Source organism: Chionomys nivalis, chromosome 9 (assembly GCF_950005125.1).
Source record: "Chionomys nivalis chromosome 9, mChiNiv1.1, whole genome shotgun sequence".
Lineage (NCBI taxonomy): Eukaryota > Metazoa > Chordata > Mammalia > Rodentia > Cricetidae > Chionomys > Chionomys nivalis.
Genome location: NC_080094.1, coordinates 23,172,968 through 23,317,146, shown reverse-complemented (window position 1 = coordinate 23,317,146; position 144,179 = coordinate 23,172,968). Strand labels below are relative to the sequence as shown.

Here is a 144,179-nt window from a genome sequence, read left to right as displayed (position 1 = left end):
TTTCCACATCAACTCTGCTCCCCGCCAATATCTGAACTGCTGTTGAGATGGTACCCTGTTGATACATACATCTTTTATGGCTGTACATGCTAGGCAAAGAGAAGTTTAAAAGTGTAAACGTACAAAATAAAAGAACAGATCAAAGTAAGAAAAAATTGGAATAGTAGGGTTTACAGAAAGTGTTTGGATGCAGTGATGGAGAAAGGAGTTACTGCTTGCTACATGAACTGCTTTATGTCGACTCTGGTATGTTGTGTGACATGCATGCATGTGCCATGTGGGAGGGTGTGCGGTGTGTGCATGTGCAGAGGCCTGAGGTCGACATCGGGCGCCTTCCTCAATGGCTGCCCAACACATGTAGTGTCACGGGGCCATCAGCAAACTGGAGCTCACTGATCGGGCTAGTCTGACTAGCTGGCCTGTTCCAGAGGTTCCGTGGAGAGCCAGGTTCATGGGCAAGCCACGATGACGCTCGCCTGCCTTTTCTCATGGGCTCTGGGGGTTCTACACTGCAGCCTCCGCACTTGTGAAGCAAGCGGTCTACATGCTGACCCCTCTCCCCAGCCTAGCTTTGATTTAGTTTTTTGAAGGACGGGTCTTAAGTAGCCCAGGCTGGCCTCCCACTCACTCTTTAGCTGAGGATACTCTGGAACTTCTGGTCCTCCTGCCCCCTACCGTTTGAGTGCTAGAATTGCAAGTGTCATCCTGCTGGATTTTTTTTAAATATAGTGCAAGAGATGGGGTGCAGGGCCTCCTGTAGGCTAGGCAGGCAGTCCACCCCACCAGCTGATCTCCATCTCGAACCTATACCAAGAGTTATTCATGTCATCGTTTGAACTTACTGTCCTCAAACCTCAGTCTCCTGAGTGAACCGCCACCAGTGCTCAGGCGCATGTAGACCTTGTTGTAGCTGCAAACTTAGGGCAATTCTGGGTATCTTTAAGGCATTTGTATTCATTTACTATGCAGCCAAGTTTAGAAGGAGAAAATAAAAGTCTCCAAAATGTCTGAATATAGGAGTGATCTTGAAACAAGAACAGTAAACCCGGAGAGGATGTTGCCAGCGCCCAGAGAGGAAGGGTCCATGGCTTCAGGATGACTAGTCAGCTTTTTGTTCCTGCAGCAAACAGCTGAGATCATCAGCTTAGAAGGAAAGTTTATCTGGCCCACAGCTTTGGAGGCTTTGGCTGATGGTTGATGGACTGCTGGCTTGGGGCCTGTGGTGAGGTAGATGATTTGCAGGAAGCATGTGTCATAGCAAGACCATTCCTTGCATGATTGACAGCAAAGCAAAGGTCCTGCCAGTCCCATGCAGGGCATGGGACAATTATCTAAGACACCCCCATGCCCCACTATGCCCCTCTGTGAAATTTTCTACTTCCTCCCAATGGATGCAGGCTAGGAACTAAACCTTGAACACATATGTCCTTGGAGCATAGTTAGACAGAACCCAAAGTACGACAGAAGCGGGCTAGAGATGGTCAGGAGAGGCTGCCTGGGCCTGTAAGAAAATGACCTAGAGCTAATACCAGTTTAAACAGGATGGAGCCTGGGAAGACAACCTTTCCCCTGAAGGGGGTCTAGAATTTCTCAAGGCTGGGCCCACAGCCGAAGGCTTAACGCTGCGGGGGATACTAGAACAGGCGTCCAGATACGTGGGTCAACACGAGCCGTCCCTCAGAGCTTGAGCAGATGGAGGCAGGAAGTGATAATGAGGACGACAGGGGCCACTCATCGTGAGCCTACTGGGTGCCACACACTATGCCTAGCACTTCACAGTTAACTCTCACAACCTAAGAAGGCAGATGCCGCCGTTGTCACCTAGGGGCTGTGTTTACAGATCTGGGCAATTAACGGATGAAAAAATAGTTCCCTACTGACTCAGAAAGCTGGCGAGAAAAGAATTCTAGAGCTTTCTATTTTGGGCGAAGGTGGAATGGGGGTGGGGTCGGAGTGTGCATGTCACAGCGCAAGTGTAAAGGTCAGAGAGCAACTTCTGCCATGTTGGTCCCAGGATTTGAATTCAGGTCTTGTCTGGTTTGACAACAAACCCTTTTACTCACTGAGCCATCTTACCAGCTCTATTTGTTTAGTTTTGAAACAGGCTTTTGTGTATTCCAGGTTGGCCTCCAGCCCACTATACAGCTGAAGAGGAGGATTACCTTGAATCCGATCCTCATGCCTCCATTTTCCAAATGCTGGGTGTGGCGCTCTGGATCTGTATCCCCAGCCCTGGAGAGGGGTGGAGACGGGTTGGGTTTTAGAAGCTCGCTGGCCAGCCAGTGTAGCTGAATCAGCAAGCTCCTGGTCCAGAGAGGGACTCCATGTCAAAAAACAAGGTGGAGAGCCATTGAGGAAGATACTTGATGCTGACCTCTGGCCTACGCAAACATATACACACATGCATATGAGGATTTACACACACACACACACACACTCACATACAAAAATATAATCCAGAGGATGCCATCAGAAGACATTGAAGACTTCCCCACTTTGCTGTAAATCTGCCTGTGTGATATTTTTAGCAATATGTCTTGATTTATAATTTTTTCTCTGTATTGTTCACCTACAAACTTCATGAGCTATCACCATGCTGGAACATGGTATTTGAGCTGATTTAAAGCTGTGTCCCTGGGTCATGGTCACTCACATTTGGCATCAGAATAAATGACCTCTTACTCCCTTTGGGGGGAGAGCTGTGCCTTTACATTGACAAACGTTTCTATTTGAGCCTTTGACCTCTCTCCTTCAACCAGAGCAGGCCCGTTCTTGTCTGGTTAAATATTTTTTTGTTTGTTCTTGAGATTTATTTTCATTTTTGCTGCTTGGTGGTGGTGTACACCTTTAATTCCAGCACTCGGGAGACAGAGACAAGAGGATCTCTGTGAGTTTGAGTTCAAGGCCATCCTGGTCTACAGAGCTAGTTCTGGGACAGCCAGGGCTACACACACACACACACACATACACACACACACAAAGATTTATTTTCATTTTTAATTATGTGATGTCTGTATGGCTGTGTGTGGATGTGTACATGTGAATGCAGTTGCCTGTGGAGGCCAGTAGGTGGCACTGGATCTCCTGGAGTTGGAGCTCCAGACAGCTGAGTCATCCAACACGGATGCTGGGAACTGAAAGCAGACTCTGTACAAGTACAGTCCTTGCTCTTCTGATCCATCCCTCTAGCCCCTCACACGCTTTTTGTTTGTTTGTTTTGTTTTTTGAGACAGAGACTCATTTTTGTAGCCTTGGCTGGTCTGGGACTTACTATACAGACCCAGTTGGTCTTAAACTCACAGAGATCCGCCTGCCTCTGCCTCCGGAGTGCTGGGATTAAAGGTGTGCGCCACCATGCTTTGTGTCTGCCTAGTTCCCTATAGGCAGGGTCTGTAGCCGAACGTGGATCTTGTCGTTTTGGCCACATTGGGGTCTTCCTGCCTCTGCTCTCCTGTTTCATACTCTGCTTCTCTTCAGGACCCACTTCACTGTTAAACAAGGAATAATCAAACTACAGTCTAGTAAAACAAACAAACAAACAAAAAACAAGAATCCACAGACACTGTAGTCAGAGAGGTGTCCCTTGCCCTATCAGCACCCACGACACAAACTGTGCCTTTAGCCCTGTTTCCAACTTCCGGATGAGCACTGAGCTGAGCCTCTGTTTAGGACCGCACACCAGCGTCTGGCTCTGAGGAGATCTCTGACCCAGAAGAAGGAACTGTGCTGGACTTCCGCAGTTTCCTGGCTCACCTAAGAGGTCATCAGATGGAGGGACTTGGGGGCTGGGCACTTTCTTTTCCAGGGTGTGGATTGCTTCCTGGAGCTGGGACTTCTCTCCCATAGCAAACATAAGAATCCATTTCCTGTTCATTATATTTACCTGAAAGGTAAAACAGGCCCTGCTTTTGGAAAGCCTCTTAATTGCAGCTTTATAGAGAGGCTCCACATGCAGACTAGGGGGGAAATTAATTGGTCTTCCAGGGAGCAGCTGAACCAAGTCTGGTAATTGAATTTCACAACGAATGCCTCCCTCTGGGTGGCCCGAGTGCGATCTGGAATGGATAATCCAAGCTCTCTCTGTGTAAATGGTTTGGGGTCCTCAACGGTTCTTTCTTTTCTTTTTTTTTTCTTTCTTTTTCTTTATTTTTTTTTCTTTTGGTTGGGCATCGTTCATTCACACTTTCATCAAGAAAAAAGAAATTTACATTTCCTTACAAACTCTAAAATGATAGAAAGGGAAAAAAAACGGGAGTTGGGGGAGGGGCTAGCCTCATCTGGAGATGCAATTTGGCAGCCCCTTTGCAGAGACTGGGGAAGAGCCAACTCAGAAAATAAATTATTGCCTGAAACAGGCTGTGTCAGAGTGGCGCTGCAAACCCAGCTGCTAGGTATCAGAGCCTCGGGGCTCCGTTCCAAAATGACTTATGCTTGGTGAGGTCGGGAGGGGGAAGGAACACGCGAGGTCGTGATGCCAATCCATACCTTGAACTGGTGGCTATAGACTGAACTGGCTTCCTCGAGATTTAACTCACCCGACAACCAAGCAAAGATTTAACCTGTGTGTTTCTGTCTCAACAGAGTAGTTACTAGTAAATCACCCTGGCCTTAGTCATGTAAGTCTGGCAACCAACCCTGGACAGTACCAGGGCGGGTACCAGACCTTTTCAACTCCTGAAGTCCAGGTTAGAACAGCAACGTAAAATACAGTCAGCTGTCTAGCTAGCATAGGGTTCAGCAGCTATGGATTCAACCAAATCGGAGTAGAAAATATTAGAACAACACAACAGCCCCACCATGTTTATATTCAGCACATATAGACTATTTTTCTCGTCGTGATTCCCTAAACAACAGTCTCACAAATATTTACATAGCGTTTACACTGTATAAGGTAGGGGAAGCCTCCTAATGTTCTGGAGCCCTTTAAGTTTATGAGAGGATATGAGCGGGTATCAGGCAAACACTGCAGCCTTAAGCCCAGGGCCTTGCACACACTAGGCGAGGTGGGAACCCCCGAGCTATATCCCTAGCCCTGCTGTTTTATGTAGAGGATGAACATCTTTTGATTTTGGTGTCTGACAGGTGTATACGTGTCTGTGTGTCCTGGAACCAAGCCTCTGTATATACTAATGGATGGTTATATATTACCAGAAGGAAAGTGATATGAACTACAAATGCAGATCACATATGTAATTTAGAAATTCTTAGGGGCTGAGGAGATGGCGCAGTGGTTAAGAGCAGTTACTGCTCTCTCAGTGAACCTGAGATGCCAGGATAGCACGCTCACCGGGGTTTGATGGCCAACAATCTAGTGGTGACAGACTTGTCTCAAAGGTGCACTGTTAGGTCCAAAGCCTTCCCCCCAACCCAGCCCAAATAGCAGTGCTGGTGACATTGTCCTAAACGGAAGGACCTGGGCCAGTAAACAGAAGGACTGTTACAGGGCAAACAAGCCTGTAGGTTTCTGTTTACCAGAGAAGTAGGTCTGGAATAGCGGCCTCCTAATCAGCAGGAGCTGTGTTAACCCGGGCAAGGGTCAATCCCAACAGTCTGTATCAACCCAGGTCCCCACCATGCTGGATGTCACATAAATCTGCTTGCTTTCCGTCATCTTGTCCTTCTCTCTGCTCTTCACCCCCAGTCCTGAGAGGGTCTTGGCGGTTTGATCCCCAACAAACTTTCCTTTCTACCCATGGACGGTCCAGTTTGGTAGTTTCTCTGCACCATCACAACTGAGCAAGATGCCCTGTGTCCTGGCCTCTGCACATCTGCATGAGTGTGCACAGCCATACACACACACATGTACAACAAAGGTGTCTACTTGAGTCATTGTAACGGAGGGAAATTGGCAGAGAGAGGTGGGGCTTGTTTGTAGTCCCAGCACTCAGGATGCTGTGCAGGAGGCTCATAAGTCTGAGGCCTGCTGGACATAGTAGTGTTTAATACCAACACTCTAGAGGCAGAGGCAGAGGCAGGTGGGTCTCTGTGAGTTCCAGACCAGCCTGGTCTACCAGGGAGTTCCAGGCCAGCCAAAGTCACACAGTGAGACACTATCTAACCCCCCCCCAAAAAAAACCAAACAACAACAACAACAAAAAACCTAATGATAATAAAAATGAGGTCTGCCTGGGTTACATGATGAGACTCTGTCCCCAAAAGAAAAGAAGGAAATCACTACTGAGGTAAATCCAGGAAAGAAAGGAAGTGAAAAATACTGTTGTGTCTCACTGACAGAACTAGAATTTCCAGAAAAACAAACTTGAAATAATTCAAAGACCAAAACTGTCCAACCCACAGAAATAAAACACATTCCTGACTGGGGGAGGAAACCTTGGACCAGAACATTTAGCAGAAGCTGAGGAGAGAGCACAGGCTGGGCTCACTAAGGAAGCCAGGAGTCAGACACAGAGCTCTGCCCCTGCCCACCACAATGTCCTTGAATTGATAAAGGGCAGAAAAGACACCCAAGGCCCCTCTTCAGCTCGATTTCAAAGGGGAAAACAAACTGATTTTAGTTACAGAGGGATAAGGATTAAGGGTGAGGCAGAGAAAATAGAACACATGAAAATGGGAGGCAGGTACAAAGATGAATTAGCATACTCCCTTGCTCTTTCAGTGTGTGTGTGTGTGTGCAAATGTGGGTGTGTGCAAATGTGTGTGCGCGCAAATGTGTGTGCATGCAAATGTGTGTGCAAATGTGTGCGCGCAAATGTGTGTGCAAATGTGTGTGCAAATGTGTGTGTGTGCAAATGTGGGTGTCGTTCTAGTTTCATTCTGTTTGTGTGACAAGTATGAAGAGCAGCTCAGGGAAGGGAAGGTTTATTTCGGTTAAACTTACAGGTTTCCATCCATCATTGATGAAAGTAGGGGTGGGGGATGGACTTGAAGAAAAAACCATGGAGGAATGCTGCTTCGTGGCTCACTCCCAGGTTCATGCTCAGCTGGCTTTCTTGTGTAGCCTGGGACCATCTGCTCAGGGAATGGTGCTGCCCACAGGGGCCTGAGCCCTTCAAGAGAATCCCCACACAGACATGTCTACAGGCCCGTGTGATCTAGGTGGTTCCTCGGTTGAGACTCCCTTCTCAGGGGGCTGCAGGCTGTGTTAAGGTGACAGCTGAAGCTGACTAGAACACGTGTGTGTATGCCACCACCCCCTCAATCACACGTGTGTGTATACCACCACCCCTCAATCAAAAGTAGCACAACTCAGACCTTCTGTGGGAAGAAAGCATAATTTAAAAGACAGATGAAAATTGCTTTACATTTCAAAGATAAAAGTATACATGATAAAAAATATAATGAGGTTTAATTACATAAAACTTTTGGCAGGTCTAGGGATTGAACCAAGGACCTCACACATTCAAGCCACTACCACTGTGTTATATCCCCAGTCCTTTAATTTCAGTTGTCAGAAGAACACAAGGTAAGATGATAAAACTAGATGGATAGGACCCAAGGGGGTCATTTGAAAGCATAAATTGCACCATTATGATTAATAAATTTAGAACACACTTCTGAAAAACACAAATCCTAACCCAAAGGAAAGAGTCTAGATGACCATCATGAGCTTAGAGGAAAGGAAAACGGGCTTAAAACTAGAGAGGTTGTCAGGATGGCTCAGTGACAGCGCCTGCTGCCACGCCTGCTTCTGCCCAAGTGTATTGCAAAACAAAACAAGTTTAACAAGTATGGGAAGCAAAGATTCAATGTAAAGAAAATTGACATCAGCAAATCAGAGACTATACGGGAAGATATCATCAAAATAGTAAAACAAGATTTCTCTGAATAAAACAAAGCAAAAACCCAAATATAAAGAAACACAGTGTTTTTTGGAAAGTATAATTAAAAACATCTCGTACAGAGACATCATCTATCATGAGAACTCCAGAACATTCCATGAAGAAAGATGAGCAATTTCAGCAGTGTCCTGGGAGCACACAAAGGAACGGTATTGAACTCATCTGCCCATTAAAATCAATTTACCATGAAGCAAACTCGTAGAGGTAAGACTTAACACTATTACATTCTTAGAAGAAAAAATTAGGTGAAAAATCTTTGTGTTAGGCAAATCTTGTAAGTGTAACATCTCAAACAGACTAGATAAACAGGACCTCACCAGAGTTAAAATGTGCACACTGCAGTAGGAAGAGCCCACAAAACCAAAGAAGCTCTCTGTAAATCACACACCCAGAACAATCACTTTCAAGATAGCAGAAAGGACATTTAACACTCAACAGTGAAGAAACAAACGCCTTCAACTAGCACTCTGAAAGCTGAGGCAGGAGGATTGTGAATTTGAGCCTACCTTGTGCTATATCACGAGATCCTGTCTCAAACAACCAAATAAATAGCGTACAAACAAACGTAAATGGGCCAAGCAGCTGGGGTGACATATGCCTGTAATTTTCCCTACTGGAAAGGCTAAAGCAGGAGAATCTTGAGTCTGAGGACAGCCTGGGCAATACAACAGGACGCTGCCTCAAAATCAATCAGAAGATGGGGAGTGGATACTAAATACATTGTATTCATTCATATGCGACTACTAAAGAGTAAATAGACAATAAATGACTTTTTTGTTGTTTTGATATTTTGAAACAGGGTTTCTTGTACAGTCCTGGCTGTTCTGGGACTCACTCTGTAGACCAGGATGGCCTTGAGCTTACAGAGATCCACCCGCCTTTGCTCCTGAGTGCTGAGATTAAGGGTGTGCACCACCACCACTCAGCAATAAATAACTCTAAATATTAATGGTCTCAACTTCCCAATAAAGAAGATTATTAATTAATTTAAAAAATCAAATGAAAATCAGTGAAGGATTTCAACGGACATTTCTGTAAAGAGAGGCGAATTGCCAAGGAGCACAGACAGATGCTCATCACCATGAGTCACTAGGGAAATGCAAATCAAAAACAACAAGCAGTCAGCGGTGCCGGGGAGAAATTGGACCCTCAGAAAACTGCTCTCGGGAATCTAAAACGCTGCGGCCGCCCAGAAAATAGCTTGGCAGTTCCTTGAAAGATAAAACAGAGACTCGGGGACCCCTCCTGCACATGCATCCCAAAGAACTGAAAACAGGTTTCCAGTGAAACTCACGCCGATGTTTGGACAATGTTATTCATTTTAGCCTCCAACTGAAAATAACCCAGTTGCTACTCATCAGTTGTGTATTGATATTTGCACTGTGGCGGTTAATCTTGTTAATCACCCTGACTCACAGGCTAGGGCTCTGGACTGAATAAGGGGAAATGGAGTGGGGCTCCAGCGTTCATCTGTTTATACTTCCTGAGGGTGCGTGTGACCAGCACCTCACATCCTTGCTGCCAGGCTTTCCACGCCGTGATGGACTGAACCCTCTGGGTAGGAGCCAAAGCAAACCCTCCTCGTTCAGGTTGCTTTTGCCAGGTTTTTCGTTACAGCAATGAGTAAAATAACAAATACATATACCACTGAGTGTTATTTACCATGACAGAGAGATGGAAGTCTGAAACATGCTATGACATGAATGAACTTCTAATTTTTATTTATTTGTTTGCTTGTTGTTTGTTTTCATTTATTTTTGCTAAGTAAAAGAGGTCAGACCTCACCCCCTCCAAGCAACATGCTGATCTGATTCCATTTATGTGCAATGTATTTTAACTTCTTCGGTTCCCTTTTCTTCTAGTAAATGATATCAAAATGTGCAAAAGCAAATCTAGGGGGTGAAAGTGGACTAAGAATCAATACTGGGTATCTGGGCAGAGCGGAGGGGGCGGGAATGGAAAGTGGCCAAGAGAGGGCCTGGTTTTTCTTTCTAGGGTAGTGAAAACATTCTGGAGTTACACAGCAGTGGTGGTTGCAATGCTTTGTGAACGTATTAAATCTACTGAATTTTATACTTTAAAATGGTAATTCTAGGGGCTGGGAAGATGACTCAGCAGTTAAGATCACTGACTGTTCTTCCAGAGGACCCAGGTTCAATTCCCATCACCCACATGCCACTTACTGTCTGTAACTCCACTTCCAGGGGATCCAACACCCTCCCTCACGCAGACATATATGCAGTCACAACACTAATACACATAAAATAAAAACAAACTATTTAAAAATTAACCACAAAGCTCTTTAACATAGTGAATTTCAGTCATGGTTTAAATCCCAATAAAATACATACAAAAAAAATCCATCAAACCTATTATTGGAAAGCAAGAAAACCATTCCACAAAATGAGGCAAAAATAATATGGATAACAAAAAATTAACAAGTAAAAGGAGAGGAGGAAAGTCTGTTATGGTTTCAGAATGAGCAGACAGACAAAACCCAAGTGTAATGTAAAAACTAACCACAAGGTCAAGGGCTTTGCAGCCTTGAGTCATAAATCTAAGATGGCTATTATAAATACAATCTAATCTCTTGAAGTACACAACTATTTATTTTGAATTTTAATATATTTTAACTTCTTTGGTTCCCTTTTCTTCTAGTAAATGATATCAAAATGTGCAAAAACAATAATTCTCATTAAAATTTAAATCTATAATACAATTCCACCTTAATCAAGTATTTGGCTAGTTCCACGCTGGCGTAGAGTAATGTTTGCAATGCTGTTTCTTCGGTGTGAGGTCTAGATTCTAGTATCTGGTGTGGTTTCTTCCCCTTTCCTCTTCTTCCTCGCTTCATTGAATTCTTCATAAAAGGGTTCTACCTCTTTCCCCAAACAATGAAGAAAACATGCTGAGATTTGACACAATATGGTTTGTTAAATTCTGTAGATCAGGCTGGCCTTGAACTCATGGACATCCGCCTGCCTCTGACTTCTAAGTGCTGGGATTAAAGGCATGCGCCACCACTACCTGGCTTTTAATTTTCTTTATTTTAAAGATTTCTGCTCCTATCCCTTGCCATGACCTGCACGGCTGGGTCCTGGCAACCTGACTGATGAGAGAGTGAAGAAAGGACAGATACACAGACAGAAAAGCTGGGATCAGGCGGGCCGTGCACTTTGATGGAGATGCATCGCAGCTGGGAAATAGAACTTATATACCTCTGAGAGGAGGCGGGTCTGTTGTATACAGCTGAACACGGAGGCAGATATAGCTCATCTGGGTAGGCCGTCTCTACAGCGGAGCGGTCTCAGTCTGTAATGAGCCTGAGGAGGAAGCTGCCAGGTAGGTGTTTTCTCTGCTTTAGGAGAGAAAAGGTATCTCAATAGCCTTGGCTTACGTCCTTCCTCTGAGGAATCTACACTATATATGAGGAAGGCAAGATGCAAGGGCCATGACTGGGGTGTCTGGGTGAAAACATGGCGCCAAACCTGTGAAAGAGACTCCTTTCAAAGACCATAACAAGCCGAGACTGGGGACTAGAAAGATGCCACAGCTTAGACCAGCAGCGCTTATAGACCTGTAGGTCACGTTGCGATAGCGCCAACTCCTGGACGGAAAGAGCAATGACAGAAGCAGCCGTTCTGGATCTCTGTTCCTAAAGAAATAAAAGAGCCCGGTATGGAGGTACACGCCTTTGATCTCAGCACTCAGAGGCAGAGGCAGGCAGATCTCTAAAATTGAGGCCAGCCTGTCTACAGAGTTCCAGGACAGGCAGGGGTACGCAGAGAAACTGTCTCAAAAACAAACAAACAAACAAACAAACAAACAAACAAACCAACCAAAGGAAAAAAATAAAGAAAGAAAGGAACAACGAAAATAATGTCTAACAGTTACTCCTGAGAGCTACAGAATGGTTCACCACGGTTCCAGTTTTTGGTGTTATCTTGTCTGTGTGTTTGTGTCTGTGTGTCTGTCTCTGCCCGGCAGCACCGGGGATGGCAATTACACGTGCACTCCACCGTGCCTGGCTTTTACGTGGGTGCTGGGGATCAAGTCAGGTCCTCATGCTTACATAGCAGGTACTTTCCTACGATGGTTACTCTCAGCTGTCACCTGGAGAGTGTGTCTCTGTGAGGGATTGGCTACATTCCTCACTGTGGGTTCCTCACTGTTGGGGGGTTGTCTTGATTACTGTGATAGCTTGAATGTCTTTGGCTCCCATAAGCTCATAGGGAGTGACACTATTAGGAGGTGTGGCTTTGTTGAAGTAGGTGTGGCCTTGTTGGAGGAAGTGTGTCACTGTGGAGGCGGGCTTTGAAGTCTCATATGCTCCAGCCACGGTTAGTGTCTTAGACCACTTCCTGTTGCCTTCAGATCAAGATGTAGGACTCTCAGCTCTTTCTCCAGCACCATGTCTGCCTGTACATTGCCATGTCCCACCATGTTGATAATGGACTGAACCTATGAACTGTAAACCACCCCAATTAAATGCTCTCCTTCATAGGAGTTGCTGTGGTCATGGTGTATCTTCACAGCAATAGAAAGTCACTAAGACAGTTACCTTAAATTAACTAATGTAGCAAGACCCAACCTAGTGTGGGCAGCACTATTCCCTAGGAAGGAGGCTTTTGGAGAAAAATTCAGCCAGAGAGACCCTTAGGGAATGTGAATCAGGAACCCAAAGTAAGACCTGTTGAGAATCATGAGCTTGCTTGGTGTGAATTTTCTCTTCGTTCCTAACTCACCCAAAACTTCTTTGTTAGTGATGATGATGATGATGATAATTATATTATTATTATCTTTAAAAACAGGGTCTTTCTATATAGCACAGGCGAGCCTGGAACTCACATCTGACCCAGTGCTGATTTTAAAATTCTCTTTTTCTCTTGCTCTTTCACTCTTTCTGTATGAATGTATTTTGAGACAGTGTCTAACAGTGATTAAGCTGGCCTTAAACCGGCTGGGTAGCCAACGATGCCCTTGAACTTTTGATCCTCCTGCCTTCACCTCTCGAAGGCTGAGATTATAGGCCTATACCACTATGCCAGGTTTTATGTGGTGCCTGAGACGGAACTCAGGGCGTTGTGCATGCCAGGCAAGCACTCTGCCCACAGAAGCACATCCTCAGCCCACCACATCTGTCTTTTTTTTTTTTTTTTTTTATCAACAAACATTTATCTCTCAGCCATTTCTAGAAAGGTAGGGTCTTTGAAATACGTGGGATTATGGTCCATTCAGAGGAAATAGCCTACGTCAGGCCTGATCATGGACCCTGGGAAAACAGCAAAGAGAACAGCGGGCTTTGTTTTGTTTTGTTTTGTTTTGTTTCCACTCACTTTATGAGGCCTGCTCACCGCAGTGTCAATACCGGATGCAATTACACGTGTGACCCAGATGTCCCCCAGAGCCTCTTGCTCTGAGTGCTCTCAGCGAGGTGGGCTTAGGCAAAGTTCCACGGCCTGTAGGTCCACAGGTTCCCTCCTCAGGTGCCGGGAGCCCCCGGGGGACTCCTGTTCAGTAAAATCTGCCTTCCAGGGTCCTGATTCTGGTATGAATCTCAGTGACCCAGAAGTGAAACATACACAGACAAATAACAATTCAAATCACAAAAAGCATTCATGGGTATAATTAGATTTTTTTTCTCAGCTGGTAAAAAATTTTAAATACAGACAAGAACAGAGACTAATCTAATAAATGCCTGTGCGCTCCAAATCAGAATTTAGTGTTACCACTTTACAATGTTTCCTTCTGATTTTAAAAAACTATCTAATAGGATATAAAGCGAAATCTCTCATGCATACCCACCTCCCTAGAGAATCCACAGGAGCTTGGTATCTGCCCTTTGGAAACTTATTTTCATATGTCTACTGTATCATAAATGCCTATCCTGCATGGCTTTAAGATGCCCATAATTGTATCATATTTTATTTTCTGCAACAGGCTTTTAATGCAATAATGTGTTCTAGAGAGCTATCTTTGATGATCTATATAGACACAGATACATGCAGTTCATTCATATTAACTGTTATGTAGCAGTTTATCACATGAATATTTATAAATTTGTCTATGCAAAACTCTACTTGTAGATAGTTAAGGTTTTTATAAATTTTCCTCTGTGACAGACAGTACAGCAAAAAGAAGATATTCTTGTATGTATTTTCTGAACACATGTGTAAGAGTTTCCTGTTAACCAGGTAGTGGTGGGGCACACCTTTAATCCCAGCACTCTGGAGGCAGAGGCAGGCAGATCTCTGTGAGTTCGAGGCCAACCTGGTCTACAAAAGCTAGTTCCAGGATAGGCTCCAAAGCTACAGGGAAATCCTGTCTTGAAAAACAAAATAATAATAATAATAATAATAATAATAATAATAATTTCTTTTAAATTTTCTAGAAGGAGAATTACTAGGTCTTTTGTCTTCTGTGGGCTAGCCTGGGCTTATTCTCTTGTGCTCTAAAAACAGAAACCTGCAGAGCTTCTGGTGCCTCAGGCTCAGACTAACACAGTGGCTTCTGCCTTGTTCTGGTGGCCGACTCTAGTCTAGTTCAGACTTAAAGAATAGGATAGTGGTTGGAGATACAGCTCAACAGTTAGGAGCACCATTGCTCTTCCAGAGAACTGGGAGTCGGTCCCTAGCATCCACATGGTGGCTCACAACATCCATAACTCCAATCTCGGGAGGTCTTTTGATCTCTGTGAGCACTGGACGCACACATCACACACACACATACACACACACACATGCACACACATGTACACACACATATATGCCCATAAAATCCATAACACATAAACTAGCAAATACACATAAGATAAAATAATAATCTTAAAAAAAGTGCTTGTTGGTTTTTCAGAAGACCCAAGTTCTGTTCCCAGCATCCCCCATTGTTTCATCACCCCAGGATTTAAAATTTAAAATAACAGAGCTGGACAATACAGTAGCATGCGCCTTTTACCCCAGCACTTAGAAGGCAGAGGCAGGTGGAGCTCTGTGAGTTTGAGGCCGGCCTGGTTACACAGAAAGTTAAGGACAGCCAGGGATATATGGAGAGATCCTGCCTCAAAACAAACAAACAAAGAAAGAAACAAACAAAAATAAGTCAGAGAGAAAGAGAGAGAGAGAGAGAGAGAGAGAGAGAGAGAGCGAGAGAGAGCGAGAGAGAGCGAGAGAGAGAGAGGAGAGAGAGAGAGAGAGCGAGAGAGAGCGAGAGCGAGAGAGTGCGAGAGAGAGAGCGAGAGCGAGAGCGAGAGAGAGAGAGAGAGAGAGAGGAGAGAGAGAGAGGAGAGAGAGAGAGAGAGAGAGCGAGAGCGAGAGAGAGAGAGAGAGAGAGAGAGGAGAGAGAGAGAGAGAGAGAGAGCGCGAGAGCGAGCGCGCGCTCTGGAAGTGACAGCTGTAGACAAGAATGTTTCAGGACAGGGTCTGAACTAAGGTGTCAAGGAGCACTTTGGAGTCCTGATTTGGTGCAAGGGATGAAGCCCCAGCTTGCTTCTGAGCTGATTAGCTACAGTAATAGGTATCTCTAAAGAGGGAGTAGAAAAGTAAATTCCCCAAGAGAGTCTGATACTCTTGGCCAACCCCAGCACTAAGGTCCCCATTCTGCAGACCTCTCTTCACTGCCAGTTCTTAAGAGCTGTAGTATTATTCTGGGACAGGTAGAGCAGGCTATTGCTGTGTGACCCAGGCTGGCCTGGAGTGTGACCCTGCTGCCTCAGTCTTCCTAGTGCTGGTAGTACTTACCTAACCTACACCTGCCTCTTGCTGCTAGTATTGTTTGTTTTTGTGTGGTATGTGTCTTTGTGTGTTGATTTGAGATTTTTTTTTTTTGAGACAGGGTTTCTCTGTGTAGCCCTGGCTGTCCTGGAACTCTCTCTGTAGATCAGGTTGGCCTCGATCCCACAGAGGACCTCCTGTCTCTGCCTCCTGAGTGCTGGGATTAAAGGTGTGCACCACCACCTTCCAGCTAAAATGGATTTTTCTCCCAGTATGAGTCTTGGTGGGAAGCAGAGCTTGCTCCCCATGTAGAATGTGGAAGTGCTAGCCTCCCTTGCAGCTTGGGTTTGGATATGTGACCCAAGCTCTGTCAATCGGAGGCACAAACAAGACTTTGGATAAGGATCCAGAGATACGGGGACATTGAGGAGGTAGTCCTTGTCTCTAGGGGCAACCTAAGCAGTAGAGCCAGTGGCTGTTACTGGCATCCAGTTCTAAGGAACTCTTACAGGGACCAGCTGAGATTCTAGCATCCTGCATCATGGGACACAGGACTGTCCTGTAATGAGGAGTGGCGGGGCTGCCTCCCGCCACCTGGTAGCTTTACCCAAAATAATTACACAGAAACTGTATTCTTTTAAACACTGCTTGGCCCATTAGTTTCAGCCTCTTATTGGCTAGCTCTTACATATTGATCTAACCCATTTCTAATATTCTGTGTAGCACCACGAGCTGGCTTACCAGGAAAGATCTTAACCTGCGAATGTCTGGAGTGGGAGAATCATGGCGACTGTCTTCACTGCCTTCTTCCCAGCATTCTGTTCTGTCTACTCCACCTACCTACTTTTCTGTCCTATCAGAGGGCCAAGCAGTTTCTTTATTAATTAACCAATGAAAGCAACAGATAGACAGATGACCTTAACCAATAGACAATGACCCTTCTCCATCACTGTCCTGAGATTGACCTTGTGTTTCTGCTATCACAGTGTCCAGGTCCACGTTCCTCTGCCTCCTAGAGGGATCAAAACCCTCTAGTCTCTTGTCACCTGATTCCTACTCTGCTTAGATTAGAGTCAGCTTATAACTCGCATTGATGAATCCCAGCTAAGGGAGGTTTCCTACCCTGAATGCAGACTGTGGCCAGGCCTTCCCTCTGCCCCTCTTTTTGGTGCCTTCCTGAATCTTCCCTGTGCCTCCGCGTATCTGTCGTGTTATTTTCCAGTTGTGCATTGGGGAAGGGATGGCATTTTGACACAGGGTCTCAAGTAGTCCCAGCCGAATGACCTTGAACCTCTGAACCTCCATCTGTACTTCTTTACTCCCAGGAAGACTGTACAGACTGTGAGTTAGGAGGCATCCACTTTAATGGATCAAATCCCACACAGAAAAGCTTTCTCACTGTGAGGCTGACGTCAAGTTATGGCACCTCTGTGAACTCTCTTGTCTCCTTATCTGTCCAGCGGGAGAGATCTTGTTTGGAGGACTGGGTAAGAGAACTTGTGTGTGAAGTCTCGTTAAGCTGCCTGGCTCCTACTCACCATCAATAACAGCTGCTATTATCTTTATACACACCATTATCATCACCGTCAACGTGATTCAGAGGCCTGATGGAGCCTACTTAGAGCAGGCACCATCAACTCAAATACCTGCAGGAGGCGGGCAGACAGCAGGGACAAGTGTTGGGGAGTCATTTATACAAACACATTGGCACAAGGTGGGAGCTGGGGAGACTGTGCGAGCCATGTCTGTCTCCAGGGGAAGCCGCTGCTCAACAATAGTCATTTACTGCCAAGTGGACTGTGAGCCCAGTGATTCCGGGCTTCACACTATTTCAAGCAAAGCCAGAGAGTCAGAGCTTTACCGAAAGTTTGGTGCTTTATGAAAAGCCACACAAACACTGCCTGGAGGCACGGCAGACAGAGTAGGCTAGTGCGTGCTTCTTCATGCGGGTCTCCAGGTCCGCTTTCGATTGCCAGGTGACAACCCGGTTGGGTTGGGTTTATTCCGTCAGCGCGTCAACAATGGCCACGCCCACCGCCTAGTCAGCAGAGAATGTGATGGACATTCCCTGACATGGCTGTGTCGTCTCAGGCACACTGCAGAGGAGAGAATTGCAGGCGTACCCCAACAGCTGCTTCCGCGTGGATGTCAGATGCACTCTGAGAGCAAATGTTTCAGGACGTCAGTGAGTCCCCAGGAACTGCCAGCTTAAGACAAGCTCAGATTCATCTTATTATTCCGTGTCTGGAGGTATGAAGAACGGGGTCAAGGCGCAGATTAAATGTATCTACAGGATTTCAGGCCTTTTCCATCTTAGCACAGAGAAGTTTGCCTCATTGGTTGAATGATAGCTACAACTACAACCATCATGATTATGTTCCAGGCAGAGAGAAAAACACGTGATACACTAAAATTTTCCAGAAACCCCAGCATATTTCTTTTTCTATTTCGCTGGCCAGAACTGTTTTCCACATCAATACTTGGTCACAAAGGAAAAGAGAATGGGATATTTTTAGATGGTTACATGGAAGACCCAAACAGCATCAGGTTTCTCTTAATTGGAACCAGAGAGAACAGAGGGAGAGTAGGCAACCTTTAGCCCCTGCGGCCTCCTCTGAATGCAGACTACGTGTCAGACCCCAGCCAAGCACTAAAGACCTCAGCCTGCACTGGATCTCAGCCGCTCGTACGTGTCAGACCCCAGCCAAGCACTAAAGACCTCAGCCTGCACTGGATCTCAGCCGCTCGGACAAGAGGTGTTGTATCTCGGTTTTGAAATCCGCAGCCTATGCAGCAGAAAGATACGGGAGAGGTTTTGAAGCTCAACTAAGCCAGCCTAGTCCAGTGCTGGGATATCAGCTTTGGGTCCCTCCCTGTTCCTGGTCTCCTCTATCCGCCCCCCCACTCCCCCCCCCCCCGCTGCTGTTTCTGGGGCTCCACCCAGACCCAAGGATGGTGGGGCAGTTGTGTGATTAACACCACTAGCGGTTCCAGGAGGCACCCGAGAGAGACATTCGGAGAGAAATATGTCAGCGGCACAGCTGGTTTATAATGTGTATTAATCCCTGACATGTAATTTGAGTAATATATGTAAAGCAGAAAGTTCAGGTGTTGATTTAGGGGCCTTATTACTACCCTGTCAGCGGAATTCATGTTCTCTTTGCACAGTGTGCTGGATCCAACGTCTCATCCACGGGGACAGGAGGAGGAGGCTTTCTGATGGATGCCAGCTGATAGCAGGGTAGAGGTGGATCCTGATGGAGTCAAGGTGTCTGTCAGTCAAGTGCTTAGAGCCCCAGCAGGGTTGCCAGGTGCCCACCTGGCCCAGGGAGCTCTGGAACAAAACCAGGTTTCTTTTTCTTGGTCTGCGGAGCAGATCCATGTTCGTTCCTCAAGAGGGCAGTAGCTGGAAGCCTAGAAAGTCATGGACTTTGGAATTCAAAGTCAACTTGGCCACTTTATTATCATGTGACTTTGGACAAGATTCTCCAACTCTCTGACGCCAATTTCATATCTGCAAGTGGGAATCATAAGAACACCCATCTAACTGAGGCTTACAAACAATGGGTTCTGAGCACTTAAGAAGGACCAAGGGAATTCTAGGTGTTTGACATACGTTCTCACTGAAGCCCAATAGCAACCTGATAAGACGGATGTATGATCCTTCAACCTAGAGTTGAATAAGGCACAGAGAGGTGATGTATCTTGTTTAAGCTCACACAGCAAATGACTGATAGAGCTTAAAGTTGCCCTCTGAGATCCAATGGAACTTTCTGTCATAATGGAAATGTTTTATAATTCTGTGCTGTCCGGTACAATCCACTTGCCACAAGGGGCTACTGAATGTTTTGAATATGGCTAGTTGGACAGAAGATTCTAAATTTTTATTTAACTGTAGTTACTTTAAATATAGCCGGCGGACATGCAGCTCCAGACTCCCGATGCTCTCTGCTTGCACCGGAGGGATTTAGCTCTGACAACCTCAGGAAGCTCATGTATATTAGCAAGGCTTCAGCACAAAGGACCACACAGCCAGGCATGGTCGGTGACTCACACCTGTAATCTCAGCACTCAGGAGGTAGAGGCAGGAGGATTGCTACAAGTTTGATGCTAGTTTGATTTATATGATGATGTTGTATAACAAAACTTCACCTAAAAAAATTGAGCTGGGCGGTAGTGGTGCACGCCTTTAATCCCAATACTTGGGAGGCAGAGGCAGGCGGATCTGTGAGTTGGTGGCCAGCCTGGTCTACAGAGTGAGTTCCAGGAAGGCTCCAAAGCTACAGAAAAACCCTGGCTTGAAAAAAAATCAAAACCAAACCAAAACAAAACACCAAGAACAGGGCCAGGGCTGAGGGATGGCACAATTGATAAAGCTCTTGTCTTTCAAGCATAAGGACATGGGTTGGATCCTCAGAGTCCATATTAACACAAACAAACAAACAACAACAACAACAACAAAAAACCTAGTGCAGGGAAGTAGAGACAATTAGATTGTTGGAGCTCACTGATTATCCAGCTAGCCTATACCTCTTAGTGAATTCCAGTGAGAGACCGTGTCTCAACAAAGGCAGAAGACTCTTGAAAAACAACACTTGAGATTATCCCCTGACCTCCACAGTCATGCACATATGTGTGCACACATACACACAAAACACATGATGTACACATATAACAAGAACAATAAAATAGGATCATATAAGGGAGATGACTTGATGTGGGATTCCCCTCTGTATGCTTTGAATATGTTTTATTACCATTGGTTAATAAAGAAGCTGCTTTGGCCTATGGCAGGGCAGAATAGAGGTAAGTGGGAAAACTAAACTGAGGTAGGTGAAAATTTTAAACTGAATGCAGGGAGAAAAAAGTGGAGTCAGGCAAACGCCATGTGGCTGCTTAAGAAGCAAGAGGTAACAAACCACAAGCCTTGTGGTAAAATACAAAATAATAGAAATGGGTTAATTTAGGATGTAAGAGTTAGTTAATAAGAAGCCTGAGCTAATAGGCCAAACAGTGTTTCTGTGTGATTATTTGGGTCTGTGTGGCCAGTAAAGAAAGAACAGTTTCTGTTTACAATGACTAGCCGCGCGGTTGTAGCACACAACTTTATTCCCAGCACTCGGGAGGCAGAGACAGGCAGATCTCTGTGAGTTCGAGGCCAGTCTGGTCTAAGAAGCGAGTTCCAGGACAGCCAGAGCTGTTACACAGAGAAACCCTACCTTGAAAAAATAAAACAGAAAGCAACAACAGCAAAAAAAAAAAAAAAAAAAAAAAGAAAGGAGATGACTGATATCAGTCATTCTATATTTCCCCGTGCGGATTAGAACACACAGCATGGTGGCATGGAGAATAAAATGCTGCTCCTGTAAGATGAGTGGGTGTTATGGTGTGAACATTGAGGTTCTTCAAAATTCACATTGAACCTTAGTGCCCAGGCAGCAGGGAAGCCTAAAAAGTGGGACCTTCAAGAGGTAATTGGCACTTTATACAGGAACCCAAGTGAGCACGTTCATCCCCTCTATCCTTTCTGCTGTGTAAGGGCTCATGGTGCTGTCCTGGAAGTAGGGAACAGCCCTTCCCAGGCACCCAATCTGCCAGCACTTTTGTTCCACACTTGCCAGCATCCAGGGCTGTGGGCCAATTAGTTTCCATCCATCATGAACATGCTGAGCTAGTGGGTGCTCAGGGTGTCAGGCTGGGACTGCAGAGAAAGCCTAGTCTGGCAAAGGACTTGCCATATATACACGAGGACCAGCTCCCACCTAACAAGCTGGGCACAGTGCCACGCTTGTAATTCCAGCACCGAGAAAGTGGAAACAGGAAGATTCCTGGGACGCACTGGGCAGCATAATAGTGAGTCCCAGGTACCAGGAGAGATCATCTCAAAAACCAGATGAATAGCCCCTGAGGAAGGACCCCCACGGTTAACCTCTGGCCTCCACATGCTTGTGCATGTGACCTGTACACACACGAATACACACGCACAGGCACACACACACATGTCCCAGGCCCTTTGGAGAGCTCCGGGATCCTAGACACTGTCTGCCAATGAGCTAATATGATAGACACAGGTTCTAACCTTGCACTTTTGGACCTGGCAGTCTAGTAGAGAAGATGATGTTAAACAAATGGCCACTCGGCTAATTACAGCTGACTTGTGATTTTTTTGACTTTACGATGGCTTTGTTGGGTCATAACCCCATCATAAATGAAGTAACATCTATATTTATAACAGTTAATTAAAGGGCCATCTGAGTGGATGCCAATATTGCAAAGTGATCAAATGGCAGTTAGAGAAAGTGGCTGGAGAAGCCTAACCCAGCAGTTTGCCTGGGGCTCCAGGAGATGATTCATCTCAGACATATTCAGAAAAGAGGAGGGACTCAAATTTCGTCTTAAAGAGTTAGAAGTTGTAGCCAGCTATAGTGGCCCGTGCCTGTGAGCCCACATACTCAGGAGGCCAAAGCTCTCCCAAGCTTGGGTAACACGATAAACTACTAGCTTAGAAAAGCGGGGTCTGGCACTGGTGAGATGAGCCGTTGGGTAAAAGTGCTCGCTGTGGGAGAGAACTAGTTCACCCAAATTGTCTTCTGGTCTCCACATATGCACATGCCTTCCCTCATGCACATGTACATCATCATCATCATCAATCAAGGTCAGATGCTGGAGATATGCTCAGTGGTAAAGTACTTGTCCAACATGTGTGAGGTCTTGAGTCCAAGCCCAGCACCACATATCCACATGCACGCAGGCCCACATGCATGCATGCACACACAAAAAATTAGGTTTCTATATGTAGAGGATGAGGGGCTGGAGAAATGACTGCCTGCTCTTCCAGAGGACCCAGGTTTGATTTCCAGAAGCCACTTTGTTTCCCACAACCACCTTTTACTTCAGTTCCACGGGATCTGATGCCCTCAACACACCTAGACGCATAAAATGATAAAATAATATTAGAAATATTTTAAAGTACGAAGGACAAGCATCCCAGTAGCAGGAGCAGTGTGGGTGAAAACATCAAGGGACGGAGTCCTTCAGGTGACTGGGAGCGTCGGTGAAGAGCCCTAGGAAGATGATGTCCCCACTCCCTTGCCCTCCTACACTGTGAAATGATTCCAACTCACGCTGAGCTGCTGGCCATTATCCTGAGGTGATGCAGGTTTCTGTTCAGGGACAGCTGTGGATTCCGTCTTCAAAGAGCAGTTCAGCTGTATTGGAGAATATATAATTGGGCTGTTTCCTAGTCAGGTGACTGTGACATGTGACACCCCTTTCAGGTCTAACATCACTCCTGGGCCATCCAACCCGCTCTCCACACAGAAACTACAGGGATCTTTGCAGGTCTTGCATACAATTAAAAAAGCCAAAACGTTCTAGAGAGTTCATCTCTCCCTTCCTCTCCATTTTTTTATTGCTGTGTTTTTGGGTTTTTAGAGATAGGGTCTCATGTAGCCTAGACTAGCCTAGAACTCACAGTGTGGCTGAGATGACCATCAACTTACGTTCTTCCTGGTTCCTCAAGGTGGTGGGGGTTCCAGCTCAGGGTCTTGTACAAGCTAGGTAAGCACTCTACCAATGAGTAACATCTCAGTCTCCTGGCCCCTCTTCAAGGAATCACTTTGTCTGTCTGTCTGTTTGTCTGTCTGTTTGCCTGCCTGTCTATTGTTTGTTTGTTTGTTTGTTTTTCAAGACAGGGTTCACTATGTAGCTCTGGCTATCCTGGAACTCACTATGCAGACTAGGCTGATCTTGAACTCACAAGAGATCTATCTGTCTACCTCCACCTCCTGACTGCTGGATTAAAAACATGCAACATAGAAAGGAATCACTTTAATTAGGATTTGTGTGTTTGTGTGTGTGCTGGAAATTGTATCCAGGGGCTTACACATGCTATGCAAGTGCTCTACCATTAAAGTATGTCTCCAGCCTCCACGACCTTGTCAGTTGTCCTCTGACCTCCACATACATACCACAGTATATTCTTGCCCATGATGAACATACTCAATGCATAAAAAAGAAACAAGCATATATACATGTAATGAAGTTTTGAACTGTTACTAACAAAACTGTATGAACACTCTATCCATATTCTCATGAGGATATAAACACGCATTTCTCTAGGATAAATGTCCAACTATACAACTGCTGGGTTATACAGAGTTGTGTATGTAGTAACAATAAAATACACATAACATGTCACACACCTTTAACCCCAGCACTCAGGAGGCAGTGGCAGGTGTATCTCTGAGTTTGAGGCCAGCCTACTTGAGAGAATGAGTTCCAGGACAGCCAGGGCTGCTCAGAGAAACCCTGTCCTGAAAAAAAAAATGCACATTACAAAATTTACCCTTTTAATCATTTTAAATGTAGAGTCAATGACATTAAGCACACTGACATTGCTATACAATCGCTACCATCATTTGTTGCTAGAATATTTTTATTTTGCAAAACTGAAACTCTGTACCCATTCATCCCACAGCAACGTGCCCTTCCTCCCTCTCCTAGACCCTTACAACCACCTGGATACGTGCACATCTGTATATCTATATATCACACACATGCACACACATATATACACACACATATGAAAATACCAAACCTTTACAACTCGGTATCACTATTTTGCATTCTCACCATTGATAGAGGAATGACCCAGTTTCTGTGGCTCCCCATCAGCATTTAATGCCCTGTTTTTTTGTTTTAGCTATTCCGATGTGTGCAGCGACAAGAGGCTTTGTTTACACATCCAGAGTCTGGTTCTACAGATATGCGAGTTGAAAACCTTTTTTAACAGGGTCTTCCACAGAAATATGCTTATTATTGTTATTATACGTGTGTGTGTGTGTGTGTATGATGTATGTGTGATGTGAGTGTGGGCATGTATTTGCCACATGTTCTCTCCTTCCCCCATTATGTGGGCTCCAGGAAGCAAACTCAGGCCATCAGGGCTTACACAGCAAGTACCTTTGCCACACAGCCATCTCAAAGGCCCAGAGAAATTGTTATGTTGTTTTGTTTTTAGACAGGGTTTCTCTGTTTAGTCCCGTACCAGAACTCACTCTCTCTGTAGACAGGCTGGCCTTGAACTCATATAGGTCTGCTTGCCTCTGCATTCCAAGTGCTGGGACTAAAGGCATGTGCTATCATACCCAGTTGAAAATGTTATTAATTTTAATAAAGTCTAATTTATCAATTTTATCCTTACTGACCATACTTCTGGGTGTCAAGTCTTGGAACTATTTGGCAATCTGTTTTGAGTTAATATTATTATAATGTGTCTGGTTTATGTTGGTTATTTTCTTCCCCTTAATCTCTTTCTCTTTTCCTTTTCCCCCACTCCTTTCTTCTTTATTTTCCCTTTGCATAATCAGTCATTGCTGCTCCAGCACCATTTGTTTAAAAGACTTCAAAAGCAGGCATGGTGGCACATGTGTGCCATCCTAGCCCTTGGGACGGGCAGGCAAGAGGACCAGAAGTTAAAGGCCATCCTCAATTTTTGTCTTTAAAAAGGGGAGGTTGGGGCAGGGTGGTGGTGGTGCATGTCTTTAATCCCAGCACTCAGGAAGCAGACGCAGACAGATCTCAGTGAGTTTGAGACCAGCTTGGTCTACAGAGCTAGATCCAAGACAGCCAGCACTACATAGAGAAACCCTGTCTCAAAAAAAAGGGGGGAGTGGGGAGGGTTTGGGGGTCAATCTTCTTTCACTGAATTATTTTGCACCTTTGCCAAGAAAAACAAAAAGTGTGGCGTACTTGTGCTGGTTTATTTCTGGATTCTTCATTCAGTGTCTCTGATCTCTGTGACCACCTCTATCTTATGGTTGCCATGCCTTCATAGGAGGCTTTATATCATGCTAACATTTTTGCTATATCAAATTTTCCAGTCAAGAGTATAATATGATTGCTAGGGGATGTAGCTCAGTGGTAGACCAACTGACCAGCATGTATGAGGTCCAGTCCCTGGTAGTAAAAAAAGATCTTTAAGTCATCAAGTTGAGGGTGCATAGATAATACTGTATGGGCCAGCAAAATGGCTCAGTGGATAGATACTTTCTTCTAGGCCTGACGATCTAAATTCCATCCCCTGGATCTACATGATGAAGGGAGAGAATCAACTCCTATGAGCTCTCTTCTGATCTCCACTCATACAGAAGGTACACACACGCGCGCGCGCGCACACACACACACACGAAATAAATGAATAAATAAATAAATAAACATATAATATGTAATAAAAAACATTTAAAAATATAATATGACATCTGGACAGCCTGGAATGACAGAACTTGTGAGACTGAGGTTGGATATTGCCATGAATTCAAGGCTAACATTTTCTATATAGTGAGTTATGGTCAACCAGTCTTACATAGCAAGATCCCTTCTCAACAAATAAAGAAAACCAAACAAAAGTACACAAGAGGCCAGGCACAGTGCCCACCTCAGATTCCAACTGTGGCTACAGACAGGTATGTGCTGGCTCTCATTAGAACTTTTGTGTTTTATTTTTCTAAGTGCTGGTCACTGGGCCCCAGGCCTTATGCATTCTAGGCAAGTGTTTTAACACTGTGATATCCCTAGCCCCAAAATTAGCTTTGAAAGTCACAGAAGTATAAAACACCTCTGCTGTGTGCCGAGATGTTTAAAGAACAATCTAATTGGTATATATATATATGGGAGAAACTGGAAGGATCAAGAAATAAGAATAAAATTTTTTTAAAAGTTTAGTCAGTATTAGACAGCATCTCAAGTGTAGAAATCTCATAGTCATGTGTGTTTGTGTGTGTGTTCACATACGTGCATGTGTGCATGTGTGCGCGCATGTGTGCGTGTGTGTGTTATTTAAAATTACCAGCCTTAGGTCTAGTTTATACAGTTGAGAATTTCTGAAGTTCTCCTGTCTCTGGTTGCCTTTTATGTTTCCCCAGAAACCTCATTTCTCTGAAGAAGTTTGCAGACTTCATCCGTGTATGACGGGTGGGACAATTAACATGGAGGTGATCCACTGAGATTCTGCACTATGTGTGAGATCATCAGATAGACTGTTGTAGACCCTGACAAAATAGATGGCCAGCTCATTAAAAAACAAAACAAACAAACAAACAAAAAGCACACTCCCCCCGGTATGAGATAGCTTAACTGTGGGGTTATCAGTCTCCTGGTCAGCTGGATGGCTTGGCTTATTGAGTCTCCCATCCTCCCCCTGAGATCACAGGTTAACCTGAGCTTATTTAATGGTTGGAGACGATGGCATTACAGAACGTACCCAGCAGTGCCAGCGTATTTCAGAACCTTTCGTTCATGTTTGGTGAATTCTACCAGCCAAAGCAAGTTTCATGGACGAGCTTAAAGTTAATACAAGGAAGTAAGGTGTCAGCTATGGAGCTGGGGGTGGGGGTGGGGCATGTTCCTAGCATCGGTAGAAGCTATCACCTACAAAAGCAAGAGGTTTCTCTCCTTATAATGCTTTTTATTCACCTGGGACCTCAAGTTCTCTTTAAAAATCTTCCCTATATTTCCTTCTATTCTAAAGTGCCATAATACAATTAACCCTCAAAATAACAAATATTCACAATACTTTCCTCTTCTACCTACCAGAATAGGGCTTTAGAAAAATTCACACTCAAACCGAGTGGTGGTGGTGCACGCCTTTAATCCCAGCACTCAGGAGGCAGGGGCAGGCAGATCTCTGTGAGTTCAAGGTAACCCTGTCTCAAAAAAAAAAAAAAAGAAAAGAAAAGAAAAAGGAAAAATTCATACTCATTTTTCTAAATAACCAATATCCCTTCTCAATAATAAAGAAATTAGACATCGCAACATTGACTCAGAGTCTGTTCCTTTGCACTTCCTCTTAGAGGACTTGACATTAGCCCAGCACTTTCTGTTCAGACTTTTACATGCACACAAGGTCTTCTGTTGGAGAGGAATTGTGCAATGTGCAACTCTCATAAAGAACTGCTTTGTTCTAGCTTTTATGATTATATAAGGTTACAAGGCGTAATAAATTAATTTAGAAATGATCCAAAGAGGAGAGAGTGAGTCAGAACAATAGCTAAGGTGTCGTTGTCTATGCTGCCTTGTGTGGTTGAAGAGAAGAGACTTGGAGAATGGGCGGAACAGGGGAGTTACACAGTCTGGCACCTGACCGGGAATGTTGCCTTATGTTAATACCTTTTCCTAAAGATCTTTTCCTTGTGTGTGTGAGAGAGAAGAATAATTCACCAGGGGGTCTGTGCAGTCCTAGAGGGTCCATACAATATTAAGTGCTTGAAGACATCATTAAGCGTCTCTCTTGTCCCACCCATACCAGCGAACAGATGAGCATGTGTTACCAGGGAGGCTTCCTGGAGGTGTCGCTCCCGTTTTGGAGAGCATATGTATCAGTCAAAGGTTCTTTGTTGGAAGAGATAAGAGACCCAATTACTACTAGTTTGAGCAAGATGGGGATGTGTTGGTCTATATGTGGCCTATGTATTCAATGGTCTGTATCACAGGGTGGAGCAGATTCGAGCGATACCTGGATTCAGAAATTCTAAAATCCTCCAGGTTCTTCCCTTCTCCAAGGGAGAGGAATAAGGACAGGGGAGACTCCAGGATTACAGACTCTGGGCTTTAGTAACTTTAGAGGACAGAGATCATATCACCCTTAGTACAGTTTGCACTTTTGTACAAAAAATGGAGGTGCATTAACTGGCCTGGTTTGAATCGCTTGCTTATGGCCTGGACCAATCATTAGCAGAATACAGGTGAGGAACACTGAGGAAGTCACAGGCAACCCTGAAACCCTGTGCTCCTATGAGGCCAGAACTATGAGGCAATGGAAAGCAGCCTATTACTTTTCCACTCCTTCAAACCATGTGTTATTGGCTCTTATTTCTCCACCGAACCAGTGGGGAGGGGAGGGTGAGTCACACGTGGACGTCCATACATCATCCTTGGTCTCTTGTGATAATGTAAGGATTTCCCAAGGGAACTGGCAGACACCCAGACACAGCTTGAGTAGAAGGACTAGGGTATACATAAAGACTCTTTGACTCAAAAGTGATGGTGGGCTGGTGAGATGGATTGGTGGGTACACACACTTGCTACTGAGCCAGACAGGGTTCTGTTCCTGGGACCCTCATGGTAGAACGAGCGAACTGAGCCCAGCAGGTTGCCTTCTATCTACCATGTGTCCAGAATGGCACATCAGGAGCATGTGTGCTGCATGTACACATACACATCCAAGTAAATAAATGTACTAGGCATGGTGGAATAAGTGTTTAGTCCCTGTACTCAGGAGACAGAGTAGGCAGATCTCTGTGAGGCCATGCTGGTTTAAATAGTGAGTTCCAGGTCAGCCAGGGATATATAGTGAACCTCTGTCTAAAAAAAGATAGATAAATGTAATTTTAAAATATTGTCAAATGGTGATAAGGTGATAAGGGGATTGAAGAGATGACTCAGCGGTTAAGAGCACTGGTTGCTCTTCCAAAAGACCAGGACCCATATGATAGTTCACAACTATCTGTAACTCCAGTTCTGACCTATTCTGGTATCGCAGATGCATGATGCCTGGCATGCATATGGTGTGTTCTCGAGTGCATGTGCATGTGTATGCATTTGCATGCATGCACACACACACCCTGCTATCCTCAGACTGCTGAATTTGAGGCAGCGAAAATTGGCAACCCAGTCTCTCTGGCACACAGCTCCCTCATCTAAGTGGGAGTAATAGCAACTTTCCCCATGGGGTGCTGTGAGGATTCGGCCGAGTAAGATGGGAGGTGCATTTAGAACTGTGTCAGCTCTGAGTAAATGATTGTCATTAGGACAACCCGTTTCACTAAACTTTCAAGCCACCCTGGGAGGCAGTCTGCCTTCCCTTGTTCTAAGGTGAACAATCTGCCTAGCATAGGTGGTTGTGATTCTGAAAGGCAGCACAGGGAAGGCAACAATAGCTAATGTTTACAGAGTGCTTGAATGAACTAGATATTATGCTGTATGAGTCAGAAATGTATTTGACTGGAAGACGCCAGATTCAAAACAGCAGCCCAAACACAGAAGACTTCATCTCACGAAATGAGAAGTCTAAAGAATCCAAGCTCTGTATTTCTTCCCTGTCAGGGCCATCAGGTCAATTCTTGTCCCCAAGGTTTCAAGATGGTGGCTGTGCCTCAGTGTATCAAATCTGTGTTCCAATTAAAACATGAAGCTAGTGAGCAGAGAGTGAAGGGAAGGGAAGATGAGGGTGTCGTGCAAAAAAGGCTAAAGAACAGCAGTTGAATCTTGTTTAAAAGCCAAACCTGATGTGGGATGTCCTTCTGTATATGTGTTGCTTTTATTGGATAATGAGTAAAGCTGTTTTGGCCTATGGCTTATCAGAGTAAAGCCAGGTGGGAAATCTGAACAGAGATACAGAGAGAGAGAGTAGGTGGAGTCAGGGAGACATCATGCAGCTGCCGAAGAAGGCTGACACCAGAACCTTACTGGTAGGCCACGGCCTTGTGGTGATACATGGATTACTAAAATGGGTTAATTTAAGATGTAAGAGATAGCTAGAAATATGCCTAAGCTATTGGCCAAATAGTATTGTTATTAATATAGTTTCTGTGTGATTATTCAGGTCTGGGTAGTCAGGAAACTACCCAACTGTTTACATAATTGGTGCCAACATGGGGCAAGAATTTTCAGAAAAAGCCTAAAAAAGTTTAAGAAGAAAAAAATAGGGCTTCTAGATTCCCCCCTAAAAAAAAACCAGAAACTAAGCCAGTTTCTTGATAGCCGCATTTTTTTTTTTTTTTTTTTCAGATAGGCTCTGTTTGCAGGCCACAAATAGAGGCGTGGCTCCTTTAAGAAATGGCTTCCTGGTTCATACTGGGAGCATGAAATGACTCTGGCTCTTTCAGGAGGTCCTTCTACAGAGCATTTAGGGCTTGTGAGCAGAGTGCTACAAGTTGCTTAATGGTGACATAGACCTGCTATGTCTCTAGGGCTGGGGCAGTGAGCATGGCTTGCAGAAGGAGATAGCGAGAACACACTGTTGAGGGACAGCAGCTGAAGGAGGAGCGGCAGAATGGGAGCTATCTAGGAGAATACACTGGACGCTTCTCACTTCCCGCGTTTCCCCCACTGATGACTGGAAAGATGGCTCAGCAGGGAAAGGTGCTGGCTGCCAAGCCTGACAACCTGAGTTCAATCCCCGAACCCACACGGTGGAAGGCCTGACTGCCACAGTTTGCCCTCCGATGCGCCATGGCACATGTGTCTCCTAAATAAATAAATAAATAAAATTTAAAACATCTAAAATGCTCGAGGATTAAAAGTGAAGAAGCTGGGCGGTGGTGGCACACCCCTTTAATCCCAGCACTCGGGAGGCAGAGGCAGGCGGATCTCTGGGAGTTCGAGGCCATCCTGGTCTACAAGAGCTAGTTCCGGGACAGGCACCAAAGCTACAGAGAAACCCTGTCTCAAAAAACCAAACCAAACAAACAAAAAAAAAAAACAAAAAAAAATGGTTATAAATGTTTAATGGTCACAGTCAATTTCTAAAAATAAGGGGGGATATGATATAGAGATGAATACTTTGCATTGGAATGGACTTTGGTTTATTGATACAAATTTAAGGAAATTTTGTTATATATATTTATACTCTTGTTTAAGGTATTACATTTATATAGCTCAAGCTCATTAAAAAATGTAACATATAATTAAAAATTAGATTAATAGATAGTAATTTACAATAATCAAACATGTAGTCATGTTAGTTAGGTTTTCTAGATATATATATATATATATATATATATAGAGAGAGAGAGAGAGAGAGAGAGAGATTTTAGTTAGATAGATAATCTTCAACACTTCAAAGACCTACAGAATATGGCATTTAAAATGTTTTAAGGCTGAGTGGTGGTGATGCACACCTTTAATCCCAGTACTAAGGAGGCAGAAGCAGGTGGATCTCTGTGAGTTTGAGACCAGCCTAGTCTACAAGAGCTAGTTCCAGCCGGGTGGTGGTGGTGCACGCCTTTAATCCCAGCACTCGGGAGGCAGAGGCAGGCGGATCTTTGTGAGTTCGAGACCAGCCTGGTCTACAAGAGCTAGTTCCAGGACAGGCTCCAAAACCACAGAGAAACCCTGTCTCGAAAAAACAAAAAAAACAAAAAAACAAAACAAAAAAAAGAGCTAGTTCCAGGACAGACACCAAAGCTACAGAGAAACCCTGTTTCAAAAAACCAAAAAAAAAAAAAAAAAAAAAATTAAGAACTTTTCTCAACAGTGAGACACATCTGCTTCTGGCAGCACCAATTACTTCAGCAAGGTTGATGGTCATTGAAGAAACTTGTTATGAAATTTGCCTTTAATGTAACAAGGCTTGCCATATGGACAAGAAACTGTGCTTCCCTGGGCTGCTTAATGGTATGCTGTATAAATTGGACATGCAGGACCCACAGAAAAATGACTGCTGCTGAAGTTGCCTAAAGAAAGTAAGACAGCTGGGCGGTGGTGGCGCACGCCTTTAATCCCAGCACTCGGGAGGCAGAGGCAGGCGGATCTCTGGGAGTTCGAGACCAGCCTGGTCTACAAGAGCTAGTTCCAGGACAGGCTCCAAAACCACAGAGAAACCTTTTCTTGAAAAACCAAAAAAAAAAAAAAAAAAGAAAGACAGTCCTTGAGGGTTCCTGCTTCATGAAAGAGTCTGCCAGACATTCTGCGGGACACAGAAGAAAGTAACTGACAAATTGCCAATATATAAACAAGACAGTCTTTCCAATTTCCTACTTCATGGAAAAGTCTGCCAGATATTATGGGCCTATAGGTTGAATGTGGGTGCCCCAGCATTACAGAAGAACTTTGGATGACTGTCCAGGCATCAAGCTGTCTCTGTCAATTCTAGAGTTTTGGAAATTGCTTACAATACCTGTCCTGTTTACTTCAGTAATAGTATATCCTTCTGGAGTCTTTGATGGAGTTAAAGACTGAATAGTTATAATTACAGTTTTTCCTAGTTATTATAAAAGATAAATTAGATATAAAACTTTAGACTCACAAAGATAGGATAGATAATAGAGTACTTTCCTTAATTTGCTAATTGCAAATGGTCTAAATATTGTAACTATAATTCTTGTTTAATAACTGTTTTGTATATGTAATTTTATTATGTTAAAGTTAAAACTTTCCTTTGTATTTAGACAGAAAAGGGGAGATGATATGGGATGTTCTTCTGTATATATGTTGCTTGGATAATGAATAAAGCTGCTTCGGCCAATGGCTTAGCAGAGTAAAGTTAGGTGAGAAATTCGAACAGAGATATAGGTGGAGTCAGGGAGATGTCATGTAGCTGCCAAAGGAAACAGACACTGGAATCTTACTGGTAGGCCACAACCTTATGGTGATACACAGATAAATAGAAATGAGTTAATTTAAGATGTAAGAGATAGCTAGAAATACACCTAAGCTATTGGCCAAACAGTATTGTAATTAATATAGTTTCTGTGTGATTGTTCATGTCTTTGCAGCCAGGAAATGACCAGTCTCTGTTTACATAAACCCAGCCAGGCTGTGGTGGTACATCCCTTTAATCCCAGCACTCAGGAGGCAGATCTCTGTGAATTCAAGACCAGTCTGGTCCACATGGTGAATTCCAGAGTAGCCAATGAGACCCTGCCTCAAACAAAACAAGCAAACAAACCAAAACCACAATCTTTTCAGGTGACACCAGTTTCTACTTGTATGTTACCACTTAGACTTCATCATTATGGCAACCCCAGCTGCTAGAGAACCTAGGAAATGAAGCCAGATTTTGGCAAGTGAGACTAAATAATTTGGACACAGTTAATTTATAATGTGTTACCTATGCATTTTCCTGTTTGATCCTACTAAAGCTTGAGTGACTAGAAACATCATTTGTTATAGATGAGTGTATTGAGAGGGAGAGAAACAAGAACTAGCCCAGAAGTACACAGTTTCGAAATGGCAGAGTCAGGATTAGAACCCAGGTCCTTCTGCATGATACCATATTACAGAGTGTTAATTCGTTTCCACTCCTGCCTTGCCTATGGGGTTCCACTAGCTTGATGCAGCTGAGCCTGGGCTTCTGCACCTTTCCCTACAGTCACAAGGAGGGGAAAACTGGAGATGAGAATCCAAAGGAAGAATGAAGATAACCAGGGGGCTGAGAGATGGCTCAGAAGTTAAGAGCACTTGACTGTTTTGTTTTTTTGTTTGTTTGTTTGTTTGTTTTTTTGGTTTTTCGAGACAGGGTTTTTCTGTGGTTTTGGAGCCTGTCCTGGAACTAGCTCTTGTAGACCAGGCTGGTCTCGAACTCCCAGAGATCCGCCTGCCTCTGCCTCCCGAGTGCTGGGATTAAAGGCGTGTGCCACCATCGCCCAGCTTGACTGTTCTTCCAGAGGAAATTTCATGTTGTAAGCTAAGTTTCCTGTTTTTCTAGGAGAAAAACTAGCAAAGCAAAAGAGTTAACTTGGTCATGAGGGACCGAGGATCCACATAGTGACCCTTTGCTGGAGCTGGGCAGAGACCACTCATTCCTCTTCTGGGATCATGTGGTTACCATGACAGTACTCACCCTGCCCCCACTTCCCTTGTCTGTACCAACTGCTGCTTTCAAAACATTTTCATTTCCCAGACAATTGGGAAGACTGGAGCTTTAAGAGCAAAGTTGCTTGAGTTGTTTATGCTCATACAGCCATAGAATGGGGCAACTGGAACCTAGGTCACAGTGACCCCCCCCCCAGTGAGCCTCCACCATAGCTGTTTGTCAGTGTCTTCACCTGATGGGAGCTCTCATATTCAAAAGAGCTGACCCAGAAACATAGGGGTTAGAAAGCTCTGCTCCTGCTTGGCCACAGCTTCCTCACCTATAAAATGAAGGCATTAACAATACCATTCTTTGGGGGGGGGGGAGTTTTTTCTTTTTTTTTGTTTTCTTTAACAACAAAAAAACTGTCTGTACCACAGAAGCCAGAAGAGAGTGTCAGATCCCCAGGAACTGGAGTTACAGATGGCTGTGAGCTGCCCTATGGGTGCTGAGAACTGAACCGGGGTCCAATTATAAGAGCAGGAGGTAAGCCGGGCGGTGGTGGCGCACGCCTTTAATCCCAGCACTCGGGAGGCAGAGGCAGGTGGATCTCTGGGAGTTCGAGGCCAGCCTGGTCTACAAGAGCTAGTTCCAGGACCGGCACCAAAGCTACAGAGAAACCCTGTCTCGAAAAACCAAAAAAAAAAAAAAAAAAAAAAGAGCAGGAGGTGCTCTTAACCACTGAGCCATCCCCCAGGCCCACGTGAGAAGGTTTTGAGAGCTGAGGAGCTAGGCAACATCACAGAGAGTGGTTTATTGCTCTGTAACGAAGCACCCTCTTGCAGCTTTGAGGCTTAAAACACAACTTGATTTGCTCCTGAGTTTCAGTCTGGGCTAGACTCAGCTGAGTGGCTTTACAATTGACTCTGCTGATGGGCATTCTTTTGTTGTTGTTGTTGGTGGTGGTGGTCTTGTCTCTCTTCTCTTCCCTTCCCTTCCCTTCCCTTCCCTTCCCTTCCCTTCCCTTCCCTTCCCTTCCCTTCCCTTTCCCTTTTCCCTCCCTCCCTCCCTCCTTCCTTCTTTTCTTCCCTTCTTTTTCTTAAGACAAGGTTTCTCTGTGTAGCCCTGGCTGTTCTAGAACTCACTCTGCAGACCAGGCTGGTCTCGAACTCACAGAGATCCACCTGCCTCTGCCTCCCCAGTGCTGGGATTAAGGGTGTGCACCATTGCTGCCCAGCATATGACCATTCTTATGGTTGCACTGGTTGAGCCTTGGGCTCAGCTGGGAAGCTGCTATGATTCTCCCCGTGACTTCAGAGTTTCTTCTCTTATGTATTCTCTCAGACAAGCTCTCATCAGGGCAGCTAGACAGTTCATACACTTGCCCAGGGTTCCCAATTCCAGGAGGATGAGCTCTGATGTGCAAACATTTATCGTGCTTCTGCATGACTTCTGCTGGCTGAGGTCCCACTGGCCCATCCTCATTAGAGTGTGAGTGCCAGGTTGAAGATGTCGCTCAGTGGTAGGGTTCCTGTCTAATACATACAAGGTCCTGAGTTCGAACCTCAGCTTCACAAAATGGACTGTAATACTGGAGCATGGCACTGGAGGCCGCCAGAATAGCAGTCTACCACATTATCGTCATGATGGGTAATGGCTAGAGGGGGTTCGCCTTCACCTTTAGGATGAAATTTAATGGTCTCTGTCTCCCTTCTCAGAGCTTTCTTCTCTGAACCAGCCGGATTTAAATTCTGCGGCTCTGCCTGGAAAGTTCAGGCTTTCGGAGAACCAGACTAACTTTGACCTAGTGTTTAATCCCTTGGGTTGCCATGACTGTTTTTTGTGTGGAGATGAATTCCACTGTGGGGGAGGACATTCACTTTGATTGGCAAGGACTGAATCAGGCACCATCTGAGCCCCCTGACTGGATTCAAAACTGAGATGTTTTGAGGCTACTTGGTCAAGAACTGCTGAAGTGCAGCAAATAAAACAATCTGGGGCCGGCATCCAGTCACGAACTCTTAAAATAATATGGAGAAGTGGGTTTGGAGAAGCAGATGGCGACAGTGGTGCGTGAGACTGCAGACATGCACCTGGAAGGCGAGGGCAGAAACCAAGATGACTGGAAAGTTCCTGGTCCTTATGTGCCTCTCCTGAACACTAGGAGTGGGGTGGGGGCGGAGACCTATGCAGCTGTCATTTCCTGGACGCTCAGCCTTCTCTTTTTAAAAAGAACCTTCAGGAATGGGTTTTCTCGTTAAAACAAATGCTACAGAATGCAGCATGTCGTTGTTTATATTCCTTCTAATGTGCTTCTGCCTGGGCAAGCAAGCCCTTAATGTCCGTTCCAATTAATGCGGCTGCCTCTGATCTGTAGCTGCTGCTGTTGGATGCAGTGCAGGGTGAGGGAGGTCACTAGGGTGTGGGAGGCAGTAATGCTCTCGTTAGGGCGCTAACAGGCCCTGGCAAAGAAGGGAAAATGTGGAATGATTTACTGCCTCCTTAATGAAGACCAGACTCTAAAGATGCCGGCCTGCCTCCTGGTTGACAGAAAACAAACGTGGAGCCCACAGGCAAGGCAGAGAACAGCGCACAGGCTCTGAGCCCAGCTAGTGAAGAATGAGAGGCACATGCCTTGCGTGACTTAGGAGAACTGTCTCGCTGACCCTGAGACCTCAGCAACCAGCCACAGAGGTGGAGGCCGTGGGCTATAAGTTTGTTATCCTCGGGTGCCCTGCTTCTGCCACATACACTCTCCTTTCTCTCAGTCAAGATGGCTCAGGGCTAGTGGTCTCATACCAGCGCATCTGCCTGAGGACAGCAAGGTGGTGAGTAGGTGGGGCTGAGAGAGCAGAGCCAGGTTTAGAGAGAAACGGTCACAGTCTGCCAAACCTTCCTCCTCCTCTCCCGCTTCCCTCCCTCCCTTCATCCCAGAGGGTTTGTTTAGGAAAAGAATATGGCTTTGTATTCTCCAAGAGTCAAGCTTCAGAATGATTTTCTCCCTTTAGCAAGTCAGAGCTCTTGTTTTTCATCTCATGACAATCATTATGAACCTGACAGCACCTTCTGTACGTCAGGGGATAAGAAATACGTCATTGCTAGTTTCCAAAATAACTTTCTAGGTAAATGTTATATGCATCCTCTTTATGTACAGAGGACAAAATTGGGGTCCACAGAACCACAGGCGCTTGTCCCGTAAGAGGCCGGCTCATTTCGATTCTGGCTCTAGTGTCGTCAATTATTAAACAGCAGGGAGGGCCAAGTTCCTGGCTAAGGCTTGCTAATGGATGCATCTGAAATGAGAAATGCCTTCCAGTTTCAGACATTGACAGTGACAAGGATTCAACACAGACTGGCCTGCATTATACAGGAGTCAAGACGCGACGCTCCTGCCCTGTTCTGTGATTCTTTGGATAGGCAGCTTTCAGTCTAAATGAACTCCCTTCTGTGGACCTCACATCTCTGTACAATGGGAAAGTCGGACTACCTATTCCAAGGGCATTTGGAGTGCTCATTCGTCTCAATGCAATCTGACAGCACTTCCTGGGAACATCCTGTGTGATTGTGATGAAGGACACAAAGAGACACAAGGCCTTGGTCCTGGGACAGCCGGACACATAAGCTCTAGTAGTTGTATATAAAGATCACACAAACCTGGGAAGACGTCTCATTTCAACGTAGCCAGTAGCATGTTTGTGGTAGGGCTGGTAAAGTGGGATTCCTGGAAGAGGCACCATTGGCACTTGAACTTGAAAAAGAACCAGAACACATGGAGGTAGAAATAGAAGGGAGTTTTCCAGCCCAAACCATATGAAACAGAAGATCACTGGCCCATAAATTTATAAGAAATAACAAATCAGGGGTTAGAGAGATGGCTCAGAGATCGAGAACAATGACCACCTTTCCAGAGAATCCAGCACCCACATCTGGCTAAATCCAGTTCTAAGGAGATCTGAGGCCCTCTTTTGCCCTCCACCAGCCCTGCTTGCACATGGTATACATACACATATACATAACCCTCATACACCATAGAATAAATTTAAAAACAGTAGCAAATCACTGTTTAAGTCACTAAGCTTGAGGTGGTTTATTTTGCAGCAATAGATAATACAAACCTTAAAGGTGTCTAGTTATAGATTTTAACAGTAAGAGATTGCCAGTTTTTAGATCACAACCTACAATTACTGATTTGAAGACATAATTTATTTGGTTTGCATAGGGTTATTTTAAAAACATGATCTGATACTTAGAAACTGCGAGATTTTATGTGAAAATCCATATTTAGAGGTTCTTTTGAAAAATCATGCATCTTACCCCCGCGTCCTAGCAACAGCTGGCTAGCTGTCACCTACCCGTGTGCGCTCTCTAGTTTCCTACAGTCCCTCCACTCCTGGTTATCTTGCTCCTAACATGCTTTCTGACCCCTGCAGGCATTTGAATTTTTGATTCATGCTGTTGGCATGGCAATGGGAAGGCACTGGAGGCTTCTGAGGAGAGGAGGAAGGATAAGAGCTGAGCAGTGAGTAACGCATTGGTGGGGGCGACTCTGGGCATGTGTAGTAAAAAATCTATTCTTCAGTCTGTCCAGAGCCATGAACTCCATCTTGTGGGAAATGTACCTTCCGTTTCCCTGACTGTAAGGTTCTAATTGAGCCGCTGAGATCTCCCTGTTTCTCCCTCTTCCCCGTACAGTAGGATGGGTTAATGAGAGGCACTCAGATGTTGGGGAGAGAAAGTGGCTGGTTGTAAGCCACGGGGCTCGGATAGCTTTGGGTTTAAATTCTGGTTCCCTCGCCTACCATCTGTAAGATGCTGACCATGTCACATTTCCTCATCTTTGAAATGGGGGAGAAACTGACTTTGTAGGGTTGATATGATTTAAAAAGACAGTTGAATAAAATTAATTTGAAACGTTTTTCCCAACCTTGACACTTTAAAAAGCCTTTTTTGTAGCCAGTTGAATGTAAGAAAGCAGTCCCTAGCGCTAGTCTACTTCTTACTCTTATTTTTCTCAAACCATACACCACTCCCTGGAGCCCTGCAGCTCTTTTATGCCCATCTTCACGCTTGCTTTTTCTTCTGTGTGGTGTAGGCAGCCTTCTGTATCCATAAAACATGTGAACCTCATTGGGTCCTACTCATCTTTAGTTAGTTTTAGTCAGAAAAGTACAGCTTCAAGTTAGAAAAACCATCCAGAGGTGTATCTGTTATGGCTGAAGTCAGAGATGGGCTGAGGCGATGGCTCGGTCATTAGCACGGTTGGCCTGCAAGCAGGGGGCCTGAGTTTGGCTCTTCCACACCACATAAAAAGCTGGGCATAACAGCATGTATCTGTAATCCCAGTGCTGGGAGGCAGAGGCTGTCTAGCCAAATTGTGAGCTCCAGGTTAAGAAACTCTATCTCAAAAGATTAGGTGGGCGGGCACGGAATGTGGTTTGGTGGCTAAGAATACTAGCTGATTTCCCAGAGGACCCTGATTTGATTCCCAGCACCTGTATGGTTCCAGGGTATCTGGTGCCCTCTTCTAGCCTCCGAGGGCACTGCATACATGTAGCGCACATACAAGCAGGCAAAATACCCACACACATAACACAGAAATAAAAAATTTAAAAATCTTTTTTAAAAAGGCTCTTCCTGTAAGATTTACAGTATACGTGGTCCAAGACGACCTGTGAAATGGTCCGATACCTTCTCAACCAAGAAAACACTACAAACCCATGCAAAATCAAGCAGGTCAAGCCTTCATGCATATGATAGGAATACCTGTGAAGCTGCCCGAGCAGGCCATCAAGGGTATGCATATCTGAAGAGCCACCAAGTCTGAACAATGTCACTTTAAAGAAACAATGTGTGCCATTCTGTCAGTATAATGGTGGCACTGGGAGGCATGCCAAGGACAAACACTGGCTGGACATGATGGCCTGAAAAAGGGGTTGAATTTTTGCTGCACATGCTTAAAAATGCAGAGAGTCAAGTTGAACTTAACTGTCTGAATGTGGAGTCTCTGGTCTTCGAACATGTCCAGATGAATAAAGTACCTAAGAGGCAGCCCTGAATTTACAGAGCTCAGGGTCGAATTAACCCATCCACGAGCTCCTGGAACAAAGAACTCCTATGCAACAAGAGAAAGATCCCAGAAGAAACAAAGACTTACAGTACACTAACAAATGCAGCATAAAAGATTCTTTTTAAAGGTGAGGAGAGATCGTGGAAAACATTCATGCCAACCTCTGTATACACACACACACACCCCATTACCCCTAAGTATTAAGTCCAGAAATGAGTGAATCTTCTGAATGGTTTCATTAGATTTTTGGTTCAATTTTTAGAAATATTTTTCTAGGTTCTGTCTTCCAAAACTTCTACAACATCTTGTCTTTTGGCTGTTGTCCCTCATGGTAACTGAGAAAAAAAAATCTGTTATGACGGTATCATACTAGACTATGCTATCCAGGAAACAAAAGAACATCTCTTCTTCATTCTTCTCTCTTTTTTTTAATGTTTATTTATTTTGAGACAGGGTCTCTATATATAGCTCTAGCTGTCTCGAAACTCACTATGTAGACCAGGCTGGCCTCCAACCCAGAGATCTGCCTGCCTCTGCCGCCCAGTTGCTGAGATCAGAGGCCCTGCCCTGGGTTTTTAACAATTAGAATGACTGGAGATCCGGCTCAGCAGTTAAGCACTTGTTGCTCCTGCAGAGGACCTGAGTTCATTTCCCAATACCCAAAATGTGACTCACAACCATCTGTAACTCCTGTTTTGTGGATCTGATGCCCTCTTCTGACCCCTTCAGACACTAGGCTTGTATGTGGTTGCACATATATACATACATATATACAAACACTCATACACATAAAATAAGTGTTTAAAATAATTAGGGAGGACATAGCATAGTCATTTAGCATGTAGACTCTAAAATTGGACTCTATTATTTTCTAGCTTTGGGAATGTTAACCTTTTTCATGACTGCTTCCTCATCTATGGGGATTTTAATATTACTTATTTCATAAGGCTGATATGGGGATTAAATAAACTTTTTGAAAAGGAGTCAGTATACTGCCTGGCAACTAGAGAGTGCTCCATAACTGTTAGCTAGCATTGCCAGCATATTTCCTTAGAAACATCTCCCTTCAAATTCTCATCTCGTTAGATTCTTTTGGGCAATACTGACTCTCCTGGACAGTTCTTTGTTGAATTTGTTATAGTCAACCATAAAATAAACATTAAATGAGGGATCTACTATTTTATGCACTAAAGAGCAAATAAGACAGCCAACAGCTTGTCTTTATGTCAATTACACTGTAGTGGAAAGTGGGGTGTGGCAGAGACAATATGCACATAAACAGGACTCAGATGGGACATTGATATGGAGAAGAATCCAGAGAGAATGGATGTAAGTAGGGAAGGGTTGCTATCTAAAATGTGGACAGGTAAGACATCTGTCTGTCTGTCTGTCTACCTACCTACCTATCTATATATTCAAAGCTAGGGTTTCACTATATAGCATTGGATGGTCTGAGAGTTGGTATAGAGGAGGCTGGCCTCAAACGCCCAGAGATCTGCTTGCCCCTGCCTCCCAAGTGCAGGGATCAAAGGCATGAACCACCACTCCTGACCACATAAGACGTTTTAGAAAACCTGAAGATGGCTGACCATAGTGGCACACACCTTTAATCCCAGCACTCAGAAGGCAGAGGCAGAGAAATCTCTGGGAGCTCGAGGCCAGCCTGTTCTACATAATGAGTTACAGGAGAGCTACACAGCGAGGCAATGTAACAACAACAAAAATAAAGAAAGAAACTTAAAAAAAAAGAAAAAGAAACTGGTAAGATGGTGAGCAGTGAGCCACATCAATATCTAGGAGACTATTTGGGGCCAGCACAATAGCAAAGGCAAAAGCCCAAAAGAAGCAGTATGTTAGAACACCAGGCTTGTTAGATGACCAGAAAAAGGCCAAAACGTTGTTGGAGCTAAGCAGCAGAATGAAACTTCCACCGCATCAGAAGGGTAGCCAGTGACCAGGACCTTGTAGGATGTGAACATGATTCTTGGTGCCTGCAGAGTATCTTCTGGGAGTTTTTATAATGGAAGCCATGAACAGAGCAGGGCCACAACTACAACTTGCCTAATAATGGGTTTGAAAGTTCAGAGAAGGCGTCTCAGAGAGGGTTGCTCCTGAGCTGAGTACTGAATGAATGGGAGGTATCTGGAGAGACGTGGAAAAGCGAAAACGCCATAACAGAAGGTGTTAATGCATTGGTATATCTAAACCCTGGTGGTGGTGCACACCTTTAATACCAGCAAACGCCAGCAGATCTAAGACTTCGAGGCCAGCCTGGTCTACAGAGAGAGTTCCAGGACAACCAGGGTTGTTACACAGAGAAACCCTGTCTCGAAAAAACAAACAACACAACAGAAATCGACAGGTATATTCAAGCCAATACGGTAAGACTAGTGTAGAGAGGAGGACATGAAGAGCACGGGTAAAACAAGAAAAAGCAGACTGGACCGACTGATGCAAGTGTTTATCGAACACTAGGCATTTCTTACTTCATCTGTGACAGGCACTGTACAGGTTTGGGAGCACAGTAACGTCCAAAAATCAGCAAAGAATTCCTGGTCTTGGTGCTGGGGAGATGGTTTAGCTGGCAAGAGTGATTGTTGTGCAAGGCTGAGAGCCTGTTTGAATCATCCATTCCCCACCTAAAAAGGCCTGGCTTCGCCGTGATTCCAGCGGATGGAAGGTAGAGGCAGGAGCATCAGGAGTTCAACATCATCCTTGGCCTCAGAGCAAGTGCAAGGCCAGACTGAGCTACACTGAGTCCCTGCCGCAAAAGGTCATTAAATCACAGGTCTGAAGGGGATGGGGAATCCAGCCTTCTGGGAGGTCCGGAGCTCCAATTGACAATGGTCCTCTTGTGCTCAGAGACCTGAGTGGGGATGTGGCTGGCAGAATGAAATATTGATTCAAACGGGAGATTCTGGCACAAGAAATATTTAGGAGGGAGAGCCAACACCCAGATTAAGTAAGAAAACATTTCATCCTGTGTGGGCAAAACTACTCGACTAAGCTTTTTTTTTCCTTTGAGGAGCGGCACCCAGACCCCGGACACGAAGCCTCTCCGTCCAGTGCCGGCCAGCGCAGAGAGTGGCAGCACTCTGATTCCTAGAAAGTGAAATAACCCGGCTCCAATTACTTCAGGACCCTGCCCGTACCGCCCGAGCTTCTCCCGGGAGGGCCCCCATCTTCTGGCCTCGCCCACTCAAGCACCACCCCGGCGCCCCTCCTTCAGGATCCTCCTCCTTTCGGCTCCTGCTCCAGGGTCTACCTCAGACCCCCTTCCCGGCCGCTGCGCCCCCAGGCCCACCTCCTCCAGGCCCGCGGCCACCCCGCGGCTCCGCGCTTTCTTTGAGCACCGCCTCCGCTTCCGTAGGCCCCCGCCCGGTCCCTAAGGCTCCTCCTCTGGGCACGCTCCGCCCTCAACCTGCTCCTCCCCAGTGGCGTCCGGTCCGTCAGGCGCCGGGACCCCCACTCCGCCCGGGTGGAAGCCACCAGCTCCTCCCCGGCCGCCCCGCCAGCCGCCTCCATCCCTCCTCCCGTGAGGCCCCGCCCCGGGCCCGCCCTCCTTTCGGCGCCGAAGCTCCGGACCTTTCCAAAGCCGGGCGCGGGGGGTTGTGCTGGGAGCCCACGCGTTCCGAGAGCCCGGCCCGGGTAGGGCGGCGCTGGGGACCGAGTGTTCGGGTGGCTTTGGTGGCACGGTCCGTCCAGGAGGACGCGGACTAGAAGCAGGCCGGAGCCGAGGCGGCGGGCACGGGTCTGTCTTTCCCGCCCCTCCCTGCGTGCGCCCGAGTGGTGGCGGCCAAGAGAAGGACTCGTGGCTGCGGGGCTCGCGCCTCTGTCAGTGCGGCGGGGCGCGCGAGCGGCGCGGGGCGCGGAGCCGAGGGAAACCGAGGGGGCGGAAGCGGTGGCGACTGTCGCGCGTGTGCTCCGGGCTCCTCACGAGGCGGCCGGGGCCGCCTCCTCCCTCCCGCCCGTCCGCTCGCTCGCCCTCCGAGAGCGGCCGCGCCGTCGCCTTCCGCACCGCGCGGCTTCCTCCAGACCTCGGCGCGGGTGAGTGGGGGCCGCGGGCTGCTCGGGAGGAGTGGGGCGAGCTGTTCCTGGTGCCTTTTCCTTCCTCACCTCCTCCGGCGGGCTGCTGCCTATTTTTAGAAACTCTTTCTTTCGGCCGTTCCGGGAGTCCTGGGAGCCGGAGTAACTCTCGGCCCCCTCCCTCTGAGCTCCCCCCCCCTTCCAGGCCGCCCGCTCCGGGGCGCCTTGCCCGGGGCCGCCCGCGCTCGCCCCTGGCCGCCTGGCGTTCGCAGCTTGCTCCTGGTCGGCAGGCCCGGCCGGGGCCAGGAGTTGGGGGTGGGCCGGCGCCGGCTCGGAAGTTGGAGTCTTTTGTGCTCGCGCCCCGCCCCGGCCGGCGAGGGGAGGAGGGGAGGGAGCGGAGGTTGCGCCGGGGAGGCCTCGGGCGGGCTGGGGCCTGGCCCTGGCCTCGCTCGGGGATCCGGGCTTCTTCCGGCTTTCCAGCCCGGGCCAGCTCTTTGGGTTTCCTTAGGCGCGCAGACCTGGTCCTTCCTTCCCCCTTCACGGCTCTGAGAGCCTCGCCCGCCACGCTTGCCTATCTTTTGGTCGTTGTCACCTGGGGCGCGGACGGGAACGACCAGCCAGTCGAACTGGGACTGGGGCTCGCACTTTACTCCGGTCCTCTACGCGGCCGAGCCTCAGTTTTCTCCTGGGTGACATGGGGTCAAGAAGAGACGCGGCCTCGCAGGGTGCTAGTGAATTCAGGGAGGGAGTTAGTGCTTGACAGAAGCGTTAAATGCCAACAGGTAATGTTCGATGAGACTGACCCAGGAACTTCGTGAGTGCATCGCCTAATGGCCATAGCGGTCTTCCGGAGTTGTCCCTACTCAAAGGAGCCGAAATCGAGGTGCAGAGAGGCACAGCCGTAGAAGTGCAAAGCTGTTAGTAACTGTTACTTCTTTGCTGATAGGAGCATGTGTCATCTCGTGCAGATTTACCGTTAGGATTAACAGCATATAGTTAAGAAACATAACTCAGGGTTCCTCCCTGAGACAGCGACCTATCTGTCACAGATAAAATCCCCTTTTGTTGGTACCAGAACTGAGAGGGAAGTGATTGCGATGAATTTTGTTGCTGGTGTTGCGGTAGACAGATCCAGAGATCTCCTAGCCTCAAACATATGTGATGTTCTGAGCTTAAGGACCTCACCGAAGCCCACTTTTTACTTTATTGCATGTCTCCCTCTTCCTCCAACCTCAGATCTCGTATGTTCTCCATGATCTTAGTTGGAAGCTCAGGGATGGAGGTAGTGCAAGTTAGCTGCTTCAACTCCCAGCCTTCTAATAGTGTTATTTTTCTTTGTTTCCCAATAAGGCCTTTAGGGGTTAAAGTGAACTAAAATTAACTTCAGCAGCTGTTTTCCTTCGGCAGTGAGTTTGATATTAGTTGTGGGGATCACCTGAAAACTCAGACAGGGCCGGGGCTTGAGGCGCTCCTGTTTGCATTAGTTCTTCGGACCTGTAGGTCTGTGCTTCACCAGCCCTTAGGTCTAGATTTAGTGGTGGAATATAGGAGGTGGATGGCTCAATAGACACCCTTCTTTGCTTTTTACTGATCCTCGAAAGGGGAAATCTGTCTAAATAAGTTGACTACCTTGGTGATTGCTAGAATTCCCAGCAGCCTTTCTTTTACTCTAGGTTTTGTTTTTTTTCTTCTCCCCTCCCATACGTTGTCATTTGTTGAATGTGAACTGCGTTTTCAGGCCTCAAGATCGGGAGTCTCGGGTTATTGGACATCTCAAAAGACCTTGTGTAGTCTCAGTCATTTTCTGTGTCTAAAGAGCTAGGTGTCTCTTTCTTGGTTTCCTAATGCTTTAGGTACTCTTCTGTGACTGTTATCTGAGTTCTGATTTAGTGTGAAGTAGTTTGCAAGGCTTGATTTATGCCTTTGTCATGTCAGCCAGTAGACACAGATTAGGACGTTTGCTTTCGGATCATAGGATTTAATGGGTCTTGACTTCAAGGAGCTGGGCCATTCTTTGTGACCCTTTGAGTCCGTTTCTGTAGTCTCCTAGGGTGCTGTGGAGACAAGAAAATGGGTGTGAAAGTGCTTGTTACAGTGATAACCGACATCTGTGTTAATCAGTCACAGGATTGAAGGTTTCTAGTGGACCATGTCATTTGATCCTTGGAACAGTCTATGAACTAAGTATTATCCCTGCTTTACAGAAGCAACAGGCCTAGGGAAAGGTTACATGACTCGCTCAGGGCCGTGTAATTGGTCAAGCAGGATTCACTGTGCAGACAGTAGCATTAAAGTCAGATTCTTTCAGAAATTGTGGAGTCATAAATGTATGTCATATCTTAAACAGTTGGCATTGCGACGGTTTTACAGTGTACAATTCTTTGGGATTAAGTATATGGTTGTACAGCTGTGACATCCCCAAATTATTTTACCTTCCCTAACTGAAACTCTCCTGGCAAACACATTCTGTTTTCTGGTGTAAATTTGACTCTGTAGGACCTTCATAGTGAAGTGAATTAATTCAATCTTTGTCCTTTTGTGATTGCCACGGCTAGCATTGCCTGCCTTCATTTCAGTGTTCATTAATGTAGAATGATTTACTAGTTATCATCTGTTGCAGAAAATGACATCCCTAGAGCAGGAATCCAGGCCTGGTTGTGTCTCTGGCAAAGCCCCTTTCTCCACACTACAGTTTAAGCTTTATTGCTAAAACCAGTTCTGGAATTACACTAGTCCCTGTATTTTCAGAGAAGACCTTCTATCCTCGAACCCAGATTACTCCATATTCTCTGTTTGTGTATACTTATTTGACCATTCAGGGCTTGGGTTTATAGCTGTAGTGATCAGGAATAGCAGGACTATGAGAATAACCTTGATTAAAATTTGTCAGCTGATTAGGTGGATTAATTACTGCAATGCCAAGCTCTCCTTTTGTGCCCCTCTCTTTCCATAAAGGCGCACAGAAAAGATTGGAGTTTGGAGTCTTAGAAGTTCTTATGGATCCTCATTGCTGTGGGTTAGGTGTTACATTTAGCTTTTCAAAATTCACTTCAGTTAATCTGTTTTTGTGTTCCGTAGTGAGATTTTTATATTTATGAGAGTTGGCTGGAATTTTGTTCTGATAGTAATGTGGCTTGGAGTAGGGAGTATTGCAGAGATGGGGAATAGGACAGCAAGCGTGCTTATTTACGTTGTGCCCTCTAAACCCCTGCTAGCCCACGTGGTCTGTATACTAAAGTCAGAGTGTTGCGTTTGATAAAGTGCCGTTCTTCCTTTTTTCTTTTCTTTTGTGGTGCTTGAGATTGAGCATGGCGTTCATGCATGGATTTGTTTTTATTTTATGTGTATGGGTGTTTTGCCTGCATATATGTCTGTATACCATGTATGCAGTACCCAAGGAGGCCAGAAGATGATGTCATTCCCTAGATTAATTGGAGTTTCAGATAGTTGTGAGCTGCCATGTGGGTGGTGAGAATTGAATCCAGGACCTCTGAAGAGCAACAAGTGCTCTTAACCATTGAGCAATCTGCAGACCTTGGATAGACCTTGGGTAGGTCTGCATGGCTATTTAGACAGACTTCTTTTTAACATTCCAGGTGACTGCTTGTTTCAATGGATACATCATTATTGGAAAGTTTTCTTCATTTACTGAATTAAAACATTTTTGAGAAAGGGTTTTACTGTATAGCTAAGACTGTGTTGGAACTTGGGGTACTTCTCCTCAGCCTGGAGTTACAAGAAGTATCACTAATGCCTGCCTTCATAGACTAGTTTTGAGGCATTTACTAAGCGTGATACTAGGCTTGAGGATTTGGTACATATAGTTAGGCAAAGAAACAGGCATATAAGAAGTGTTGTGACAAGGACAGTACCATGAAGATGTAGAGGATGGCATCTAGCCCAGCATTGTTGGGTTAAGAGGGCATCCTTGGAGAAGCAGGCTAGGCTTAAACGTAAGCCAGGAAAATGAAATTTGGGGAGCCACAGAAGAGGCAGAGATAGGTCTATTCAAGGCGGAAAGAACTGTAATTCTAGGGATGGTGATGATGTTATGTGAGACTTTTAGTTACTTACTGTATCAGATACAATTGTAGGCATTTAACATTTGTTAACCTCTTCCTTGAGAGGTAACTAAAATTATTATTGCTATCTTATAGGCAAGGAAACCATCTCAGAGGGATTAAATGAATTTCTCAAGATCTCAGGTCAAGTGTAAAGCCTCAGATGAGTGGTTATGATGATAGCAAGACTTGCAGAGTAGGCAGAATAGAAGTCACCTCACAGAAGGGCCCTATTGACCCTGTGAAGGACTTTGAATGCCATCTTGAGGTGAGGGGCCTGCCTGTGACTTTGTGCATCTTTTGGAAACTATCTCTGATAACTTCCTAGGGGAGTGGACTGAGAGCTAGCACACTGTGGGTATCCTTGACCCAAGGTTCTGGTGTTTCAGATGGCAGAAACCATAGTGTTATGTGTACATGAAAAAAGTGAACCAAGTAGTATGAGAAAGATTATTGGAATGGAGGATATGGAAAACAGCACATTTTAATCTGGCGTATAGGTCAGATTATAAGTGGGGACCAAAAAAAGGGAATATATATAGAAGGGAAGGGTGAGAATTTGTCATATAGGGTTGGTTATCTTGAATCTGCTTTCATTAATCTCTGTTATAGATACCTGTTCTCTATCAGAGCTGGAGCTAGTGGTGAAGGGAGATGGCAGTTAGTGTGCTTCAAAATCTAATTTGTCTAAACCAGTGGTTCTCAACCTGTGGGTCACAACCATTGGAGATACATGTTTTCTGATGGCCTTAAGAACTGAGACACTGCTCAGAAGCAAAATTAGTTATGAAGTAGCAACAAAAATGATTTTATGATAGGGGATCACCGCAACGTGAGGAATTGTATTTGTATTAAAGGTTCGAAGTGTTAGGATGGTTGAGAACCACTGGGCTAAATTGAGTAATGCAAACACTATTTTTAGAAAGGAAAATGTTAGTTGCTAGGCATGTAGATTCTGTCCAGCTACAGAGACTGGTAAGCCAGGATAATCTTTTCTCTAGACAATGTCTTGTAACACTATGTTCCATTGTGCTGCTCTATAAGTATTATAGAACTATCTAATGATGGGTAATATATATAGTATCACCTTAGCGAGGCACCAGAAAACTCCCTTTCTAGAAGAGCAGCAGATCTTAGTGCCTGTGATAGAGCAACGGAGTGGAGAGAGGAGAGGATAGTGGGATCAAGCAGGACAGGACAGGATGGGACTGTATGAGGAATTACTTTTATTAGGGATAAGAGTCCAAAGACCTGTTTTCCAGACTTTCTATTAGGTGGCAGATGTTAAGGTTTGTTCATTGGCATAACAGCCGTACAGACCAGGCAGTGGTGGCACACACTTTTAAACCCAGTAGCCACACTAGTTCTCCATAGAAGCTGGTGGTAGTGGTACATGCCTTTAATCCCAGCACCAGAGAGGAATATAAGATAGGAGGAGACCCATCTCAGCTCAGTCTCAGTCTGAGGATTTGTGGAGGCAGGATCGCCATTTCAGTCTGAGGTAGAGGTGTAAGAGCCAATGGCTGGGTGCTTTACTTTTCTGATCTTCAGGTTGAACCCCAATATCTGTCTCTGGGCTTTTATTAATCATGCTACATTCTCTCTTCCTCTTTCCCCTTAGTTGAATACATAGGGCTATGCCCAGGCACCACTGTTAACTTTTCTCATTGGCCGGTCCTTTTTTCTTTCATGTTATGTTTCTTGTCATTTCATAATTGCTTTTGTAGTAAAACATATGCTATACTTTTTGGGAGGAAAAAGAGGAAGATGAAATGTGGTCCCTTTTTCTAGTTTCCATCTCTTAGAAGAGCACTTGAAGCTGTCTACCGTGACCTGCTTTGGATGATAGGGTAAGGAATCAGGGTTGTGGTTGAATACATAGGTTTCCCAGAGGGCTTGTGTATTTGGAATGTTGGAGTTGGTGAAAGTGTAAATCTAGCAGTCCTCTCACCATGTCTAGTGAGTTCATTAGGATTAAAATAGCATTTGGTGGACTTTTGATGTGTTCTGAATCATTTTAGTTACAATTACCTAAGGCTGTAATTTTAGTCTTCCTTCTGTAAAACAAGGTGACAGGGCTAGGTAATCTTTTTTAATTTTACTATTTACGTGTGTGTGTATATGATGTATGATGTATGATGTACATGTATCAATTGGTTTGTCTTTGTCATGGCTCAAGTGTGGAGGTGTTTTGGGAGTTGATTCCTTTTACCCTGGGTTCTGAGGATCCCATCACGTCATCAGGCTCTGCATTGTAGGTACTTTGACTTGCTGGGCCATCTACCTGGTTCTGGAATAGATACACCTCCCCCCCACCCCCAGCTCCCCGCAGTGTTTTCTCTGTTATAGCCTTGGCTGTCTTGTAACGCAGTCTGTAGGCAAGTTTGTCCTCACAGAGATCAGCCTGCCTCTGCCTCCTAAGTGCTGGGATTAAAGGTTTGTGCCACCTCATTAATAATCTTAAGTGATATTTCTACTACAGTTTTATGGAAATGGTTTAGGAATTTTTCTCTGGAAGGAGAAAGGGGTTTACTTAAAGTGTTAAAAGATATCTCAGGGTTAAATTCTGGGGTCATCAAATATACCTTTTACTATATAAACAGGTGGATATTGCTTTTAAGAGTAGACAGATGATTGAAAAAATATGAGGTTAATCTACCAAATTAACTGTTGAGTTCCATTATAATCTTGTAGCTGAAACTCTAAGGGACAAACTTGGGAGCCTAAGATTACATAGAACATTAAATTTAAATATGTGACAACTGTCTGAAAATCACATAATGAAAGGAAAATAGAAACAGTAGTAGTGGAAATATAGTTCTAGAACATGTTTTGCTTTTGTTGTTTGTTTTTGAGATAGGGTCTCTGTAGTTCTAGCTGTCCTGGACCTCACTAGGCAGAGCAGCTGGCCTCCTCACAGAGATCCATCTGAATCTGCCTCCTTAGTGCTGGGATTAAAGGTATGTGCCACCATTCCTAGTCTCCAAAGTATTTTTACAGAGCTTTATTTAGCCTTATGAGGTAGGTACACCCCTACTTCCTACTTCAAGACACCTGGCCTTTGAAATGACATCTATAGAAAATGAATAGTTCAGTTTGTCAAGCCAAGAATGATTGCTTTACTTCAAATAAATATTCTCTTTTAGAAGGCCAAGTTTAGCAGCTGAATGTCTGTGGCCAGGTTTTCTTCATTCTGGAGCCATTTATCTGGTATTTAGCTGTCTCCTGTTTGTTAAAGATTTTAGTTAAAGGTGATGTTTGCATGGTTTTTCTTCATATGTTTGTCTAGTTTGCTTTGTAGTTCTTTGTGCTAGTGAAAGCAACCCCAGCGGCAGATTGGAAAGGGTCATTTCTGTAACTCTTCATGTAGATCTAGGGTTTCCTTGTGTTAGGTCTGATCATGATGTACTGAGAAGTCAAAAGTTGCTTGTTCCCACAGACAGACCATTTCCAGGCTTTTGGGCCTTCTTCTAGACAGCTGTAAACTGTCACTGTCAGCATAATAATGAGGGCTATGCATGAGTCAGTGGAACACAAGAATAACTTTCCTTAAAATCTTAAAATCTCATCTTAAATTAATTTTTCACATAAGCTAAAATAGCCCTTTTTATAGTTAGGGTTGTAGATAGGGTTATGGTGTTACTTGATGGTGTAATACAATTGTGCTTGGAATCCCAGCAGCTGTCTCCCATCCCTGTGCTCATCTAGTCCTTGCAGTTTGTGATCTAATAGAGAATACAAAAACCAGGTAAGACAGGAGGGAAACAGGGAAGTAAAACAAATCAGAGGTGGCTAAATGGCTCATTGGATAAAGAAATTTGCCTCTAAACCTGATGACCAATTCAAGTCTTATTCCTGGGATCCACATGTGGTAAAGAACCAACTCCTGCAAATTGTCCTTTGACTTCCACATGGGCATTATGGTGAGAACACTATGCACACACCCTCTAAATAAAATTAAAAACACTGACAGTTTGTATCCCTTTCCTATCTTTGCTTCTCTTGGCCCAGAGTCGTAAGATCAGATTGGAAATAGCATAATTGGTAGATAACACCTCTAGGTAAGGAGGCTTTGATTTTGTTTTGTAGTGTATTGATATGTTTTTGATATTTTCTTGCCTTCTCCTTTTCTTCTCCCTGTTATTCAGTTATCTTTCATGTCCAGTGTGTCCATAGGTAAAGTGCCCAGTCCCTAGCAAGTAAAGTCAAGAAGAACACTAGGCTCAGGGAGAACGCCTGCCTTGATTAAGGTCCGTCCACTGCCTCACACCTTCTCTAACTCTTAATATCATTGGCTTCCAGAAAGATTTGGTGGTGTCTAGCTTCTGCTTTAAGAATAAGGAGAAACAAATTTCGTATTGAGTTTCTACTTTCTTTTGATAGAAAATAAGTCTCTGTTTTGTTTGCAGTAGTTGTTTGTTTTTTTGGAATTTGATCAATTTGTTGTCTACTATTTGGGATTCTCAAAGCTCATCACTGTGACTGCCTTCTTTGACTGCTTTGCTACATGGAGTCTTAGAAAATGAATGGCGGGAGCATGAAGGTTCCCCTTATTTATTTATTTATTTATTTATTTATTTATTTATTTATTTATTTATTTATGCTTTTTGAGCCTTTCCTGGCACTAGCTCTTGTAGACCAGGCTGGCCTTAAACTCACAGAGATCCACCTCCCTCTGCCTCCCAAGTGCTGCGATTAAAGGCGTGCACCACCACCGCCCAGCTGGGTTCCCCTCATCTTGAAGGACTCCTTTCTCTTCAGAAAGAAAAGTTACTTAAGATAGTATATTGTGGTCATGATTTCTTCTAACAATTTAGCATTGTCTGAGGGTTCTAAAGGGATAAGTGGTTTCTTGAGATGATTCAGTGGGTAGCTGTACAAGCCTGGCATCCTAAATGCCGTTGCTACCCATGTAAAGGTTTAAGGACAGAACTAGCTTCTAGAACATCTCTCCCTCCCTCTTTCTCTCTCTCCCTCCCTCCTTTCTTCCCTTCCTCTTTCTCTTCCTCCCTTTCTCCCTCTCTCCCTCTCTCTCCTTCCCTCTCCCTCTTTTTCCCTCTCCCCACTCCCCCTCCCTCTTGCTCATTCTCTTCCTCTCCTCCTTGTCTGTCTCCCCCCCACCCATGGCTCAGTGGTTAAGAAAATTTGTTCTACTAGAAGTGGGTTTGATTCCCACCATCCACATATGGTTCACAGCTGTCTGTAAATCCAATTCTAGGGGGTTCGGTGCCCTCTTCTGGTCTCTGTGAGCACCAGGCATGAAAGTGACACACAAACATGCAAGCAAAATATTCATACACATAAAATACAATAATTAAGTAATTAAAGAAGTAAGCCTTGAAAATATATTTTTCAAAAAGATTAAGAAGCATGCCTTTGTCAACTCTTAAAGGTTATGGATAATGTTGAAGGTAGTGGGCCAAACTGGTGATCACTGAGGCGCTCTGGTCTTCAGTGAGTTTATATTCTCTGTGGGGGAGATTAAAAAGCTGATAATGAGGTAGTGTCTTGGACAACTAAACTTGGAACAGGAAGGTCTGTTCTTATATGGCACTAATAAGGTAAACTGGAGAAATCATTCTTTCTTACTGAACTCAATTTTCTTATAAGGTGGGGTTAATATTCTATATTTTGCTTTCCTTACCATATATGGGGGAAATTTGGTAATGTTACTAAAAGTACACAAAGTAAAATGGTGAGACAGTTTTTAATGTGAAGAGTCCATGAGTCATTTGTCAGAGGTTTCCATAGGAAAGCAAAGTCTTTGGGCTGTAGTGATGAGCAAGAGCTATCTGAGCTGGGTTGGTCTTGTAGTATAAGGATAGGGACAGTTGTTTGAGATGCTCCTCGTTTCTAATATTCTGTCCGATTTTGCTTACAAATGATTAAATGCCAGTATTTCTGTTTCTGGACTATATTCCCCAGACTCTACCCAGAAGCAACATCCAAATACTTTTTCTCAGTTAAAGTAAATCTTTTCCTCCCTCTACTTTTACAGCTTCTAGTTCATCACCAGGGAAGTCAGGGCATGAACCTGAAGGTAGGAGTGATACAGAGGCCACAGAGAAACTTACTGGCTTGCTCAACCCCCCCCTTTTCTAAAAATTATTTATTTTTATTTTATATGCCTTGGTGTTTTGTCTGCATGTTTGTCTGTGAGGGTGTCAGATCTTGGAGTTACAGACAATTGTTAGCTGCCATGTGTGTGCTGGGGACTGAACCTAGGTCCTCTGGAAGAGCAGTCAGTGCTCTTAACCACTGAGCCATCTCTTCAGCCTGCTCAGCCCCCTTTCTTTTCTGTTTTTTAGTTTTTTTAGTTTCAGGAGAGTTAGGGCTACACAAAGAGAAACTCTGTCTCAAAAAAATCAAATACATTATATATATATATATATATATACACACACACACACACACACACACATACATGAAATTTTGTGAGTGTGACTGTTTTGCTTGCGTGTGTGTGTGTGTGTATGTGTGTGAACTGTGGGTGCATGGAGATCTGAAGAGTTGAAGACTCCCCTGGATCTGGAGATACAGATGGTTGTGGACTGGGTGCTAGAGACTGAACCCAGATCCTCTGTAAGAGTAACAAGTGCTTTTAACTGCTGAGCTATCTCTCCAGCCCCAAGTCTGCATTTATATATGTGTTTAGCACCACCTGCACAGAGTGGCATCATCTTCAGTGACCTGGCCTCCCTCCTAGGTAATGAGTGCCCTACAGACTTGCCTGTAGGTCAGTCTGTGTATCTTTTTTCTCAGTTAGGATTCCTTCTTTTATGTATGTAGAGGGTTCATTTTCTTTTAAAGTGCAGGAGGAGGAGGAGGAAAGGAAACATTGAGACCTAAAGATCTCAGTCTCAGCCCACCTATTACTTGTGTAATTTGCTCAGGGAAAAATAACCACTTCTTTGTTAGCTTTTATTCTGCCAGTGGAACCTTGCTGGGTGTTTATTTTCTGTAGTTTTACCAAATCACTTTGAAGGCTGGCACGAACATAGATCATGTCTTAGAGCTTTTCTTCTTTGTTCTATGAGCAAATATTAGAAAATGTACCTTAAATTACCTGATTGGGGGAAATAGATGATCCTGGCTGATCCCTAATGTTAAACTTTAGTCAGTAAGCTCTCTATTCTATGTGTGTAGGACATTTGTTAAAATCTGGGGCTGTTGGAGCTTCTAGAGATACTAACCAGAGGGCTATTAGGTTCCTGGGCAATTTGAATATTTGTTTAAAAAATCTGTTTGTTTTGTTTTGTTTTTAAGTCGGGCGGTGGTGGTGCCCACCTTTAATTCCAGCAGAGGCAAGTGGATATCTGTGAGTTTGAGGCCAACCTGGTCTACAGAGCGAGTTCCAGGATAGGCTTCAAAGCTACCCAGAGAATCTCCATCTCGAAAAACAAACAAACAAACAAAATTCTGACCTGAGTTCTGAATCTGCCTTCATATTAATAGCTATAATGAATTATGTGCCCGTTTTGTAATTATGCCATACTTAGTATCATGTATTTGTTAGTAGAGCTGGTACTCAAAGCTATGTGTTAAGCCCTTTAAAATCTGTTTAGTTCTGCCTCAGCCCTAAGAGGTAGATTCTGTTCTATAAACGTGTGTGTGTGTCTGTCTGTCTGTGTGTGTTTTCTGTAACCATAAATATAGCTTGGGAAACCTGGTAAATAGAAAAAACAAATGTTTTTCTAGCAATAAACCTTCCTGGGATCAAGTTACTATTTCATGGGTAACTAATCTTTTTCTCTTGTCAGGCAAAGGTGTTTTTGCTTTTGTGGAAATATTGAAGGAATCCAGAGACAGTAGAATAATGGAGTGCAATTCTACTTCAAGGGGCAGCAAACATTTAGGTGGGACTTTTCACTCCCAGTGGCATCTAATGATGCCAGTTTTGCTCTTTTCCAAAGAAAATTTTAGTTGTGAACTTTAGAGAAGCAGCCCCTTTGAGTTAAAACAGTTCTTTTAACTTTGGGGATAACCAAGTGCTTTCTTTTCTAGATCTCTCCAGAGTGTCTTATTCTCTGTGAGTTTGAGGCCAGCCTGGTCTACAAGAGTTAGTTCTAGGACAGGCTCCAAAGCAACACAGAGAAACCCTGTATATGTGAGGGTGCATGCACGCCATTGGTTCATATGGAAGCAGTCAGTTTTCTTTTCTTTTCTTTTTTTTGTTTTTGTTTTTTTTTTTTTTGTTTTGTTTTTGTTTTTTCGAGACAGGGTTTCTCTGTGGCTTTGGAGCCTGTCCTGGAACTAGCTCTGTAGACCAGGCTGGTCTCGAACTCACAGAGATCCGCCTGCCTCTGCCTCCCGAGTGCTGGGATTAAAGGCGTGTGCCACCATCGCCCGGCAGCAGTCAGTTTTCTTATACTGGGTACAGGGTATCAAGGAGGCTTGGTGACAAACACCTAATCACTGAGTTGTCACCAGCCCAAGAAAGATGTGGGTTTTTGTTTATTTGTTTTTTTAAGGTTAAATAAGAAGGCATCAAAGAAACAATATAGAAAGCCTTTTGACTTTCCAGTGGATATAATGTTACTAGATCCTGACAATTTAAGAACAGTTGAAATTTTTTTTTAAAAGACAGTTTATTATAGCTCTTGTTGGCCTGGAATTCCCTGTGTAGACTAAGGCTGGCTTTGAGCTCACAGAGATCTATCACTAGCCTCTGCTTCCTGAGTGCTAGAATTAAAGGTGTGTTTCACCACACTGCCTAGTTTTAAAAAGCATGAATGTTGGCACTAACTTGGGATTTTTTAAACCAGATATCTGTGGATCAGAAATACCTGTTAGTGACCTATTAAATATACTACCAGTCTGCTAAGGAATTAAACTTTTGACTTGGCTAAATAGGTAATGATTTCAGAAATGGCAGGCTGTTACTGAAACTCTTAGCCAGAGACCTGGCTCTGAGTGGTCCTTGCTCCCACAAAGAGAAAAATTATATAAAATATATAACAGAGAAAAAAACTAACTTACAGTTTTGGCCCAAACTGGAGACAAAGCCATACTCAATTTGTCTCTGTTTTCCCCATAGTGTTAAAATTGAGTAGAAAAGATACAGGTAGGAGCTAGGCCTATGTAGATTTTATGTGGTTCTCATTGAGTTGAACTGGGACAGGTGTCAGTCACTAGTGTTCTAATTCTGTTTCTTGTTTAACCTAGTCAAGGCTTCTGAGCAGGCTGTCTCTGCTATCAGTATGATGTTTCTAATTGGGAGCTGGAGCTGAAAAAGCCAATTAAAATGTTTTTCTTTTTGGTTTTGAATGAGTTTTACTACAGAAAGAATGAAGCTAAGAGACTTGATAGTGTAGTAGGAGGCCACTTGTTTGTTTCCAGCTGCTCAGACCTGAAATAATCACACAGAAACTATATTATTTAAATTACTGATTGGCCTATTAGCTCTAATTTTTTATTGGTTAGCTCTTACATCTTATTTTAATCCATTTCTATTAATCTGTGTATTGCCACGTGGCTGTGGCTTACTGGCAAGGTTCTGGCTCGTCTGTTCCTGGCAGGGGGCTACAATGTCATCTCGCTAACTCTGCCTTCTTTCTCCAGCTTTCAGTTTTCCTTGTCTAGCTCTCTTCTGCCCTGCTATAGGTCTAAGGCAGTTTCTTTATTAATTAATGGTGATCACAGCATACAGAGGGAAATTGCACATCATGATAGGTAGGACAAATTGTTATATTGAGCATCACCCTCTTCTTGCAGGCTATTCTCTCCTCTTGCACATATACTGACACTTGAGCCCAAGCCCCACACACTCAATGCAGTTTTATACGCTCTTTACACTGAGGTGCAACTATTCTCTTCCTTGAGTTTGCCTGTCTTCCTAGCAGACTTTAAAATTTAAAATTATTTTTCCCCTGAAACAGTATCTCACATTGTATCCATCACTGGCCTGAACCAAGCAGACATAGTAATTTCAAAAACTAGTTTCTAAAAGAAATGCCTGCTGACAGCCTAGTTAGTGTACTGTTTGTCAGCTGAGTCATTTGTGACAGATCTTTTGGAAATAGGGTGGAGGAGAAGGAAGGCTGGATTAGAGCAGCAGTTCTTCACCCGTGGGTTGGGACCCCTTTGGAAGTCCCCTTCAGCAAGGGTGTCATATCAGATAGCTGCATATCATAGATTTGCATTTATAATCAGTGAAATTACAGTTACAAAGTAGCAACAAATACAGTTTTATGGTTGGGGTCACCACAACATGAGATATTAAAGGTTCTCAGCATTAGGAAGGTTGAGAACCACTGCACTATGTAGATAAGATTGGCCTTGAAGTCATATGACTGTGCTTCCCAAGTGCTGGAATTAAATGTAGGTGCCACCACATCTGTCTGCTTTATGAGGAATTTAGTTCAGATTTTTGCTTTACACGCTCACTAAAGTAGTCTAGAATCTTCTACCTCACAAGAGTCTCCTATGGGCAGGGCATTTCAGGACATTGAATAGAGGCTGTCTAGAGCCTGATGTGTCAGAAGTGTTGCAGTGGTTCCTAATTAGAAATGGATCTAGATGGGCTTGTAGCCAGACCTGGGAGACTCTTGATTACTATGAAATGAATCTGGTTATAATTGTTAGCACCATTGTTGGGAAAGTGTACTCCTCTCCTGGGATCAGTAACAGGCAGGGCTGCCCTGAACAGATTGTGAAAAGGTTGGTGAACTTGTATCCTTCTTTGTTATTTTTTTCTTCACCTTATAAAATCATGATAGTGCCTGGTTATCGACTCTCTCTGAAATGGAAGTCACTTATTTAATACTTAATAAATGTTATATAGTAGGTAGGGTAAGCTTTTTTGCATGAGTTTACCAGAGTAGGTTATAAAAGGAAATGGAAGCTTATAGAAGTCAAAGCAAAAAGACTTGACTTGTTACGTAGCACATTGTGATGTCTAATAACATTTGAGACAACTGTAATTCCAGCTGCTGAATTTTTTTTTTTTTTTTTAAAAAAAACAGGGCCTGCCTTTACCTTCATATATATATTCTATTGAAGATCAGGTCCTGTCCTTGTAACCCTTTAAAGACTGGAGGAAATTTCTTTTAAAGCCAGTGGTAATAATAGTTATTAGGGAGAGCTCTGCTTGCATTTTTGCTTTCTTAACTACTTTTCAAGGTCTAAGGAATGAGCAGGCTCTAATGGAGTGATCAGTCATTATTTGGGATCAATGGATGGTCTTTCAGAGTGATGCCAAATTGTAAAGGATATTTCTAGACTTTGAGAGCCTGCAGACTTAGCATGTTCTGTTACCTGTGTTGTGCCAGACCCAATTCCTCCTATTGATGGTCTGAAAACAAGTATTTGATGAGTATTGTCTTATGCTTTAGGACTTTGGCTAGCGCTAAAAATTCCTAGATAACTTCACAATCCAGCATCATTTAGGGAAGGATACAAACCATGGTAGATGTTATGTGCCCCTTAATAGGATCATGTATAAGGATAATGGGATTTCTTGGGGAACATAAATGATTTGTGCTTTTGTTTGAGATGGAATTTCATGTAGTCCAGGTTGGCCTCCTATCTTACCTCCCAAGTGCTGGGATGACAAGTATATGCCACCACACTTGGGTCTTACCTGTTTCTTTCTTGTTTTGTTTTAGGATTTATTTTTATTTTATGTGCTTTGGCGTTTTGCATGTGTGTCCATGTGAGGGAATCAGATCCCGTGGAACTGGAGTTAGAAACAGTTTTGAGCTGCCATGTGAGTGCTGGGATTTGAACTTAGATCCTCAGGAGGAGCAGCCAGTGCTCTTAACTGATGAAACATCTCTCTATACCCATTTTTTTTTTTTGTTTTTGTTTTTGTTTCTTGTTTCTTTGTTCTCTCTCTCTCTTCCTTTTTTCTTTTTGGAATGCTCCATGTAGACCAGGCAGGCCTTGAACTCACAGAGAGAGAGATCTGCCTGCCTCTACCTCCTTAGTGCTGGGATTTAAAGGTGTGTGCTACCATGCCAGGCTTTACTTGTGGTTTGAAGGAAAAGTAAGAGTTAAGGTAGGGAAGGGACCAGCACAAACAAAAGCATAGTTTTGTTCAAGAACACAGGGTAAAGGAGTGGACATTAGAGTCCTTGCCCTTTGCCACATTTCAGCTGTAGCCATTGGATGGCAGTGATGTCGGGCTTCAGGTGGAGTAACAGATTTATTAGCAGGTACCAATCGAAATTTCTAGAATTCTGTAGAAGGAGGGAGAAAAGCTGAAAACCAGCAGTCTTTTGTACCAAGCCTGCCAGAGGTACTGAGTTCTTGGCAGTGATATGAAAATTCTGGCCTGGGCAAATTGGTTGGTTTTTCTGGCAAAATCCCATTAGCTCCATATAGTCTGCCCCTCCTCTCTGTGTGCTTTTTAAAAAAGAAATTAATGGAATCTGTTCAAAATACCTCTGAAATGAAATTACATTTTTAACTCTAATTACCCTAATTAGAACTTGACAGCCGTAATCCTGAAATGGCAGCTATAGTGAGTCCCCCAGGCCGTGACAGGCTCGTTTACCCGAGTGAAATGGGGTTCTTTTCTGAGAAAAATTCTTTTTTTTTCTCAGCTGCTTAGTCTTTGCTCCCACAGATTTACCAAGCTAGGGGAGATGTAGTGGTGGGCTGCAGGCTAACCCTGGACACAATCTCTGTAGAGGTGCACCTTGGAGGTGCCATCAAGATGGTTGTTACCACATACATCTATTTTTTTTTCCCTTTGGTTCAAATTGGGCTTTTGAATGAAATTCTCTGCTCTGAAGATCAAGGAAATGACATTAGTTAGAGGACTGTTGATCTAGGGCTAGACCTTGTTTTTGGGTAAGTTTAAGACTAGTATTGAGGACATTGTTTAACCATCTGTGGCAGTGAGCACCTGTAATCCTTGCAAGCAGGAGGCTGTTGGCAAGAGGATCACCAGGAATTCAAGGCTAGTCAAGACTAGCCTTCAAAAAGCAAGCAAACAAAAACATTAACAATTTGAGTTTAGGAACAAGGAAGTCTGAAAACAGAAGTCTTTTCATAGATCTCCATTCCTCTAGCTTTGTACAATCTTGATGGATGCCTAGTCTTAACTAGTTACCTGACTAGCCTCAAAAAATATCTTGGGGGCTGGGCGGTGGTGGCACATGCCTTTAATCCCAGCACTCGGGAGGCAGAGACAGGCGGATCTCTGTGAGTTCGAGACCAGCCTGGTCTACAAGAGCTAGTTCCAGGACAGGCTCCAAAACCACAGAGAAACCCTGTCTCAAAAAACTAAAAAAAAAAAAAAAAAAAAAAAAAAAGATCTTGGAGTGAGGACTAGGTCCAAGCCCATGAAACTGAAAAATCAGTTGATACTACTGAGTCAGAAATTCTGCTAGAATCAGAGAAGCCTTGTAAGTCACTTGACACTGACTTCTATGTTTTATGCTAATAGGTAGAGATGTAATTGAGTAAGACACAGTCCCTGCTCCCAAGATGAGGCAGTGACAGTCATTCGTATGTGACAAATTGTACAGGGCAGAATAAACCTTACTCATTGTTAGAAAGTTTGAGTGTCTTATATATATGACATACTGAAATGAGTATATAGATACTTCAGATACAGGTTCTGCTTTCAAGAGGGCCTAGTAAATTAAGACATGTAGGCATGTGAAAAGTTGATTGTAACACTCAACATGTAGGTGATATCTGCTAGACAGATTTACTTGGAGAAGATGGTCAGGAAAGTGAGAAAGGATTCCTTTTTTTCCACCGATCATCCGCAAAGACTCACCAGAGCCGTTTTCATTGAGCCTGTTCTTAAGTGGAGAATAACAGAGGAATGGAGAAAAGCACTGCAGGTCTTAGGAAATAGCTTGGCCAAGTTAGGTGTTGTCAGGAGATAGCAGTCTGGTGTGATGTGAGTAGTGAACAGGGAAAGGATATGGTCGATGAGGGTAGAATTTAAACTTCACCCAGTAGGCAAGGAGAATTGAATTTATTGAGAAGCTACAGAGCTGAGATAGCAGTGTATATGGCATATTCTCAGGCAGAAGTGATTGGAGACAAGTAGGTTAGTTAGAACAAGTGTCAGTAAATTATGTTACAGGCTGGTATACAGGCACAGACCCACAGATCTTATGTGTTCACCTACAACTGGTTTTGCATTGTAATGATGTGTTGAATATTACAGAAACTGCTGTTGTGGCCCACGGAGCCCAACAGTTTAGCTATCCAGCCCTACACAGAAAAGATTGGCTGATATCTGAGTTAATTATATAGGATTTCTGAGAGAAGATAAATGTTAGAACTAAGCCTGAAATAGGTTGGTAATATTAAAATAAACAATGTGATTTAACAGATAACACTTGTCCTATCTGCCTCTCAAGTTTGTAAAAACCAACTTTGTTGAAATATCATCAATGTAGTCAGAAAAAGGCATTTGATATGTGGGCACCTACTTAATGTACTTTTATTAGCTGTATAACCTTGTCCCGGTCATCTAACTGTTTAGAGGCTCAGATGAGTATAATGTAGTAAGTAGGATATAGAAAAGCCTCACCAGTTTGATTCTTCCTTATGGAATTTTGTAAATCCTCCAGTTGGAAAAACAAATGTCGTAGAAAATAGTTAGGTTAGGGATGGTGGGTGTGGTGTCACATTTAATCCCAGCAGTTGGGAGGCAGAGGCAGGTGAACCTCTCTGAGTTCAAGGCCTGCCAGGGATACATAGTGAGACCCTTTCTCAAAAAGAAGTTGGTCAGAGGATTTGGTGAATGAAAGTGTATGGAGGTGTGGGGGAAGAGCTCATAGTAATTTCAAAATACCATGTACCCTTTTTCTTCATTACTGCTGACATTTGTTGTAGCCAGATTGAATTTGTTTCTATCCTTCAACTGCCAAAAACCAAAGGCTGAATTTATCCCTAGCCAGAAACTAGCATAAGCACTAATTGACATTTGTATTGTTAGCATCAGTTGTCAATGCAGTCTGTAGTCAGTCATGTGACTGGAGAACTTCAGTTGAAGAATTGTCTACATCAGATTGGTTTGTGGTTATGCTTGTGGTAGATCATCTTATTAATTGATGCAGGAGGGATCAGCCCACCAAGAGCAGCATTGCCACTAGACAGGTGGTCTTGGGCTGTGTAAGAAAGCTAGTTAAACATGAGCCATAGTGAGAGCCAGCAAGCAGCATTCCTCTGTGGTTTTGGCCCTGACTTTTCTCAGGGATGGATTGTGACCTGGAAGTATAACCAAATAAATCCTTTCCTCTTCTGTGTAGCTTTAGTCAGAGTGTTTATCACAGCAACAACAGAAAACTAGCTTACCCGACAAGGGAAGTTATAGGAAGAGTTTATTTTGCTTAACATTTCAAGGTACAGTCCTATCATGGAATGGCAAGGTGGAAGTGGCTCTCAGCAGAGCAATAAGAGTGTAAGTAACCAGATGAAGCCTTAGGGCCCACATCACAATGACCCTCTTCTAGAAAGCCTCACCTCTTCCAACTAGGCTTCACCTTCTGAAGGTACCACAGTACCATCAGATGGGGTGGATCAGTGTGATGGTTTTTTTTTTTAACATTTAAAAATGAGAAATATATTCTGTATATCTTCAAAAGTCCTTGTAAGTCCAAATTCTCACCTGAGCCATGAGGCACATTCTTAGCTGTGAGCCCTTGTAAATATTAAAAAAACAAAGTTACATATTTCCAATATATACAGTGGCACAAAGGAAACATTTCCATTCTAAAAGTGTAGGTTGAGAGGATAGTAAACAGTGATGGGCTAGAAATAAGACTGAAAACCCAGTAGGGCAAACAACAAACCTTACAACCTCTGTTTAGTGCTGGGATTATGACCTGTGCTTTAACTGATTTGAATTTGTATTTTGCATATTAGTAAACCAGCACCAGTGGGTGACACCAGGTTCTCCCAGCTTGAGATGTAGTATGGTCCTCTTGGGTTATAACTGCTGCTTCTGTTCTTGATGGGCAGAAAACGCTTCCCTAAGTGACACTTGGGCAGGATTGCCCAGAGTTGTCAATAGACTGAGTCTGCACTCACGCCATCTTTCTTATTGTCCCAGTGCAGAACACGAGGTTTCTCTTTAACAGTGCTAATATTTTCAACAACTGACAGCTGCTTTGTCCACATAACCCTCTTCTCAACTCTAACCAGATTCAAGCTCCTTTCTTATTTTCCATCCTTTTGCTTTACTTCTTGCTTTCTCTTGCTGTAAACCTAGGTAAATGCAACAAGCAGTAACCATACCACAACCTGAGTGTTATACTGTCATGAGATTTCTTCTACCACATTAGTTTATTATTTAAATTCACCATATTCATGTTTTTTAGGACATAGACAAGATGTAGCCAGATATTTTTACCAGAGTTGAAACTTTAATGGTTTCTAGTCCATTCCTATAGAGGTAGCTAATCTTCATTATCAGTTTGGAATTTAGAATCACCATGGGAGCATACCTCTGGGAATGTTTATGAAGGCGTTTTCGGAAAGACTTAACAGCATGTGGATAGCATCATCTTATGGGCTGAGGGTCCCAGACTGAATAAGAAGGAAAAAGTAAACTAAGCACCAGTATTAGTCTCAGCCCCACCTGCTAATTATGGTTATAGTGTGCCCAGTTGCCTCATGCTCTTGCTGTAGTGTCTACCCTGACACTTTGAGCCAAAATAAATTCTTTAAAACAAATATATATATTGAAGAATGGAGGGGGGGAGGGCATACAGTGCCTTTAGTGCAAGTGTGGAGGTCAGAGGCAGCTTTGTGGAGTTGATTCCTAGTTCCACTTTTATATTTGTTCTGGGGATTGAATCTTGAGTTATCAGGCTTGTGTGGCAAATGCCTTGCCTACTTAGCCATTTGACCAGGCCTTTCTCTTGTCTTTACTATTTGTATTTGTGTTTTCTTTCCACTCTTTGGGGGTCCTTTAGAATAACCTGATGTGGGTCAGGTTTAATGCAGCAGTGATTCCATTTGGTTTTTAAAAAGGATTATTTTTACTTATGTATATATGTATTATATGTATATGCACATATGCATGTGGGTACTTGCAGAGGCTAGAAGAGGGTGTTGAATCTCCTGGAGTTGAGGTTATATATAGGTGACTGTGAGCTGCCCATTGTGGGTGTTGAGAATTATAATTCTGGTCCTCCGGAAGATCTCTTAACTGCTGAGACTTTGCCTCAGGTCCCACCATTTTTTTTTTTTTTAATCTGTTAGTTTAATCAGCTAGTAGCTGACAAGTAACTTCAGGAAGAAGAGGCTCATGGTTTTAGGGTACAGTTCATCTTGGTGGATATCTTTGGTTCTTTTATTTGTTTTTTTTTTTGTTTTTTGTTTTTTGGTTTTTTTTTGGTTTTTCGAGACAGGGTTTCTCTGTGGCTTTGGAGCCTGTCCTGGAACTAACTCTTGTAGACCAGGCTGGTCTCGAACTCACAGAGATTCACCTGCCTCTGCTTCCCAAGTGCTGGGATTAAAGGCGTGCGCCACCACCGCCCGGCTCTTTGGTTCTTTTAAGTTACAGTACAGATGTTCACTTTTGGGGATTTGGGATTTCTCTTCAAGGATTCAGTGTCAAAGAACACATCCTTTTTCTTTTTAACCTTTTCCTGAAGTTCCCCTCTCCTTCAATGTTGAGTATGAGTTTATGCATGCCCCTTCGTGTGCTTAAGATTCACCACCTTTAACTGAAGACTAGCCATCTGTAGCTGCTCTTAATAGCAAGAGTCTAGGAATTGGCAGAACTCAGTTACTTTGGAGTGGAACCAACCCTGGGAGTCAGATCCAGCTGTTGCAAGTTTCAGCAAAACATGTTTCCAGAGTAGGCAGTTTAGTTCAGTGTAGGCAGACACTTACTTGGCCTTGAAAATCAGAGATACAGGAAGAACAACCAGGTACAGAACTGGGCAAATTATGTATTCCTCCTCCTCCTCCTTGTGTACAAAAACATACACACACATGTACACACACACGCACAGAACTTCATTTTATAGTTTATCATTTGCTGTAGACGGTGTTTTTCATTGATTGAGTCATTGAGAGTAGGGAAGTGGTAGAGGAGATAGACAAGAAAACAGGAGTGATCCAAGCACTGTCACCAGTTTGGGTGCTCCAGTCAGGGGACAAAGTGAGATCTATTTTGCTACTTCAACTGTACTTTGCTACCTTTTCTTACAGGAGCTTGGAAAAAGAATGAACTCAATGGAAATGGTAGCAAATAAATAGCCTTTGGAGACTGGCTATTGGGCAAGGCTGGCCTGGAGTTCAGAGATGTGCTTTTGTCTTATTAGGAAGGACCTAAGTTCAAGGCAGTTGACAAAGGTGGGGGCTTTCAAATGGACCTGAGCCTATTTAAGTAGTAAAGCCTGATTGATGGTCAGCTGACCGTCCCGAATACTGAATGGTTGCTAGAGCTCCGCAAGATCTTGCCCTACAGATAGCCTAGTTTAAGATAACGGGGAGGAAAGGTTGATACCCAGGCCTTATGGGGAGGGGAAGAAATTATAATTAGTTTGATAACTGAATTTAAATTTCTCAGTCCCAGCCTGAAATGATAGAGCTATAGTAGCTAGGGAGAGGCAAGAAATGAGTCTCAAAACGTAAAGCACATCCTCCCCCCCCCAATTTCTTCATCTGGAATCGAGCAGTCTGAGATCCTAGTATAGACACTTTAGGGTCTTACTATACCTGAGATTCCTTCTTCCTGTAAGATAGTCTTCCTTTCATATAAATGACCTGAATCCCAACTAAAATCTACACATTCTATTTTAAATTTTTGTGCAATTATCCTATTCCCCTTTGGTGTTAATTTGGTGGAGGAGTATAAGATTATCATTGTCTCAGATCCTGGTCTTTCACCCCAGACTTTGGTTTCTTGGGTTGAGTTCACATCTACATTACATTGTTATTGTTGGTTCAAAACTGACATGAGCTTGAAACCTACAGTTCCAGTCTCCACATTGAGGGAACCCCACATTGGTTCTACATTACAAAGTCTGGATAATGTGGAAAGCATGCTTGCTGGTTGGGAATAAGGAGGTTCATTGATGACCTCACTTGTTAGGTGGTACAGTCCTTCAGTTCTGCTCTCATAGAGATAGAAAAGCTATCTTCTGTATAGTCTCAATTGCACAGAATACTGTCTGGCTTGAGCTTTGGTGTGTTGGTTTCTGATTATAAAGCCTAAGATTCTCCTCCTAGCTCTAGAGGGGGAAGGGGAACCATCCAACTGTCTCATTAGCATGGAGAAAAGAAAACAGTAATTACTTGTGCCTCCCTTGATAATTTCTGCAGGATTGGTTTTTAGGGAAGGAGGAGGGGAAAACTGGAGGCAGCTTCAGCTGAGAAAGGAAAAATGTTCTTACTTAGTTCCCAGAATATGCAAAGGCAAGAATTTGCACATCTGTTATATTCTTAGGGCATTCCTCCAGGCAGGCTGGAGGCTACCTGGATTGAATTTCAATCTTTGTGGCATATATTATGTTCTTATTGTCTGATGTTGTTACTGGTTTTGCCAGGCATTCTGACACTCATCTTCGTTAGGGAGTAGGGAAGGATTTTGCTGGACGACTTGTTACCTGACTGAATTTTTATGTTGTGAGATCTTCTTGAAGCAATACAGTGTTTGGATTTATTATTCTAGTCAAGGTTAGGTGTCTTTGTGAATGGGAGGAGTCTTAGAAGACCTGCAAGGCTAAGAAAAGCAGGACTCACAGAAAAAGGGTTGAGGGCAGCTTTGAAAGTGGAGGTTGGGGCATTTGGACTAGAACTAGCAAATTGTCTATGGACAATGACTGATTGCTCTGTTTTAATCTTTCATTCCCTGCGTGTGGGCAGTTGTGAGCTCAGAAGTATTGATTATAGCAGAAGTGGATTGGAGGAGGCCCTTTACTGGTGAGCATTGCTGGAAGGGAGCTTGGAGCTGTTCTCTCCAGCTCTGGTTACTCCTTCTTCCCCTTTTCTCAGGAAGATAGCTTCAGTACCTTCTTTGAAGTAGCCTTCCTTTAGACTTTGGAAATCATTTATTGTAAACAACCAAGGGATCTGTAAAGACACGTTATTTAAATATTTGTTTACAAATACAGAAATAATTGTTTCTGTCAAGTTTATAGCCTTCTACCTCTTTTCCCTTTCTCCTTCCCTGGGCTTTTGCTTGATTATCCTACCTTTGCTGTCCAAGCTCCAGTGTTTCCATAATTTTATATTACTTTATAACTTATTTTCCCTTAGTCTCTACTTTATATATTCCTGTTTCCTTTTACTTTTGTAGAATCTGTTCCCTATTTTTAGATGGAATGCTCTAAAATAAATAGCATGGCCTAAGGGAGGAGTAATTCTCTTCAGTCTTAACTTGCAGTTAAATAGACCATAGTAATGTGGTTCCCTGAAACAGGTAGAATACACATCCAAGACACAGTAAATGCTAATTTTCCGAAAGGTCTTCATATCACTGTATAAGGTGCTTTGATCAGATAATTCAGGACAGGCCTATTACTTGTTAGTAATCTAAACCTTTAGAATATAGTCTTCAGAAGACTGAAGAAATGACTTAGTGATTGACTGAGAACACTTGCTGTTCTTCCAGGGTAGCACAATAAGGCCCCTAGCACCCACATCCAGTGACTTACAACTACCTGTAACTGTTGGTTTAGTGGTTTTGATGTTTTCTGGCTTCCGTGGGTACCTGTACACATTTGATATTCACATAAAACACACTAAATAAAAGTAAGAAAAATAAATCATAATGCTTTATGATTTTTATTTTTATGTGTTAAGATTTATTTTTCTTATTTTTATTTGTGTGTATATGTTTGAGTGAGTGAATGCCATGTGTGTGTGGATATCCACAGAGGTCAGAAGAGGGCCTTGGAGCTGCATTTGACCAGTGTTTATGTCTGATACAGGTTTTAGGAAACAAATGGGTCCCTCTGGAAAAACAGCAAGTAAATACTTTTAGGCACTCAGCCACCTCTCTAGCCCCCAAATAAAACCAGTCTTTAGTTGGTGTGTGGGGGGGAATAAGATGACTCAGTTGGTAAGAGAACTTGCTGTCAAGTATGACAACCTGAGTTAATACCTGGGGCCCACATGGTAAGAGGAGAGAACTGACTCCTGCAAGTTGTCTTCCAACCACCACATATGTACCATAGCATGCTCATGTGCAAGATACCGCCACCCCCACATAAATAAGTAATGGTTTAAGAAGAAATGTGGTCCAGTTGTGTTGTGCTTGTGTTGTGGTTTGCAAGTGAAATGTCCCTTGTAAGTTCATGTATTTGACCAAAGTGGTGATGCTGTTTTGGAAGGGTGTAGACAACTTTTGTAACTGGAGCCTCCCTAGAGGAAGCAGGTTACTGTGGGAGAGCTTGAGGTTCTATAGCCCAGCCCCTTTTCCTGTCCTCTGCTTCCTGACACGGTGTGCTATTATGCCCCCCTCACTCTCCATGGTGAACTCTCCTTATTTCTTTCTAATATTGACTTATTAATTTAATTGTGTATGTGTGAGTGTGCATATAGGTCAGAGGACAAACCTCTTGGTAAGTTAGTTTTCCTCTTCCACCTTTTGGTTCCTGTGGATGAAATTCAGGTGGTCAGGCTCCATAAAATGCCCTTATCTACTAAACCATTTTGCCTGTTCTGTATCCCTTTGTCTGTCTCTCAGCCTGTCTATCTGTCTATCTGCTTTTTTTTTTTTAATGTTTTATGTGTGAGAATATTTTGCTTATATGTCTTTGTATCATATGTGTGCCAGGTTCCTGCTGGGTTTTAGACTGGAGGTATGGATGATTGTGTGTCACCATGTGGGTGTTAGGAATTGGACCTTGGTCCTCTGCAAGAACAAGTGCTCTTAACCTCTGAGCCATCTCTTCAGCTCCCTGTATTTCATCTTAAAGCCAAAATAGACTCTTCTTCCCACAACTAGCATTTAAAAAGCATTTTTATTTTTATTTTATATGTCTTTGTCTGCATGCATGTATTGTACCACATATGTGCCTGATGGCCTGCAGAGGCCAGAAGAGGGCGTTGGATCACCTGGAACTGAAGTCATAGGTGGTTGTAAACTGCCTTGTGGGTGCCTGGAACTAAACACTGGTCCTCTACAAGAGCAGCAAGTGCTTTTAACTACCGAGCCTTCCCTTAAGTGACTTTGTCAGGTATTTGTCACAGAAAAGTAAGAAAGTGGTTACAGAAAAGTAATGTGTCTTTGTGAACTCTGTGTAACAATAGGCTGATAGCTGACTAGGCATTGTTGGCGGCTTCTTTCTTTAATCCCAGCATTCAGGAGGCAGAAGCAGGTGGATCTTTGTGAGTTCAAGGCCAGTCTGGTTGTCTACAAAGGGTTCCAGGACAACCAGGACTGTTACACAGAGAAACTCTATCTCCAGAAACCAAAAACAAAACACCAAAAAGCCAAAAACAGTAGACCAACAGCACCAGAGTCCAGGGTTTGGTGTGGTGCATGTCTGTGCCTAACCGGGATTGGAAAGTGGAGACAGGAGGATTAGGAGTTGTGGACCATCTTTGGTTACATAGTGAATTGAAGCCCAACCTGAATTCCATGAGATCCTGTCTCAAAAAATAAGTAAGATTTATATAATGGGCCATTATTGCTGTTCTTTTAAAAAGTAAAGTCCTTGGGTTTTCCCACTCCACTTTCATAGCATCCTTTGAAAGGTTTTTCCTGGCCATTTTATCTGAAGTAGGTTCTATTCTTACTCCTTTTTTCCCCCCTTCATGACACTGTTTAAATTTTCTTTGTAGCACTCAACATGGTCTGGAATGATAGAAACCAGGATTCAAAATATGTAAGGGTTAAGACCCTTGACAGACCTCTTTTCTCTGTTACAGGTGAGCCCTGGTTCTAGAGACAGTTGCTACTGACCCTGTAACCCTAAGGACAAAATAGCTGGCTAAACTCATTCTTGGTACAGGTAAGTGAGGATATTTGGGCAGATTTGGGAAACCTTGGGCAGATATAGGGTAACTAGTTTGTGGATTCCTTTCAATTTTTGTACTGATATCTTACAATTAACTATTTTTTCTATGTGTTGGATTATTCTAGAGATTGGATATGAGCCTAGGTGGCCTGTTGGCCTGGGAGGAGGATTGAGGTCACTTTTTTGGAGTTGCCGTAAGAATATTTGGGGTCATTTGCCAGGGAAAAAAAGGCTTCCTGCTTCTTGCTTTTGCTAGTGCTGTGGGGGAGGGTAAATCTCAGGACCTAGAACCAATAGCTATCTTCTCATGAACTCTTGATGTATTCTAACAACCATTGGTGTGTGTGGGGGATCTTCTTGACTCAAGTCTCTTTGATCTACCAAGCCCCAGGTTAGCATCAGGAAGTCTGTCCTGCAGAATGTGATTATGGGTGGTAAGGATGAAGTGATCCAGTAGGGCTGTGTAAAGTGGACATTGGGCAGCTCAGATAGAAAGGGAAATCATCACATTGAGAATTTATTGTGCTTGCTCCCTTTATCTAGACAACTCCATTTTATAGATGAAGAAATTGAGGCTCAGGAAGTACAAATAATCTAGGAACCTAGAAAGCTGATCTTAGAATAGCATTATGATAGGACACACTTTTTCATGAGCTGCTTGCTGGTTTTCCTGGAATCCTGCAATTTCTTTTTTTTCTTTTTAAAGAAATTTTAAGGAGACAGCCCTCTTCAGAAATTCAAGTTATTTAAGGAAACCCAACAGGACAGGGAAGAATTAGGGTTCCTTGTAACCAGCAATATGATCAATGAGGGGATCAAAGTGTGTAGGACCTTAAGCAGGCAGTGGCTTATGTAACTGTGATTGGAAGAAGAAAATACTTAGAACTAAAAGGATCTCAGAAGATGATGTACTAACAGGAGTTAGGGATCTAGACAGCTGGGTTGATGTTGGGAGACAGGGTTTTTCTGTGTAACAGCCCTGACTGTCCTGGAACAAATTTTGTAGACCAGCCTGGCTTCAAACTCAAGAGATCTGCCTGCCTCTGGCTCCCAAATCCTAGGGATTAAAGGCATGTTTCCCCACTGCCCTGATATACCTGAGTTTTTAGTCTTACCTCTCAACATGTGTTTTTGGGCAGTCTTCATCCCCCAATTTATAAAATTGTTGTAACTTCCTGTTTTTCTGCTGCATTTGTGTGTGTGTGTGTGTGTGTTGAGGACTGAACCCAGGATATTGCACTTGCTTGACGAGCATTCTACCACCAAGCTAAATCCCCAACCTTCTGCCATATGTTGCCATATGTGTGTACAACCATTCAGTGATAATGTAGAGAATCAAATGAGAAATCTAAATCAGATAACTTTTGCAAATTATTAAGTAGCATGAATGAAACATAAAAACGAGACCTGTTTGCTACCCTACTCTCCAAAGTCAAAAGGGAGGGTTTTCCTTAGGGAATTTCTGCTATAAGTCTTTCCCATATCTTTATCTCCCTTTTCTCCTGCAGGACCTACCCAGAGCAATATTTTGTCCTCAAGAACTAGATTCCAGGGCACAGGTGACAGAACCATGCAGCACTGTCAGTTGTAGTCTGCACCATATGCTTTGCAGAGTTAGGTTTAAATGTACTCAGGTGCCCAACCTTCAAGGCCTCTGTTGTGGTGTAACTCTCACAGCCGGGCGATGGTGGCACACGCCTTTAATCCCAGCACTCGGGAGGCAGAGGCAGGCGGATCTCTGTGAGTTCGAGACCATCCTGGTCTATAAGAGTTAGTTCCAGGACAGGCTCCAAAACCACAGAGAAACCCTGTCTCGAAAAACCAAAAAAAAAAAAAAAAAAAAAAAGAATCCATTTTAGCACTAACCAGTTGTATACATTGTTGCCTGTTATCTCAGTGTACTCCAACTGTTAGTGAAACAAAGGATATGGTCAATGACTGCTAGATAAATAAAATTGTATATTGCACACTTATTTACAAGGAACCATTCACATTTTTAAGTAATAGTGAAATGTTTTCGTAAGGCAGTAAGTTATAAGCTTGGCACACAAGCCATGGAAAGATCACAATCTCTGTAACTTTAAACCACCAAGACAGACAGGTGTTAGTAAAAACCTGAAGATTCAGGATAGAAAGCAAAACTGGAACTTGCCAGCACTAAATTCAAGAGAACCATGTGGGTATTATATTTCTCTGTGCCTCCTAAGTAGACAGAAGGGAAAAGCAACAGCCTAAGTCAAATATAATTGTTTATCTTTAAGCTGGCCTGTTATTTCGTGAATCGAGTTAACTTATACATAAATTTATTTCATTTTCATAGCAGCTTGGGAGATATGTTGTGATACTCTTGTTTTATAAATTACTGAGACTTAGCGAAGGCATGTAGGCATTGATTGGAAGAGCTAATCTTAGAATGTAATGGAATCTGGCTGCAGAGACCCAACCTTTTCTGTTATACGTGGATTTGAGTTTCTAAACTGTTGTCTTTTTTAGCCTTTTGGATCAATAGCTCTTCTTTCTTTTTTTTTTAAATTTATCCTACTATATGAATTTTCTGTTTTGAAGACATTATTTATTTAGTAGTTACTGGTATTTTCTATGTACTATGCATGCTTTAGGTTTTGAGATCTAGCAGTACATAAAATAGTTTGATTTCATAGTATATTTTCTAGTGGAAGAAAGCAGAAGAATGAATAAATGTGAAGAAAAATAATGTAGGTGAAGGGAATAAGAACTACAAATTAAGAAGGTCTGTCTGAGAAAATAAGGATGCTGCAGAAGCAAGGTTACAAGTCCTGAAACAGAAGCTTGGTTATGTTTGAAGAAACCAAAGTCGGCCTTAGTGTCTAGAAAGCAAGCAAGAGACATTAGACTATGGAGAAGTTGTCTTAAAGAATACTTAGGGACGTTATGTAAGGCTTTGAGTAAAATAGGTAGAGGGATGTCGAGATTAGCCGTCCTTTAAAAAAGAAGTTCCTCTGGCTGACTACTCCAGTTGCACCTCTCACTCTGTGTCGTATGGTGTTGGAAAGAACTGATGTGAGGATCAAGCAGTGAAGTCATTTGCTCAGACCAGATTCCAGATCTCTTCTGTCTCATTCCAGGGTTTTCTTCTCTAGAGCTAAGACCAATTGCAACCACATATATGTAGTAGCAAAGATTGGAACAAAAAGCGTGTCAGCTTTCCTTACATCTCCATCAATAGCCTTCTCAGGTCCCCTGTGGTGTATATTAGTAGCATAGGTTGCACTTGTTTTTAGGGAAAAAAAGCGCCCCATAAGCACTTCTGTTTGATTTACTTTGGATTGTACAAGATCCAGATGCTTTTAGAATAGCACTGCTAAATAGATTCCCTAAATCAGCCTATCCCCATTGCGCTGCACTCTGATCTGCTGGCTGGGGTTTGCTCCTGAGTTGTCCTTACCTGTCATGTGAATCACATTGTTTGCCCTTTCCCTTCTAAAAAATTTATATATATACATATAGACACACACACATACACACACATTCATGCTATTAGAAATAAATTTGTAAAGAAAGAGACCACCACTCCAGTGATGCCTCTGTGACATGGGAGTCCCTCTGTGTGCTGTGATTACCATTAATGAATAAAGAAACTGCTTTGGACCTATAGCAGAGCAGAACTTAGCTAGGCAGGGAAAACTAAGCTGAATGCTGGGAGAAAGAAGGGCTGAGTCAGAGACCCGCCATGGAGCCGCTGCCAGAGATAGACATGCTGAAACTTTGCTGGTAGGCCACGACCTCATGGTGATATACATGCCTGGCTAGGAGTTAACCTCTTTGTATAAAGTGATTTTATGGGGAATTGGATTAAAACGTGCAGGAAAGTTTTACAAGGTAGGAGAGACAAAAAGATTGGAATTCCTTGTCAGAAACACAAGTTTTACAATATTTGATAGAAAAGATTTAATTCATAGCATACATGGAAGTCAGAGAACCTTTTGGAGTTGGTTCTTTCCTTTTACCATCTAGATCTTGGAGATTGAATTTAATAAGACAAGACACCTTTACGCACTGAGCTGTCTTACTAGCCCTCTTTGATTGCTGACTCTTCAGATAGCATGAGTGACATGTTTTATCGTATCGTCCTCATACAGATACCGCTTTGTTTTGTTCTCGCCCTCTACTGCTCTCTTGAGCATTTCCCTTTTCCCTCTAGAGTAGTACTTAATGTATGTCTACTGTGTGTTTGTGGTAGGTGTTTTAAATAGACTATTTCCCTAATCTTTCTGAAAACTCATTAAGCTATTAATGTCTCCAGAGGGGAAAGCTCAGACGCAGTGAAGAAAATGGATGCAGTGGCCACATCATGTCTAAAACAGCTCTGGTTTAAACTCTGACTTCTTGACCCCAGAGACTGAGCTCTTTCCCAACAACCATACTACCTTTCTGGTCCCTGGCCACATTGTTTCTGCAAGAATAGAGTGTTTAAAAGTGCCCAAGAAAGGGCAGGCATTGGATAGCCTGAGAACTGGAAATACCTTCCATGCCCTTAGTTGTTTTCTCAGGTTTCTGCTGTGCCCTCTTTTAAACTATCTTCCCCAGAACTCAGATTTCGGTCCTAGAGATCCAAGAATCAAAAGGCCTTTGATATGGAAGAGTGTCTAGTAAAACATGTACTGTCCTTTTCAAAGTTGAGAGAAGGGAATATTTCAGGTAAATAAGCCTCCCTTGTATGCCTGTCACTGAAGTGCAGGGAAAAAAACCCCACAGTCTGTCACTATGAAGTTAATATCAAGCTTCATGGACCTCCTTCAGGGAGAGAGGGAGATGAGATCTGCCACAGATTTTAGGAATAAGATTGTTTCAGATTTAGGTAGGCACTCAGATCTGTATTCACTTTGGTGTTTACAAAGCCATCCATATACCTTCAGAGTCCCATAAGAAAGGACTCTGCTGTTAAGTCACAGAACCAAATCCTTAGTTACCATGGTGCCAGGGAGTTTAAGCTCTCTCTGACAGGGTTCTCTTTTGAGCCTTGGGCCTATCCAGTCTTTAGTTGCAGATGGGGAAGGTCTTTTAGCCTCAGTCACACTTTGTGAGACCTGTGTTTTCATGTTCTACTTCACACTCATTTATATTTAATTGGTAAGGGCTACTGTCCCGCGCCCCCCCTCCCCCCCCACTCTTGAGTAGCCATGGCTGTCCCAGACTTTCTCTGTAGGCCAGGTTGATCTCGCACTTAGAGTTCCACATGCCTCTGCCACCCAAGTACTGGGATTAAAGGTGTGTGACACCACAGTCTGGGCCTTAATATTTTTTTCTTCTTTGGTTTGGTTTCGGTTTTCAAGACAGGGTTTCTCTGTGTAACAGTCCTGGCTGATATGGAACTCATTCTGTGAACCAGGCTGGCCTCAAATCACAGAGATCTGCCTGCGTCTGCTTCCCTAGTGCTGGGATTATAGGTGTGAGCCACCATCCTCTCACCTCATCTCCCCCCTTCCCCGTTCTTCCTCCTCCTCCTCCTCTTTTTTTCTTTTCCTTTTTTTTTTTTTTCCTTTTTTTTAGGATGAAGTTTCATGTCCAGGCTGGCTTTTTGCTTGATAGGAAGCTGAGCCTGGCCTTGAATTCTTTCTATCTATCTATCTATCTATCTATCTATCTATCTATCTATCTATCTATCTATCTATCTATCTATCTATCTATCTATTTTTTGGTTTTTCGAGACAGGGTTTCTCTGTGGTTTTGGAGCCTGTCCTGGAACTAGCTCTTGTAGACCAAGCTGGTCTTGAACTCACAGAGATCCGCCTGCCTCTGCCTCCCAAGTGCTGGGATTAAAGGCGTGTGCCACCACCACCTGGCCTGGCCTTGAATTCTTATATCAACTGTTAGGGACTTCTTAATGGAACCCCTTTGTAATGGTATACTTTTAGGAATATGGCTGAAAGGATGGATATATTTTCTTCATTTTTATTCTTCACTACCATTTGTCATAAAACCATGGAATTTTAGGATATTAGAGTCAAGGGTCCTTAACAGACAATTATGACTTACAGAAGAGCTTTTTTGTTGTTGTTGTTGTTAAATATTTATTTATTTGTTTGTTTATTATGTATACAATATTCTGTCTGTGTGTATGCCTGCAGGCCAGAAGAGGGCACCAGACCTCATTACAGATGATTGTGAGCCACCATGTGGTTGCTGGGAATTGAACTCAGGACCTTTGGAAGAGCAGGCAATGCTCTTAACCTCTGAGCCATCTCTCTAGCCCCCAGAAGAGCTTTTTATAGAAATTTAACACCCAGTATAGCTGCTTTCTTTGTTGTAACTTTACGGTTAGTCTAGTGGCTTATTTTCCCACTTTCCAAAAGATTATCCCTAAGGTCTTAAACTATCTAAGTTCCAGGGCACCATTTTAAAAATAACAGAGACCTCAACCAGCATTCGCATTTTATAATTGTGAAGTCTAAACCCAGTAAAGAATTTAAAAATGTATCTAAAGTTACACTGTATATGTGACAGATGCCATAACTCTCACTCCAGGCCATTTGAACTACATATGGCTTTATGTTACTGTGTTGTTGCCTAGGTGCCACACTTAATCTTAATTGACCTCCTTTCCTTCACTTGGGCTGGGTCTTAGGATTCTCTTGTCTTCTGACATTTTGTTCCTGTGAAGGAGGCAGGCCTGTGGATATATGTGTCTTGCCAGTGTGTAATTTAATACATAATATAACAAGCATGTCAAATTCTAAAATTTATATGTATGTGTATGTGCACAGTATATGTGTATGGTGTGTGCCATCGTACATGTTGAGAGCAGGGGACAGCTTCATGGAATTGATTTTTCTCCTTCAGTCTTTTTGTGGGTTCCAGAGATTGAACAGATTGGCAGGCTGGCAAAGCAAGTGCCTTTACCTGGAGCTATCTCACTTGCCAAGTCTTTCTTTTTAAACACAGTAGGCAGCTTCTTTCTTTCTTCTTTCTCTTTTGTGCTACCACACAAAAGATTTATCTTAAGTGCATTGGTGTTTTGCCCACATGTATGTCTGTGTGAGGGTATTGGGTGCCCTAGAACTGGAGTTACAGATCATTGTGAGCCTCCATGTAGGTGCTGGGAATTGAACTTGGGTTCTCTGAAAGAACAGTCAGTGCCCTTAACCATTGAGCCATCTCTTCAGCCCCTGCTGTACCACTTCTTTTTCATGAAAGGTAATCCCAGTCTGCTGGAACCAACATCCACATTTTCTTTTTGGTCATGGTTGCTTTTCTGTTAGTTTATATGAAGAAGCAGAGGTGTTACATAGGGTGATATGCAGAAGGAATGGATCTTAAAGATAAGGAAAAAAGTTCGAAGGGGAGCCAAAGTAAACAGAAGGTTGGGGGACAGGTTAGAAGGGGAGGCAAATACTAGGTTCTGAATTTCCCTAATGTCTTATAGTCTCCTAAGTTAACCAACTTTTTCTGGAAGTGTGTCAAGGTTTAACTCTGTGGAAACCAGCAGAATCATGATTTCTAAATTAGGTCTAAAATTAGTTATTACCTTCTTGAAAATATAACCTGGAATTATTTTTCTTTTGGAGCCCGGGGGTTGGGAACCATGCGTAACTAGCATTTACATGGGTTCTGTGGCTCTGAACTCTGGTCCTCTTCCTTCCTCAAGAAGTGCATTAGTCATTGAGTCACTTCTAACGTTGGAGAAATAACTTGATTTTCTTTCCCAGCTTTTCTTCTGCCATAGCCTCTGGCTCATAATTCTCTACATATGACCTCCCTTTAGTCTTCTTTTGTTTCCTTCCTACTTTGCTGGTCTCCATCCTTTCCTTAAGTAGTTTTCCTATCTTAACCTCGTTGTCGGATCAGGAACTGCTTTCCTGCTTCTCTGTGTCTGACTGGGAACTCCTTGTGACTCTGCCCTTCATTCTCCCAACATTCTCTCTGCCCCCAAAATCTTGCCTAGCTATTGGCCAGTTAGCTTTTTATTAAACCAATCACAGTGAAATATCTTCACACAGTGTAAAGGAATATTCCAAACATAGGTGCACACTTTCCCTTTACTTGTGTAAAAGATAGTGAATTAACAAGTGTTCAAATGTTGCTGAGGCTGCTTGCAGGCCACCTCTGCCGTTCTGGACATCATCTCAGGTATCTAAACAAGGTTATTGTAGTTTGATAGGAAGAACCTTGTCTTCAGAATTATACTGATAAGAGTCTTGATTCCTTCCTACTAGTTTACTAGTTGTGTGCCTAGGTTAGTTCTTTTCCTCTTAAGAGCATTTGTTTTTATGTCTAGTAATAATTCTACTGTTGATTACTGCCTTTGAGATTGTTAGAGTTTTTAGATATGAATGTGTGGTTGTGGGTCACTCCATGCCACCCCCAGTGACTTGACAGTTTGATTCTCTAGCTGATGGCACTATTGAGGTGCTTAGACCACAAAGGTAATGACTTCATAATGGGTTAAATCTACTGATAGGTTCATACTAAATGGCCTTTTAGGAAGTAGGCCTGATTGGAAGATGTAAGTCACTGGAGACATGATTTTGAAGGATAAATCTGGCCCCTCTGTCTTTGTTCTGTTTCCTAGCTGCCATGAGGTGAGCAGCCTCATTTGTCACAGACCTGTAGCAATGGAGCTAGTTAGCCATGGACTGAAACTATAGACCAAAATAAATCTTTGTCCCTTAGTTGACTTTCAGGTGATTTGTCATTGTGACAGATGAACTAACAGATTAGTATGAGAGTTCAAAATATTTGGGTAGATAGCATAATCTACAAAACTTGCTTGAGTAAAAGCCAAGGCAAACTGATCTGCTTATTTCTGTTAGCTCTTTGAAGACTAGGAGATGGCAGTAAAGTCAGTTCTTCTCTAACCACCATTATCCTGAGAAATGCTGGATCTCATTTTCTTTCTCAGTTTTATGCCCCAGAGGTCTTGGGCAAAAAAAAGAGCCCCTCAGGTCAGGTTCTATCACACCATTCGTCATACGTGAACAAGCAGGACTGTTACCTGGCAGATACCAAGGGCAGGGCAGGTGGCTCAGGAAGCAGCAGCCGATGAATAAAAGGCTTTCTCTCTGTTCCCAATAAATTGGTCCTTGGAGATCCTAGCTTTGAAATATTAATTGACACAGGAGGAAAAGATTCATTATGCCCTGGACTCATTAAAATGCTCTCCTGCTCACCTTCAATTTATTTTTGGCAGTTCATCAAAAGGAATTAAGTAAACTGACAGTCTGTGATGCTGCTGACAGCTGAGTTCTATTTGGTAGTATTGGGGCTGTAGGTGTTGGTTGTGCCTCCTATATATTCTATGGAATATACAGATAGTTTGAGAAACACATCATCCCTGGGACTTCATGAGCCTAAGTCTCACGTATTTTTAGCATTGAAAGGACCCTCTGAGATCATAAGTGATAACTCATTTACAGATGGTCCAAAGAATGGCTGGGTTTGCTCTTAAGATCACCAAGCACTTTAATGGTGAAATTACATTGACATAGTCTGACTTTGAGCTAAGAATATTTCCCTTGAACCCATTTTGAATTTTTAGTGTCAGAATGCTATTCATTCAGTTATAAAACATATTTAATTTTTATGTGTATGGGCATTTTGCCTTCATGGTGCTTGAGGAGACCAGAAAAGGGCATTGAATTCCTGGGACTGAAATTATAGACAGTTGGGAGCTGCCATGTGGGCGCTAGGAATTGGACCCTTGTCTTCTGGAAAAACAACCAATGATTTTACCCGCTGAACCATTTCTAGTTCTTAAAATATAGTACCCATTTTGTGTGCCAAGATTCTGTGATAAAATAAGCATGGGGTTAGGTGAGGGTAGAAGATGGGAGTCAAGTCCGTTTCCCATATTAGAGATTAGAAAGACCACCACATGGACTAAGGAAATAATTCTGTTGGTAAAGTGCATAATGACCCCAAGTTCAGTCCCCCAAGCCAACGTTAAATCTTGCTGGGTGAGGCCAGTCTGGTCTACAGAGCAAGTTCCAGGACAGCTAAGGCTACACAGAAAAGCCCTATGTTGAATAACAAAACCCCCTTCCCAAATAAAGAAACAAAAAAGTACTTGCTGGGCATGTTGGCACATGCCTTTAATTGTGGGCAGAGATAGGCAGAGTCAAGGCCAGCCAGGTCTACATAACAGCTCCAGGTCAGTCAAGGCTATATAGTGAGACTGTCTCAAAAAGACATAAGTAAACAAACAAACAAAAGCTGAGTGTGGTGGCATGCCCTTATAATCCCAATTCTAGGGCAGGTCCTGTGGTTCATTGGCCAACTTGGTGAGCTCCAGGCCAGTGAGATGCCCTGTTTTGAAAAAAGCAAACAAGGTGGGTAGCTACTGAAGAAGGACATCTGAGATTGACTTCCGGTTGCCATCCTCATCTGTGTACAACCACTTGCATACATACATTAATTCACACATACATAAACACATTTCACAGAAAGAATGACAGACAGGAGGTAAAGGAATGACTACTGCTGATGAGGAATTTGTTCACTAGAGATGTATGTAGGGAATGTTACGGCTGTAGGGCCTTGTGTCTCAGTCCAGAGATTAGGTATCATTCCTTCATTAAGAACCTAGACATTGTTTTCTTCACTGTTCCCAGCCAGGGCCTAGATTAAAGAACACTTTGTTTGCTATAGTTCTTGACTTTAGTTGTTAAAAGCATGGGAGAACAGATGGCCATCTCAGCAGTTTGGATCATGAGGGTATGATCTCAGACAGAGCTAGAAGGTACATTGAGAGCTCTATACCCAGTTACTTGCTTTTTTTTACTTTTTGATGTTTTAAACTAGGCTCCTCCCAAGCTAGTCTCTATCTCAGAACAAAGCAAAATTAGCTAGCTCAGTCTATTTTCCATCTCTAGCTTCCCACTCCCACCCCATCCTTCTCCTAGTCCCATATAGTTATCTTATATTGACCTCGGTATAAGGGCTCCTGGGATCTGCTATCTCAAAGACCCTTTGAACCTATTTCCCAAGCATGTCCCTCAAGATGAGGTTAATGAGTCTGGTCACAAAGCCGTCATGATGACTATTTTATTAGATCACTCTGGCTATAGGCCTTCAACAGGCTTCCACCCACTCTCTGGTTTTTATTTCCAACTTTTTTTTTTTTTTTTTTGGTTTTTCGAGACAGGGTTTCTCTGTGGTTTTGGAGCCTGTCCTGGAACTAGCGCTGTAGACCAGGCTGGTCTCGAATTCACAGAGATCCGCCTGCCTCTGCCTCCCGAGTGCTGGGATTAAAGGCGTGCGCCACCATCGCCCGGCCTTCCAACTTCTTAAGAATTAGATTGAGTGCTTAGTATTACTGCTAAACAGCCTCAAGAATAATCAGTACTGAGAGAAACTGATGTTTCTTGATTATCGAAAATCCTGTCAAATTTACTAAGTATTAAGGGGCGCATGCCTTGGAATCCCTGCAAGAATGTCCTAAGTTTTTAAAAGCAAAAGAAAAGATAGCATTTCTTTCCTTAGGTTGGGAAAGTTTTCTTTTGTGATTTTGTTGAAAACATTTTTGGGCCTTTGAACTGGGTTTCTTCTCCTTCCTCTATACCTATTATTATTCCTAGGTTTGGTCTTTTCATAGTGTCCCAGATTTCCTGGATGTTTTGTGTCAGAGGTTTTTAGAGTTTTATTATCTTTGACTGATATGTTTGCTTTTTCTATCTTTAACGCCTGAGATTCTCTCTTCAATCTCCTATATTCTGTTGGTGAAGCTTGCCTCTGCTGTTGTTGTTCAAATATCTAAACTTTTCATTTCCAGAATTTCCTCCGTTTGGGTTTTCTTTATTGAGATTCTATTCCCAATTTCAGGTCTTAGACAGTTTTATTTATTTCCTTACACTGATGTTTGTGTTTTCTTGGATTTTTAAAAGGGATTTATTAGTTTCTTCTTTAAGGACCTCTGTCATATTCATAAAGGCTGTTTTAAGGTTTCAGAGCCTGCTGTGGTAGGATAGCTGGGCTCTAGTGGAGACATTGCCCTGGATGCTATTGTTTTTTTCTCATTATTATTCATTTATTTTTATTTTACGTTCATTGGTGTTTTGCCAGCACGTATGTCTGTGTGAGGGTATTGGATCCCCTGGAACTGGAGTTGTAGACAGTTGTGAGCTGCTGTGCAGGTGCTGGGGATTGAACCCAGGTCCTCTAGAAGAGCAGCCAGTGCTCTTAACCACAGCCATCTCTCTAGTCCCAGCTGATTGGGTTTTTAGGCATCTGGGTTTGAAATGATTATAAGTCTAGAGGCTGGTTTCTGGATTTGTTTTTGTTGTGTGGGTGTTTTGTTCCTTGGTTTTTGTTTCTTCCCTGGATTTTTAGAGATTGTTATGTCTGTCTGTGTGTTGCCTGTTTTCCTGGCATGTTGACATATACATCTGGGGTTTTCACAGGAAATGCCTGCTGGTGTTGATGGATACTGGGACAGGTTGGGGGAAGGATTTTGTTATCCTTTGGGGATGGGGTCAGAGGAAAGGGAGACACAGCAGGTTTCCTGCTGCAGGATGGGAGTGAGACTTTCGGGGAGAGATGTGGGTCTGCCTTCAGCCTGCTTGTTGCCCTGGGAGGAGTGGCCTTTGGGTTAGCAAGGGGTGCCTACTGGAGTTGGGGTCTGGGACAAAGCAACAAGTAGGGGGAGGGAGGTAATGAGGAGGGAAAAGTCTGTGAGATCCACAGGAAATGAGGCATTGGGGAAGGAGCGCCATGGATGAGACTAAGGAAGTGGGTCTAGGGGAGCAGAGAGAGAGAAGGTCTGTGGGCAGACTACCTGGTTTTCTGGCAGGTATGGCCTATGGTTTGTCAGGAGTGCCTGCTGGAGTGGGGGCTGAGATACAGCAATGGGTTGAGGGAGAAAGGAGGGGAATGGTTGAAGAAACTGACAGGAAGTAGATGAGATGCAGTGTTAATTTTTTTTGTTGTTGACATTTTGGCCCTTTTCTGAGGAATGGTCACTAGTATGTTAAAGGGCACTATTCTCCATTGAAGAATTATTGCAGCACTGATCCTGTCTTGCTTCTTTATTTTTAATATCAGGTGAGTAAGGTTTGCAATTGAGCTTTCAGAACCACTGTTTGTATAAAGCTGGGAGAGGGGGCAACTCCCTCTGGACCACAACATTACTTATTTGTACTGCATCATCCTTTTCTAACCAGCAGATCCTGAAATTACTGGCATTTCTGCAGCCACTAATCAGAGCACATTGTTTGAGCATCAAGCTTTCTGTTTTGATTTGTTTGTTCCAGTGGGCAGGAAAATATATAAACAACAGATTTAATGGCCACCAAATGTTTCCAAACAGTTGAACGACCAGAGTCCTCATCAGGTAATTAGCTTAGTGTCTGCAATGGTGCATCTCACCCACAAGGCTGCTTCTCCCATCACTGTCTTGCCTCTTTCTATAACCTACTAAGCTAAGGGGTTAATTCAGTTCTTCCTGTAATTTTAGATGCATTCCAGGGATCTTGGGGTTCCACCCTTCAGTTCCCAATGCAGACCACTCTGGCATCAGTGATTATAACACCACTACTTTGAAGGGAATATCAGTAATTATAACACCACTACTTTGAAGAGAGTCTACCAGTTTTCTGCTCCTTTGTCATCATGTCTGTCATGAAGTTTATAGGATGGGAATGTGATTTTGGGGTCCTGTCTGCCCCCTACCTGCCAGGTTTTTACTGTGTAGCTCTGGCTGTCCTGGAACTCAGTGTATAGACTAGCCTGGCCCAAACTCATAGAGATCCACCTGCATCTGTCTACCAAGAGCAGGGATTAAAAGTATACACCATTATGCCCATCTATGCTTTAGAAGTTTTATCCAGTCCCTGGGAGTTGTTTTGGTAATTGGTGGGGACTGTCTTTATGGTTTTCTAATCCTTTTAGGTTGTGTCTAGTTAGTAAAAAATAACTTCCTTAGCTGGTTGGTGGTAGTGCACACTCACCCAGAATTTGGGAGGCAGAGGCAGGCAGCGGATCTTTGTAAATTCCAGGACAGCTTGGTCTATAGAGCAGGTTTCAGAGCAGTCAAGGTTGCACAGAGAAATCCTGTCTCAAAACCAAAACAAACAAAAGTCTCCCTTATATTGATTGACTCTCTAAAGAAAAGACCCTTCAAAGCCTTTTTTTTTTTCTTAAAATTTATTTTTATTGGTTTCCCTGAACATATATCTGTGTGAGGTTGTGGGGTTCTCTAGAGCTGGAATTATAGACAATTGCGAGCTGCTATATGGATGCTGGGAATTGAACTCCGGTCCATTGGAAGGGAAGTCAATACTCTCAACCACTGAGCCAGTTCTCCAGCTCCAAAAACTAATCTTATGTTCAAAATAGGTGTAGTGACATTGAGGTTACTATTTCCATTGTCATAGTCCATTAAGATGGAAAAGGGCTAGTCATTTGTAGGTTTATATTATTTCACAGTTGCTTAGTGTGATCTTGATGTGTGATTAATGTCTAAGAAATAGTTATTAATTGAAAAACCATTACAGTCTTATGGATGAACTTAATGTCTTTTTAAAAACATTGCTTTGTATTTGTTTCTGCATAATGGGACAGACACCATGTAGTATAGTTGGTCAAACAGAAGATCACTGGGTAATATAGAGAGGGAGGGCCGGGTCTCCCTCTCTTTGTTGATTGCTGACAGGTGTTTTCTGGCTTTTGCTATTCTCTGCATGGTGAGGACCTTGTGCATCTTCCTACCATAGAAAGCCCAGATCCAGAAGTCTGGTCTGAACACTCAGCCTCTCTTTTCCTTTGCTCAAAATAATGTAATGAACCCAATTTATACTTTTGCTCCAGTTTTGTTTTCTCTTGTCACTGCCTTGTCTCTCCCTCTCTCCTACTGAAGAGTGAAGCACTTGGGTACATCTTAGAAATTACAGCCGTATATTTCACATTAAGGAATTTCTCTATCAGAAACTGTGAGGAATCATTTATTCTAACAGGACTTGGGTAGGATTCTAAAATAAAAAGATAGGGTCTCACTTTGTAGTCCTGGCTGGCTTGAAACTCACTATGTAGACTAGACTATTGAGCTAACAGTTATCTGAGTGCTGGGATTAAAGACATGTACCACTACGCCCAGCTTTGGTAAGATTCTTACACTTATTTGTTGGCGTAAATTTTAGCAAACACCTGCTGGTTACAGGGTAGTAGAGTTGGAGGCCAGTATTGCAGTGATTAATGTAGTAGTCTCTTTAGAATTTAGTCCAGGGAGGCAGATGTGTAAATACAGAAGTGCAGCAGATACTGCAGCTGAAGTTTGAGAAGGATTTCTTGTAGTTTTCTTAATTCAGAATCACCCCCTGTCCCATGACTCCATTCTTGGACTGTGTTCTGACACCATGTGATAAGCAATAACTATTTTTTTTATTATAAAGTGTTTCCTAAAGGCTGGTGTGACTTGCTTGAACTTTTGTAAAGATGTCTTCACATTTTTTCTCCCCAACTTCTTTGTTTCTTAAAAAGCAGGGATGGGGAAAGGGAGGTTTAGGGGTCACAGTGCATGGTTTGTAGCTCAGCTCAGTTCAGTAGATAGTCCTTGTGTACCTCCTATGGGTCTGTCCTGAAAGGCAATGAGGATGCTGAGATAAAATAGATGGCGATGCTCTTGTATTGGGAAGAAGTCAGGCTAGGAAGAGATGACACTGAGATATCATTTTGATAACAGTCTCCTAGGATGGACTTTAGCCAGTACATAATATCCACAGCCCATGCCTCATACCATAGCCAGCCAGGCATTCCTATTGGTTGTTAAAATAATCATCCCGTTAATATTCTTGCCATCTTTGAGGTACTGTTATTAGTGTAGAAAGCAGTAATACCTTAAGGTATTGTTTGAGTTTCCTCAAAAGAGACTTGTAACACTCAGTTGGTAAATTCTGTTTTAATGTTACAATGCTGGTGAGACTGAGGGGAGAGTCCTTGGCTTGAGAACTGAGCTTTAGGGAAGGGTTTATGTCTCCCTGGGCTTCCTGTCTGGCTACCTGATGTGCTTTTTAGTTATCACACTTTATAGCCTTTTGTACCCAAGCACTTTTTTTCTTTTTAATTTGGCAGAATAAACAAGAAGTAGGAAGATTTCTGAGGTCAGACTATGAACTGAGTGCTTTCTAAGATTAGAAGCTATACTAAGGCATCGAGGGTTTATTGAGTATTAATGTATGAGGAACTTCCAAATAATCAATCTGTGAGCATTCTTAGCACCCCTGCTATGTCTAACACTGTGCTAAGCAGAAAATAGTAGGAAAGTTTTCTGCAGCTTGGTGAGAGAAGACTTAACATGAGAGAAAAAGAAGTCAGCATGAGAACAGGATACTCTGTCCAGGGATGAGTTGGTGGGTTAGACTCTGAAGAGCACTTAATGTGTGCCTTCTTACAGAGCACTGTGACTTATCACACAGGAATAAATATTGGCTCTCATACTCTTTGGTGGCCACAAAGTTCTCCTGATGTACTGTCATCCAGTTTCTCTGGTGTCATTTTCTGCAGTATGAATCCTTATGTATCCCGGACTATGTACTTTCAAGCTTCTATAACTTCTTGCTGTTTCTACTTCCCCTAGATGTGGACTGACTTTATTTTGTTTCTTTTAACAAGATTAGAATTTCTTGATGATTTCTGTAAGGAGTGCACACAGGTTTGGATACCCTGGAACTGGAGAATTAGTGGGTTGTGAGCTGCCTGATGGGTATCAAACTTGCATTCTCTGTAAAAGAATAAGCATTCTTAACCCCAGAGTCACCTCTCCGGCCCTAATAAATGGTTTCCTGATAAGTTAGTAAATAAATCTTTTTCTTGTTCCTTTGCCTAAGGATCTGTAATTATTTCCTTGTATCATTCAGAACTCTGTGAAGTAAGAAAAAAAAAACCTAGTAAACATAATCAGAAGACTATTCATTTTCACATGGGCAGAAAAACAACGAGGATTTGTTTTCCCCTACTAATTCACATCTTATACACAAGCACAATATAATATATGGTCCTATTTGTCATGAAAGTGGCAGTCATTCAAGATAGCACTGTAAGTTGATAGAACCATTTGGGAGGCAATTAGGTTGTCTATCTTGAGCTGTAAAAATGTTCATACATATGACCAGTAATTCTGCTTTTGGAAATCTATCCCAAGAAAATATACAGTATCTAGAATAAGCTTTCTCTCAGATAATATTATTTATAATAATGAGAAGTTGGAAAAATGCTGCAATGACCACCAGCCTCGACTATTATAAATTCATTTAGTTATTAAAGCAGTAGTTCTACTGGATGATGCTTATTGAAAACTAAACAAATAAAGATGCTATTATATATACATGTCTAATCATGCTAATGTGGAAAAAAGATTATGCTGAGGATAGTTGTGAATGCCTGTAATCTTAGCATTCATGAAAGTGAGGCAGAAAGATTGAGTTTGTGCCATCTTGGGTGACAGTGTAAGGCCATGTCTAAACAAATTAAATTGAATAAATGATCTAACTCTGTGATACACAAGGAAAAAAAGCACTGGAAGGAAATAATAGCACATTGATAATAGTCATTAATATACTATAAGAAAAGTGGAAGTTTATATGGGTATTTTGGGGGTAGGGTTCATGGTAATTTCAATAGGCATTAAATGAAGCAGGTTCTTACTAAAATGGTTGGATAGGCATTTAAAAATAATAAAGTACATTTTAATTTGATTGCCATTTTAAGCAAGAAAAAAATGTGGTAATACTTTTAGTGGCAGTAAATGATTGGTTTTAATAATTTTTAGTAATAATAAAGATGGGGCGGTGGTGGTATGGTACATGACTTTAGACCCAGCTCTTGGGAGGCAGTGATAGGCAGATCTCTTGAGTTTGAGGCTAGCCTGGTCTACAGTGTGAGTTCCAGGACAGCCAGGGCTACACAGAAAAATCCTGTCTTGGGAAAAATCAAGGAAAGAAAAGAGGTGGGGGCTAGAGAGATGTTTCGTGCCTAAGAGTACTTACTGCTCTTGCAGAAGCCCAGAGTGTAAAGTATGAATCACTAACATTTTTAAAATAATTTAAGAAGGCAAATCAGCAGAGCTTGGTGAATGACCTAGTATGTAGTGAGAGTATGTATATGCCATGTGGAGATACAGGAAGTTTATTGATACAACCAAAGTGACATAACTAGTAAGTATTTGTTCTTGGATTTACATACTGGGGCATCCTAAAATCCTGTTTCCTTTCTTCTGCAGTTGAGATCCCTCTCTCAGTTGAAGGGAACTTTCATGCAGAGATGCTGGGGAAAGAACCCAGTGACTTAGCCAGCCTCCCTCCCTCCCTCCCTCCCTCCCTCCCTCCCTCCCTCCCTCCCTCCCTCCCTCCCTCCCTCCCTTTCTGTCTTTTTTTTTCCTTTCCTTTTCTTTCACACGGTTTCTCTTTTTAACAGCCCTGGCTGTCCTGGAACTAGATCATGTAGAACAGGCTAGCCTTGAACTCGCAGAGATTGCTTGCCTCTCCCTCCTGAGTGCTGGGATGGTGCCCGGCTACTTTTATTTATTTTTAAATCAATTGTTAGAGCATAAAAGTTTGCTTTGTTTTCATAGAGTTTGATAGGGCAGAGTCTTGAACCATTCTTTAAATTGTAATGCATCTGTAACTGGTAGTTCACTCTAAGTGTGAAAATTGAGAGTAAAATAATTAGAAACCTTGGTTACTTGACATTTTCTTGTATCAGTATTTATGTATAATAAATTAGAATTTTAAAAAGCAACAACAAAAACCCCTGATCTTTCATGAATAGTTTTGAGAAATCCTGGCTTACTTGGTTCATGTGATGAAGTGTAAAAGAGCTTCAGTCTTTTCTATTACACTATTAGTATCTACCTCAAAGAGTTGCTTTATAGATGATTTGATGGTAAATATTTGGGTTACTTAACATCTGTATCTGCCCTGCACTGTGTGCACATTACTTAGTCCGCACTCCCACTCTGGAGCAAGTCTTGCTGTCACTCTCATTCTTCTGAGACTTTGGGTCGGCTATAGGACAGTGAATGTGTATTCATCTGGATGGAGCCATGCTATTTTCTGCATAGTTTACAGAGGAGCTGTCCCTTGTCCCTCTGCTTTTTTCTGTGGTACCAGAGGTAAGAGTTCTAATTCTATCGCTAACCTAACTTAGTTTTGACCTTAAGGAAGTCACTTTGTCTGATTCTTAATTTTTTCCTGCCATGATAGAGGAACCAGATTTTATCATTTTACATTCCTTAGCATCTAGCATGACAGGGCTAAGCATATTATGGATGTTGCATACTGTGACCACTGATTATAATAGAAGTTTTTCTAAAAGTCCTTTCAGTTTGTTTAATCTGAACATCTTAGGTACTTTATCGTCTGCCTTTCCTCTGAAGGGATCATGTTTCATATTGTTTATGTAATATATATGTATGTATAGTTGATCTTATTTCCTCATGTCTCTAACCTACTACTCTTCTAAGTCAGCCAATATGGTACAATGAAATGTGTCTAAAGTAAACCACCAGGGTTAATATAAGGTAAGGGTGGAAGGGGCTGGCTCAAAAGTCAGGAAAAGTATGTTTGTCTACTCTTATTCTATGGGATTTGGGCCTAGGGCAACCCTGCCAGGCCTGAGTAATGGCTGAAGCCTGGAGCAAGGTTTTCCATGTGCTGTATTGGGGTCTCCAGTAATTGGAACATGGCACTTTCCAACTTATAATGGATAGCAGAACGAGAGGGGCATTTGTCACTGCCTGACTTCTCTGCAGGAGAAAGGCTCATAAGTCACAGCTGACAAACCCTTTGATGACTTTTAAACTTCATTTACAGCAAAGAATAGCTATAATCAAGCAACAGCAAGCAGTGACTAATCTTACCACATTATCACTGTGAGGAGCCAGCCTCATGAGGCATGAGAAGTGGGAGGGGGCCATTTTGCAGTTTCCTAGCAAAGTGCTGATTGGCTCTTGGGCTTGTGAGCATGGTATAGGAAAGATCAGGTAAATTTGCCTGAAGGATCAGAAGCTGACCAACCCTAGACTCAGCATCGAAGCCATTCTTTTCCAAGGTTAAAAGAACCAATTCTGGTCTCTCAGATTTGTGCCATCTCTCATCTTAAATAGGACTCAGTAGTAACTTGTCTTTGGTTACATGGAACGTACATCGTCCTTTGCCTCAGGAAGAGGCTTAAAAGACAAGACAGTTCAGGTATGTAGTAAGGGCTTTTTATATGATTAGCCGTATATACAAACCTGAAGGGTCTTTTGTGGTGTAAAATCTAATGTTTTATGTGTTCCAGAGAGTGACCTATGAGAGCCAAATTTTTGGCTTTGAACAAATGAGCTAAGTACATAGCAATCCAAGATAAAAGACTAAATAGCAAATGATAGATACACAGGTGATAGATAGCCAAGCAAAACATTATATCAGGTTCTCAAAACATCAGCAGAAATTGACTGGGGAAGCCTCTTTAAGTCAGTCGAGTCTGCTAGAGTTCCCAATAGAGTGACTCCCTAGTCAGGTCCCCTTGAATGAGGGTGACAAGTCAAAGAACAAATAGCAGCAGATAGAGAAAATATCAAATCGGGTACTCAAAGATCTAGCAGAAACCAGTTGGGGTTTCTCTCTGTGGCTAGACTTTCAGCCTTTCTTTCCCATTGTAGGTAGTTTTATATTGTGGGATAAATGGTAGCATTACCTCTGTTGGGAATGCATGTTTTACCTTCTAGCTATTCTCAAAGTAAAGTAGCTTTGCTTTGGGGTTGTTTCATTGTACTCTTTCTCTTTGTTACAGCAGAGGTAAGAGGACCAACTTATCTCCAGATAAGAGGCTGTGGAGGACACTTTGATATGAACATCTTTGGGCCTGAAACAGCAAGGAAACCCTGATTCCAGGACTAGCTTCTCAGTGAGCACAAGTGGCACATAGCAGTTTACAGTATACAGTAGATTGTATGAGGTCGTATGAACATTACTGGTAAAGCCAGGATCATTCTTGTGGATGGAGAAATCACCGAGAATGATCTCATGGAGAAGGAAGAAACATAAATGATCAGACAAGCTGCAATCTTCTCGCTCTAATCATGCCAATTGCTGTGACTCTTAGACTCAGTTGCTTGTTAGTTTTTGATTTTCTTTCTTTGTGGTACAGGAGAGAGAACCCAGGACTTTATGAATGCACACTAATAAACAAGTACTCTACTACTGAGCTACATCCCCAGCCAGAGACTCAGTTTTTTAATCTGCAGAGTGAAGAGAATATTTATGCTAATTTCTTAGGTTGGTCAGGATCCTGAGGAATCACTTGTATAAAGCTTCCACATATTTTGGTTAAAGTCTATATGTTGTGTACTCCCTCAAGACAAGAGTAAGTATGCATCTGTCAAGGGACTAACTAGGAGACAGTAACAGATGTTCTCCCATTTCAAACATTTTCTAGCCCTACTCTGTATATGTATTTACAGAAGCAGGTGCGGGAGGATAAGTTTGAAAGACGATTCCAGATATTGTTCCCATAGTTTAGTTTCTTGCCACCACCCAGTGGTGATTCATCTTAGACAGTCTCCCTTTTGGTAGATCTTTCTCTCATGTTTCTCCTCTTGTCTGGTACCCCAAACTTTTCTTAGGCTACTTCTGAGACAGTGGACTTTTTACCAAGGCACATCTGCTTTGTGACCATGAAGGTATCCCATGTTTGAGTCTAGTTACTAGACTAATTACTAGATGAATAAACACATAGCTTATTTGCTAGTATTTGGTCTATAATTAGCTTAGAATTTGGATTTTTAGTGATCATTAGATGGATAGGTAGGGTTGTGGGTGACTTCTCTTAGTAACTTAAGTCAGTTTTAGAGATTAAGATAGTTACCTACCCACTGTTTGTTGCATTTACCCATAATTGTTAAGGGGCATGTTTCATAGATTCTAAGCTTCCACCCAAAGCCATAGTCAAAAGTTGAATTTGTGTATAAAATAGCAGGAGAGGTGGGATGTACACTTGGACCATGGTGTGGAGTGAGTGTGACTTCTGTTTCTGCTTTACATGTCCCTTCAGGGCCTTCTGCCTGCTGACAACAGTGGAATAGGACAGAACTAGGGCCTTATGGCACAAGTGAGTGAGGGTGGCCTATGTAGAGCCTAGAATCCCTTCTTACGCTGTGACAGTTTGACAGGCATGGAGAGGAGACACTGTTGATGTACTAGCTAGACACTAAGGCAAGGGTTAAGAGAATTATATAGGCTTTCTATTCTAACTCTTACTCTCTGATTAAATAATACTGCGTTGGGAGACACAGGTAAAAACCATCAGAACTGGACTGTGGAGCACCGAGAGTGTTCGGCTGGATTAATCTGTTTTCATGGAACATTGGGTTATCCGAGGTGTTAGTTTCTGTCACTGTGACAAAATAGATGAATAAATCATAATAATAATAAATCAGTTAAGGAAAGTGAGGGTTTGTTTGGGCACACAGTTTCAACTCATGTTTGGTTCTTTGTTTCTGAGTCTGGTAAAGCAGAATGTCTTGGTAGAGGGCATGGTAAAGCAAAGTACTCATCTTAAGGTGGCCAGATGCAGAGAGACAGAAACGAGCGAGAGATGAGTGAGACACATGCTTCAGAGACATGCCGTGATGACTTACAGCCTCCAACCAGGTGCTGACTCCTTACAGCCGTTTCTGCCATGAGGTCATCGGTGGGTGGGTTAATCCTTGATAGACTGACTGACATCTTCACAGTATAGTTATTAAAAAATAGTGCTTCTAGTTGGGGAATAAGACTTTAGTATATGAATCTTTGGGGCTGTTGATATCCAAACCATAACATTCTGTTTGTTTCTTTGCGCTTTTTGTTGTTTTGTTTTGTTTCTTTTTCTTTTTTCCTAGGCAGGATTTCTCTGTGTTTCCCTGGCTGTCCTGGAACTCACTTAGCCCAGAACTCACTTTGTAGACTGGGTTGGCATTGAACTCACAGAGATCAACGTGACTCTGCCTCCTGAGTACTGTGATTAAAGGCGTGCATTGCCACTGCCACCCAGCTGCATTACCAGTCCCTAACATTAGACTGATACCCCCCCTTCTCCCCCCCCCACCTATTTATTTATCTGTCTATTTATTTATTATTTTTGAGGCAGGATCTCCATGTAGCCCTGAGTGTCTTAGAACTTGCTGTATAAGCTAAATAATAGAGGAACAGAACTTGTAGAATGAATCTATATATGTAGAAAGGGGATTTATTAGAATGCCTAATCCAACAATGGCTGCCTATAAACAGAAGGTCCAGGAATCCAGTAGTTGTTCAGTCCAAGAGACTGGATGTCTCAGCTGATCCCCCAGTGTACACTAGAATTCCAGAGAAGTAGGCTCTAATGCCAGTGAGGGAATGGACTTGCCCGCAAAAGTGAGAGCAAGCGGGCAAAGAGAAAGTGAGCTTCCTTCCATGTTATTTATGCAGGCAGCCAGCAGAAGACGCGGCACAGATTAAAAGTGAATCTTCTTACCTCAGAAAATTCAGATTAGAAATGGGTCTTCCCACTTCAGATGGTTTAGTTAAGAAAATTCTCTCATGGGTGTGCCCAACCACTTGGACTTAGTTAATTCCAGATATAGTCAAGTTAACAACCAAAAATAGCCATCACATTGGGCTAGCCTTGAACTCACAGAGATCAGCCTTCGTCTGCCTCCAGAGTGCTGGAATCATCATGCCTGACTTAATTTTTTAAATTTTAAACACTTTAAAAACATAATTTATTTTTATTTTATGTTCATTGGTGTTTTGCCTCTATGTATATCTGTGCCAGAAGCCCTGAAACTGGAGTTACAGACAGATATGCGCTCCCATGTGGATGCTGGGAGTTGAATTTGGGTCTTCCAGAAGAGCAGCCAGTATTCTTTAACTGCTGAGCCATCTCTCTAGCCCCCTAGCTTCAATTTTCTTAAAAATTACATTTATTCACTTATTTAGTCAGTCTGTGGGTGCACATTTGGAGTTTAGAGGACAGCATTTGAGAACTGATTCTCTTCCTCTGCCGTAAATGTGGATCTAACAAACTCAGGTCTTCGGGCTTGGTGGCAAGTGCCATTATGAGCTGAGCCACATCACTGGTCCCCTGGGTACTATCTGGCCATAGCAGAATAGTCTAAATCTGCTCAGTAGTTGAGGATTCTGAGGCCTAGCAAGTGTGAGGGAGAGGGACATGGGCAAGCTCATAAATTGACAGGACTAGATTTGGAACCCAGTCCTCCTACCTGACTCCGAAGTTTGGGCTGTTTTTTGCTATTTCATCATGTTTTGTCGAAAAACAAAACTAACAACAATAATAAAAACTAGGTGCCCAAAATGACTTTTTTAATTTTTATATTTTGAGACAGGGTCTTAACCATGTAACCCTTGATGCCCTGAAACTCACTGTTTAGATCAGGCCGGCCTTGACTTACTGAAATATACCTGCTTTGGTCTTTTAAGTGGTGAGATTAAAAGCCCATGCCACCATGGTGAAAGAGGGCTTCTTGACAACCAAGAGAGCATTCTCTACTTGGTTTCAGCAAGGCCAGTACAGGAAACACTCCAAAATGGTTTTTGAATGTGAGGTATAGAAGTTGGGTAGTAGCCCGGGGGGGGGGGGGGTGCACACTTTTAATCCCAGCACAGAGGCAGGCAGATATGAGTTTGAGGCCAGCCTGGTCTGGTCTACAAAGTGAGTTCCAGAACAGTGAGGACTAAACAGAGAAATCCTGTCTTGAAAAACTAAATAAGTTAATTAATTAATAAAAAAGAATTTGGGCAGTAATAGAAATATGTAAATTCTATATCTTTTACTTATTTTATTATGGGGGTGAAGACAGGGTTTCTCTGTAGCTTTGGAGCTTGTCCTGGAACTCACTCTGTAGACCAAGCTGGTCTCGAACTCACAGAGATTCACCTGTCTCTGCCTCCCGAGTGCTGGGATTAAAGGCATGCACCACCATTGCCCAGCCCTATATCTTTTCAAAATTTACTAAAGATACAACAGAGCACTTTCAAATTGATTAGCCTACTTGATTACTACACAGATCTGAAAAGATAATCAGGGAGATGCTTTCTGTTTTCAGAAAAAGAATGTTAAAAAAAAATTTTTTTTGTAGGAATCACATGACTTGTCAGGTCACATGAACAGCTGAGCCAAAGTGGAGCCTTATGGATCTGTAGCCAGTTCAGCTTGCACTTCCATACTTTTAGAAGCCTTCTGTGGTTGGCTAGATGAGAGCTGAAGTTTCTCATGGGAGTGGAAATTGTCAGTGCTTCTTGGGAAATTAGTTCTGTCTGGCCAGTAATGATCATTTGGGCAGTGTTAATGAGGAGGGCCTGATGAGTTTAATGAGATTAATAGATGTTCTGTCATCCATGGGTGCCTGGTAACCAGGATCTCTGGGCTGAAGGAGTCCCTAGATACTGACCCATCTAATTGCTTAGCTTTCTCCAGAGATAGTCTCCTATCACTGACAGCTATTTACCAGCTTGCTGCCCTAGAGTTATCTCAGGGCAAAGGCAGGAAAATGAAGCCAGAAGTAACCCAACATGACTGGCTAAAACTGACTAAGCAGCATCGGGCAAGAAGAGTAGCAGCTCCTTCTTAGAGGTGAATATTCCATGAGGAACAGGTTCAGTCCTAGGCAGGTTTAAACACTAGGCTTAATCTGAGATTAGGATTGAAGCCTAATGAGGGAGTCATGGCTGAATCAGAGTCAGGTTTACAGATAATCTGTAGAATGTCAGGTCCCCTCACTAGCTGCTTAACCTTACATAAATCATATAACTTCAAAAAAAACCGCAGTCTTTAAAAGGGGTTGGGGGGATGACTAGCAATATTATTTTAGTCCTTTTGTGATTCTATGACAGAAATTATTATTTTATGAACAATAAATTTATTTAAGTTCTAGAGTTCAAAAGAAGGTATCTGGTAAGTGTGCTTAGTTCCAGGGCAAGTCTTTTTGTTCTCTTACATTGTGGAGAGGGAAAGGCAGTTCTCAGGAGGTTCTTTATATTATAAAGATACTAAAACCCATTTATGCAGAGTTGGCTCTTATGCCCTAATAACCTAAAGACTCCATTGTTGTCTGTCCTTAGATAACCCTGGTGTTATCTGAGTGGTTTATAAAGAAAGTTGCTATTAATGATAAAGATATTCTGGAGAAAGCTAAGCAGTTTGCCCATAAGTTCTACTGCCTCTGTGGCTCAGCTGCTCTTGGTTACCAGGCAGTGAGGGATGGACAGAAGGCCTGTTGATCTATCTCTTAAACTCTTAGAATTAGATTTCAACATAGAATTTGAAGGAAGAATGAGATTCTAAATGCCTCACAGACAGAAATCTATGGCATTCACAAAAGTCCTATGCAAATTGAAGAATTGTACAAGGGGGGGAGGAAAAGGAGGGGTTGGTGTGTGTGTGCGCGTACGTGAGTGCGTGTGTGTGTGTGTGTGTGTGTGTTTGTTTGACTCAGATGAATATTCTTGCCCTGCTTTTTTGTTTTGTTTTTGTTTTTCAGTCAGACAGACCTGAATTCCAGTTGTGGCTTTGTTTTATTAACTAATTACTTTGTTTCAATTTCCTATTTAAAAAACAAGTCTTATGTTAAGGTTAAATGGGAAGAGATGTATGAAGCACTGGTACTCAAAATCAGAGGCTCTTTTTACTGCAGTGAATTTGGGTAGATTCTCAGTTACCAAAAATTTAGGAGTTGTCCCTACTTTTTTTAGGACTTTTGTATGTTTGCAAAGCTCTTTCTTCCCCCCTAGTGTTGGCTTTTGTGTTCTAGAACATAGTTTCTGCCCGAAATGTTTGAACTTGGGAAAATGGTCGATTTTTTTGCCAAATTTTCTTTCTTACTAACTTGGAGAAGCTGGCCCATCCCTATGAGCTGTAATTGCATTTCAAAGCTTTTGTTCCTGGTGGGATTTAATTAGTAAGGCTCCAGCTTTTAAGCAGTTGTTTGTCTAGCAAGTGAAAGTGAAGAGAGTGGCCTAGGAGGCAGTCCCTCTAGTTTTCCTCCAGCATAGCAGTGTTTTTGAGATGCTGTCTTTGTTTTCTGTTCCATGCTTTCCTGAATGCCCATCTCACTTAAAGGAAAAATAGAATACAAAAATCCTGATCTTGTGGAGTATGATAGCCCATCCCTGTAATTTTATTTTATTTATTTATTTATTTATTTTGGTTTTTCGAGGCAGGGTTTCTCTGTAGCTTTGGTGCCTGTCCCAGAACTAGCTCTTGTAGACCAGGCTGGCCTCGAACTCCCAGAGATCCGCCTGCCTCTGCCTCCTGAGTGCTGGGATTAAAGGCGTGCGCCACCACCGCCCAGCTGTCCCTGTAATTTTAGCACTTGGGAAGTGGAAGTAGGGAGAAGACTTCAAGGCCAGCTTGAGCTATGTGAGACTTTGTCTTTAAAGAGAGAGGTGGGGGAGAGGGGCTTGGAGGGATCAAGTGGGAGAGAGGATATCAAAGGGCCAAGGCAAAAAACCCAAAAACCCAAAACACCTAGACTTAGAGCTAGAGGACACCCCAAACCCAGGCTGTTCTGTGGTATCCTGGCCGGGTTCTTCTCCATTATTTTATTTTATTGCCACAGTAAGAACATAAAAACAAAGTTCCAGCTAATCTATCATTACAGATTTCTCTAATAACACATGTGGTTGTTATATGACCTCTGCCCTCTCCATGCCCACCACCCACCACCCACCTCTCCTCAGTTGTATTATTATAAAAAAAAGTCTTGGAGTATTTGGTACTTTGCTCTTAGTCACACAGTTTATAAAGCAAGGTGTTGCCTGGCAGTAGGGAATAGTTTATCAAATGAGATAGTTTTTGCTGAAATGGATATTGATGTTTTTAGGATTTCCATTCTGAGACACGTTAATCTTGATGTGGTGGCACATGCTGGTGATCCTAGCACTTGAGAAGCAGGAGGGTCTGGAGTTTGTCATCATCTATGGCTATATAGCCAGTTCAAAACCAGCCTTAGTTACATGTTACTTTGTCTTTTTTAAAAGATCAGAGGAATAAAGGGGGAAATATAAAATAGGGCTATTTATTAAGTTGGGGGTTGTTGGTTTGTGAGGGTGGGCATTTGGACCAGACCAGCAAACCAGACCTGAAAGCTAGGTCGTATGGCATACACCTCTGTGATACGATTCAAGTGTTCTACAACTCCCTAGACATGTGTCTGTCCTCTTGGACTTAGGGAGTCTACAGAATAGCATACAGCCTACATGCCAAAGTATCCTGCAATACTTAAAATTCAGCTGGGAGCATATAGATTGAGAGTTTGAGATTTGGGTATCAGAACATGTTCATATAGCAGCCACATGCATAAACTTTCTGTGTCCTTTCTACAGAGCAGGAACAAGGCGACAGAGTTGACTCTGACTCGTGGTGTCCTAAGAATGTACTCCAGTCTGCTCATGACTCTCGTTTAGAGTGGTCCCACTAGCAGTAGTGTTGATAGAATAGACAGATATATATATAGGTTGTACTAATATTTGATCTTGTAAAATCCTCCACAGTTTGCAAGGTTCTTTTATATTTACTGTTTCAAGGCTCAAGTGAGTTGAGAAAAGATTGGCAGAGCCGAATCTGAAAGACTTCTCCAGTAAACCAGTGAGTGCTAATCTCTCCACTCCAGTAAACCAGTGAGTGCTAATCTCTCCACAGTGCTACACAAGGGTGCTCAGTGAATGCTCCCTACTCACAGCATGTTAGACACTCCCAACAGTCTGCGGGAATCCACTACTGCCTGTCTTTGTCAGGTAAACGGCAGAGCCAGCAACCATTGCATCTGAACTATCATCTCTGCCTTCCCTCTTTTCTCCGTCCACACTCTAGGCCTGGCTGGCTTCCTCCTGCCAAACAAAGTGGCATCTCTGCATAATTTTGAGCAGGATCAGTCACCTGGTGTCACATAGGCAGCTTATAGTTTCTTTATATTTGTAGAGGGACACAGAATTAATCTTTGAATGACTTACCATCCAGGTAGGAGGATGTTGTAACTGAAAAATGGGGACCATTAAACATTTCCTGTTGCTTATGGAGAGTGTATTTGGTATGTTCATGGTTATCTCCTTGTGTCCTTTACTGATTTGTAAATGTTGGTGTAAAAGTAAACTTAGTAATGAGCCAAGTCAGTTCTAAAGCTCACACCAGCCTCTTCCTTAGTCGTAGCAAGATAAGCTTTGAGACCTTGCTTTAGGATAGTACAAAAAGATTACACATTTCTTCAGCTTGAAGTCTTAATTTTCTGGGGGAAAAAAAGCCCCCCGCTCCCCTAGTATTAGGTAGAATAAACAGGCAGGCTGGTGAAGGTTTTTATACATTTTGATTGGAGACTATTTAGTACCTTTTGAAACTGCCCTAGAAGATGAGATTGGGATTGCACACAGAACGCAGGGTCAGTAAGTACAAATGCCAAGACGAAACCACAGACTTTGCCTTCTGGAATTAACATCTCTTGGTGCTTATGCCAAGGTGCAATTGTTCTGCAGAGGGGCTCTGTGGAGGGGCTCTGTGGGGTACAGATTTTTCCCCCCTTTCAAAGACCGAGTCTAATTAGCTGGCCTGAATTTTACTGTATAGATCAGGTTGGCCTTGAACTCACCTGCCTCTGCCTCCTGAGTGCTAGGATTCAAGGCAACAGGACTTACATTTTAAAAAGTCAAGTATAGGGGTATGCACTTGTAATACAAGTGCTAGAAGAAGCAGAGGTATTCTTATGGCTAGCGAGGTCAGCCTACTCAGTGAAGATTAAAAAACAGTCTCACAAAACAAACAAGCAGGCAGATTGTACCTGAGGCATGATAATTCAGTTTGTCTACTGACCTGCATATAGACACATGTACAAGAGGAGTTGCAAACTCGTTTATAAACTGAACTGATTTTGAATCAGTATAAAGTGAATAACTAATAAATTAAATTACTAAAGACCATTCTCAGGTAAATTTGTTATCTTAACTATTTTAATTGGCTTTAACTCTAGGAGGCAGTGATGAAACTGACAGAAATGGGCTTTAAAAGTGTTTAAATGCCTCTTATTAGCAAGGTAACAATCTTACTTTTTTTTTTTTTTTTTGGTTTTTCGAGACAGGGTTTCTCTGTAGCTTTGGTGCCCGTCCTGGAACTAGCTCTTGTAGACCAGGCTGGCCTCGAACTCCCAGAGATCCAAGTTAACAATCTTAAAAAAAAAAAAACCTGAGTCTCAGTTTCTGGTAAAATAATCTATATATTCATCCACAAGTTTTTGGGATCAATCAGTATTATATGCCACCCTTAGCCTATAGTAAGTGCACCTTTTGTAGAGTGGCTGGCACAATAAAGACTTTATTGGCTAGGTTAGTAAAGATGAGGTACATCTAGATCAGACTAAGCAATTTTTATAATAGGGGACTTCAAAAATCCCTTGAAATAGCTAATGTCCTCTTTGTTATGGCTCTGCATTGAAGGAACAGAAATGCTGTAGAAAAATACTAAATTTAGTTTTTAGACGGGGTAACATTTGTGATAAATATTTTAAAAGATACAGGGTTTAAGAAAAATGGAGTCAGGGCTGGAACGATGGCCCAGGGATTGAGAGCCCTGGCTGGCTTCTCTTCCAGAGGACCCGGATTCTACCCCCTGCACTCACATGGTGGCTCGCAGCTCTCTGTAACTTCTAGTTTCCTGCCAAAAAACACCAATGCTAATTAAAAGGAGTCAAGAGCCGGGTTAAAGCCAGCCTTGCTGTTGACTAGCATTATGAACTTCAGTGTTGGTTTTTCCCATGTGAGTACCAAGTAAGGGAACATTGTAAGCCATCTAGTATAAGACTAGCAGCCAGTAAGTGGCAACTGTTGATAATGTAACAAGAAAACAGGTTGCAGGGACAGGGAGGATGGGTATCATAGGGATGAGAATGTGAGCAAGGCAAGGAACAATCCAGGTTAGTCACGATATGGGCCACGAACATTCCTCGAGCCTAGCCTGGGAACCCAGTTTCACATTGGCATTATCTTTTCAGGTGGATACCATGTCCTTGAAGATTCAGACCAGCAATGTAACCAACAAGAATGACCCCAAGTCCATCAACTCTCGGGTCTTCATTGGAAACCTAAACACGGCTGTGGTAAAGAAGTCAGATGTGGAAACTATCTTTTCCAAGTATGGCCGTGTGGCTGGCTGTTCTGTGCACAAAGGCTATGCTTTTGTTCAGTATGCAAATGAGCGCCATGCCCGGGCAGCTGTGCTGGGAGAGAATGGACGGGTGCTGGCTGGACAAACTCTGGGTAAGTTAACCTCTGCTGTCCTCTATGTAGCTACTGTCTGGGATTTTATGATTGTAATGTATATAAGTTATATTTGTAATTCTTAAATGAGTGCCTATAAGGGATTATTAGGCCCCTTTTCTCCTGTCTTTGCTTTCCCAATGAGTCTTTTTTAAAAAATTATTTGTGTTTCTGGGTATGATGGTGTGAGCCTTTAATCCCAACACTTGGAAGGCAGAGGCAAGTGGATCTCTGTGAGTTCAGGGCCAGCCTGCTCTATAGAGTGAGTTCCAGGGCAACCAGGCCTGCACAAGGGGGATCCTGTCTCTGAATGAATGAGGTTTGTATACACTTAACACATGAATATGTAAGTCATGGCTCCTGTGTAGAGAGATGTCAGAGGACAGCTTTTATGGAGTTGGTTCTCTGTTCCCACCTTCATGCGGGTTCTTAGGATCAGACTCAGGCCATCAGGCTTACTAGACAAAACCTTTCTCCCTGTTCTTCATAGCCTCTTTGTTTCCCCTTAAATTTTTTTTTTCAAATACAGTATATTTTGAATATTCCCCAACTCCTCCCAGACTTTGTTTTTTCCGAGACAGGGTTTCTCTATAGCTTTGGAGTCTATCCTGGAACTTGCTTTGTAGACCAGGTTGGCCTCAAACTCAGAGATCTCTAGCCTCCGCCTCCTAAGTGCTGGGATTAAAGGTGTGCACCACCACCACCCGGCTTCCTCCCAGATCATACCCACCCATCTAATTTTTTTTCCCTCTTTCTCTCAAAGAAAGATATGAATAAAAACAAGGAAAATTAAATAAGCAAAAAAAAAAAAAAAAACCAGAGAGATAAAAATGAAGCAAAAAGCCACCCTCCAGGAAAAACAAACAAAAAACGATTAATTTAGTTTAGTGTTGGCCAACTCCTCCTGGGCAAGGGCCTGCCCTGGTACGTGATAGACACACTGGAGCAAACTAATTTTTCTTTTGCTGGCAGATATCAGTTGCAAATAACCTCTTGTTTAGTAGTGAGAATACTTTGTTCAGTTAACCCCTTTAAGTGCTACAACCTGGTTGGGCTCGGGCCTGTGTAGGTCCTGTGTGTGCTCCCACAGCTTCTGAGTCCTGTTGTGTCTAGAAGACACTGTGTCTTTGAAATCATCTTATCACTTCTGGCTCCGGCCTTTCCCCCTCCTCTTCTTCATAAATCAGTGTGCCTCGAGGGGAGTGGTTTGATGAAGACATCCTTGTTGAGTCCTGGGTGTCTGTTAATTCCTGTCTGTTGTAAAGCAGCTTCTCAGATGTGGGTTGTTCAATGCACTCACTGATCTACCATCATAACCTCTTAATAACAAGCTTTATGGGTCCAGTTAAAAGCAAAAAGGAACAAAATGGACTAGTATATCCTGTTACCCCAGTATATAGAAGATAGGGGTTAGACTCCTTTCTAAAAGCTGTGAGGAGCTGTGAACACAAGGACTAAAGGGAAGGCATGTGCTCTTGGCATTATTGATTACATACATATGAAGTGACTGTTGTCTACCTCAGTGTTTTTATGTGTGTATGTGTGCACGCGTGCTTGCTTGCTCACATACTTTGTATAGGAGTATATCTGTATGTATGTATTAGTGAATATGAGATGTGCAGATGTGATTAAATGTGTAGAGAATGTGAGCACATAGTTTTACATGTATATGTATGTGTGTGAGAATATTTGTGAGTGTGGAAGTTGATGTACTTATATTTTATTGAATATTTCTTATAGGCTAAGCACTATGGTAGGCATAAAGATGTTTAGTGTAATACCCAAGAGTATTCGTTGGCTTCTTTGCCTATAAGCAGCCTGATTATATTTGAGTATAAGGGTTATCTATGTATATGACTTTCTTACCTGGATATGTATATAATATGTGAGGGTGTATGTGTTCATATATATCTGATTTATATGAACATACTTGAAATATGTATTGAAGACTTACGTATTAGAATATATATGAATATACAACCAGGCATATACCTGTGATGTCCTAGTATTCTTCTAATGTTTGAAAATTAAGTGAAGATCTTTAGATACCTCAGTTCCATGTGTGCATTGTGTAAATACATGGAGGCACGATGATGATATGTGTGGACATGCTGCTGTCATGTCAGCATTCCAACTCTGCTTCTTCCCTCCACACAGACATCAACATGGCTGGAGAGCCCAAGCCCAATAGACCCAAGGGGCTAAAGAGAGCAGCAACTGCCATATACAGGTGAGGCTCTATGGTTTTTTTGTCTGTATTGGTTGGGTTCCTCTTTTCACAGAGGGTGTAAATGCTGATAGTGACAGTGTGCTGAGTTTAGAATTTAGGAAGACATTTGGAGATGAGGACCTATGGAGAAGTGGGCTGAGTGGCCATCTCCCTTTGTTTTCCCAGTGGCTACAGCTTTGACTATGATTACTATCAAGACTACTTCTATGCCAGGTGAGCAGGGAAGGGGTGTGTCTAGGCATTAAATAGCCAAACTGGAAGGGTCTTAAGAGATTGCTGGTGTAGCTCACAGAGTCCTGATTGGGAACTGAAGCACAGAAGTGTGAATGGGTCTTTGCTTCAGGATGCTTCACAAATCAGGGACAGAGGTTGGACCAGAGCACTTATGTCACACTCTGACTGCCTTGCCTCTTTCTAGTACAGTAGTTTTTCTAGTCCTATAGTGTAGGGAGTGCATAGCTTAAGGATGAACACAGCTGACTAGCTGGGGTACAAAAACAGTCACAGTGCCTTCACAGGTTGTTCTTGAGCCCTTAAACTCTGTTCAGTCTCATCCAGCCAAAATGAAAGCTTGATCTGACACTTACGACTAAGAAGCCACAGTTATCTGGAGGCCTGAATTAGTCCCTGATGGGTTGCGGTCTGCCTTCTATCCCCAGTCAGTCCTACCTAGACTTCAACCTTGAAGTCTATTTCAGAGGCCTCAGCCACATTTGTTGAACAGTTTTAAGAACTCATTATCCTTCTACATCTGCCTGTTGAGTGCAGGGATTATAAGACTAACCACAATGCCAGCTCCTGGTCATATGCTTGACTAGAGGTTGTGGTAAAGATGAAAACAAAACCACTCTTTCCTTCTCCAGACATTCCAAGGAAAACACCTTTTCTGAACCATCGTCCTGCTGTGTGTGTTTCAGGAAATAGTATGGTACAGTGGAAAGTCTCGTAACTGGAAGTCAGGAGAATTACATGCTGATCTCAGCCATGTCACTGAATGGATTGTCTATCTTTGCAAATTCTACTACTAGCCAGTGAGATAGGCTTATACCAAATGATCTCTCAGGACTCCTGAAGCTCTTGAGATTCACTGGTTCAGTGATTTCTGACCAAGGTCAAAGCCATCACCTCCCCATGTGGGTCAGAGATTGGTTCATTCCCAGAGACCGATCCCTAGCTGTTACCAAAAATGGAGCCTTGAGTTTCTTAGTGATGGCAGGTATTATGACTCCAAAAAGTAGTTATAGAGTGTATGTATCCCTGACACGGCCGTGGTTCCTTTCGGAGCCGAGGTTAAAGGCAGATGTGGTGGGACAGTTCTACTCACCCTTCAGTTTCTGTCTCATTTTCAGGAAGAGAAGCCCGTTTGGAGAGGACCAGGTTATATGCTAGAGTAACAGCAGATAGCCTGAGAGCTTTGGGTCTAATTTAGTACCCTCCCTTTAAATACTGTTGAGTGCTTGACCTATATCTCTGAAGTATAAAAGGCGTTGAAGTGGTCAAAAAGAAAAAAAGGGTTTTAGCTGGCGGTGGTAACACGCCTTTAATCCCAGCACTTGGGAAGCAGAGGTAGGCGGATCTCTGTGAGTTCGAGGCAAGATCTAGGACAGCCAGGACTTGATACACAGAGAAACCCCTGTCTCGGGGTTGGGGGTGGGGAGAAATAAGGGGCTTAGAGTCTGAGGCCATGGTTGAGTGTGTATCCAGCTTTTGCCTGTCATTGTCATACTTTCTCAAGTGTTTTAAATCAGGTTCTCATGCTCTACCCTTACTGCACGCTCAGGTAGACAGTGAACTTGGACAGCCCTCATTAAGTAGATAGGGGTTGGCCACCTATTTTCAGACCTCTGTTTCCAGGTGGGGACTTGGGCTGTTGTGACATTTACAGACTGATCAAAGGTTGGGGGTGGCAGTTGTCTGAGCAGAAGGCAGTCTGGATGTCAGTCTCTTGAGACTGGGCACCCATACTGCTCCTGGCCTGACTGTGGATATGGTGGAAATAGTAAGGCTTTCATTAGACTTTAGCATCCAGTAAAGAAAGCCCTTTTCATACCAGGGCTCACTGAAAGCAGAAACTTCTTTCTGGGCCTTTCAGGTTAGACGGGTAAAGCTAGTGTTGTAGTGCCTCCTGGTGGCCACAGGCCATGCTGCAGCCTCTGTTTTATTTGCCTTTGCAGGCTGTTTGATTATCGAGGCCGCCTTTCTCCAGTGCCTGTGCCCAGAGCAGTCCCGGTGAAGCGACCTCGTGTCACAGTTCCTTTGGTTCGCCGTGTCAAAACTACAATACCTGTCAAGCTCTTTGCCCGTTCCACAGCCATCACTACTGGCTCAGCCAAGATCAAGTGTGAGTGACACCTTCCTTCCTTTCTCTCTTTCTTTCATTTTTATTTTTATTTTATTTTGAGACAGGGTCTCACTATGTATCTCTGGTTGGCCTGGAACTTACCATATAAACCAGACTGACCTAAAACTCATAGAAATTTGTCTACCTCTGCCTCCTGGGTGCTGGAATTAAAGATGTGTGCCACCACATCCTGGTGACATCTATCAGTCTTTTTAGATTGGATCTTGAACCCCTTTGGTTGTATACCAGATATCCTGCATATCAGATATTTACATTACAATTCATAACAATAGAATTACAGTTAAGAAGAAGCAATGAAATAAGTTTATGGTTCGGGTTTACTATAACATGAGGAACTACATTAAAGGGTTGCAGCATTAGGAAGGTTGAGAAGCACTGCTCTAGATGGTTTGGGTTTTATCACTAAAATGATAGAATCACATTTTTAGCAATTGATTTTTAAAATTTTAAACTTTTTTGTTTCTTTTTGTTTTTCAAGACAGGGTTTCTCTGTGTCACAGTCCTGGCTGTCCTGGCATTCACTCTGTAGACCTGACTGGCCTCGAACTCACAGAGATCTGCCTCCAAGTGCTGGGATTAAAAGCATGCGCCACCATTGGCCGGCTAATCTTTGTTTTTATTTTATGTGTATACCTGCATGTGTACCTCTGCACCGTGTATATGCAGTGCCTGTGGAGGCTAGAAGAAGGTGATGGATCCTCTGGGACTGAACAGTTGTTACAGACAGTTTTGAGCTGTCATGTAGGTGCTAGGAATCAAACTCAGTCTTCTGCAAGGGTAATCAGTGCTCTTAGCCAGTGAGCCATCTCTCTAGCCTCTAGAATCATACTTTATTAACATTGATAAGTAAAGGAGTAAATCTACAGTTGAAGTTACTCTTAACAATTATGTGTTTGGATGCATTTCTTAAATTAAAAAAAAAAAAAGAAAGAAAGAAAGAAAAAGTCCAGCGCTGTGGTGTGACACCCACTGAGGCGATAGCATTATTCTGGTCTTTGTATACTGCAGTCAAGCACTCAGGAAATCTAATTGCAATAGACTTTTTAGTTGTTGTTTTTTCCAAGATAGTGTTGGAGTCTGTCCTGGAACTTGCTCTATAGACCAGGCTAGCCTCAAACTCACAGAGATCCACCTGCCTCTACTTCCTGAGTGCTGGGATTAAAGGCGCGTGCCACCACTTGGCACAACCCCACCCAATAACACACCTGATGACACATGGTTACTTCACTGCAGACCTACATTGTTTTTCTTTTTGCGATAGGATCTCATGATTTAAACCAGTTACTTTAGAACTCAAAATCCTCCTGCCTTAGTCTCTGAAATGCTGGGATTGCAGATGTGCAGCACACATGGCCCAGACCTACAGGCAAGCTTTATTTATAAAACATAAATAAAATATCAATCTGTTTCCCCCTTTATCTAAAATCATAAAAAATAAGACTATATCTACTATAAGAAAAACTATATACAATAAGTACAATAACTATATACAATATATACAGGCAGTAAATACATCAACAATGCCTAGTTCCTTTGCATTTGACAAATTCAGAGAAAATAATCCATATCCTATCTTGGTGAGTCGAAAGTCTCATACCGAATTTTACTATCATAACTTGTATTACCATTCAAAGCTATCTTTTGCTATCTCTCAACCTTAAATACTTTACATTTCTTTAGTGAATTTCTTTTCTGAGTCCCGTAAACAGTGAAAACTATAAGTGCCTAGTTTTCAACTACCTCAGAGACCCAAGAAGTATAATAATAACTGCGTAACTTCCGAAAAATGTGAGAGATGGCTGGCTACCTGGACAGTCACCCAAAGTTCCTCTGCAACATTGGGGCATCCATCTTCAACCTACAGGCCTAGACTATCTGAGAGACTTTTCTATCAAGCAGGGTTTTTGAGGTCTGTCCTACATTGTCTGGGCAAGGTTTGGCAGTCACTCTGTGTCCTGCTTGTCTAATCAGGACAGCATAATGTCAGCAGTTGAGGCAAAGGCACTTTCTTGCCCAGTGGCTTACTTTTGTTACAAACAAAGCAAACTCCATGTGGAGTTTCTTCGATGCCCATCATCTTCTCTGAAGTAGATTGGCGCCACCAGGAGCAGACATGTCTCATTTTTATTTAAAAAAAAAAAAAAAAAAAAGAACCAGTGTCATTCTAAAAAAATGCCATATTCTGTAGATCTCTGAAGTGTTTGAAGATTACCTGTCTATTTAAAATATAGCTCTGTTTGACCTTGAAAACATATTTAATGTGACAAGTTCAGTTGTTATAGGTGACTAATTACTAACCTGCATTTCCTTATTATCCTAAATAGTTGATAATAATACTTTCAAGGACTAGAAGTTTGAACTACATTGTTAAATGAGCTGTATAGGTATAGTATCTTGAAAAGATTAGAAATGTATGTACAGTCTGTTTTAACAAAATTAATCTCAAATTTCTATCAATATATAAAATTTGTATACAGTATACAAAAGTCCAATCCTATGTAAAACTTTTAAAACTAGTAGTTGCTTTTTAAAAGTAGATTCATAATCTACTTTTATATCTCTATTATCCCTTTTTTTCAGAGTTGATTCAATAATCTACCCTTTTATCCTATCATATCTATATCCTTTTTTTCTTTGCAAAGCAAGAACCTTAAATCTAATTTCCTTTGTTTAGCTTTTTTCCTGACAAGAACCTTAAATCTAATTTCCTTTGTTTAGCTTTTTTCCTGACCATTACCAATAACAACTTGCAACCCCCCGCACCCCAACCCCTCCAAAATGACAAATATCCATAACCCATTGAATGACCAAAACCTCCCACCCTACATCTTTGGAATGTGGGTGTCGTATTCGTAAATATACTTTCATTCGTATGCTGTGGGATAATGCTTTTGTATACTGTAAAGATTTGTCATTCATATTAATTTAATAAAACGCTGATTGGACCATAGCCAGGCAGGAAGTATAGGCAGGGCGAGCAAACTAGGACAATTCTGGGAAGAGGAAAGGCAGTCAGTCAGTCACCAACCAGACACAGAGGAAGCAAGATGAGAATGGCACATGGCTAAACATAGACAAGAATTATAGGTGAATTTATATCATAAGAGCTAGTTAGTAATAAGCCTGAACAATAGGCCAAACAGTTTATTATTTAATATAAGCCTCTGTGTGTTTATTTGGGACTGAATAGCTGTGGGACTGTGCAGGACAGAAACTAACATCTATATACTATTCATCTGTAATCCCTATAGGATTGGGAGGTCTAGGCCAGGTTCATATGTATGGATTGGTCACCCCTGGAGATAGCCTCTTGATTCTGTCAAGAAGAGATCTTTTCCCTTGGCAGGAAAAGACCCAAAAGAGAATGGCCTCCCTAGTTGACAGAATGAAGCTGGGTTTTGTTTGCATCACCCTTAAGTGATAACCCTGTCTCCTCTCCACTTTCAGTAAAGAGCAGCGAGCTACAGACCATCAAAACAGAACTGACACAGATCAAGTCTAACATCGATGCCCTATTGGGTCGCTTGGAACAGATTGCTGAGGAACAAAAGGCCAACCCAGGTCAGTTTTTGGGAAGATAGTATGCCCAAGGGTTAGGAACTCGAAGTTCCAGGGCCCTGAGCCCTGCTGTATAGTGACTAGCTTTCACTAAGGTGTGCCGAGTAGCTGCTCTAGCTGATTAGTTCCTTTTCCACTTCTTTTATCCTTCAAGATGGCAAGAAGAAGGGCGACAGCAGCAGTGGTGGAGGAGGTGGCAGCAGCAGTGGCGGCAGCAGTGGCAATGCTGGTGGTGGCGGCAGCAGCAGTGGCAATGCTGGTGGTGGCAGTGGCAGCTGCAGTAGCAGCAGCCGGCCACCAGCCCCCCAGGACGACACAGCTTCTGAGGCAGGCACACCCCAAGGAGAAGTCCAAACTCGAGATGATGGTGATGAGGAGGGACTGCTAACACATAGTGAGGAAGAACTGGTAAGGGCCTGGCTAGCTGTGTGACTTCGAAGGGCTGGGGCTGTTCCCCTGTGAGCTCCTTTCTTTTTACTTTTCAGAGTGTCAATCCTATGAGGAGTAGGGAAGAATGAGTGAGCAGTGTATCGTTCCCTGAGCTGTCGGTTAGAAGTCCCACTGTGTACTGGGGCAGGCCTCAGCAAAGCCCAGGGTCCAATCTGTCTTCTACTCTAAGTGTATTGAAGAGAATTGGGCCTAAGAATTGCACACACAGCCTCACAGGAAGGAAAGCCATAGGAAGACAGGAATTTTAATTTCACATGAGAATTTTCTAAAAAGCGATTGCCTTTCAAGCATCTAGTAGGCTGTCTCTTAAAGGAATGAACTCCTGTATACACTGGAAGTATTCAGAGTGAGGTTAGGAGCCATGAGAGTGGGCCTAAATTGTGAAAAGGTCCAATTCTTTTCAACATTCAAGATGCCTGTTAGTGTGTTTGCTGCTTGTTTAGTGAACACTGAATTGAATATCACACTGTGTAACTTAACAATAGTCTTGAACTACACATTACATTATAATGGCCACATTTACCCTGAAGAAGCTAAAGCTCAGAGTTACCAGGTACCTGGCTCAGAACCTTACAGCAAGTAAGAGAAAACCCTGTCCTGAAGCCTAAAAACTTGACTGGGTCTGGAGCTTTTTCTTTTAATCACTGCTGGCTTACAGCACGAGGATGGACTTTGTGGTAGACATAAATCCTTACACCCCTCATTTCTTTTTTCTTTAAGCCTAGCCTGGTACTATATCTTACTTTCTTAGGCATAGTGTTCTCAGTGAAAGCTCTAAAAGACTAAAAAGTACTCCAAAGGTGGGCTATGTGGCTTTAAACTTACTGTAGTCCATGGTCTTTCCATGCATAGAAATGTGTCTGTTACAAATCCCATTTTTTTCTTCCCTTTCCTGTGCAATTGTCAAATGACCCTCTCAGAATACTAAGCCAGATTTTTGGGCTGGTTTTTAGTTGGATCTCCCTTCAAATGGTTCTCCTGGTAGTGCTCTGACCCACAGAACCTTCCTGGACAGAAAGCTCAGGCTTGGGACCTGCAGTGAATGATCTGTCTTGTCTTCTTCCTCTCAGGAGCACAGCCAGGACACAGATGCAGAAGATGGGGCTTTGCAGTAAGCAGGTATGGGGTGCCCAAGAAGCACAGGAAATTAACGAAGTGGAGGCTGTAATTTTTTCCTGGTGTGGGTCTAGAGAATCATACTGTGCCAAGGTTGAAGGTCCTTAGATGCAGCCTTACTCCTGTAGCCAGCATATCAGGACCACTCATGACGTGTTCCCTTGGGAGCAGGATGACAGTGGAGGAAAACTGCGTTCTAGGGGTGGTAGAAAAATACTGTGAAGCTTAGTGTGCGTATTACTGAGGGAGTATTCCATAGAGAGAACAGACAGCCTTCTGTTATTGGCCAGTCTTCATGGTGCAGTACGGACAAGAGTTGCCTGTTCTGTAGCCCAGCTCTGAAGACTAGGGGAAAGGTGCCATTCGTTTTCAGAGGGGATGACTGTGAAGTATCTCATGGACCTGGTTAGTTCAGCTTGATCCTGTTAATGGGAGATGTCCTGTAAGCCTGTATGACGGGAGCTGTTTGTTTATCCGATCTCCTCCTCTACCCTGCAAGATTAGAATTGTGTGTATATCATATAAGTGGAAATGCAGGTGTTGAATGGTAAAATGAAATATCAGCATGTCTCTTGAAATTTGGAGCTTAAATTTGAATTCAGTAACATGAAACCCCAAAGTCTCCACTCTGGCCACTGTTTTCCTGTTCTGCCCTACTCTAGAGGAGGTCTATAGATGACAGAGAGGTACCTTGATAAGTCACATGTTTGTAATACAGGATCTCTACCATTAAGAGCTTCCAGATTAGTCCAGAAAACTTCTTGTGTAGGTCTTTCCTCTATGAACTTGGTGAATTTCTTTTTACCCAGAATGCTATTTATTATATGCTGTGGTATTAAGGCTCAGGTGGGGAGATAGCTCTGGGAAAAGGTTGAGCCTTTCTCATGATTATGTGGTCAGAAAATTGGGCAAGGTGCAGATATAGCTCTGCAGATAGTTCACCCCTTTTCTTTACTACTGTGATTAAAGAGTTTCTGTCTCTCAGCCTTAGTTTCTTCTTTGCCTTGACAGGAGAAATGGTCACCAGCAGAAGAGCATCACTGTCTCAGGCCTCAAGACAGGCACCCAATCTCTGGATGCCAGTTTGTAGCGGGTACCAGAGGAAAGCTGACACTAGGCACTCCTCTCCCCATGCATCCCAGCCAGTGAGTGCTACATCCTTTGCAAGTGGAGTTACTGGCCTACCCCTTACCCCATGCACTCTTCCTGTCTGCACTGCTTGGGCCAAGGGGCAGAACACGTTCTGTCCATTTTCCCCAGGGCATTCCCAGGCTTGGGGTTTTTCTATAGGTTTGAAAGTAGGGGGGGTTGGGATGGGTGGGGGGAACCTGAGAATAAAGAGATTGGTCCAAATATGCTGAGATGGAATGGCTTGCTTGTTTATTTTGGTTGGTTTTGTTTACATTTATTGTCATTGTCATGTATGGTATGGTAGATAGACCATTTGTGTGGGGGGGGTTAAAGGACAACTTTGTGGAGACACTTTGATCTTTCCATCTTTATATGAATTTTTGAGATTGTCAGGCCTGTGCAGGAAACACTTTACCCACTGGGCCTTCTCACTGTCTCCACTTCTATGATAAAACACTATGACCAAAAACAAGTTGGGAGTAAAGGATGAATTTTATCTTCTACTTCCAGGTAACAAACATCTCTTGGGGAAATCAGGGCAGGAATTGATACACAGGCATCATACACAAGTGTGCTGCTTATGGTTTGCTCAGCCTGCTTTCTCAAAGCAGGCTGGGCTAGACCTTCCCACATGAATCTGTGTGCTACCAAACCCAGCTTTTACCAGTCCTTTAATGTTCACTGTTATGAAGTTGAAAATTGTGGTTGAAGTCACTAGCAGATAAACTGTCCCATGTCATCCTCTAAGGAGTCCCACCAAGAAAAGAACTGGACAAAACATACATACAACACACAAAACAATGGAGCACTAGTTATACAAGAGGCACCGATCCTTGCTTTATTCACGCAATAATAGCCAACATTGGGAATTAGGGGCAGAAGTACAAAAAAGAAAAAAAGAAAAAAATTTTAGTCAATAAACAATTGTGATCAACATGGCAGTGAGTAGTGGCATGTCAGCCAGTGTATGGCCCATCTCTTGACCTACTTGGTCTACGGAAGGATCCCTCTACCACTTCATGGCCTATGCTTGAAAATTCAGGGTCACAGTAATTAAAAACAACATAGCCAAGACTCAGGACTGGCTGAGTGACTGTTATTGGGCCATTTAGCAAGATTAACAGTCTGGTAGCAGGAAAGTGAGGAGTATCGTGTAGGTCCTTATGGTGGGTGCAAGTAAGGCAGAATATAGCACACACCCACAAGATGGACCCTCCTGTGCACCGATGGAGAATACCTCGCTAGCTCAGTCCTCAGAAGCAAAGCTGGAGGAAACAGCAAGACCACACACAGCAGCAGTATCTCTTGGTTTCTCGGCCACATTCAAGTTTAGTACAGAAAAGCATTTTAGGGGGGGTCTTTTACTGACCTATAGAACACAGGTTGGAGAAGCTTCCTTAAGTGCTGCTATTTTAGACCCTAAGAAGACTTGTCTGTACTGTGCATGCTTTCTCAACAACAAAAAGCCTAACATTATTAGTATGCCAGGAATAGGACAGACAGGCCTGTAACAAGAATTCCAAGGTCTAGCACCTGATTAATTCCCTTGTGCAATAACAGCTGAAATTTCAGCTGGAGTCAGTTTCAACTGCTGTCACACGAGGGAAATGAGGAATTGGCAGTGAGGTAGTAGCAGCAATCCTCACAAAAGGAAATAATGAAAACCTTCATTCTGTGGATACTAAAAACAGGCTGCTGTGCCATGCCTCATGTTCCAACCACTCAAGTCACACCTATTCTAGCCATGTAGCTCAAGAGAAGCTGAAAGGGAAGATGGCTGCCCAGATCTAGTATTTGCCAATATTCAGTTTCTGAGGACAGAGAGAACTTGCCAAAGTCCAGGAACCAAGTTTGTTGTTTTGTTTTTTGCTAAATTCAATGAGCATTTTATTATAGAAAAGAAAACTAAAGGACAGATCAAATTGAAAGAATCACTGTTATAATAACTTTAATTTATCTTGCACTTTACAGAAGTCTATGAACGATTTTAAAAAGCACCTCCTTACCCCATCACGTTTCTCTGACAGTTGTTAAAGTAGGCAACAAGCTGTGGAGCTTGAGTATCAGCATCTTGCAAGGATTTCAGATCAATCACTCCCAAAGAACTTGGCAGATTTTCTATCTTGTTTTTAACTCAATGGTACGTCCACTCTGATGGTAACCTGTCCAGCCAAATCTCCACCACACATTTTGGAAAAAAAATCAATGGTGATTAGCAAATTAGTTAGCTTTGGCACGGAGCTGTGCTCGCTTGCCTGTGACAGCCTGGAAACCAGTTTTGATACTGGCAACAGAGCATCGAGAATGACAAGTTTCACACTGTAAGAAATAGAGTCGGGTGTCTTTCTGTAGGATTGTGTCCGGTGATCGGCATGTGTGACAAGTGACATATTCCTCTGTGGAAAAAGCAACACAGTATTATCTGCTAGGCACAGTAAGGCAGAAGCTCCTGCTTGCCCACAGAAATGCATCTACCTCATAAGCTGAAGACCAGAGAGTACAGTTTACCGTACCAGACAGGGAAGTGTAGCTGATGGCTATTAGCTGTCTGCTATAATACTTTTGGTGTAGTAAAATACATATTAAAAGAACTTCAAAATGCCCCAGTTAGGGAAGTTTGCCAGATGGGTATTCTTGGTGCCATTTATGGATGATCCACTTTTGCCTTAGGTGAGAAAAGGCAGGAAATGCCAATTTTAAACGATTAGGTAACACAAGAGGGTTGAGGCAAGCCGAGCCAAAATCAGCCAGCAGAGGCTATATTAACTTGGCTTTCTACCACTTTACTATCATTTTCCATCGTCTCCTCTTGTGGGGCGGTGGGGTACAGGTGGAGAGGAGAGGTTTGAGACAGGGTTTCTCTATGTAGATCAGGCTGGCCTCAGACTCAAAGATCTCAAGTACTGGGGCTGTGTGTGCTACCATGCCCAGCTCCATCTTTTTAAGGCTTACTTTTTCCCAGGTTCATTACAAATGGATCTCCTCAAAATGCCACAGCCTAAAGAGAATATATCAAAATACAATAAAATCCAATTATACACTTACTGATATATCTTCTCAAGACATTTTCTATCTGTTTCTGTTGGAATCTTCCTTTGATTACAAGTTGGTTATTACCATCTATAGAGCCACTGTGAAAGAAAGCACAAATATCCCATTATTTTTCTTTCCTGAGGGAGCTCAATTCCAGCATACTTAATGAACTTAAAATATATTCAATAATGATCGTTTTTCAGGTGTGTTAGACTATCCTGTTCCTCAAATTTTATTTCTGTTTTTTTGTGATAGGAACTTATGTGTCCCAGACTGACCCTTGAGCTCCTTGAAACTCCTTGACTTTCCAGGTGCTAACATTACCTGTAGGCCCTGCCATACTTGGCCTCAAATATTTTTTAAGAGCTTTATCTTCCGCAAAGATTTTATTCATTCATTTTGTTTTTTCGAGAAAGGTTTCTCTGTGTAGCTTTAGAGCCTGTCCTGCCACTCCCTCTGTAGACCAGGCTGGCCTGGAACTCGAGATCCACCTGTCTCTGCCTCCCAAGTGCTGGGATTAAAGGCATGTGCCACCACCACCCAGAAAAAATTTATTCTTAATTATGTGTATTATGTCTGTATAGGGTTCTGTGCATGTGAGTGCTGGTTCCTGGAGGCCAGGTATTGAATCTCCAATAAGGTGGTTTTGAGCTACCCAAAAAGAGTGTTGGAAACCTTAACTCACTCAAGTCCTCTGCAAGAGCAGTATCTGCTCTTAGCTGTTAACTCCCCAGCCCCTCAAAATTATTCTAGATAAGGTTCCTTTATGTAGTCCTGGCTGTCCTGGAACTTGCTCTGTAGACCAGGTTGGTCTTGAATTCAGAGATCCACCTGCCTCTGCTTCCTGAATGATGGAATTAAAGATGTGTGCTATCACTGCCAGTCTTCTATAAGATTTATTATGTATACAGTGTTCTGCCTGCATGTTCTGGTGCCCTCTGCAGGCCAAAAGAGGGCACCAGATCTCATTACGGGTGGTTGTCAGCTATCTTATGGTTGCTGGGATTTAAACTCAGGAGCTCTGGAAGAGCAGCCAGTGCTCTTAACCTCTGAAATCATCTCTCCAGCCCTCAAAATTAATTTAATGACTTCCTAACATTTAACCCAACTTCAGCTATTTCTAGTAACAGTAAGATTTATAATTGACTTTATGTTGAAACAAACTGAGCCCTTAATTGTGTGGGTTTGATTGCCTGTTCAACATAAGAAAAGCATTTCCTGAATGCAAACTAACTGCAAATATGAGAAAAGTATAAACATAAAAAGGTTGTATTTTATTTTTAAAATTCTGAAGCCAACCATGAAGGTACACACCTGTACTCCCAGCATGTGGGAGGCAGAAACAGGAGGGCTGCTACAGGTTTAAGGCAAGCATGGGCTCTACTGTGACTCTTCTCAAAACGTCAATATATAAATAATCTAAACCAGATACAGTGATATGAACTAGTAATCCCAGAAATCCAGTAGCTTAGACAAGAGGATCACTACGTGAGCCTAGGAGTTCAGAGCCAGCCTGGGAACACAGTAAGACCCTATCACAAAATAAAAATCAAAGCACTACAATTTGACAGAATCATAGGATGGTACAATTGAAAATATACTCAAATTTAGAGTCTTATGTCAAAAAACTGTCACCAAAAAAGTACAACTGAAATTCCATGCCACAAACTGTCAGTGATAAACTTAAAAGCAGTTGGCAAACACTTGATAAAGTAAAGATCCTTGTTAGATAGACATTATTGCTTTTTAAAAAGTACAAATCACGCCAACGGGTGGTAGTACACACCTTTAATCCCAGCACTTGGGAAGCAGACGCAGGCAGATCTCTGTGAGTTTGAGGCTAGCCTGGTCTACAAGAGCTAGTTCCAGGACAGGCTCCAAAGCTACAGAGAAACCCTGCCTTGAAAAACCAATAAATAAATTACAATGTAAAACAAAAAAGATAAATTGCAAAGTAAAACAAAAGTCTAGTAGAGTTAAATTTATATTTGTTCCTAACAAAGCAGACTTCCTTTGAGGATCTAGTATCACACACCATGAATTGGAACACTTGATCCCTCTCTACCTAGGCTACCCTGATTCCTAGGGCATTTTTCACCATCCATAAAGAAAAGGAAAACAAATGGGTATTTTCCCAACAACTCTGAAATATTTAACTCACTGATCATAAAATTTACTAGTTACAACTTGCTAGAATTTACCTCACCTCTATACCAAGTGAGGAAGACATCTGGTCAGTTATCAGCTTAGACCATGAAACATGAAACCCAATATGAAGAAGTTCAACAGAACCACCACATATGGCTTGCCCATGGATGCTTCTGCATTGCCAGGGCATAAATTTCATTTTTTTCTATATCAAGTGCAGGTTATTCTGAGAAGTAAAATACATGGCTAGCTTTCCTCCTTATGCTTAAACAATGAGTGTAATAATCCTCTGGTAATTAGGATGAATGTTTTTTTTTTTTTTCTGAGTATGTTCAAATTACACAAGTGGTTCTTTTGAAGTGTCAAATAGTACTCATTTTGCATACAGTTTCTTACCTTGTACCCAACTCTGCCAATAAAAATGCAAGGAGATGTTTGGGCTGACGATGTAATCTAAAAAGAAAATAAAAAACTTAAATCTTTCATAGAAATCAGAAAACAAAACAGAAACCATACTCTTTTATTATTCACTGTGATTACTCAGTTATTAGGTGAATCTCAAGGTGTATAGCTCACTTGTGCATAGAAGGAAGTAGCACAGTTGGCACTGGCTGTAACCCCAACACCCAAGAGGCTGAAGCAGGATGATCAACCTTAATTTCAAACCTAGCCTGAGGCAGTGAGTGCCTGTTTCAAAAACGAATAGGCTGAATAAAACAGCTCAATGGTTAAAAAAAATTAGCAGCTCTTCCAAAGAATGAACTATATTTATATATTTATAGTTTGGTACGCATAAACTATTCCATGTTGTTTCTAAACACACCTACCAAATAAATACCTAAAAGCATGAAAGCAAGACAAAACATTAAAATCATAGTTAAGCTATGATTACCTTCTAAGAGTGGATTTCCACATAACCTTTCATTTTCTTACTGTATCTTTTCTAATTTCTAGTAAACGTATATTATTGCTGTCATCAAAAACATAAAATATTTTGAAAAATGCTGAAACTAATGAGAATGGGTTACTTACTTTATAACAAGCAAGTATGACATATGAAATTGAAAAACTGAAACAGGATGAAGTGAGTAGATGGAGAAAACTTCCAGAAAGGGCACAGCTTAACAAATCTGAGAAAAGCCAGTCTCAGGCAGTGACCTGGAAGTGACCCCAGCACAGGATGCAATGGTGATTAAAAACTAAACATCCTCATCCAATGGGTCCTGACAATCAAGGAAGCTTAAGTTCAGCTTATTTGGCAGGCCCACCCCTGCCTGGCTGAGACACAATCCTAGTTTGTGGAGAATTATATCCAGCCTCTTCACTCCTGACTCTGGTTATGATCTACTTCATCCCTACCCACGATGTGTATGAGTGTTTTGCCTGCACATCATATTCCTTGGAACTGGAGTTAGAGACAGTTGTGAGCTGCCATGCAGGTGCCAGAGTCATCTCTCTAGCCCCTAAGATCTATTCTCAGTCAATATTGGCTTAAACATGAACTGTGACTTCTGTCAATATATATCCCTATACACTTTTTCATCCTACAGAAGAAGATTACTGTAAAGACATTTAACAACAAAATGTGGCCCACTAGCCCACTTACAGTTTACAGATATCTGTAAAATTGACAAAAGATGTTTTCTTGGTTCCTACTCGGACAACCTGTGGAGGTTTCATAACAAATTTCCTCTTCTCTCCAGCAACCATATCGGGATTCTTTTCTCTCATGATGTTGAACACTCGGTTCAGCAACTAAAAGGAATGGGAATTGAAGCAAATCTTAGTAATAACAAGAGTGTAAATTACTTGCTTTAATAAAGTTATATGTTTATAATATACAAACAAATCTCTACATGTTCTGGGAACTTCTTGAGGGCAGCAGTTCATTACTTATGGATGCTCAGTTATTTATTGCTAACAGTTAAGAAAATAAGCCTCGATCATTCTACCGGTTTTAAAGGAAACCATATGACACATGGGAAAAACTAAAGAAACTGTAAGTGAGCAAACTCCAGACTACCCTGACGTCAAAGTGGATACTTGTCACCAAAGCCCCACTGATTCCCAGAGGGCTCCACACCCTCTGATAAATACTACAGTGACAGCCAAGCTTTGAGCACCCCACAAGTTGGTATCAGGAATTGCCATGCACTGGCTACATGGTCTACTGGAATCTGTTTTATCACCACTCTGTATCTCAGTGGCTCTTCTAATGCAGGAGATCTATACCAACTTTTCTCTGAGCTCAAAAAAAGAGTTTGTCTCACCTCCTCATATGTGTAATCTCTTTCAGAGCCTGCCCAAGCAGGCCCAGTCTGGTTACTGAATGAAATGCCATCGTCTTTTTTGCTGTCTTCATCTTCTAAAGCTACAGATAAAAGAGTACGAATGAGCAGTGGGTTTTGATCCAACAAGGGGGATACAGATCTAGAGAATGAAAGCTTCAGATATTGCTTTTCCCTGTCACAGTGATAGCTGCAATAGCTTCAAGTACAGAGAACTCTCCTTTCCTTTATAGACAGAAATATTACAGCTTCACACAAGATCTTTAATGGGACTTCCATGGTAACGGCGAAATGTTTCGTGGCAAACAGGACAAAGCATTAAGTACCAAAAGGAGAGTCCAACTGTTTTCAAATCTTTGAAAAACTTCTATCTATAAAAACCCATCTGTTTTAAAATTTTCTAAAAAAAAAAAAAACCACAAAAAAACACTACAGCATATAAAACTATATCAAAAATTTTAAATATTTAAAACCCAATTACAATAATTTCCCTTAAATAAAATGAAATTTTTTGTCTGCCATTATCAAGTTAAGACACTCTTTTCAGATTCCATTATCATGTAGTGGAAATCAAAGGCAGGACAAATAGTTTTTAAAACGTTCCTCAAGTCATCAGAAGAGACCAGATCAAAGGGTTATGTAATCTAAAACCAATCTCCAACATTACCTTCATCTTTTTCTAGTATTTCATCTTCATCTGGGAATTTGACATTCTTCTTTTTCTTCTTTTTATTGCCAAGCATAATATCCAGGTCATCCTCTGGCTCCGCTGGCTCTTGAGCATCACCTTCAATCTTAAGATCCTAAGAAAGTAAAATAAGTTTCAATATTTTGATACTAGAACTATTTTAATGACATGAACAAGCATCACTTTAGAATATTCACATATTCAAAGCTAAAAATATAGATGAGAAATGCCTCTCAGATAAGCCAAACTGCCTCCAACTCTTTGCCAAATATTTAACCAATTCCTCAAGATAATTTTGTAGGATTGTTTCCCTTTCTGCAGCTCTTCCTCTTTATTAGTCTTAGGATCTTGTTATTGCTATCTGTATTCTAAACCAGGCTCTACCTGAATCACTGGAGAAACTTTTAAGATTCTTCAATCTTCTGACTGGCCAAATTCAGAGGAGCAAAGCTCAAGACTATTTTAAGTCTCTCTGTTTGTCCCATACTGTATTTTATTCATATTAAACGTTCAGAATAAGTAAGTCTACAGAGGCAGTAGATTAGCAGTAGTTAAGGCCTAAGGTTAGGGCTTAAAGAAAAAAACTGGAGAGTGACAATGATCACGGGCTTTGTTTTCAAGAGGATTTAAGTGTTCAAATTGATGACAGTTATAGAACTTTATGTTAAAAACCATTTGCTTTAAATGGATGAATTATATGCTAAGTGAATCATACCTTAATAAACTTTCTTGCTTCAAGATAATAGATTTCATTACTGCATTTTCAGGTATACTTGTCTTTGCTGATACTTGCCCTCAGCTCCTTCCCATCCCCTTTAAGTTTCTAAATATGAGTCAACGGAAGGAATTTTCCTACTGGCACCAAATACACAGTTATATTTTATATTTTGCACAGTTCTCAAACTCCCCAATCAGGTATAATACTGATTACCTGGAATAATTAATCAGAAACTCCATGTTTAAAAACTTGACTTCATAGTTTAAGGGCTTTTGATGGAGGAGGGTCATATGTCTATTGGTTAATAAAGAAACTGCATTGGCCTTTAATAGGACAGAAAATTAGGTAGGCGGAGTAGACAGAACAGAATGCTGGGAGAAAGAAGCAGATTTAGGCAGTCGCCATGATTCTCCCACACGACACAGCCACAGGTTAAGATCTTTCCTGGTAAGCCACACCTCGTGGTGCTACAGATTATTAAATATGTGAGAATTAGCCAATAAGAGGCTGGAACTAATGGGTCAGGCAGTGTTTAAAAGAATACAATTTGTGTGTTGCTTTTTCGGGTAAAGCTAGCCGTGCAGAAGCTGGGCGGAGGGAAGCGGCCCACAGCTCCTACTACAGAGTGCGTGGCGTACAACAGGCTTTCATTTCACACACAAACTCAGAGACGTTCGGTCCCTATTCATTAATTTGCTACAACTCATAGCACTCAGCAAAGTTTTACTTACTATCATCAGTTTTTTTATATAAGATTAACTGAAGAATAGCCAAATGGAAATAATGCATAGGACAAGCTATGGGGAATAGGGAGTTAAGAGGAACTCAAGGAAAGTCAAGTATGTAAACAAGCTACCCTATTAGCACTTCTGTGAGGTAACCAACCTACAAGCTCTTTGAATGCCATCACGTAGGGATGACAGAATTCAGTGTCCACTGTCCATTCACAGAGGTAGCAGGAGTCATTCAACATTCCAAACCCAAATAATGGTTTGATCTTCCTAGTGGTTAACCATCCTGAGAAGCTATATGGACACCAGATTTCAAGAGCAAAGGACAGGTTATTACTCTTGAAGACTGCAGAGTTGACTATGAGGTACCAGAGGTAAAGACCTAATTAATTTTTATTATATTTATTATATCACCTTAGCACCAAATTGTGAAGAAGTTGCTGGGCATCAGTTCAATAGATGACGTCACAAAACAGGGAAAGAACAATTTATGGGGAATCAGGGTCATGTGATGAATATGGGCAGACATGGTACAGGCTGACTCCAAGTTTACTTGCTGTAGGCTTCAAGGTGAAAAAGGCACCTTAAGTCTTAAGAGAGGAATTGAATCATAAGGTCCACAAAACAGAGGCTAAGCCTGTTTCTTGGCTTCTAGTTTCTCACCAGCTTATCCTGCTCCCTAACTCAAGTACATTACCAACATGATCTGTGTTATGTCTTGAATGACTGTTGATAATGGCTATAGTAATTTCACAGATCTTAGCAGATAAATTGAAATTGGTAGGAATAAGTGGAACTCAAATATGAGATCCTAAATATAGCTGTGTAGTTTTGGTGCCATATTAATCAACCTACAGTATTAACTAGATACCTTACAAATAAAAGATCAAACAGACCCAGTCTATTATGATGACCAGTAAATCAGAAACTTAGAAATGGTAAATATAAGCAAGCACACACCAGCAAAGCTGTAGTCATCCCCACTGTGCCCAACTAGGATACTTGTAACATCCTTTCAGGCTATAGCTCCAGAAGTAGAGAAAACTATCACAGCATTTAACAGACTCATCACAGCATTTAACCAAAATCCCAACTATCTATAACTCCAGTTCTAGGGGAGCTAATGCCCTATTCTGTAACTCCAGTTCTAGGGGAGCTAATGCCCTCTTCTGTAACTCCAGTTCTAGGGGAGCTAACGCCCTCTTCTGGCTGCTCAGGACACTGTGCAGCATGTGCTGAACACGTAGACAAAGCACCCATGCACATAAAATAATCTCAAAAAATATTTTTTAAATACTCTTAAATTACCCTTGAAATACCTCTGGGGGGAAAAACAAAGCAAAACCACGAGTTTAAAAAAAAAAAAAACTTACTCATTTCAACACAAATTGAGCACACCAACTTACAGTAATCACCAATACAATTTGTTAAACAGATTGTCATCTAAGCTATGACCTTGTTTCCAAATAGATTACTGAGTAAATTACCTATTACACGTAGGCTACACGTCACTTACTTGGGTTTGAGCAAACTATCTACTAAAGAGAAACTTCAGTACATAGTAAAAACCAGATTCCTTGATATATGATTGCTGTTTTCACTATGAACATATATTTGTGAATACAGACACTTATACACACACAAAATTACTATAATATGTGGGCTTTGTTAAAATGATTTCTACATAGAGTATGTATATGTGTATACATGTGTGTGCCAGTATACACTTGCCCATGTTTGTGTGTAGAAGCCCAAGACTGACTTGTGGATATTTTTCTCAGTTGCTTCTCCACATCATTTTAACTGATGTCTGGACTAACAGTCAGTGAGTTCAGGGAACTACCTGTTTCCACCCTGCCCAGTGTCAGCGCTACAGGTGCACCTACCAGACAGGCATTTACACCAGTGGTGGTGATCCAAATTCAGGTCCTCATGGTTGCTCAGTAGACACCTCAGCCACCAAGAACTCTTCCTAGCCCCATCTTTAAAATGGTAGCTCTTGAGCAAGGAATAAGTCTATTAGCTACTCTGTTCATCCCTTTACTCACCCACTCACCTTCCTACTTACCTATCTACGTTTTATTCAAATAATTTCCAGATTTTTGTATTAAATATCAATCCAAAAGAATGACAATCATAAGGTTTAAAGTCCCTTCAAGATTAAGAGCATCCTCCACAGAATTACCCAGAGAAGTCCAGCTTTCCTACAGAATTACTGCCATCAGCTACCAGCTCCCACACTGTGGGATATTCTATGCTGGTACTGAAAGTTTAACACAAAAAAAGCTGTATTAATATTTGTTCCTCAAGATTTCTCAATTACAGAGACACTTTTTCTTAGTCAAACAATTTTGGCATGATTAAAGACAATGTCCAGTCGGGCAGTGGTGGCATACACACACCTTTAATCTCAGCATGTAGGAGGCAGAGGCAGGAGGATCTCTGAGATTGAGGCCAGCCTGGTCTACAAGAGCTAGTTTTAGGACAGCTAGGGCTGTTACACAGAGAAACCCTGTCTAGAAACAAACAAACAAAAAAAGGATTGATACAGAGTTTCTTTGTATTGCTCTGGCTGTCAGGGAACTCAATCTATAGACCAGGCTGGCCTGGTACCCAGAGAGGAGACTAGCCTACATTTACCTCCTGAGTGATAGAATAAAAGGCATACGCCACCACTGCCAGGCTCCTATTATAATCTTTTATGCCATGTAGTCATATACATTCCTAAGAAAATTACCTTAATAGCAGTGACTAAATGTTAAACAACCAAAGCAAAGCTGAGTGACGAGATGAAGGAAGAAAACAACTATTAGCAGTCTTTCCAGAATTCCAATTTTACCTTCAATAAGAAAGCTATACTACCTTTACACCTTCTTCAGCTTCATCAATATCAAATATCTTTTTTGTTTTTTTCTTCTTTTTCTTTTGATTAAAGAAGTTCAAGTCATCTAAGTCATCAGAAGCATCTAAAAATAAAGATTTCCCATTATTAACAATTAGAAGGCAAGGCATTAAGATGAGTTACACCAATTCCTTTTATGTATTCTTATGGTAGTCCTACCAGAACACACTAACGCAAAGCTTTCTAGAAAAATCTAGTTAGGGGTCTTGGCTGAGAACAAACTCAATAATCTAACATTGCAATGTCAGAAAGTGCTCTCTAACACAATCTCCAAAACTATCCATTGTATCTCTTTACTTCTGGCTACCCCTTGGTCTCCACCCTCCATACCCCTCAATCTCTGGCTCCAGTTCTACTAACCCAGCAGAGGAACTAAGGCTTCCATAACAACTGTGATTGACACAACTCCTCACCTTTTTTCCTACTGTCCTCTTCATCAGCCTCCACATCCTTGTCTTCAGTTGGTTCTGGCTCTACTTCTTTTGTTTCTGAGGGCTGGGTTTCTTCTGTCTGGGCATCACCTTCTTCATCTAACATAAAAGGCTTCTTCTTCTTCTTTTTCTTTTTGCTCATAGTTGGATCAAAAATCATCTGTTTAAATTTAAAAAGATCCAGTGATTATTTTTAATGATGCTCACATTCCAAATATGTCTACTCTTAAAGAATTGGACACACTAAAATCCCCAAAAAAAGGGGCTGGGGAAATGCCTCAAAGTATAAAAGCACTTGCCCCCACCACTTGCTTGTATTGCATACTCTCTGGAATGCAATAAAAGGCAAATACATGCAACAAAAATACAAAACAAAACAGATTTACAAAAAAAATTCACCTAACTTTCTTCACATTATTAAACATGGAGAATACCTCACATGTGCCTTTTAATTTATAAGATATCATAAGCTATAATAACTTCATTTTAATTTTCATGAGCAAATTTAAGTCTGAATGAATCTTGAAGTTTAGGAAAAGGACCTTAGGAAAACCTATGTTGTATTCCTCATTTATGGGTGAGATCAACAATGTCAAAGCAGATAATAAATGTTTTATTTAAGGTTTATGCTCTAGAGTGGCTAAACCAGGTGACTTGAGACTTGGTTCTTAAATTTTTTATCAGTTGAGGAGTGTTTGGGGGAGTTGGAGGTAAATACAATCAAGATCTATTATATGTGTGTGTGTGTGTGTGTGTGTATGTACACAAAACTGTCAGAGTGGCAACTGGTGGTGGCATACTCCTTTAATTCCAGTACTTGAAAGGCAGACACAGGTAGATCTGAGTTCAAGGGCAGCCAGGTCTATAGAGTAAGTTCCAGGATAGCCAGGACTACACAGAGAAACTCTGTCTCAAAGAACAAAAACAAAATTAAATTAAAAAACAACAACAAAAAATGTCAGAGTAAATAAATTATTTTTAAAAAAATTAAAACTTATGCCGAAGTTGACACCAATCTTAACTGGTAAGGAAACCTATCAGCAACCCTGAGAGAATTTCTAACGAATCCTTTACTATTTTCTGTTACACGAAATGTTCACAAGCTATGGAACAAGTGAAAAATTAATGACAGCCTGTAGGCTGTTTGCACTGATTCCTTGAAATCACCTCGAGTCCAATCCTGACTCTAACTCCTGTGTGGGTCATCCAGTGCTTCACCTGTACAGTGGAGAAAACTGAAGCCAACAAATTTGCTGGGAGAACTAAATATCTGATTGCAACTCTAACTTATATAATATTGTCATTGTCACTGAAATGTCCTCAACTTAGGGTGATTTCATTTATCAGACATAACCAAAACTGGTAAAAAGAAATTCCAAAATTGCTAATAATTAACTGTAATTCCTTTATGTCCCAAGTACAGTAAAAGAAACTAGTAAGCAGGACTGAAACCAAGCTCTAGTCTGGGATTGCTGTCCTCACAGGAATCAAGTGTCTGTGAGGCATTCTGGAAGTTTTCACAGAGCACCATTAGGAATGCTACAATTCAAACCAGAATCACGGCCCATTTTAGCAGATGAGCTGTGTTCTTGAACTAGAAGACTTGGCACAAGGGCAGATAAAACTCCAGGCACTGGCAGATCTTACAATCCATTCATTTTCTTCAAAGTCTTAAGTTTGCCTGACCTACTAGTAGCTTTTTCTGAGTTTGTGATCTGTGAATAGTCTTATGTAGTCTTATGCAGAACAGGCTGGTCTTGAACTTGAAACTGAAGTGCTGAGATCACAGGCACCCACTACAACACCTGGCTTAACTGCCTTTTCAACATTACTATTCAAGATAGATCAGATATGGGAGAAATGCTAAAATGATCAGATGATAGTTTCACAATTACCTTTTCATCCCTGAAGAAAATTCCGATTTAGGTCTATAATAGGTAGACTGTAGCCTAGTAAAGACAAGTAGTAATAGGCAAAGACCTTATGCTAAAATAATACATATTGCAATTACTTTCCCCAATACGTAACACTTACATGTTTAATATACTAATAATTAATTGTGTTCACAAAACCCTGTAAAATAGTTACATAAGAAAATCTTTATCGATCCTAAGTCAGCATCCAAAGCAGAACTCCCCAAATCTCAAGACTGCACTTGCCAGTTTGGGATATACATTGAGACTTTGACTTAAAAAGTTTCACATCTGGCTGGGCAGTGGTGGCGCACACCTTTAATCCCAGCACTTGGGAGGCAGAAGCAGGCGGATCTCTGTGAGCTTGAGGCCAGTCTGGTCTACAAAGTGAGTATCCAGTACAGCCAGGACTACAGAGAAACCCTGTCTTGAGAAACTGTCCTCAAAACAAAACAAATCCCATATCTGCCCAGGTGGTGGTGGTATACAGCTTTAATCCCAGCATTCTGAAGGCAGAGGCAGGTGGATCTCTGAGTTCCAGAACAGCCAAGACTGTTAGAACAGAGAAACCCTGTCTTGAAAAACCAAAAAATAAAAGTTCATACCTAACTTTCAAATTAGCAGCTGACTGCATTTCAAATGTTTTGAGATTGGTTTGGTTTTGCTAAGAAAATGGTTGCTGACAGTGTAGTTATAAGAAACTAATAAAACCATTTAAGCTTTAAAGAAAAAAAAGTTTAGCTTTGGTGATACTGGAGTCTGGGACCTTGTGCTTGGTGCTCTGAAAAGAATTCAGCCTTCTTTTTACCCCTTTGGGTGTGTGTGGGGGGGCGGTTAGTGTCTCACCATGTTGTCCTGCCTGGCCTCATACTCAAAGATCCACCTGTCTCTGTGTACTCCTGAGTTCTGGGATTAAAGGTGTGGTCTTGCTATAATCAGAATTTTTAATGTTTAAGTTTCTCTTGCAAAATACCTCAATGGGTCTGAAAACCCATCGCTCCAACATCTTGTGAATGGGACTTGGGAGTAAGAATGGCTTGGATACTGACATGCTTGGGCGGGGGTGGGGCTGGGGTCTAACTTGGTAAGTTTGGATCCAGACTGGGTACACAATAAGACTGTCTCAAAACAATAAACTTTTAATATGGTCTGAACATTTGTGAATGCCTGAATATTTGAGACTCTTCCCCTCCTTACCAAAAAGCATCCACATTCCTATAACACTTTTTTAAAGATAATGGTTTACCATATTAAAAAAGGAGTCATGTTTTAGTGAGTTTGGGGCTTAATTACCAGATTTAAAAGAAAAAAAAAGTGTTCACAGCTGGGCAATGGTGGCGCACGTCTTTAATCCCAGCACTTGGGAGGCAGAGGTAGGTGGATCTCTGTGAGTTCGAGGCCAGCCTGGTCTACAAAAGCTAGTTAGCCCAGGACACCCTCCAAAGCTTAGATGAAACCCTGACTTGGGGAAGGAGGGGAGGCAGGAAGTGTTCGCCCTACAACAATTCCCTAGTCAGCAGTACTAGGTAAACCAGATTCACATCCCATGTTCATCTCTCCCTCCTGGACCAGTAAATTCCACCTGAGAGTAAAGGCTAGGGTTCTGGAACCATTCAATTTACTGCATGGCCTAACCTCCCTGGGCCCTAATTTTCCATTTATAAGATGAAGTTGTACTGATAGGTCTAAAGGCAAAACTACATATTTTAGACTTTCAAGAGACTATTGCTGGTATGAACGCTGGTTCCATCATCTCTGCTTGATAAAATCCTGTTCATCCTCTAGAAATTCTAACCCCACATCTTTCAAAAGATCTCATACCAAAAATGACCTCTCAAACCACTACAGGTGTTAGCTACTACCTGTTACTACACCGTAGCACTTTACCACAGAAGCAATAGACAGGACACAACAGTATACAGGTGGTTATTATTAAGTTATGAAGTTTGGAACACTTCCTCTCATGCATAATGCAGTAGCTGAGAGCAATATCTACACTGTCTTTCAAGTAAGAACCATCTATCTCCTTCAGTCTGAACTACTCAGTAAGCTTGGGGAGCCTCCTGGTCTTCCAGACAGAGGCGGGATTGCACAGACCGGGGCTCTACAACATTATCAGCGCTGTACAACTCTAGTTTTCTCATCTCTAAAACGGACCAACAGGACCTCATTTTACAAAAAACCGAGAATAGGACTTGGTTCCCTCCAGAATCAATCTCAAATTCCTTAATGCAGTTTTCTAGGCCCCCCATAAACTAGCCAGTATCTCCTTCAACCAAACTTCGGTTTCCTTAAGCACTTTCTTCCTTTCTTGATCATAAATGCCTTGTAACCAGTTTTCTCACTAGTTGAGAAAATTCTAATCAAAATCTGGAGTCTACTCAAAAGACAATTGTGTAGAGAGCCTCCAGCTAGCTGTTCCTCCTATCCTCTCCAAGGCCCTGTAAGTAAATCACAAATTTTTTCATAAAGTACTTTTTTGGGGGGGAAGGAAGATGAGGCCTCTAGATCCAATGTTAAGCAACATGTAACTGAGACAGCTGCAATCCCTTTTTAAGTCATTTATGTTAACTAGAATAAACCCGGAAGGGCAAAAAGGAAAATAAAACGACGAAGGGGGCTTGAAAATTTTACTGAGATCCAAGACGAGTGGGAAAGGACCAAGTCAGTTTCGAAGCCGTCCGGAACTCCCTGCTCCCCTCGCCCCGCCCGTTAAAAGAAACTTAGGAACTCGCGCCCGGAAACTTTCCTCAAAGGGTGGTCACTTTTTAAAACTAAGATTATCTTTTCCTCTGGTCCTCACACCCTGTCCTAAGGAATAAAGTCTCGAGCTTGGGGAAAGGGAGCGCGATTCGCCCGGAAACGGCAGCCTACAAAGTTTCTCAGCACGGCGCTCCACCGGAACCGAGGGAAGCGTGAAGGTACCGGGAGCACTCAGCACGAGTGCTGCGGCGGGAGTGAAAAGAGCGCCGGGCCGGCTGCCCTAATTTTGTTTAACCGGGGAAACTAAGTGACCATCCAAACCCTTTCGGAGAGGGCGACCCAACGTGCTTTCTCTTCCGGAACGCCGATCACGGTAGGAGGCCGGCCTCGACGCCGTCGCTCTGAGGAGAGCTGGGTGCGGCCAAGTCTGAGGATCCGGAGTCCTCGCCAGCTCCACAACTCCGGGCCGCCTAGGCCCGGCTGCTCCACATGGCGGCCGCCGACCGCTAGGCCGCAGGCCCGGCTTTCCACACCGGCGTGGGTTCGGCTTCCTGCCTCAGTCCTTAGCCCTAGGTCCGTGCTCAGTTTCTCACCTCGTCCCCGGACATGACTGCGGTTCGAGCGGGTTGGGCACGGACGGGAAATCACACCGGTCAGCTTCAGAGCCCAGAGTGAGCGCAGCTCCTACCAATACTTCTCCCAGCACCGCGCTAGGCTCTTGCATCAGCGAAAGGGAGCGACACCCCGCCCTCCTCTCAAACGTTGGAAGTGCGCCTGCGCAGATCTCGCCAACGCGCAGGCGCACACCAAAGACAACCGCGCGAGCTTCTTGTGGCGCGAGTTACCAGGCGACATTCCGGCGCTGGGCATGCTGGGACTTGTAGTTTGCGTAAAAAAAGAGCGCTTGAACTACAGCAGTTCCCGAGGTCGTGAGTCACTGTTCAGCCTTAGTCAGGAGGTTCGGTTTCTTGTGCTGCCTGTTGCCTCGGCGGTTCAGAAAGCGCTGGGTTGCTGGTCGAGTGAGTCTGGGGTCATTCCTCCGGAGTTAGGTTAGTGAGACTCTAATAGGAACCCGAGGGACTGACTGATTTCCAGCGCGCTCCTGGGGTGTTCTAGTATTCGAGGAATTCTAGGGTAGCCGTAGGCATGCACCTCATTAAAGGCGTTTTACTCTGTGGGAAGCTTGAGTGGCTGACTTTTTACTTCAGAAGTGTCTTCCCTGATTCCCCTGAGGTAGACCGAAAAACAGCCCAGCAAGCGACTGTCTTGACCTGAAGTTTTGAAATATAGTCATAACTTGCTTAATGAAGGGGATATGTTGAGAAATGTGTAAAGTAGGTAATTAACTTGTTGACGAGCCTCATACCACACCAGGAAAGACACGACGGTGGTCATACATTCTTTTTGGCGAAAGCTTCCTTCTATAGTGCATGACTACTTGTTTCTGAAGTCTTTGACAATTCTGGATGCATCATCCCATTTCCCTGGGGAGGTACAGCTGCCACTATCTTCAGCGCTATCCAGTCAAAGATCATGGAGAGCCAGGTGGTGGTGGCATACGCCTTTTATGCCAGCACTGGGAAGGCAGGAGCAGGCAAATGTCTGTGAGTTCGAGGCTAGGCTGGTCTACAACGCGAGTTCGAGGCCAGCCAGGATTCTTACACCCTGTCTCAAAAACAAAGATCCTGGAGACTACCCTTATAGTTAGACAAATCGGACTTGTAACCACGAAGAACAGCAAAGCAAAACTATCTGAAAGAAAGCTGTTTGGACTTCCCAGTTGATTAAGGAGAGGATTCAAGTAAGCAGACACTATCAAGAGGTGGGAGTGATTATTAGGGTTGTAATGCTTCTTGCATAAGAAGAATCAAGTGAGGATTGGTGAAAAGGCCCCTCATAGTACATAAAATGGGGAGTAGTTAGTTATTTTTGTGGTTGGCACTAATGTTCTTTTGGATTTATTTTTTGTATTCATTATTGTAGGAGGGAGGCTGCTTGTTTGTTCCCGGCTGCTCAGCCCCGAAACAATCACACAGAAACTGTATTATTTGCAATACTGTTTGGCCAATAGCTTAAGCGTATTTATGGCTAACTCTTATATCCTAAACTAACTCATCTCCATTCATCTGAGTATCTCCATGTGACTGTGGCTTACCAGGTAAAGTTCTGGTGTCTGCCTTCAGTGGTTCTCCTGACTCTGCCTTCTTTCTCCCAGCATTCAGTCTAGTTTTCCCTGCCTACCTCTATTCTGCTCAAGACAGTTTCTTTATCAACCAATGGTATTCACAGCATACAGAGGGAAATCCCACATCAATTCACACATGATTACAGCATCTGTTTGTCTCTGTTCTTGTCTACTGAAATAACAGAGTGGTCTGTCTGAGCTGGGCGTGGTGGCACATACCATCCTAGCACTTGAGAGATAAGGGCAGGAATGTCAGAATTTCATGGCCAGTCTAGACTATATTAGATCTTGTCTTAGAGAGAGAGAGAGAGAGAGAGAGAGAGAGAGAGAGAGAGAGAGAGAGAATAGAGAGAGAAGAAAAGAAAGAATAAGAAAAAGATCATCTTAGTGTCTTGTTGCCAATCCCTTTGCTGTGAACTATTATAGTAAACCAAATTAAAAGAATGTTCTATGGAATTATTTAGTTCATCACACCCTAGATGATAATATCAGGACCCCCTCTATCCGGGGCTATTCTCCTCCTCATTATGAGCCATAATGCTTAACATGTTCTCTGCTTTATGCCTTACAATAACTGAGATAACCCATAAATATTAGTTACTCCCTGCTGCATATCCATTCCTAATCTAAGCACAGCCTGTCCTGACCTCAAAGGAGCCTACAATTTAGTAAGGGAGATATGTTATTAGCCTCTCTTTCTGGATGAAGCATTGAAAAACATAGCCACTGTTGTGTACAAATAACAAAAAGAGAACCCAGGACAATTTGATACTGGTGGCTGTTGTTGGAAGCCACTTGTTGGTTTCTGGCTGCTCAGCCCCAATATAATCACACAGAAGCCATATTATTTAAATCACTGCTTGTCCCATTAGCTCTAGCTTCTTATTGGCTAACACTTACATATTAATTTAACCCATCTCCTTTATTCTGTGTATCGCCATGTGTCTGTGGCTTACTGGCTAAAGTTTCAGCATCTGTCTCCAGTGGGGCAACATGGCTTCTCCCAACTCCTCCTTCTTTCTCCCAGCATTCAGTTTAGTTTTCCCCACCTAGCTCTGCTATACCCTATCAGCCAAGCCAGTTTCATTATTAACCAATAGTGTTCACAGCATACAGAGGGGAATTCCACATCACCTCCCCGTTTCTATTTAAATAAAAAAGGAAGGTTTTAACTTTAACATAGTAAAATTACATATGACAAAACAGTTATCAAGCAAGAATTACAGTTACAATATTTATATCTACCTTATCTTTTATCATAACTAAGGAAAACTATAACTATAAATTCTTCAACTCCATCACAGGCTCCAGAAGGATATAATATTACCTAAGTAAACAAAAAGTACATGGTAAGAAACTTCCAAAACTAGAATTGACAGAGACCTCTCGCTGCCTGGACAGTCACCCAGAGTTCTTCTGTACCATTGGGACATCCATCTTCAGCCTACAGGCCCATAGTATTCAGCAAACTTTTCCAAGAAGCAGGAAATTTCAAAACAGTTCTGCCTATATTGGCAGTTAGTCATTTTCTGTGTCCTACAGAATGTCTTGCAGATTCTTTCATGAAGCAGGAACCCCAAAGGATCATCTCACCATTAGACAAGTTCAGCAGTCATTTCTCTGTGGGTCCTGTATGTTCAGTTCATCAAGCAGTCCAGGCAAGAGCAGTTTCTTGCCCAAATGGCTAGCCAACTCCATAAGGAGCCTCTTCAATGCCCATCATCCTCTTGAAGTAACTGGTGCTGCAGGAATAGATGTGTCTCATTGTCATGAAAGGTCCCAACTTCCTAAAACATTTAAATGCCATATTCTGAATGTCTCTAAAAGATTTGAAGAATACCTATCTATCTGAAATATATCTCTGTACATCTAGAAAATCTAACATGGCTACAAGCTTGACAATTATAGATGATTATCTATTAACCTATATTTCTTAATTATACATTACATTATTATATGAGCTGGACAATCACAATACCTTAATCAAGAGCAGAAATATACATATAAAAAATTGACCTTAAATTTGTATCAATAAACCAAGATCCAACCAATGCAAATCTCTGTAACATATCCCCCTTTAATATTTATTTATTTATTTATTTATTTATTTATTTATTTATTTATTATACACAATATTCTGTCTGCATGTATGCCTGCAGGCCAGAAGAGACCCCATTACAGATGGTTGTGAGCCACCATGTGGTTGCTGAGAATTGAACTCAGGACCTTTGGAAGAGCAGGCAATGCTCTTAACCTCTGAGCCATCTCTCCAGTCCCCCATATCCCCTTTTAAATATAAACAAACATTTATAGACAATATTTGGGAATATGGGCATAGTTCTCCATACCACTTGCTGCTTTTTGTTGGGAAAAGTAATTTTTGGGGGTGTCCACAACAACCTTTTGGGGGGTCTTGGTCCATCAAAACATGTAAGACATTTAGTCATTTTCAATTTATACCTGAGAGGGAAATCACTATAGTTTTTCTGTTTTCTAAATAGAGAAGCCAAATTATGGACTCTACAAAAGTAGTGAGAAGTCTGGAAGTAGTCTACTGGACTGTTTACTCTGGACCACTCTTTATGTCTAGCATCTCCGCAGTTCTTTAGCTGCTGAATAGTAAGTTAATGGTGATAATCAACCCTAAAGTATATGTTTTCAATGGCTTTGGAACAATCCTTATTCTCTTCAGTTGACCAACGTTGTACAGCTATTTTCTCCTATCTGAAACATTCTCTTGTAGAGGAATGCAGAAGTTCATAGGACTCAAGAAATCCCAGGAAAATGTAAGTCTCTGAAAGCACTATAAGGTACAAAATCCCTCCCCCAAAGTTATAAAAGCAAGGAATAATTTTGAGGGAGAGGAAGCTTGTTTTGACTCCAAGCTCTTTAGGAAGCTCCAGGGATACAGCTTTTGCGAGTGCTCACCCATGTTGGGGTGGGCTTTTCGGTGACCTAGCTGCCTGAGAGTCATCAATGCTCCTGCTTCAATGAATGTATTGGTTTAGCAAACTGATGTGTGGGATCGTTGTTCTGCCATTGGTGCCCATTTGGGTTGAATAGACATTGTTTGTGTCTCTCCAGAAAAAGCTATGCAACACACAAAATAGGTCTGTAGAGACTATTACTTAACAGCTGTGACAGTGTTGGCAACTGCAGGCCCTCAGACCCTGAATTTTCTATGACCCCCCACTTGCCTGCCAGAGTAAACAATTTGTTTTCCTGTGTTTGCAGCTGCTCTGAGCACGAGACCCTCATGAGTTCCTGATGGCAGGGAAGTGGTTTCTGGTGGGCTTGCAGCTGAAAAAATCCTTAGAGCTGGAGTGTGGCCATTAGTCAAGGAGAGCCCTATATAAGCTGCCCTGGAATGCAACAAAATTGGCATTCTTGTTTCAAGGATGACCTCTCTCTCTCTCTCTCTCTCTCTCTCTCTCTCTCTGTGTGTGTGTGTGTGTGTGTTTCACTCTCCAGCCCCTTGCCCCACTCACGAACCATCCCATGGTGCAGGTGCAACATGACAGTGTTTGAATTAGAACCAAGATTGACAAGATAGAGAGTAAAGAAGCTTGCTGAGTGTGGTGTTTGTATAAGAATGGCCCCAGCAGAGCAGTGGTGGTGCATGCCTTTAATCTCAGTACTTAGGAGGCAGAGACAAACAGATCTATGTGAGTTCGAGGATGTACTGGTCTATAGAGCGAGTTTTAGAACAGCTAGGACTACACAGAAATCTTGTCTTAGAGAGAGAGAGAGAGAGAGAGAGAGAGAGAGAGAGAGAGAATAACAAAAAAAGAATGGCCCCCATAGGCTCATATATTTGAATTCTTAGTCATCAGGGAGTGGAATTGTTTGAAAGGATTATAAGGATTATGAGATGTAGCCTTGCATAACTGGGGGTGGGTTTGAGGTTTCAAAAGTCCATGCCAGATCCAGTCTTCGTCTCAAGTCTTTCTCTCTGCCCATGGATCAGTCTGTAGTTCTCAGCTATGGCTCCAGTGCTGCCTGCATGCCGTCATGCTTCCCACCAAGATGATAATGGACCAAACCTTTGCTATTGTAAGTAAGCCCCGAATTAAATGCTCTCTCTTATAAAAGTTGCCTTAGTCATGGTGTCTCCTCACAACAATAGAACAGTGCCTAAGTCACTGACAAACTAATCCCCTGAGTTCAGTCCTGAAACTGACTTCCTGAGACTTGTCCTCTGACAACAAGTGCACTATGGCACATGTGTGTAGTGATAATAATAATAATAATAAATAGACTAATTTAAAACATGGATTTTAGTTTATCTTTTTGCTTAGTAAGTCAAAAATTAAATATCACCCACACGTCATAGAAATTATGGAGCTGGGCATGGTGGTACATGCCCTTGATCCCAGCACTCAGGAGGCAGAGGGAGGTAGATCTCTGTGGATTTGAGGCCAGGCTGGTCTACAGAGTGAGTCCCAGGACAATCAGAGATACACAGAGAAACCCTGTCTCGAAAAACATATATATATATTGAAAATGTAAGGTAGTGATTCTACCCCACGCAGAAATCTAGACCTGTTTACCCCATTTTAGCTGTGAGTACTTCATTATATGGGGCCTTCCCTTCAAAAGTTAATGCTGGTGAGGAAAGGCACTGAAACATTAATGGAAAACATTTTATAATGCCAAGATTAAATTCATCTTTGGGTTGACCTCGACAGAAGATAAAGTGAGGCTCCTCACAAGGAGTCTTGGGCGGGATTTCTCTGTGTAAGCTGAATGGCCTTGCTCTGTAGACCAGGCTGGCTTTGAACTCACTTACCTCTGCTTCTGGAATGCTAGGATTAAAGGCACCGCCATGTGTGGCAGGAGTGGAACTATTTGAGAAAAATGTGAGAGGGAATTCTTGGTGCTTACTTGTTTTCTTCGTTTATTGGTACATAGCCTCAAACTTATGATCCTTCAACCTTCACCTTGAATTATTTTTAAACATTTTTACATTTATTCACTTACTCGGTGTGTGGGTATGAGTGCATGCCATACATATTATGTGTGCAGAGGTCAAAGGAAACTTATTTCCAAGGAGAGGATAAAAATCCCTCTTCTGCCAGGTGGTGGTGGCGCCTGCCTTTAGTCCCAGCACTCTACCACAACCCTTATTATATGAATATGATAATATTATATGATAGTATTTTTGAGGTCTTGAAGGATAGGATCTGTGTATTACTCATTTTTCTTTGTTTTCCGAAAGTCTAGCACATATATATGAATGGAAAACTCTAATGAGGTGATAGATATGAGGACTCTTAGCTAAATCGCCAGCATCTTAGATTCCTGAACATAGCCTAGTTTCTAAGACACAGTAGGGAACTTCCGGCTGTGTTCTGTTTGGAATGATTAAGTACAAATATAGTCAAGAAGAAAATGAGTTTTATATTCTCCCTTCATCACTCACTGTAAAAGGAGATAACAGCATGCTTAACAGATCAGAGGATTCTGGAAGAAGGGGTTCAATATACCTTGTACACACTCGGCACCTTAGATTTTCACTATTCATAACTCATATGTCTTTCTTGCTTTTGAGAGACAACCTCCATACTCTACACACTGCCCAGTATGAATTAGAGGTTCAGTAAGTGGACCTGAAATAATGTACAAATTAATAAATCAAATGAAGAATTTCACTCTCATCTTAGATCATTTAAGCCCACCCTCTCAAAATGGTTTTAGGCACTAGTTCTTTTGTACAGCATTTTCCTAATGAAGCCAGCCTACCACAGTTTTGCCATTTTCTGTTATGACTTACCAATATTATTGGATAGGCATTTTAATACTTTTGCTAGTTTTTTAAAAAGAGGATCTCTCTGTTTGGCTCTGGCTAGTCTAGAACCCACTATGTAGAGCAGGCTAGCCTTGAACTCATGGGTTCCACCTCCCAAGTGCTGGAATTATAGGCATTTATCAACACCTAACCAGTGCATCATTTTTGAGATTACATCTGTCTCTTCTTTACAGCAAAGTTATAAAGTTCTTTTTTTCTTCTTTAGTTTTTGAGATAGAGTTTCATGTTGCCAAAGCTAGCTCCAGACAGTGAAGAATGATCCTCTTGTTTGTTCTGCCTCTCAAGTGCTCACAACTAGCTCTAAAATATTTGAGTATAGCACATAAATGTTAAAAGGATGTACCCTAAAGTGCCTTAAATCTAAACGGCTTGTAATATTATAAACAGTGGATGGCCGGGAGGTGGCACATGTTCTTAATCCCAGCATTGGGAGACAGAGGCAGGCAGAGATCTGTGAGTTCAAGACCAGCCTGATCTAAAGAGCGAGTTCCAGGACAGCTAAGATTGCACAGAGAAACCCTTCTCTAAAAACCAAAACAAAACAAAACAAAAGATAAAAAAGAAAAAAAAATAGTTGGTGGTATCCAGGGCACTTAATGTTTTGCTATTTTAGCAAACAGTTGTTATAAATAATAAATAAACCACAGTGAGCTTATGCCTTACACTCATTAGAACGGCCACCATGAAAATGAAACCAAAGACTCATAGGCTGAAAGTGACAAGTGCCTGCAAGAATATAGAGAAACTGGAAGCTTTGTGCACTGTTGCGGAAAGCCAAATGCTGTATCCACTGTACAGCTACTGTACAGTACAGGTAGTAAGGCTACTTCTCAAAAAAGAAGTTTAAATAAAAGTACCACATGGTTCAGCAGTTCTGCTTGTGGGTATGTATCCAAGAGAACCAAAAGCAGGGTCTACCCCTACATTTACAGCAGCACTATTTACAGTAGTCAAAAGGATGAAACAATCTAGCTGTCCATCACCAGGCAAACAGACAAGCGAAACTGTGGTATGTGCATACAGTGGTCTATTCCTGGGCTTCTCAAAGGAAGGAGCGTGTGCAATGTGTGTATACCACAACAAGCATAAACCTTGAGGACGGTCTGCTAAATGAAACAAACCGGTAATAAAAAGACAAATATGGGGGGCGTGCTGGAGGGATGGCTCAGCAATTAAAAGCATAGACTGCCCTTGCAGAGGACCTGAGTTTGATTCCCAGCCCTCATGTCAGGTGGTTCAGAACTATATATGACTCTAGCTCTATGGCATCTGACACCCTTTTCTGCACACACACACACGTGCGCACACATACATACACAAAATTTTAAAATGGTTTTTGATATATATATATATATATTTCCCCCTTCTATTTCCACCCTTCAAACCTGTCCATATGCCACCCCCCACTCTGCTCTCTCTCAAATTCATGGTCTCTTTTTAATTGTTGTTACATTATTATATGTGTGTGTTTCTTACTACATACACACAACCTGCTCATTCTGCATAATGGTACTTGTATGCACATGTTTTCACGGCTGACCATTTGGATATTACTTGGTGTGCTTTTCCTGGGGAAAGGCTAATTTTCCTGCTCTCATTTCTTCTTAGTTGCCTATAGTTCTCTGTCTAGGATTGAGCCTCATGAGATTTCACCCATCCACTTTTGCATGTCTTTCGGTGTTCCCTTTGTTCAGGCCAGGTTTAGGCAGTTATATTGGTGAGATGGCATGGGTGTAGCTTCTGATATTTATAGGAGGCACAACATCACAGCAAGCTCCCTGCTCTTGTGGTTCCTACGACCGTTCTGACCTCTGCTGATGATGTCTGAGCGTCAGGTGTAGGAGTTGCTTGGGAGATGTGTCAGTTGGAACGGGGCTCCACAACCCTGCATTTTGATCAGTTGGGATTTTCTGTAATGGTCTCTGACTGTTGCAAAGAGAAGTTTCCATAATGAGGAAACTTATCTGTGAGCATAAGTAATGTAGTTAGGGATTATGCCGGTTTAATAAAGTGTGGTTGTAGGTTCTTCAAGATCCTTAACTTGATTAGCGCTGGCTACTTGGCTAGGTTTCCAGAACCAGGCATGATTTCTTTCTCTTTCTTTCTTTCTTTCTTTCTTTCTTTCTTTCTTTCTTTCTTTCTTCCTTCTTTCTTTCTTTCTTTCTTTCTTCCTTTCTTCCTCCTCTTCCTCTTCCTCCTCCTCCTCCTTCTTCTTCTTCTTTTTTTTTTTTTTTGGATCTTTTCGAGACAGGGTTTCTCTGTAGCTTTTTTGGTTCCTGTCCTGGAACTAGCTCTTGTAGACCAGGCTGGCCTCGAACTCCCAGAGATCCGCCTGCCTCTGCCTCCCGAGTGCTGGGATTAAAGGCGTGCACCACCACCGCCCGGCCGATTTCTTTCTTCTTCACTGTGTCTTAAGTCAAATCAGAGAGCTTCAGGTTAACTGCCAAGGCATGAATGCCACTATTGCTCTCTTAGACACAGTGCCTAGAGACCCTCAAGCTGGATAATAAAATTCATTTTGGTTACCAGGGGCTGATAGGATAGGAATAGTGCTGGTTAAGATGCATAAAATTTTAGTTTGTAGAGTGAAAAGAGTTCTAGAATTTTGGGTAGGAAAAACAATGCTAGTGAACTTAACTGTGCACTTAAAAGTGGACAGGATGATATAGTATCTGTATTGAACCACATTAAAAATTAAATTTATTTTGTCATTGTGTATCTTATGTATGTATGATATGTGTGAATGTGTGTATATTTAGGCATGGATGTGCCTGAGAACAACTCTCAGAAGTCAGCTCTCTCCTTCCATCTTTATGTGGGTTCTGGGGATTGAACCTAGGTTGTTAGACTTGTATGGCAAGTACCTTTACACACTGAGTCATCTTGCTGACTCTTATCACACCTTAAAGGGCACAGAACAAGTGGCTGGACAGATTGCACAGTGGTTAAGAGCATTTGTTCCTCTTGCGGAGGACCAGCATTCAGTTCCCAGTAGCTGCATCAGTGTCTTAAAATTGCCTGTCACTCCAGCTCCCAGGGATCTGTTACCCTCTCCTGGCCTCTGTGGGTATACAGCAAGCACATGTGCCTGCACACACACACACACACACACACACACAGAGAGAGAGAGAGAGAGAGAGAGAGAGAGAGAGAGAGGAATAAATTAATAATATATATATATATATATTTCCTAAAAGGACACATAACAGAATGTCAAAAGACCAAGATTACAGTTTTGGTTATTCCCTCCTTTACTCAGTGTGCTTGTTGCTTCATTTTAAATCAGGATAATATGCCTGAGAGTTCTGGTCTTTATAAAGATCATATAAAAACAAACAGAAACAATTCTTAGGATGATATTTTGATTAGTAGTTTTCACAACGTTCCAGCATCCCAGGTCTTCCACTCATTTCAAGTTCCGCGTCTTATTTCATAATGCAATGCTCCTAAAGGTGCCTCAGCCGAAGCTTGTGACCACTTCAAAGGATATGTATGCCAAACCCCCTCAATTTGGGTTATACACCTTATAATTTGGCTCTAGGAAACAGCAAATAAACAGTTTTTATGAAGACTATTGATGGTCAAAGATACTAATTATCATGTGGTTTAGCATTAATTGAGGAAATGTAAATCCAGGATTCTCATGTTCCTGTTCAAAGAGCAAGGAGGCCAAGAGAAAGGATTAACATCAGTTGAATAGCAATTAAGTGTCAGACCTCAGAGTAAGCATGCTAGCTGTGCTATGTCAAAGTATACTTCTCTATCCTTACTTGTATTGAGTTCATGATAAATGACACATATTTAATGCACATTTGGTCGAACAAGTAAACTAGACTGTGGGGGGTGATTGGTACCATTTTAGAGATGAGGACACAGGCAGTCAGGCAAGCAGTAAGCAATCAGAACTTGGATGCAGGTACAGCAGTTTCTCATGCTTTCCCTTTCTGAATCAGTCTCGTGGGAGCAGAATTTCATCTCTGTGCTCCCTTATTTTCACTCTTTTTCATTGTTTTAATAGGCAGAAGTCTGAGCATCTTGACAGCCTGGCATTCTGATGATGTGTGGGCAGAACAACACACAAGCTGCTCCCTGCGTTTACTCCCGAATCATTCAAATAACTGTGAATGAATATAGTTTTCAAATCTTTAGGGTTTAGCCATGTGGTGGTGGTACACACCATTAATTCCAGCACTCGGGAGGCAGAGACAGGTGGATCTTTGTGAGTTCAAATACAACCTCGTCTATGAGTGAGTTCTGGGACAGCAAAGGTTACACAGAGAAACCCTGTCTTGAAAACAAATTAGTTTTTGATTCTTAAGGTATGTTCATTCACTTTATTTTATGAGTATTTTGCCTGCATGTATGTGTGTGCACCACATGCATGCCTGGTACCTACAGAGACCAGAGAGGGCACCAGGTCCTCTGGAATTGGCATTATGGTTATGAACCATCTGATGTGGGTGCTGGGAATGGAACTCGAATCCTCTGAAAGAGCAACAAGTGCTCTTAATTGCTGAGTCATTGCTCTGGGCCTCTGAATGAATATTTTCAATATTACTAGCCTACAGGGACAAAGAGGGTAAGAAAGTAGACAATAGCAGATGAAGGATATCAACATATTTTTTGGAAGATAGAAAGCTGAATTCTAAATACAGAGCATTATAACAAGAATACTTTTAGATGCCAGGTTTAATTAATTCAGATGCATGCCTTTAATTAATTCTAGCACTTGGGAGACAGAGGGAGGTGGAGTTTGAGGCCAGGCTGGTCTACAGAGCAAGTTCCAGAACAGCCAGGTGTAGGCAGAGACTGCTTGTTCATTTCCCAGCCACCCGGCCCCGAAATAATCACACGGAAACTATATTAATTGCGACACTGCTTGGCCAATGACTCTAGCATATTCCTAGCTAGGTCTTACATCATAAATTAACCCATTTCTATTATTTTATATTTTACCACAAGGCTCGTGGTTTACCGGTAAGGTTCTGTCTGGCATCTGTCTCCTTTGGTAACTACATGGCATTTCCCTGACTCTGCCTCTTTTCTCCCAGCATTCAGTTTAGTGTTCCCACCTAGCTCTATTCTACCCTGCCACAGGCCAAAGCAACTTCTCTATTAAAAAATGATAATAAGACATATCCACAACATGCAGAGGGGAATCCCGCATCAGCCAGGACTGTTATACAGAGAAACCCTGTCTCGAAAAAGCAAACAAAAACAAAAGCAAAACAAACAAACAAAAAAAAAAAGAATAAGGAACAGGAAAGATTGTGCTGCACAACACCAAGGCATTGAGAACTGGGGCTAGCAGATGCTACAGAGGCAGAAGTGCTGTGGGGTGTGGAAGATGAGGATGGGTTGGTAGAAGGTCTTCAGAGGAAGCTAAAACACTGATAAGTTCTTTCCCCTGCCAGAATCTTGAACATTGACTTATTTTCTGAAAAAGTGGAACTAGGGAAGCTCCAGATTCTGGAGCTTCCAGGCAT

General features: G+C 42.5%; 2 protein-coding genes across 3 annotated transcripts; one reads left to right on the top strand and one right to left on the bottom strand.

Annotated features, from left to right (window-relative positions):
• The first annotated feature begins 43,675 nt into the window (after positions 1-43,675).
• Positions 43,676-113,332, top strand: Raly (RALY heterogeneous nuclear ribonucleoprotein). 2 transcript variants are annotated; one of them, XM_057781410.1, is made up of 10 exons: positions 43,676-44,136; positions 70,983-71,065; positions 102,033-102,297; positions 104,455-104,527; positions 104,693-104,740; positions 106,702-106,868; positions 110,337-110,450; positions 110,602-110,855; positions 111,968-112,016; positions 113,025-113,332. In XM_057781410.1, the coding sequence occupies exons 3-9, from the start codon at positions 102,042-102,044 to the stop codon at positions 112,010-112,012; spliced, it is 957 nt and encodes a 318-aa protein (XP_057637393.1). In that variant the 5' UTR covers positions 43,676-44,136; positions 70,983-71,065; positions 102,033-102,041; the 3' UTR covers positions 112,013-112,016; positions 113,025-113,332. The 2 variants fall into 2 exon arrangements, with proteins under 2 accessions (XP_057637393.1, XP_057637394.1); XM_057781411.1 differs by lacking the exon at positions 104,693-104,740 and having other exon boundaries at positions 43,681-44,136.
• A 1,734-nt stretch (positions 113,333-115,066) lies between these two features.
• Positions 115,067-131,456, bottom strand: Eif2s2 (eukaryotic translation initiation factor 2 subunit beta). Its single transcript, XM_057781842.1, has 9 exons — positions 131,293-131,456; positions 126,066-126,243; positions 125,613-125,716; positions 121,281-121,416; positions 120,596-120,696; positions 119,932-120,080; positions 118,722-118,778; positions 116,190-116,275; positions 115,067-115,540 (listed from the first exon to the last, which is right to left on the bottom strand). Exons 1-9 carry the CDS (start codon positions 131,305-131,307, stop codon positions 115,365-115,367), a joined length of 1,002 nt encoding a protein of 333 aa, XP_057637825.1. The 5' UTR covers positions 131,308-131,456; the 3' UTR covers positions 115,067-115,364.
• Between the last annotated feature and the right edge of the window lie 12,723 nt (positions 131,457-144,179).

Coding starts and splice junctions, on each gene's coding strand:
- Eif2s2 (XM_057781842.1), bottom strand. Junction 125,717..126,065: donor AGAGGACAGTAGGAAAAAAG/GTGAGGAGTTGT, acceptor CTTTATTTTTAG/ATGCTTCTGATGACTTAGAT. Junction 116,276..118,721: donor TTGGCAGAGTTGGGTACAAG/GTAAGAAACTGT, acceptor TTTCTTTCACAG/TGGCTCTATAGATGGTAATA.
- Raly (XM_057781410.1), top strand. CDS start 102,042: ATGTCCTTGAAGATTCAGACCAGCAATGTAACCAACAAGAATGACCCC. Junction 102,298..104,454: donor GCTGGCTGGACAAACTCTGG/GTAAGTTAACCT, acceptor CCCTCCACACAG/ACATCAACATGGCTGGAGAG. Junction 106,869..110,336: donor TGGCTCAGCCAAGATCAAGT/GTGAGTGACACC, acceptor CTCCACTTTCAG/TAAAGAGCAGCGAGCTACAG.